We start from the raw sequence: 144,179 nt of genomic DNA, 5'->3' as shown, positions 1-144,179 counted from the left end.
TACTTGTCTTATATAAGACCATAGATCCTAAGCCAAAAGTTTTGAACCAAAAGTTTTTACCTTTAAAGAATGGGTGATACAAGCAAAATCATTTTTTAGCCAGCTTTCAAACACTCGAAATTTTAACTCAGTCTCAATTGAAAATTAACTTTTTGATGAATGCCTGGGTCTGTGAACCTAACTGGATCTTCTCAAGATTGTCACTGGTTTTTTTTCTTTTTTCTTTTTTTTTTTTTTTTTTTAGATTTACCAAAACGTTAAGAACTATCACATTTCTTAACATTGATTTCTAGAAAAAAAAAAAGCAAACGTGGAGAATTAGTAATATTATTTCAGTTCTAGGAAATTGTTACTTCACCTGTAGGAAAATACGTAAATGTTTCAAACTATTGAATTTCAGACTGGAAGTTACAAGGCTTACCTTGTGAAAATTTAACAGCGGATTTTTTGGCTAGAATTTTGATGAGAATATATTCATAAATGATAATGAACCATCTCCGTATGAATAGATTGGACTGCTTGCTACTGAGAGCTATCACAGAGATATGGACGGGTATCCTACAAACATTTATGTGCAGGTTTTTGTGTGAAGTTTTCCAATCAGTTGTGTAAATACCTATGAGTCAATTGCTGAATCATGTGAGTTCGCTTTGTAACAAACTCCCAAACTGTCTCCTCTTTAATGGAGTGGTTTTCCCCTCCACGTATTACCCAGACACTCTTTACTCCTCATACTCTTTTCCTGGGAAACTGCATATACAGAAATGACTTCACCTAACGTTAAGAGCTCATAAACAGTCTCTAGTGAGTAGCCTTACTTGACACTTCATCTCTAACTTTGCGCGTAATTATCAAATTCATCATATTAGATTTCCGCCCTCTGAAATGGCATGCTATTCCTGTCAGAAACAAGCCAGAAGCATGCCTGTAAGCTGGCAATAATTCTTTTCCTTCCATCTTCCTCATCTGTTTTATACACTAAACAAGACATGTGGATACAACCTCTTAATTATCTATTTTATATAGACATTTCTCTCCATTATTGCTATTATTCTAGTAATATTTTAGGTAATGTTTATGTTTTGCCTAAAATTAGCTTGTAGTTCCTCATTGTCTTTAAAGTAAAATCACACCTCAGTGTGTTATATGCAGTACAATTTTATATATTTCTCATAATCTTCATTTTTTAATATTGCATCTAATTTTCCAGAGACATAGATGAATGTTTAAGTCTTCAAATGGACTGTCAAAATACACTTTTTCACATATTCTTCCCACAGCCTAGAATGACCTTTCCCCATCTATACTTAATGCAAGAGTACCAAATGTCTTATTTCTATAACAGTTTATACAAACGTTATTTCCTCTGTAAAACATCTACTCTGACTCTCTTAAAATAGTTATCTAGTATTTACGCTATAGTTTTTCTAACATTGTACCATTGGGGTAGAGTTAATGACATGTTGTCGCTTCTTCTGACTTTTTGCCATGCTGTAAACACCGTGAAAGCAAAGATCTCCTCTTGTCAACTCTATAGATCCCAAACAATCTGAACTACACCTATAGTAAGTTGTAAATGCTTACTAATTATTTGTTGAATGAGTGAGAGTAAATTATATAATTGCTGAGGGCCTATATGAGTTGATTTAGTCAGTGTCACAAAGGAACTCAGCTTTAGGAGAGGTTAACTTATTGTATTCTTATCTTGTAAAGAAAAATAAAGAAAAATGCATGCAATTAGAAAAAAAAATGCATTGAAAGATTTTGCCCTTTTCTTGTTTGAAAGGGCAAAGATAATATGTACTCCTACTTCATACAACCTGTGAAAGGGAAAATATTTCTTTCATGGACAGAGAAAAATGTGACTGTTGCTAAAAAAAAAAAAAAAAAAAAAGTAAAAGAAAAAAGCCGATAGGTTGTTGCTTTGTGAAGTGAAACTAGTAAAAAGAAGTCTAAGGGAAGAAAATTTAAGTCAAAATAATTTAAAAATATAGTGTTTCAAAATAATTTTATAATTTCAATGATAGTGCACGTGAGAGATTTTTCAGGAAGTGATACTTTGTCTCTGAACATATAAAAATAATAAACAGTAAAAGGCAACAAACAGCAGGAATTTTCTTCTTTACTTTGTTTTTGCTCAAACTTTGTAACATATTTAAGTTCAGCTAGTAGCGCATCATGGCTAATAAAAAACATTTTAAATTTACAGGATCATATAGAAACTTTGCTTATATATGGACTGGGATTCTTTTTAAAGTTTACTGCAATATAGTTTGATAAATTAATTTTCACTGTGCTAATAAACAAAAAAAAAGAGAGAGAGAGAGATTGCCCTTGCAAATTAAGAGGCACGTAATACGGGGTAAAAGTATGGTTGTATATATTAGGCCTTCAGTGGAAAATGATCTGCTAAATACTACTAGGTGTACTACCCCTGGGGAAAATGTATGTTTCTTATCTAGTGAGCTTAAGAAGACACACGGGTTCCAAATAGTATAGGGAATTGAGAAATAAATGAACAAACAAAATGATATCAGTTCTGTCTCCACCAAGTATCCTCGGAAAAATGCTTGAAAATATTTTAAATGAAAATATTTAAATGAAAACTGAAAATTGAACTTGTCATGCCCTAGGGAAGTTGTTTACGCAAAATGTGTTTAAATTTCAGAAGTAAATTCATACATTTCCCCTGGTTAATTTTGGTAGCATGTGTTTACATGCATACATAACAAAAAATTTCACCTATATGATATCCTTTTAAGTGCTGATACTACATTTTAATGTAGTGTATATATTGTATATATATAGTATGTATATATATATGTATGTATGTATATATAGTATGTATGAATATATAGTATATATATATATAGTATGTATATATGTATATATATACATGTATATATAGTGTGTGTGTATATATATGTGTGTATATATATATGTGTGTGTGTATATATATATATATATATATATATATATATAGTAATATAGTGTGGCAAATTTGTTCTCCCAAGGGACAAATAATAAATATTTCAGATGCTGTAGGCCGTTTGGTCTCCATCCCTGTCACACCTCTGCTAGTGGAGCATGAAAACAGCCATGGACAGTGTGACAATATTCCAATAAAATTGTATTTACGGTAACAGGTGGCAGGAATCATTTGCCATCAGGTTATAGTCTGCTGCCCCTTGGTATACATTGCCAAATGTCCCTGGTGCGGGGGCCCAGATCATCCCCAGTTGAGAACTACTGTTCTCCAGAGACGAGGGTCACTGCATACATGGGTGCCTATTGTATTATATTCTGTATATCTAAAATATTTTATATTTTAAAATAATATAGATTTTAAATTTGTGTTCTCTGATTAAAAGTGCATGGAGTTTGGTGGAATAGAAAACTCAAAAAATAAGCACAATAAAAAAAAATACACCATGAAGACAAGTACTCTAATTATGATTCATCAGTCTAGCTGCCTAGGTTATCACTGTACCTGACATAGAGTGAGTTATCAATAAACGATTGTTGAATAAGTGAATGAATGAAAGGTAAATTAAAAATGACTACGATAAAGCATATTGAACCATGTGCCAGTTATTAAATTGTTATCTGTTTCCTTTAAACACATCTATACTTGCGGACTCTGTAAACCACATTTTCCTTGGCAAGACAGCTTGCTGTTAAGTCTCTGTCAGTAAGAGATGATAGATCCTAAAAGGGTGAAGGAGAGAGAAGGGCTGTGCACCATTTGGTTGCTGTTGTTTGTTTCCTATACCTGTCAGCGCCACCTTAACAGAGAGCTTCTTTATCCTAACCTTGGCACTTTGCTCCCTTAGTAGCAGTTTCCACAACACTTACAAAGCCAGAACCATGGAACCCAATGCAGGGGCACCTTCTCCTCAGACATCTGAGTTTCAGCATGAAAGGCCCCTCTTCTGAGTAGGCTAAGATTTTAAATTTCCAACTCCTCTTGTTCCTCCAGCACTTAGGGATATAGCTGCTCTCTGTTGTTGCCTACCTAAGGAGATACCTTCATGTGCCTGTTTTGTCTTTGCATTTCTTCAATACCTAGTTAACACATCTCTGCATGAAATTATCTTTGCTGCAGTAGCGGCTGTGTTTCTGTGCCCAGAATGAACTCTGAATGATACAAGCTTAGCACAAAAATGTGGATACCATCCATTCCACTGGCAGTACAATGAAGAGAGGAGGGTAAAAAATGATTTAATTAAAGAGATCATTTTGATCTCTTTAATCATTTCTTAATTGGTTCCTGAAAAAAAAAATGTATAGGTGGTGGCAAACTACCCATAGAAGCAGTAAAGGCATTTGACAGAAAGGGGAGTGAGGTTCCTGAGCAAAAACCCAGAGCTGTGAAATAGCATGAGACGACGATAATGGTTTGGTAGGATGGGAGACATTAGTGGGAGCACAACGGGGCTAGGGTGATATGGGATCGGGTATCTTGGATCATACATTCAATCATCGTGCTAGTTTTATGGCATAAACAAAATAGAATACATGCCTAAAGTTGTAGCATTTTTAGTCTGGTGTAACAGTTGATATTACATAATTAATTTTTAAAATACCTAAATAACAAGAAAAAAATGTCCCCAAAGAAAAAGGAGTGGAAATTCCGAAAGCTAAGATGAAGAATAAGAAAACTGACTTCAAATAAGGTTTGGCAAGGATGTCTTTCTGATGTAGTGACATTTAAGCGGAGACTTAGATAAGGAAGAGGATTTGGCCAGACTTAGTAAGGTAGGGAGTCTGCCACAAGTTTGGGCTTTATCCTGTGGTTGGTTGAAGGATTTAAGTATGGAAGTTGCATGATCATAGCTGTGTTTGAAGAGGTTTTCTCTGTAACCGGAAGGATGCATTGAAAGAGAACAGCTTGTGCTCTCCAGGAACTATGTTGTAGGCAAGTGGTGGGGGGAGACTCTTGGACTTGGACGGCCTAGGTGGAGAGGGTAGAAAGTCTATTAGGGCAGTTCTGGAGATAGACGTGAGACAATGATTGCATGAATATGGGAAATGTTGGGGGTGGATAAAGGCGTCAGCTCTACTAACTGGGTTTCTGAATTCGGTGATGATGTGAATAGTTCGATAATGCTGCTCACCAAATAGCAAGTGCAGGGTGACAAGAGTTTATTTTCAAACTTAGAGTTATGTCTGTTAGAGGAGGTTAGTCATTTATTTATGTTGTTCAATTTTTCTATATCCTTGATGTTCTGTCAGATTGATATTTTAGTTGCTGAGAGAGGTCTCCACATGTGGTTATGTATTTTCATAAGTTTGGAATTCTGATAGCTTTATGTATTTTATGTTTTAATGTGTTTTCATTCTTTGTTTTTAGCTACCTACATATGTGTTTAGAATAATTATATCCAATTAATCCAAAATTCCTTGACAAACTAGCTACACTACTTTGTCTTCTTTTGCAGTTCCTTGTTATTACCCTACTCGAGCCACACTGTCCTTTCTATGGTTCTTGGATTCTGTGCAAGCACTTGCTTTCCCTTCTTCCAGAACAACCTTTACTTGGTGTGCGTTTTCAGATGTCAACTTACTACATAAATCTTCCCTGGGAGCTTTATATAAAATAGCACTTCACTACATCAAAATCCATCCACTTGCCGTGTTTTACTTTTATTGCTCACTGTTGCCAATGAATTATTTATTTGTTTACTGTTTGTTGATCTTCACTAGATTGTGAGTTCCGTGACAACCCGAATTCTGTTTGCTTATTCTCTGTTGTATCCCTGATGTCTAGCATGTTGTGGAAGCTTAATACATATTTATTGAGGAACAAATATGAATTAAATATTTTAACGCTACTGAGTACCCCTAAGTCTGTTAATAGCTTTTATTTAAAGTCTATTTTGTACACTGTTAAGGGAGCCCACTGGTTGTCAACCAGGGGTGACTTTGTAATCCAGGGGTCATTTTATAATGTCTGGAGACATTTTGTGGTCATTACAATGGAAGTGGTGGTGATCCTGGCATCTACTGCATAGAGGCCTGGGATGTTGCTAAACACCTACAAAGGCAATCTCTCCTAACAAAGACTTATCTAGTCCCAAATGTCAATAGTGCCAATGTTGAGAAACCCTGAGGTAGTCATACCACCTTCATTTTGGTTAGGATTTTCTTGTACAATCTTATATTATGTTACTTTCAACCCTATTTTGGGCTTACGATACACATATATATTTTATTAAGAATTGCCTAGGTTTCTATTGTTATATACTAAGTAGTTAATACATTTACATTCACCATGGCGCTTGTTATGTTTGGAATACTTTTTATGTGTGTTGTTTCTCTTTTTTATTTTCTTTCCTGAATTCTTTTTTGTTGATAAGGGAATGTGTTTAAATTAAAAACAAAAAACAAAAAACAAAAAACAGAACTTTTCATCAAAGTATAACACGCAAACAAAAATGCACCTAAGTATATAACTCAATATTTTTTTTACAAATTGAATGTATCTACATGTCTAGCACTCAGATTAAGAAACACAGTATTACCATCACCCCAGAAACCCCCTCATGCTCCTGTCCAGTCTGTAGCCACTAAAGAGGAACCACTGATATGATTTCTAGCAGCACAGATGAGATTTGGTATTTTGTACTTCAGGTAAATAGATTTAAAGAATATGTATCTTTTTTTTTGTCTGATTTTCTCTATAGGAATCATCTTTATTTTTCTATGAAGTGGTCGATTATCTATTCTTGTTGCTCTAATGTCTTTATTAGTGAATATGCCATAGTTGAGTTATTCATTCTATGTTTGATAGGCATTTGGGTAGTTAACAGTTTGGGACTGTTGTGAATGGTACTTCTACGTGTGCTACTATATGCCTTTTGGTAAACCTATGTCCACGTTTCATTAAAGGATATATACCTTCACGCAAAATCATCCCTTTTCCAAACTGGCTAAGAGCATACAGAGTGCTCGCTGCTCTACCTCTTTACCAACACTTTTTCATCTCTTTCATTTTAGACATTCTAGCGTTGAGATGATGGCCTTGCAGTTTTAATTGACATTTTATTGGTAGTCAGTGAACAATAATTTTACCTATAGGGGTTTTGATAATATCTTTTTTAATTTTTACGAAGTGCCTTTGAAATCCCTTTTCCCACTTTGTTTCCATCGTCTGACTTTTCTTCTAATTGATTTGCTGGCGTACCTCATATGTTCTAAATTTGTCCAATATGTGTATTGTGAATATCCTCTCTCTCTCTTTGGGTTGCCAGTAACTTGATATTTAATCACTTTTTTTCTTACTCATTAGTTTGGAATATATGCATTCTATTTCAATTACTTTAATGATTACCCTTAAAATGTTAATGTACACGGAATTTTAAAGTTAAATAATTTTCTTTACACTACTCCCAAAGGATATATGCTTCAAACCCATTCACTCATCTCATGAGAAATATGTCATCTTTTTCTGGTATTTTATTTATTTCTTTTTGTTTTAGCCCTACAAATTAGACATTATTTTATCATTATTTTAATAGGCCACGTTTCCTAAAATTTGCCCACATATTGAAAATATACCATACATGAGTAACTTGGAGGACTTGTTACAAGATTGCCAGGCACATAACGTATGCACATGCTCCTTCTAGGAAGACACTGGTGACCCGGAGGGGGCCAGAGAGAGAACGCAGAGATGGCATCCGCGGCCTCTCTGGTCTTCCAGGAGAATCACAATCGCGCTAGATGTGTGCTAAATTAGAAGCGTAACCCTCCAGCAGCAGCTTTTGACGTACGTGAACAGGCTTCTTTCAGGGAAAGACTGGGAGATGGGTGTTTCTGTGGGTCCCCTCTGTGCTAAGCCTGAACCTCTGTGGTGGATGGCCACAGAGTCCTCTGGAGCAGATTAAAACTTTCTTTCTTTGCTGATAACTTGTGGGTCTCATGGAGGCAAGCCCCGTCAGCTTTCAGAGCTAGGTGTTTTAAGGGCCAGCTTCTTACTTTGGTGGACATCCTAAAAGTTGGAGTGCTAGATACTGGATCCAATACCTTTACTCCTCAGGGAGAAGTTGAGAGTTGGGGATGTGGTATGGCAAGAGTGTGTTTCTTCAGCCTTTCCTACTCGGGTCAATGTGGGTATTTTCTCATTCACCCCGTGCACATGACTCACCCAACTAGTTTCTGGATCTCTTTTAGTGGAATATTACTCCATTGTAACTATAGATTTGATGCATCCGTGGGCACAGGTGAATTCAGAAGCCTCCTGCTTCATTATCTTGAAACAGAACCCTGTCATTCTTTTCCTCATTTCCTAATCCTCTCATCAAGCCTTTACCTTCAGAGTAATTCACATCTCAGTAAATGAAATCTCATTGCTTCAAATACTTGATCAAAAACTTTTGTAAGTTTTTTTTCTAATATTACTCGTTTTACTCATATAACTGTCCCCTCACTCTCCAATTTTGAGCTACACTCACATTTGCACTGCTCCTAAAATGGATCAGCAGCCTCCTATCCCATTTTTCTTAGGACTCTTGCATTTACAACTTTCTGAATTTTTCCACTAGATATATTCATGACTTCTTCCCTTGCCTCCTTCAGGTCATTATCCCTAAGACACTAATTTGTAAGGCTGTCCCTACACACATTATAAAACTGTAGCCCAATCTAATTCATTTTCTATCTCCTTTACCTGTCTTATTTATTTTCTTAGCATGTATCACTAATACACCATGCATTATACTTCTTTGGTATAATACAAGCTCCATGAAGGGAAAGATTTTTCTTTTATACTAAGCACCGTATTTCTAGTGTCTGTCACTGTGCCTGGCACTATTAATACATCTTTATTGAATAAATAAATTGACCTTACAGGTCATATGCTTTCATCTTCCTCACTCTATATTATTAGTTGATCCTCTTGTGTTTTTTTTTTAATTTTTAATTTTTAATTTTTATTTATTTTTGAGAGAGAGAGAGATACAGAACATGAACAGGGTAAGGGCAGAGAGCGAGGGAGACACAGAATCCAAAGCAGGCTCCAGGCTCTGAGCTGTCAGCACAGAGCCCAAAGCGGGGCTCGCATTCATGAACTGTGAGATCATGACGTGAGCTGAAGTTGAACGCTTAACTGTCTGAGCTATCCAAGCTCCCCATCCTCTATTTTTTTAATATTAATTTTTATGTAATTTTTTCACCTTTGCCCCGAATTAAAGAAATTATAAACTCCTTAGTGGTAGTACTATATCCTATTCAAATTATCTCCTTTTAAAAACTAGGTTTAGGGGCTCCTGGGTGGCTCAGTCGGTTAAGTGTCCGACTTTGGCCCAGGTCATGATCTCGCGGTCCATGAGTTCAAGCCCTGCGTCAGGCTCTGTGCTGACTGCTCAGAGCCTGGAGCCTGTTTCAGATTCTGTGTCTCCCTCTCTCTCTGACCCTCCCCGGTTCATGCTCTGTCTCTCTCTGTCTCAAAAATAAATCAACGTTAAAAAAATTTTTTTAATAAAAAACATAAATAAAATAAAAACTAGGTTTAAATAGGTGATTTTTTTTTACTCATTAATCCATTTCTGAAATAAAATCTCTACAGTGTGAATCAGTTCTATAAAATTAATGATTTATTGAAAGCAACATCTGGTACAGGCTCAATAAATATTATTTTATTAATGAACAATGGAAAATTTTGATTAATATATTACTTTGTCCCAAATTCATAATAGACTGTACAATCATTACTCTTTTTCATCCTACACATTCTCAAATATTTAGAATTACCTCTATCTTGTTCCTCACTTGTATTTAATTTCATATACTTTTAAATTATATTGGGATAAATAAATTATACTTCTAAAGCCAAAATCATGCTTGTTATTCTTTTCAGTCTTGCTTTTCTGAGTAGTTCTGTTGATGACTTTTTTTTAAATGATCATAATATATAGGTTCTCCATAATTACTTTGTTTTAATGATGATAGGAAATTTTCTTAAAATCCTACTGTTCTACACTATAAAATATGTATTTGCAAGACAAAACTATAATAGCAACATTTGTAATGTATTTAGTGCTAGTTTAGAGTCACATAAATATTCCAAATTATGTCATGAATAGAAGGCTGAGAGAAGAAAGAAGAAGCTTAACAAGGAGGAAATTCAATTTGGTATTGAAGGAAGAGTGTCATTTCATCAAATGACATAAATGGGATGCTTCATTGGGGCAAAACTGGGATGAATTTACTAGATACTCACAGCCATCATGGAGCACTAACATTGGTCAAAATTATTATGTTTCAATGGACAAGAGAGTAGAATGTATAGTTAGAACTTTTGCTTTGTGAATGACAATTATGACCTATATAGGCTAGAACACACATTAGCATTTCCTCTGAATTATATTGATTTTGGAATTTATGTATAATGAATCATGGAGAATCTTTTTAACAATTAAAAAAAACATCTAAATAACAAGTAGTACAAATTGCTAAGGAAAAATTTCCATCATTAAAGACTCTTGTAGGGCAGTTCTTTGTGGATTATTCTTAAGACAATTGTAATTTGTTGAAATTAATCCTCTCATTCAGGAGAGATGAAAGCTGTTATAAGGGTCCTTTTGTCTGTTTAATTAGTCCTTGTTCTAAATCCTCTACATAGCCCTGAAAAACCGATTTGTACGTTAGTAAAATCCAATAAAATTAACGTGTGGAAATGAGGGGTTGGAGGAACTAAAACCTGTGCAGAAAAGACATTAGGAGAGTGAATAATAGAGTCATAGATTTTTCTAAAAGTCACTGTGCTTTGGTGTACGGGATGCTGTGGAAGGAGGAGCTGATATAAGCCAGTGCTGGATAAATTCTAGGTGAAGGGTGATAAATATGTGCTCTTAAAGCTATTCATTAAACATTTAAAATTATAATATTACCAATTTCTTGTTAACATCTAGCATTTTATCTTAAAATAACACTCAACTAGATTCTAAACTCCTTTGGTGGCAAGGGTTATGTAGAATTACTTTGTATGCCATTCACAATGAAGCACATATCATCCATAATAGAAACTAAATATCTAATAAATCATGAATGCTACATTAGATGTTCCTGAATCTTAATTTAAGGCAGATGATAAGCACGTTTCTTTTTATTCTACATAATTAATTTGGAAAGGAGGACAGCATTTGGAAGTCATTCTTGCAACTTACATCTAGTATCTTACAGGTAAGTTTCTCAGGAACCTGAAGTTATCCTCTGGGTAACTGGCAGACATCCGCTTTTCTGAATTTTCACTTCTCCTGGGGAACTACATCATAATGCAGTTTGTTACTCTATGAGATCTGTTGTAAAGAACGTTTAGAATTTTGAAGATATGTTTTTATCCCAGACACATCTGCTTAAGCCCTTCCACTTTTCCAAGGGCAAAGAAAGCCTTGTATTTTTGCATGCGTTACAACCCAGCTGTAAGAACCCATTTCTTTTTAAGGCAGAAGAAAAAGAAGAGAGTGATAAGGAAATAATACTGAATAGATGCCACAGAAAAACATCACGCCAAATACTGCGTGTCTGCATATTTAGGAGAGAGAGACAGAGAGAATGGGAGATGGAGATAGAAACAGAGAGATGTTTTATAGACAATGATGTTAAAGATTAAATTTAAAATATCACCTCCAAAAAACTAGAGTGAGAACTCAACATTATTCATTCCTTTTTGATAGAAGAGCAGATGTTGTGAGATGAGATATGCATATTGGTTTCTCGAAAGGAAAATATCTCTGTTTCAATTTAAACAGTGCCTACATTTCTAATATCGAAAACCCTTGTTTTTGTGCTATCTGAATTGAAAATTGATTTTTTTTTTGTTAGCCAACAAAAATCAACCCTAAGAGGAAAAGCTAATTATACTTGGTCCATAATTATGACCCCATAATGTTATTATCTCTTAATTCTGTGTATGTAAAAATGAAGACAGAGAAGTACAATTCATTTAGAAATTCTTGTTACCTGTAAGTAGGACTGGCTAATTTTTTAAGTAAAGTATAAGTAAGTAAAAACTCTCTTAAATTCTCTCCAATCTAGTTTGATTTTGCTTTCATTGCAATCACACGCACACACGCACACACACACACACACAGTATTCTAAATAAATATTTACTGAACCTTGAGTAGTGCTTTAAATTAAAGTGTGAATGCAAATCATAGGAATGGTAGGATTTGCACAAGAGACCAAGATCAGATGTCTGTGAGCAGATCACCTGGCCAAGAGTATATTGGGAGATGTTTGATTCCAGAAGGAGGCTCTCACCAAAAGACTGCTTACTCATTTCATAAGGCTGTTCTAAAGTCACTGAAATTTGCCATGAGTATTTACAGGTGTCTTTCCTTTTCTAGTTGCTTTTGAGAGCAACATTCAGGAGCAGTTCATTAGGTTGTTGCAGAAGGGAACAAACACTGAAATGTTCTACAAACGAAATTAATGTATTAAGACACTAATATTGGAAAGAAGGTGATTGAGGCTAAAACAATATGGATTTGCAACTGCTTGTTGGAAATACTGAAATGTTAGAAATTCCTAGTGTGGTTTTGGTCCTGATCAAATATGTTTTGTCAAGAAATTGTGGCAATACCTTTATTAACATCCAAAGATAGGATCAGAAAAGTATAAACCAGATGTTACAAGCATTAATAATGACCATCTTTTAGAAGGTGATGGGTAACAGAAAGTTGAGCAGAATTAATACTTTTTTTTTGAAATTAGAACCCATTAGTTTATACTAGTAAATGTATAAAATTCAGGCATATATATGTATATATGTATATATATACACACACATTTTTGGTACTTGAATATTTATATTGCATGTTCAAATACTTAAGTTTTAGTATAGGTTCCATTGTAACAGTTTTCAATCAAGTGTGCACACTTACACAGATTAAAAAAAAAACTACCATTTAGGAGATACTAACCATGAGCCAATTATGGCATTAAGTGCTTTTGTTATTTTTAATTCTTACAAATATCTGAGTGCTGTATCTTAATCCCCATTTTATAGTGTTGAAATGGAGTCTCAGAGTGCCCAATGAAAGTTCATTTAATAAAACCAGGGAGTGACTCAGTGATGCTTTAAACTTAGATCAGTACGAATCCCAAACCTTTTCTTTGTATAACACAGAACATTGCTTTACAAATAAACAAATAAATGCACATCTCTTACTTTCCTTTCTACTTTATGGCAAGTTACGTAGGCTACTATGTTCCTTCCTAGTTAGAGAAAAAAATATATTTATTTTTCCCTACATTCTGCCAAGCTCTCATTTTGTTTCCCTTTCCTACAGGCCTAAGACTCTTAATAAAATAGCTCCTTAGTTGCTATCAGCTTAAGTGTTTGCTGGCAAAGCAATATTATGTCCACTTGAGGGCGGAGCACCACATTGGCAAGATACGTTCATGAGAACGCGAGAATGAAACGAAAAGACGTAGTATTTCATTTTTGCCCTATTCCTACCACACTTCACATTGGCACAGAGCGATGCACTTATTATCTTCACAGCTCCTATGTGCCCTTTTTTATCTCCCTGCTATCGTACCATGTGGAAGCTGAAATACTGAAATTAGGTCACTTCCCCAAGGTGACATGACAGAATGCGGAAGAATTTAGAGCTCAAGACACATCTACTTCACTAAGTAGAAGATATTCAAAATTGTTTGCTGCGCGTAGAATTAAAATGTGAAAGAAAATTCATGCCAATGTGTGAGGTGATGTTTCCGATAAAGTTAAAGGCTATAGCTGATTGTCAGTGACAAGATTACAGAATACCAGTGGAAAAGGACGAAATGATACGGAAACAGAAAAAAGCAATTTAATGTGGAAATGTACAAAAAGATGTCTGAAGCACAAAGACAATCTTCAGTATGTGGTAACAAAACCGTCAAGAGTGAATTGTTTCCTGACATCTGAACGCTATAATCCCTACAAACAAAATCTAAAATAAGAAGTTTATGATTTGAAGACTGTGACTAAAAGCAGTGTAAAGACATGGCTGGAGACAAAAGTATTTTAAAAAAATGTAATTCAGTTAAAATGTCTAAAAACGAGAGCTAGACCAAAAGATAGCCTGGTAGTGGGAAGTGACTCAAAGTTGTTAAAAAACAAATTAAAGTATGGTAATTATATTTTAATGTGATTGATCAGTTCAAACAAAATGCATAAAAGATTTTCTTTTATAGTTGAGAACATTTCTTCAAAAACTAGAATCGGATGCACATTTTTAAAGGAAGTGTTATAATTAGCAATCTCACTCAGAAATAATGATTCTTGCAATTAATTTTTAAAAAGAATAAAAACTATTCTTGGAAATGTTGGAGGAGCTAAATGTGAACAAGTCTAGAAGATAATTTCCAGTAAAGGAAATCAAAATATACGTTAAAAATTTTAATAGAATTACAATATTGCCATTGTTGAAAATAAATTGATAATAAGCTAGAAGTACATCTGTATTTTTAAATATTTAATTTTATATTTTCTTAGGCAAATGCTTTTTTATACGACAGTGCATATTGCCTTAGGCAATTCATTTTCTGGTGGATAAAACCGATACTTCCTGATGTGGCACCAAAGGACTAATGTGGCCTTACTTCCTTTGGAAACCATAGTTTCATCTATTTTGGACCAGGCTGCATGTTTAAACAGCAAACGCAGTGCGGGACTATACTGGAAAACTACACTTGCACTGACCTCCTTTTCTCTCTGTTATCATTACATTAATATCAGTTTAAGAAATTGCTACCCTGTCTGGTAATTGGTATTTAAATATGCCCTTGAGGGGAAAGTAGGCTTTAGGTAGTTATGTCTTCATTTTCCAGGAATAAGCCATAGTTCCTGGTTCGCTGTCCGTGCTCAATAAATGGTTTTGAATAGTTTTGGCACATGATATTCTGAATAATACCATTCCTTGGGAGGAAAATCATAGTTTAAGTTACCACTACCAAGTAATATTTTTATTAGCAAGAATTAAGTTCCAGAAAAGCATCTCGGTATATGAATTTTGGAAACCTGCCAAGCTTCTGAAATTGGCTGTGATGTTCAGCATGGTGGCTACAGTCTATAATATTATAGTGCATACATAAAAGGTGTCAAGAGTCCATCCTAAAATTTAACTGTCATTTTCCCAATTCAGTTCCATCAGTATATGAAAGTTGCTTTTGTTCTAGATCCCTCCCAACACTTAATATTGTCAGGTTTTAAAATTCTTCCCATATCAAGGACATGAAATCCTGCTTTCTTATTGTTCAATCTACATTTTTCTTTCTTTTCTTTTTATTAAAAACATTTTTTTACATTCATTTATTTTTGAGAAACAGAGTGAGACAAAGCGTGAGCGGGGGAGGGGCAGAAGGAGAAGGAGACACAGAATCCGAAGCAGGCTCCAGGCTCTGAGCTGTCAGCACAGAACCTGATGCGGGGCCCGAACCACAAACTGTGAGATCATGACCTGAGCTGAAGTTGGATGCTCAGCCGGCTGAGCCACCCAGGCACCCCTCAATCTACATTTTTCTAATTTCCAGTGAGTTACAGCATCCTTTCTTATATTTCAGGCTTCTTCTTCTCTTACCTATTTTCAGTGCCTACATATCAACAGTACCAAACCCAGATTCCAGATGTGAAGCACAGATGATATTGACCTCTGTTTATGGAAATTTAGAATGTCTTTTCCATTTCTGATATGTAGAGACATTTTATATTTTTACTCAATGAAGTGTTTTGTATTTCATATATATGTATATGCATATATATACATATTCACACAGACAACACATACATGTTCATATATACATATATATGTATGTATACACACACACATATATACATATATTTCTGGGTTTTTAAAATTATATCTGTCATTTCTGAGTGCTATGAACCATGCAAAAACTGCTTTCTATGTCTCTTGCTGTGAATGGCAGTTGAACACTGATTTAGATGATTTTATTGTTTGATTTAAAAACACCAGCAGTTTAGGGGTGCCTGGATGGCTCAGTTGTTGGTTAAGCAACCGACTCTTGGTTTCGGCTCAGGTCATGATCTCGCAGTTTCATTAGTTTGAGTCCCACATTGGGCTCCATGCTAGCAGTGCGGAGCCTGCTTGGGATTCTCTCTCTATCCCTCCCTCTCTGCCCCTCCCCGACTTGTGCTGTCTCTGTCTCTCTGAAAATAAATAAACTTAAAAAAATTAAACCATACAGTTTAAAATTGTGTAATTGAGAATTTGAGTTTATAAAAGTTCCAGCTATGCAATATACGCCATCAAAGTTCTTTGGTTACCTATGTTGTGTTGTTTTTTATGATCTGTAATATCTATTAGTTTATAAAATTAGGGTTCCATATCTAGGCAACAAAAATACCAGATGCCCCATTAAATTGTATTTCAGATAACCAGGAAAATGTGTTCGAATATAAACATGTTCCAGGTATTCCCAAGCTTAACTGGGCATCCTGTATTTTTTGTGGAAACATTAATAAAATGCATTTTCTAATGAGATGCTTCAGCGAACATTACAAACTTTTACGACAATTTCCTGAGTTTTTTGCTCTGGTGGATTCTTCTACTCCCATTTTTTCCTATTTACTGAAATCAGCAATACAATAGATAATGCATGCTTTTGAGTGACAGTAGACATTCCACATGACTACAAAGTGTGGCTGCAGCAGGAGTGGTACAATGTGGTAGAACAAGATTGCTGGGCCAGAGTTCTGGCTTCAGCATTGACTAGCTTTGCCAATTTAGGCGTGCTGTGTAACGTCTCTGTGCCTTAGTTTCTTTTTCTGGAAATGAGTTAATATATACGTTAACTATATGATTTAAAACAATACTCTTATGTGAAGAAAGAAATCGCTGTCGCCTTAGCTATTTTTATCTTCTATCTTTATATTTTTAAAAATAATCTGTGAATATGTATGCATATTTTAAACGATTAGAACAGAAATAGGAATAATTTAGTAATTCTTGACTTGCCAGCTTAAATTTAATACATGAAAGGATACTGAGACAAGCCATCAAATTATCAATTTACAATTCCCTAGAATAAGAAACTTTGCAAGCAGTATAATATTGGAGAGAGTACCTGTTATGAGCCCAATTGGATATGCATCTGTAATAAAATGACTTTGTATCTAGACAGAGAAAGACCAAAATATAATCCCTATGATCTCTAGTTTTATCCTGAGATTTTATCTTGTATCATATTTTCGTAAATGATTAAGAGCATACAGTTGAAATTGAAATACAGTTCTGTGAGCTTCCCTGTCTAGAGAATGTCATTCAGAGATACCTTGCCAGTTGCCCACTGACGGTCTTAGAGCTGTAACACAGAGTCTGAGTCATAAGACTGATGTCATTTAATTATCGCACTCCTTCTCCTGTAGATTCATTTTTAAAATACCACCTAAGCCCAGATAATGCATTAATTAACTCTCTTGAAATTCATGACTACTTAGGCACAAAGTTTGGGAAACACCAATTTCCAGAAAATTGTGTTGCAAAGAAATGTCTGAGTGTTAATTGAACCACACAATGAAAATAGGGAACAGCTGAACAGCAACCTTAGAAATAGTAAGATAGAAATAATTATAACATAGAAGTAATAAGTAGGAAAAAAGTTGGGCGACATACCAAACAAAAAGCTAAACAGATAAATGCATACACTGTATAAAACAGTTTATAGAGTACAATATCAGTTCTTTAAAGATATATGAATAATGAAACCTTAAAGTAAATTTAAAAATACTACATTAAATAAATTTGAATACTTGATCCAATAAAACATTTTATGAGATTATTTGAATTATAAACATTGCCTTTAAACTTTAATATATTATGGATTGAAAACTTTCTTCTACATAGAAATAATCAATTAGGTCATATAATGAAACAACCCCTTTATAAAAACAGAAAGACATAAAATACAAGAATATTAAGAAGAAAAATGTACTGCAACAACTATTGCTGAAGAATTTGTTTAAAAAATAGAGATATGTTAGCTACCATCACCAGTTTACCATCCCAGATGTATATTAATTTGGTGTGTGAGTGTCACACATTAAAATATTAGCAATAATCTGTGAGTGGCGTGGTTTACCGCGTTTACTTCCTTTCTTATTTTTTTCTCTAGTCTTTAAATTTCTATTTTAATGTTCACATTAAAAATATTTTCAACCCCACCACCAAGGAAATGTCACTCAAGCACAGTACTAACATCTAAGTCATCCAAGACAAAGGCTTTAGTTTTGGCTTTTTAAATTCAACAAAGTAAGATTTTATAATTTTCTTTCTATATTCATGTGCTAGTTTTTTTTTATTTTTAATTATACATTCTTTTACAATATTTCAGTTTTTCTTGTTAATTTATTATTAATATGCTTCCTTCATTCCTTGCAAATACAAATGATATTTATTTATTATTTTTAATTTATTTTTGCTTGGAATTGTTTTTCTACTCATATATCACATTATTTGAGCTCTTGTTGAGACTCTCCAGTGATACAGTTCTTATAACATAGAAGGCAGACCTTCTCTTTCTCTTGAAAACAGATTAAGTTTAAAGAGGTGTGCAAATCATTCCTCCAGTTTAATACATGTGCTGCCGAAGCAAGCATGGTGTGCAAATTCATTCTTAAAAAGTGTAATGGTGTTTTAAATCCCTGAAATGGATTCTCCACTTGAATTGCCTTTTCATTTATTACTTTTAAAATTACAGAATCATGGTAATGCAAATTACAAAAATCTTTTTATGTAGGTCTAATTTTCACTTCTCAGCTTTTTACAAGGCTGATTATAATCATAGGAAAGAAAAAAATTTTTTCTTAAGTTTATTTTGAGAGACAATGAGAGAGAGAGAGAGGGCATGAGCGAGGGAGGGGCAGAGAGAGAGGGAGAGACAAAATCCCAACCAGGCTCTGTGCTGTCAGCACAGAGCCCTACTCAGGGCTCGATATCACGAATCTTGAGATCATGACCCGAGCCCAAACCAAGAGTCTGAACACCTACCCAACTGAGCCACCCAGGTGTCCCTAGTTCTATGATGAAAGATTTTTGAATAAAAATAGAAAGATCATTTTCTAGCCCTGCAATACCTTGAATAAGTAACATAATTAGGTGTTTTGTTACTATTTATTTACAGAAAATAATTTCTGTCTAAATTAAAAATCCATCCTCATTGAGTCTTGAAACAATGGAAAATAATATAGAAGAAAATAATTGTTCATGATGATCCCTACACTTGAAATAGTCTGTTAACATAGTTATATAGTCTTCCTGCCAAAACTTTTTCTGTACTGCTCACACTTTTTATTTTTCTAGAACATTAAGCTAATTTTGTATATAATGTTTTGCCTATCTTTTTTTTCTTCAGTAGCTATCATATTGGGAGTAATTCATCTCTTTTCCATTTCCTTCACCGCTCACAAAGGGAATATTGATTGTCCCCTGCTCCATCCTTGTGTATTGCTAAACAACAAAAACTGCCAGGCAATTTGAAAACAATTGAGGAAAAGTAAACATGACTTGAGAGGGAAGATGGAGAGAGAGAATGAGGAAGAGAGGAGAAGGAGGAGGAGTAGGAGAAGAGGAAGAAGAAGAGGAATTTGGTTGAAGATTGGCTTCTTCTGAGGATGATGATTGCGCTCAGAACAACAATGGTTTATATCTTCACAACGTGTAAGGAAAGTAACACTCACCTAATGGATTACATTGAAAAAAAAAGATAGAAAACTAGAGGTAGAAACCCTGAACAATCCCAGCATTGAAGTTGCCTGTAATAACATACAAACTGAATTATAGCTTCAATAGGTTTTTATAAACGAATTTTCTCTACTATTTCAGAGTGGTGCACAGAACTACATAATGTACTATAAACACCTTAGAGTACGCATTATTCTTTTCTTTGATCTCTCCACCCTTTTCTTGACCTAGTCTGAAAAGTTAAGATTGCATACATATTATACCTGGAGCCCTTCACACATGTTTACATGTGCAGTGCAAAAGTTTGACACTCACAACAACAAGCATGCTTTGCAATTCTTTACCCACACATATAGTGATCTCCATGGGTTTTTTTTGTTGATAATAAAATAATTAATTTCTATACTAATATCTTTTAGTGACATGCTTCAAATACAGTTGACCCTGGTGGGGCACGTGGGAATGTATGTTTAAAAACATGTACTTTTATGATTTATTTATTTTCAAATGCAATCCTTGAGTTCTTTCTGTTCCTATTATTTGAGGAAAATATTTTTTTATCAATATTAAAATCAGGTCAGTCATGTTTTTGAAAAATTAACCATGTTTTATTACTGATGACTTAAAATATTTTACAGTAATATTTTTTAATGATTTTCCTTACTTTTAAAACAAATTTAAGAATCTAATTAAAATATTTTACTTATACTAAAATATCTACTTCAAAACATAAGCATGTAATCTGAGTAAAAAGGAAAAGGAGGATAAAGGAAATATTTTTAGTAATGAGTTTTAGTTCTGAATTATGCAAATTTATAGCATTTATTTTAATTGAATAAGTTTAGGTTACTTTATAATAATATAACCTATTATATTATTACATTAGTCAATATTGTTAAATGCTATCTTTTAAAAAATCTATGAAAAGGAGTAAAATTTTATAAATCATATTGTATATTCTGTCAGCATAAATTAATATTTAAGCATAATTATAAAGCATAGAAGTAAGTCAAAGTATGGTTTTAAAATTATGAGTCTACTATGTGCTGGTGTTTATGTTAGGAGAGGTACAAATATATCTTGGTGAATAACATGATGCATAGATAGTTAAAAGGAAAATATTGCCTAAAAATAAAGAGCCGATAGCATAGAAAAATTCTTAAAAGCTCTTTCTTTAAAAAAAAAAAAACATTTCTGCCTCTAGTCATAAGTGTATCTCTTGCATATCTTTTTAACTTTTCCCCTCAGTGTTTATTTATCTTTGAGAGAGACAGAGAGAGAGACAGAGACAGAGAGAGAGAGAGAGAGAGAGAGAGAGACAGCAGAGGAGGAGCAGAGAAAGAGAGGGGGACAGAGAATCTGAAGTAGGCTCCATGCAATCAGCACAAAGCCTGACATTGGGCTGGAACCCAGGAACGGTGAGACCATGACCTGAGCCAAAGTCGGATGCTCAAATGACTGAGACACCCAGGTGCCCCTGTATCTACTTCATCCAAGATAGATAACCGTCCTTCTAATTTTACATTGATCAAGTTATACCTACATCTGCAATTTCCATATCACAAACATTGATCTGTAGTGCAAAGGTTTTTAAATTTTTTTCTCTAATCTAGAAATTCCCCTGAAGAAAATCTTAACACATGATTTTATAGTTATACCACATCTCCAGTCCACATGATTATCTGATTCTCCATATACATTTTTTACTAATAAAAATTGTATTAGTTATACAATTATATAAATTTACCCACATGCGTTTATGTATTGAAAAAAAAAACTGCCAATTGGTTGGTTTATTTTTTTTTTCATTTTCCCTAATAAGCAAGAACATTCTGTGTATTACCTAATTATCCAATATCGTGGTAATGGTGATTATTTCTCCATTGATGAAATAAAGCACATTCAAGCAGAAGAGATTTCAGTAAAACTCTATGTTTGACAGTTCCTTGTCTTAATTTTCTTTGTAGCCTCACAGCCATCAAACAGGGATTGGGCATCTAGTAGGGGCACAGTTGCCAAGATACTTAAAAATCAAATAAATTGATACTGAGCTTTGTTTTAGAAACAGTATATAATAGAATAAGGAAAGTAGTAGAAAGTCTCTCTCCATATGCACTTATTCATCATTCATAGATATTTGTTAAAACCCTACTATGTGTCAGTAAGTGTAGAGACATAGATGAATGAGACAAAACAAATTAATATGTATTCAGTGTATCAAGTGGTCAAAAATGGTATTTAGAACAGTAAATCAGGGCAAAGGGAGAAAGGTTGGTAAAGAATTTAGACGTGCGTGTTTTTGTGAATGTTTGTGTGTGCACATATGCATGTTTATATCTCTAGATGATATATTCTTTAATATTACTATGGTGCCTCTGTTATAAAAAATAGCTTTACCATCTTTATGCTGTTCTCTTATCCCTTCCCGTTCCTGTCTGGGGAGAGGTCAAACATTCATTTGAGGGATAGCCGATGGTTCTAAAATTCTAACCTGCTAAGAAACATTCAGATTCTGAAAACTTGAAATCTCACCCAAAGGTGTAGTTTAAGGGCAATAGTTAGATTTATATGCTTTTGGATTTCTTCTGAATGTATCACCAAGGCATAATACACTTTACAAAGGCCTGTAATGGTTCCAAATACCAGTGTTATGTGTAGCTCCAGGTCATATTTTCTATTACAGGAGATAGGAGAGTATAAAAATTGCATTGCATAGTGCATCAATAAAGGAACACTATGGACCTTATCTTATCTTACAGAAATTTCCAATTCGAAATGTGCATTTTTGTTGTGAAAATGCCTTAAAAGTTCACAGTGCTTTCTGCCTCTACGGTCTGAATTATATCCAAGCCATTTTAAGCTAAGCTTTTGTTCTGGTTGAAGATCTATAGCAGAAGTGGTGCTTTGCTAAAGGAGAAACAGAGGGGAGTGGGGCTGAGAACATGCTGCTGGATGATAAAGTAAAGGCAACTTTGGAAAGAATTCTAGGAAGAGGTTCAATGAAAGGGTATATCCATTTTGACTGTAATATTGTTTTTCCTAGAAGAAAATAATAATATAATTTATTCTAAAATCTCCTAGGTTGCCTCCTCAGAAACCATCTTTTAAAGAAAATTTCTCTGAGTATTGTCAAAATAGCATATTCTGTGGGGCTATTTACTTCACGTTGGGAGGAAAACGAAAAGGAATGAAACACATCTGTTTTATTTTTTCTTACCTCTTATCAGCACTGCCTTAGAAATTATTTATCCAAGCTCTATTTTTCTGCCGTGGCTTCTATAAGATCTGTTTGAATAATATTAATTCTAATTGATAGCATGTTGTTTTGCTGGGTCATGCAAAGGTCTCCGTTAGGAAGACAGATGTTTGTTAAAAATACAAATTAAAATAACCTAGGAATTATCTCCTTTTACTTAAAATAAAATGCTTTCTGAACAAGTCCAAATATAATTAGTCAAATATAGGGATATTAGAAGGAAATAAAAATAAGCTAATAGGAAACAACAGAAATATTCAGCTTTGTCTTTATCTGTATCAGTAGTATTACAGCCTCAAAGCAAGAACATATTGGGACGTGTTTAGTGAACAAATTAATCTCTGGGCATAAATTAGGAATTTGTAGGATTTATTTACTCGTACAATGCCTGCAGTATCAGTAATAAGAAATTAAATAAGTAAATATGCGAACAAATTAATTTATTAGTTCAAACATATACACAGCTTTAATAGATTACAGTGCCCCAGAGTTTGAAAAAGTGAAAAAAATTTCTCTAGATCCTAACTTTTACAATGCATACATAAAATTAATTAATGTATTATGACTTATATTAGTAATTTATTGAGACTGTTGTTTACCCAAATCCCCAGCACTGTGGTATCATCCTAGAAACATTCTACAAATTCTCTTTGCCTACTTATTGTTTGGAATCTATGTAGTTTATACTGACATTCACTTTTGCCTGTCAGAGTATGCTAGCCCTATGTTCTTTCCAGCCTCTATCATGGGCAACATTTTTGCTTAGAAAAGGACCAAAAGAAGAAGGAGAAAATAAGTAGTATATACTTAAAACATGTGGACTTAATACCATTGAAGCAACTAATCAACATACTAATTTTCATTCGTGTTTGCATTTCTTCCCACTCACAAAGGCAGACCCCATGTCTTTGAATCCCTAGCAACAAGCAAACGGAGGTACACAAGGCATAGGAACCAACCCGGGCCGAGAGATAACAAAGAATGACAACATTTGACTGCAAGATTTATATTCTAATCCTGCCACTGAGCTACCTTTGATAGGTTACTGAAATTTCTTTAATTTTAGTTTCATTTTTAAAAACAGATAGTAATAACAAAATAAGATTAAGGATTAAATTTAAGCACAGCCCAGACCGGCAGAGAAAAAGTGATTAATAAAGATAAATTAGTCATTGTTACTCTATTGCAAAGGTTATTTTTATGTACTGAATTGTACACCCCCCCACCCCCTCCACCCTCGGCCATTCATGTGTTGAAGCCCTAACATCCAATGTGACTAGAAATGGAGATAGGGACTAAAAGGAGGTAATTAATGTAAAATGAGGTCATAACAATGAGCTTCTGATCCTGCAGGACTGGTATCCTTCTACAAGAAGACACAAGAGTGCTTGCTCCCTCTCTTTGTATGCACAAAGAAGAGGTCATGTGAGCGCACAGCAAGATGGCAGCGAGGCCTGCTGGAAACTGACCATGCTGCTACCTTGATCTCAGAATTCCTGCCTCCTGAACTGTGAGAAAATAAATGTCTGATGTCTGTGGTATTTTGTTATGGTAGCCAAAGTCAACTAAGACCGCAGCACAATGAACATGTGAGCAATACTGTAAAGCACTCACAGTTATTTTTCAGTGTTGATAGATTTGTATTATTTGCTACTTTTTGAACTATCAAGGGAGTCAAGCTGAGAGGATAAACTCATTAATTTAAAAACCGTAGCTGTTAGGTGTGTAGTTCTTGGCCATGACTCTGGAAAAGAGATGCTATCAGGTCCCAAACTGTATTTGAATAAGGTTCTAGGCTTCTGAACTAATCACCAAAACTAAACTGTATGTGTTTAACCACTTAAGAGGACGTTTTGGAAGTGATGGTTGCAGTTTTAATGAGTCCCTAAATAGCATCCTTCTTTACTGCCCATACTTGGAATAAATTTAGAAATAGACACAGGAGTCAGACAGATGGAGACCAAATTGTCAGCTTTACTGCTAATAAAAAATAGATCAAAGGAGTAAAGGACATGGCTTAGATACACAGCCAAAGGACTGGAGAACACCTCCTAGAATTGGATCAACTTATTTACCCAGTTACTGGAAGACTGCGGGCTGCTCCACCAGAGCATCGCCAGCTCCCTAAGCTCACCACAAGGCTGAGAAAACAGGCCAGAACACATCTGTCCATAATGCAGGCTTGCTCCAAAGAGGAGCATTCTTCCAAACTTATTAACCGGATAACCCACTTCTCCTTCCTTAGAGAGGAATAGATGAAGAGTCTAGGGGGAGCGGTCAGGACAAGGAGTATTAGTCCAGCTTAAATCCTTCCACAGGAGGCCTGAGGAGCCATGATGGTTGCTTTCCCTGAAGAGCAGTGTCACGGGATGAGGAGTGTGCTATTAAAACTGAAGAAACTTGGGTCTCCCTGGCTCACTTTGCACGTCTCCATTCAGTTGAAGTTTCAGTTGAAGTTGAAGTTGGAAATTCCTTGATTCTGCTTCCTTTTTCCTCTTCCTAGTTTGAGTTGAGTGGCCCCCTGAAACAGTTGTTCACCTTCATCCTCCAGGCTGATAGCATTGTCCTTGACCATTCCACTTTTCTATGTTTGGACTCCTAGAGGACGTTGACTGTGGCATAATTATTTTTCTACATTTACTGACTAGTACAGCATCTGATATGCAGGTAGTAAATAAAAGACTATTGAATTTAATCTGATGTTTTCCTAACAGTATTTCTTATTTAAAAGTACTGAGTAGAGATTTTGTAAAAAAGTTAATGAGCAAGTGGAATATGGTCAACACTTAATAAGATGCTCCTCACCCCATTTTGCATTCTGTGTGTGTCAGACATAACTGAAGTACAATCATTTGTTCAGAATGATTGAAAGAACAACAAAAAAAGATGTATATTTTACTGCTGCATTTTGAAAAGATAGATAGATAGATAGATAGATAGATAGATAGATACATACATACATACATACATACATACATAGATGAAATACTCCTTCCCTTAAAACTTATCACTAAGGAACTGGAGACAATCCTGTGGTAACTCTTAAGGCTATTTATGAGTATATGGTTCTCTCTCCTGAGCACATGGTAGGATTGACTTCTCCAACTTGATCTCAACTTTAGGTAGGTGTCATGCTTTTTCTGTTAAAGCCTGCTAATTTTCTTACATATGCCCTTGCTCATGTATTATTTATATTTTGATCTGGTATTTTACAAAATGATGCTGCTAATTTGTTTTTTATTACCAGTATGTAAAATTCTTTGACAAGTGATACCCTATGAGTACGATTTACAATGTTACTGGTTAATTGTTAGATCATGAGTAATTCTAGGGGTCCAGGAAGACGAACCGGAGCAATCTGAATTAATGTGGTCCCTCTAAGTGACTCATGGTAGTAACTTCTTAGTAACTGATATGAAACATTTATATACTTAAATATTTTAACAGTTGGTATAACTCAACATCAACCCTACTTTTATTCTCTCTCTCTTTCTTCTTCCCTATTCCGTCTTCCGTTTCTTTCTTTGATTTTAGTTACTCTACCGTCTTTTGTATGTAACATGAGACATCTGCGTTCTCTGGCCCACAGATTTATTGCACTTTCCTATGCTATACCAAGAGTGGGAATTGAGATTAAAATTGTTGGTTTTTATTTGTTTGCTTTGTTAACTTCTTAACCTGGAAATGGATTCTTTTAAGAGCAATGTGTGTATCTTGCCACTACCTTCTGCACTGTCTCAGCTCAAGGTTCAGCTGTTTAATTCAGTCATAACCATCGTCATGTGGGCTACGTTGAGTCTCACATAGTCTTACACGTATCGTGTATTTTTTTTTCTTACTGAAAAAAAGTATTACAGTTGAAAATCAAAGTCTGACCGAGTTAATGCATCAGTAATAAACTGACTCATCATGGTCCTTCAGTCCAAGAGTGTCACAGCACTGGCACAAACATTTTTAATCCTTAGTAATCATTATTAGTTATATTTGATATGATACATGTGAAAGTTTATATGTAACCTTTAAATAAATGTTAATTACATACACAATTTGGGAAGAAACAGGAGTACTGGCAAGGTCCAAAATGAATAAAGGTGGGAAAAAAATGTGTTAGAATAATGATTTTCTTTTACATTGTCTTGAGAGCAGGGCACTGGATCATACATTCTAATAGTATGGTGTGAAATAGTTGGATATAATTTTCTAGCCAGCCCCTACAACTGCAAATAGGCATAACTAACCTCAAGGTATTCTTTCACAAGCTAATTATTCTTTATTTATCCTGCTTCTTACGTTAATATATTATTATGTTAATACTCAGAGTGGTGTGGGCCTTTACACAGATTCAGATTTGGGGTAGGGTCAACAATTACATTTTCTTTTCTCATTTCAGTTTATTCTATTGATTCCAGAATAAAATATACATATCTTGTTTTAAGTTTTCAATCTTCCAGAGAAAATGATAGAAATAAGGCAACTTACTGCTCCCCTTATATTCACAATTTTTTCAGCAATATCAAAGAAAAATAAAATATATCCTTACCTTATCAGATAATAAAACTTAGTCACAAATTAATAATTTATTTTAGTTTCAGAGTAAGTTTTACTATTCAAACAAAACACTTACACATTAAAGTTTGGTGAATGTATATCACTTAAGGAAAATTTTTCTGCATTTTCTAGATGGAGTCATGCTAAGATTCCCCATGCAATTTAACCAGCAATGTGCCAATATGCTGTTCTCCTTGGTATTAAAACAAGAAAACTCTCCTCGGTCTTCATTGTGTTTAGAGTCCTCGGAAAATGAAATTGTACAGGTAACTTGAATTGTTCAAGATCTATATGCTTATATATTAATCACTTACAAATAGAATATATGAATGCTATTAAAGTAAATAAGACTTTTACAAAGAAAATCCCACAAATGTGTGAAAATATAAGCTTTTTTCGAGCAGAAGTTTTCATTGCTTTTTACTATATATCCTACATGCTAAAAAGAAGTCTTGGGATTAAAAAAGTCTCAATAAATACGTTGGGCCAATAAGCACTTTTTCACTAATTTAAACATAAGCTATAGCCCTGAAAATTTGTGTGCAATACACAAATTTTATTGAATGCCATTTTCTCTGAAATATAGTGACGTGATCAAATAAAAAAGATATCCAAAATACAAAATCATATACAAGAGACCTAAATTTACTTCAAAGGTATATCCTCTATAAGAAATACTAAATAAAATTATATGTATGTACATTTGTGATGGTTAATTTTATATATCAACTTGACTGGGATAACAGATGCCTAGGTATCTGGTGAAATATTATTTCTGAGTGTGTCTGTGAGGGTGATTCTAGAAGAGATTAGCCATGAACCAATAAATTGAGTAAAGAATATGCCCTCACACTTGTGAGTGGGCATCATCAAATCCTTTGAGGGTCTGAATAGAACAGAAAGGTAGAGGAAAGGTGAATTTGCTGTCTGCTTGACCTGGAACCTGTGTCTTCTCCTGACTTTGCATATCTCTGCTCCTGGTTCTTAGGCCTTTGGGCTAGGACTTGAACTATACCACCAACTTCCTCAGGCCTCCAACGTGCAGAGAGAGCCTGTAACTTCTCTGCTTTTATAAAGATGTAAACCAACCTGACATAATAAATCTCTTTGTATGTATTTACATATGCCCTATTGGTTCTGTTTGTCTGGAGATCCCTGGATAATATAATATATATACCCACGTGCATTGCCTACCAGACCTAATGACAGTTTTGAGATACCAAATTAACTATGGAATGCATAACTTTTAGATGGATAGAAGTGGGGAATTTAAAAATCATAGATTCTTGGGGTTTCAAGGCACCTGAGAATGCAGTCTTTCCCTCTGCCCTCATTCAGTGCACATGTTTGAGGACTAGTTTCTGGGTCCATCACCAACTGATTCCAGCAGCATCCGTAGTTTTTCAGTATTTGTCTACTGCCAACCTTACCAAGTGAGGTGTCGGGCTCTAACTACTGGATGAATTGGGGAGACGACATCTGCAACCTCTGATCAATCTTAAAAGTATCAAGAAAGAGATGACTAGATATTTTTCAACTCTGAATATGGTACAATAGGAAGGACACATCATCACTGTGAATTTGTCATGTCAAAAAAATCAACCATGAATCTGATCAAGCCTTCTGCTCTAAAACTTAAAAAAAAAAAAAAGTCAGAGGACCGTGTTAAGCCACATGATGGGGATGCAATTAGCAGCTTCTAGCATCCAACATGTGGAGAATTTTTTAGTAGAGAATACACTTCTGTATTCTTCACCACATAACTTTCCAGACCAAGGAAAGAGTTGGAGACACCTACAGAGTTAAGAGACTAACATGTATGAGCATTGTTTGACATAATTTCCAACAAACCAACAGTCAAAATGAATTAATGTGGGGCTCCTTGGTGGCTCAGTCCATTGAGTCTTGATTGTGGCTCAGGTCATGATCTCACCGATTCATGAGATGGACCCCACATCGGACTCTGCCCTCACAGTGCGGAGCCTGCTTGGGATTCTCTCTTTTCCTGTCTCTCTCTTCCTCTCCCCATCTCACACTCTCTCTCTCAAAATAAATAAACACTTTATAAAATGACTTTATGAAATAAGTAGAGAAATTTGAATTCTATTTATATTAAGAAACTATCACATTTCTAAAGATTGACAAAACTGTTGTTTTCATGTTTTAAAATAAACATTTTCTTGTGAATACGAAACCTAAAATATTTAGAGATTTATAATTTTGCTTACTCATTTTAAAAATTTATGTATTCGGGGGCCTGGGTGGCTCAGTTGGTTAAATGTCCAACTTTGGCTCAGGTGATGATCTCACAGTTCATGAGTTCGAGCCTTCCATCAGGTTCTGTGCTGACAGCTCAGAACCTGGAGTCGGCTTCGGATTCTGTCTCTCTCTTTCTCTGCCCACCCCCACTCATGCTCGCTCACTCTCTCTCTCTCAAAGATAAGTAAACATTAAAAATAATAATAAAAATATTTTTATATTCAGTTTTTCATTTCTTTCAGGGATTGTTTTATTTATTTTTAATTTTGCATATCTTTTCATGTCAAAATGTGCAGTAGGGTGGTAGGTAATCTTAATCTAATCAAGAAGTTAGCAATGGTGTCGATAAGGGGCATCTTAAGATGAATTTGAAAGAGCCTCTGATCCAAGATTGTGAATTTGTTGTATAGGTTATTGTTATATTAGTGCTACATTTTCTGGAAATAACCAAAAATTCATAGGATTCTCTAATACAATCTCTATTTCTTTCCCAGTTGAAGAAGTAATTGAACAGTATCTTTCTTAACTGAGGAGAGGGCAGGAAGAAAACTCTGTGAGGGCTTTTAGCCTTGAACTCTCAAAATCTCTCAAAATCAAGTGAGTGCTCTCTTGGTATAGGTTGGAATGTGACTTCCATCATTTATCAGACAGTAAAATCCAGACAATGATGTAATGCAGCTTCTTTTATTAAGGATAAATTAATTTATCAACTTAATGTTATGTGTAGGTGGTAGGTTAAAAAAAAATAAAGAAAGAGAAATAATAAGTACTCATGACTGGGATATATCTGAAATCAGAGACCAAATTGTAAATACACTATAAAGATTAAAACGCCCCTAGAACCTGGGTATTTCTATAATTTTAACACCTTTCTAACTCTGACTATATATTTAATAGGATAAAATTCATATTGATTTCTAATAGGTCATAGTTCATGCAGAGGCAAATTCTTATTATCTTGTATTTATTATCATTTCAAAGTTATTCAAGCCTTTTGTTCTCCTGCTTCTTTTTTTGTGGCTATATGTGTCTAATAATTATCAGATCTGTCTGATGGTTTAAAAAAAAAATGACAGAGAACTAAGGAACGAAGGTAAACCGATTATTGTTCTAGTAAAGTTTTATGAAGTCAACAATAAAAGAATTAGATAAACTTAGGATTTAGAGGACTCAATGATCCTTTCAATATATTATGAAGTCATAATTAGTATAGTTCTTGGAATGAACAATTCTCTTTGGGGGTGTTTGGACACAGGGTGGTATAGGCCATTAAAATCAAACACACTAAACATTATTATTACAGGTGGCGGTATTCAGTAAAAGTTTCTCTGTATTTACTTCATTCTAGTATTAGAAAATAAAAGTATCCTAAGAAAGAGTAGTCATAAATCAGTACATCTTGCACCTTTCTAATATACTGCTACCAGGTGCCACTATGTGGTATAAAAGGAATAAAGCTATATTCCTGAATGAGATGATCGAAAGGATAGGGGTTTTCTGGAATCAAGTATTTTCACTTGAAATCTAGTATCTGCATTTGTGTTCTTCTCAGTATTTCGATTTCGGATTATCAACAGATTTTCGAAATCCCCTGGTAAGTATAGTAATAATCTCTCACAGTAAATAATATAAGAGGATAATTGTCTAAAATTGCCTACAAATTACTTTCTAGGCTTTGTGTCAAAGACAACTTGGATCTAGATGAAAGTATTGTACCATGAGGTACATTTATTATGATGAGAATCGGTGGTGGCATAAACAGCGTTAAATGTCCCTGTGCTGTGGAAACCCTCCAGACTCCCACATAATGCAGTTGGTTCAAGTTGTGGAGAGGCTGGCTGTAACACCAACTGAGCTATAATTCAAATATGCAGACCTTTCAATTTATACGGGGTTTCCAAACCACCTGTGAAATCTTGGAAAATTGCATTTCCAATAGCTTATGGAATATTCATGAGACACTGCTGGGAACAATGGATATTTCTTGAAATTACTATTCTAGATATGGTCACATATAATTACTAAAATAAACATAATCATGGCTATTCTCTTCCACCAAATATGTAGTTTCCCTTGTAAGTGCATTGCTTTTAAAATATGACGAGTTAACTGAGAAATAAAACCAGTCCAGGATGGTCTTATCCATTTACTTTTTAAAACTATGTTGAACTAATATAGAAAAAATGGAAGAAATGGTAGAGGAAAGGTGAACAGAGTGGATTACAAGGAAGAGAATGTATGCATGCCCAACACGTTCTAAACAAAACCAAACACACTGGGAAAGTGTGTTAAATAATTAAAACATTTAAAATAGAATCAAAGTTGATAAGGTAGGCATGCGTAAGAGCAGTTTAGTGTAGATTGCACAGCTTTTCATCATATGGTCTCCGCTTACCTCCACATCCTCATTTTTGATCACACCCCACACCTCCATTTACCCTGTGCTCCAGCCACACGCCATCACCTGGAATCACTGTATTCCTGCTCTTCTGAGACTTTAAACGTGCTACTCTCCTAAGTAATTGCAAAAATACCCCCAATTCACGGCTAAGTCCTATTCTTTCCCCAAGCAGTTTAAAAACTACTTTATGTATTGATCTAGCCTCTCCCTTTGCTCTCACCAGAACCGCTACTTGTCCTCCTCTACTGTGATGATCTTTCCCTGTTTACCTCCCCTCTAGAGTTAGAGACAGTGCTTTTGTATCCACAGTGCCTGGAGCATGGTAGATACTCTGTAAACATGAACCAAAACCAAGATCTTAATTTTTAACATGGGGCAAAAGTATTGACAGTTCACAGACAGGGGAATACAGATTGATATAACAGCAACTAGGAACCTAAAAACCTGTTCCAACATACCAAAATAAAATAAAGCTTAACCATAAGTATGCACCATAATTAAATATTTAAAGAGAATTATAATGGTTAAAAATAAAATATTCAAGTAAATGAGCCCTTCTGTATAATATGAGAGGGAATATAAATTGTTACAAACCTTTCTTTAAAAAAAAATTATTTGGAGAGAGACAAAGACAAACAGAGAGAGAGAGAATGAGGGTACCCAAGCAGGGAAGCTATGACACAGTCATTTCCATTTAATCCTAGTCTTAGGAAACAACCTGAATTTCAGGAATAGTATTTAAAAAAAGTAAACAATATTAAATTTGAAATGATACTAAGTGAAGAATGGTAAACACTTTTATTGCCAAATCATAGTAAGATGGCTGTTAACACTAAGGTATATTTACAGAATAAATGCAATTGACCCTTGAACGACATGGATTTGAACTATGCTGGTTCACTTACACACAGGTTTTTTTCTGTACATACAGTAATGTCCTGTAAATGCATTTTCTCTTCCATATGATTTTCTTAATAACATTTTCTAGCTTACTTTATTGTAAGAAGACAGTGCCTATCTAATACATGTACAAAATATGTGCTAATCTACTGTTTATGTTGTTGTAAGGCTTCTGGTCAACAGAAAGTGACCAGATGTAGTAGATGATTTTTTGAGGGGTCAAAAGTTATTTGTGGCATTTCGACTGAGGGGTTGAGGGAGTCAGCACCCCTAGTCCCTGCATTTTTCAAGGATCAACTGTACTTTGTGATTTTTTTTAAGTTTTATAGAGATAATGGGTAATTTTAAAATGCTATAATACTAAAAACTTATAAGACATTTATATAATATGGTTATCACAAATATATCTATATAGAGAGAGATAGATATATAGATATAGATATAGATATAGATATAGATGATATAGATATAGATATGAAGAAATGTGGAAATGAATCCCAGATATACCCTAAAAATTGTGAAATGTGGCAACTGACATATTCCTCTCCCATTGTAAAGGATTGCTCATGATGTCTCTCTGACTTGGAAAATATCCAGGGAGTGGAAGCCAACAGCATTGGCTCTGGAGAGAGAGAGAGAGAGAGCTTAGACTTGAGACCTGGCTATGCCACTTGCCATGTGATCTTCAGCAAGTAGTTTACCCTAGATGTTCCCTGATTCCCTAGTCAGTGTAAGCATGACATTACTATGTGTGCCTTATGCATTGTGAGTAGTTAAGTGGCTTAAAACCTATGACAAAGACTCTCTGACTACTTTAATGCTGCTCCTCTGAGACCTCTTTTTGACTAGGTCTTGCCCTTGGGCTCTGCCCTAAGCCCATTTAGTCCAATTTCAGCAAGAATCCTGCTGGGTTAGTATAGTGAAAATCAGCCCCCCCCTCCTTGATATGTGATCAAATTCCTTATCCCCCACCTTCAATATCTTATCACCTGGCCTGCCTACAGCAAAAATTCTGTCAAGTTGGCTTAGCCAGAATCCCCTAACCCCTGAAGTCCCCTTTCAGCATTTTTCCACCCACTGACCCTCACCCTGCCCCTTGGCTATAAATCTCAACTTGTCTTTTTGGTATTTGGGGTTGACTTCAATCTCCCTCCCCTATTACAAAACCCCATTGTCTTAGTCCCGCTGAAAAAAGTCTGCCTTACCATCTTTAACAGGTGTCAGAATAGTTTCTCCTTTTATACCTACAAAGTAGGTACAAAAGTACTTCATATAGAGTGTGTGCTTAAGCAATTTTGGCTATTACAATCTTTATTACTATTAATATTTTATATTTATATAATTTTATAATTATATATATTTATATATAATTTAAATATATATTTATATATAATTTAATTTAACATATAATATTATATATAATAATATATATAAACATATATAATGTATTTATATACATAATTTTATATTATAATTACAATTTCTTAAAAATTTCCAGCACTGTCTGGCTTGGAAAATTGACCATGGGGAGGCGATCTCAGCAACCTACACTTCAGTCACTGCGTTTCTGACCGCTTAATCACCTTAACTTCAGTAAGGGTGGAGTCCATGACCTTGTTGTTTGTGGTTACCCCTCCAATGTGAAGAAGACTGCCTGACACATGGGAGACTTGTAATAAATATGTGCTGATTAAATAATTAATTAATGTTTCAATCTAACACAAAACCTTTAGTCTTCAGTTATCCTTCCCTTAATCATAGAAGATGCTCCTTGGTCTCATCATCAAACTCTACTCAGCATTTCCTAACATGATTGACTTTCTGTAAATTCACACAATTTTTTGGAGTGGGTCTTGTTTTCAAAACAAATGTTGCTGAATAACTTTTCATATCCATGAAAATAAAACCTTACCTAAATTATAAGCTACCTGAGAGCAAAGAATTTGTCTCCTGTTTTCTTTTTTTTTTTTTTTAACATGGATCCATAGGTCTTCTATGAATAGTTTACATACATTTTTCAGCATGTTAAGTATTAAAATAGTGTCTCATAAGATAAATGTCCGTCTTTGAGCTAGAACCTAACTTGCAATTATAGCTTCTCATATTAAAGTAAATGTATTAATAATGTGAAAAATAGACATGAATGGACAGCTCAGAGCCTGTTGCAGGGCTCAAACTCATGAACTGCAAGGTCATGAGCTGAAGTCGGAGGCTTCACCGACTGAGGCATCCAGGCGCCCCATTAGTGGAAGCATTGCTGTGAGCCATTGCAGAGAAACGGCCCTACCCATCTCTGAATTGAGCCAAAACCTTTGGACGGGGCAAATTGGTAGCTGTCGTAAGCAATTGCTTGGGGCAACAGACATCCTGATCACAAGACTGATGGTTGTGGACGTTCTGAAGATAGAATCAGTAATCAATCAATGTATATAACTCAGAGTAGTTTAGCTTAGCACCCACAGACAAAAAAAAAAAAAAATTTTTTTTGCCTTGTTAACTCATGAAATTGCCCTCTGACTATCCTTTTCCTTATTAACAACCCCTTGCTTTCTCTGTACAAGCAGGACACTATTCGAGTTTCTACCTGAATCTGTGCTTCCGAATTGCAATTCGTTGATCCCAGAAAAATGCTTGTTTGCTTCTCATTGTGGCTCTTTATTTTCAGGTTAACAATAGAAATGAGGTTGGTGGCTATAATCTTTTTCTTGTGGTTCCGTTAAATAAATACAGGGCATCTTTAATGATAAAACAACACTTTTGGCTTGATAGAATATGATTTTTTTAATAAAATGTGATTGTTTTATAAAAATAGTTACTTAAAAGGCTACTCAAACTATTCAACCAGTTATGTTTTCTTTATGGAGATCGTTAGGTAAAAGAAATACACAGAATATCTTTCCAAAAGTTTATTAGGAAGCATGTGATTAATTAATGGGGTGCTCTGTCTGCTGTTGTTTTATATGTTGGATGTTAATTATGGTCCAGAGGTTACTATATGTGTTTACAGTTAGATTATTCCAACTTTAGGCTACTTCCTTCCAAGAAATTTTAATCATTTAGTGGCATGTCAAACAAGGTATCAGATGGAAAAATTTGAAAAGTATAAATTATTCTTGAAAGATTTGAATAACAGTGGCAGTTGAAACTATGCTTTCAGCAGGCCTCTTAAAGACAGACTATTTCAAACCACACTAATGCAGTAACTATGATACATTGATCAATATAAAAGATGGACACAAGTGAGGCTGGAGAGACTGTGTAAATTTTTAACATTTGAACAGGTGGCCAACTTACCAAAACAACTTAAACCTTTATGGTATCTTATGCTGAGACACATCCTGGTGTTTTACAGTGACATTAACATTAAAATTTAATTTTTTTCCCGCAGAGTTAATAATTAGCCAGTGTCAGTGAACAAAAATAGTGAGAACCCATCAATTTTTGAGTGTCATTTTGAAAGAGGAAGGAAAGATATTCTTCCTGTCGTGGGCCAGTGAATATTGCCATGCGCTGGTTGCTAAAGAGGAGAGTTGTGAATACGAAGGTAAGTGGCTCTCAATTCTATTGTTGCTCTCATTTTCAGGAATTTAGGAAAGTAAATTATATCTCTCATTTCATAAAGTGATAGGTGAGGGAATCAGTATACATCCAGATGCTGATTCAGGGTCAGAGCTTCCCTTTATTCTAAAAGCAAAGATCTGAACGCTAGGTTAAATCAATACCATAATAAACTCTCAAATTTCTCCTTTGTAATATGCGTTACTTGATAAGTTTAAAGTACTTAACCTACAGTTCTCTAGGATAGTATGAAGAGATACATTAATCCTAGTAACCTATTTGGCTGCTTGGTTGGACGTCAGGCCGTGATAATACATAGTCTCTTAGCAAATAAATGGGGGTTGAGCTGAGCCTTCGTCATTTACTGTTTTTGCCAACGCTTGTACGGACAAAGGCAGATGTGAGGGTGGCTACACATTGAAAGCGGCATTTAGATATCTTCAGAAGCCTTTCAGGGACAAGATATTTTGTTCCCAAATTATTCCCAGCTTATTTACCCAGTTTATAGCTATGACTGGTTTGTTGCTTCCTCCCAGAAACTTTGATTCTTTGTTCCACATTCCTACTTGTAATATCTTCATCCAGCCCTTGATGTTTTTTTTTTCTTTGTGTTTTCTGCAGGCTGTATTCCTTAACATACCAATCCCATATTTTCTGTTAACTGCCATGTTTGCGCCTCCCTTTTAAAGGATTTCAGAGTTCCTGAAGCTTCTTGCCCTCTCAACCTAAATTCCTCTGAATACTCACTGTGCGTTCTTCTCTGAGTACAAGTTTTAAAAAGAAAAAGTATAGTGAATGATAATACAAATAAATTAATTTGTACAAAACTTTGTAATTATCTGATACATTGCTAAGACAGTATTGAGGGCATTTATTTATAAAGCAAGTTTATTTTGTCTCACACCATCTTGTTAAAATTTTTCAGTGTCAAATTTGCTTCAGAGACGCTTTCCTCTCTCTTAGATGAATGTCGTAGGCTGAGTAATAGCCCACCACGAGATACCCAGGTCCTAATTTGGGAACCTGTTACTGTGTTACCTCTCATGGCAAACAGGACTTTGCAAATGTGATTAAATTGAGGAATTTTACACAGGGAGATTATCCTGGATTATCTAGGTAGACCCACTTGTCATCACATGGATTCTCAAAATCGGGGACCTTTCCTGACTGTGGAAAATGATCGGAGAGATTCAGCATTGCTCATTCTGAAAATGAAGGAAGGAAGCAATGAATCAAGGAATGTGTGTGGTCTCTAGAAGCTGGAAAAAGTAAAGGCAATGGATTATTTTGGCACCTCCTGAAAGAAACACAACACTGCCAACATTTTTTTTTCCAAGAGAGAGAGAGAGAGAGAGAGAGAAGGCATGCACACACAAGTGAAGGAGGGGCAGATAGAGAGAATCCCAGCAGGTTCCACACTGCCAGTTCAGAGCGTGATGTGGAGCTCAAACCCAGGGCTATGAGATCATGACCTGAGCTGAAGTTGGACACTTACCCAACTGAGACATCCAGGTACCCCAACCAACATCTTGATTTTAATCCAGGGAGATCTGTAGTGAACTTTTGATGCACAGAATTGTCAAACAAAACATTTACCTTGTTTAAGGCACTGAATTTGTGGTAATGTGTTACAGGTGACAATAGGAAATTAATACAGATGATAACATCAGGTGCAATTTAGTAACTAGAAGCTAAGTTCCTTTATAATAGTCAAAGCTCTGAGATTGATTTGTAGTTAAAGCCACCCTGTCTTCTTCTCCAGCCTTCTCCTGGAAAAATAGTGTGTGTGTGGCTTCTACTTTATGTCTCTGCCCTCTTTCCTGTTTCTGTTCCTCTTCATCCAACTAGTTACCTTCAGTCTCCAAAGCTTGTAAAGTTGGAGTAGTGGGAGTCAAAAGAACAAATTTGGAAGCAAGTGGATCCTAGACTGATAACAGTGTTGTGATCTATAATCTTTGCTCTTTGAACTTGGAATATGTTTCGTTCTTTTGCTTTTGGGCACTTCTTTGCATTATTGAAGACACCAATAGCCCAACTTACTGCTGCAATGTCTATTTCTCTACATAATTAAAATTTTCACCAGAATTAGCAAGCTTCTAGTCATGTGCTACACCTTTTGTAGCCCCAGGCATATGAAAGTCTACTCTCACCCCTCACCCACTGCCTAAGCACTGGTACTTCTCCAACTACAGTTAACCTTGTCCTTAAGATTTCTCAGGCATTTACACAGACACTGTTTTTCTCAGACCTTGTTTATTGTATGAAAACCCCTACTAAAGGCTTATAGTGTGGACCTCACAAGTCTCCTCTCCCTTGTCTTACAGTGAAAGAAGGACACCCTTCCCTTGTGGAGTTTGGAAACCACAGTGGATTGCTGAAGTTCTCGCCAAAGGTTTTCCTCAAGAATGGTCTTCAAAGATTGTCTAACTACTTATGCTTTTATATCTTTGCTATGAAAGAATGACTTAATAGTCATTCAATCAAGTTTTAAATGCTACTTTGAACTTTCTGCAACTTGATCTCACTTTGTCAAAACCTGGAAAGAAAGGACACATTCTGAAAACCTTGTTTCCACACCACAAAACATCATTGCTGTAGATAGATTCTGATATTAAATAATACCCTTATTATTTCTTCTCATGCTTTAGCTTGCTTGTGATTCAGCTACATTTTTTTAATCGCTTCCATTTTCTTTCATCTCTTAACTTCTCTCTCTCTCTCTCTCTCTCTCTCTCTCTCTCTCTCTCTCTCTCTTTTAATCTTCCCACACTTCTTTGTCCTAGTGTGTTGAAAATATAAATGGTCCTGCCATGGTTCCTAACATTTATTCATTCATTCAACCAAAGTTGTGACTAAATAATATTCTCAAAATATTATGCTCATTGATAAGGATGATGTAGAGGTTATTCCACCTGACCTCAGGGAACTTTTAATTTAATAAGGGCAAAGACCCACATAATCAACTCATCTATCTCTGAAATAAGAAATCTGTTAATCCTCAAGCTTCTGCCTACACATCTTCATGATACCCCCCCCCTCGTTATGGGGTAATTTCAATCATTCCACTATTTTATTAATTTACCAAAATTTATCAAACACGTAAAATGGCCAATTGGTAAAAAATATTTGGTCACTGTGTTTACATATATTTAATTACATGGTAGATAAATATATGCCTTTTGACGCCTATAATACTTATTTTTTCTTAGAGTAATTTAGATTACAATGTCAAGAACTTGTTTTCATTGTTTTCTTTTTAACCTAATTGATAGCCATATGCAAAATAAATTCAGTTTTATCTGCTTCATTTTTATCTTTATGGGTACATTTTATTATTTCTCTTTATCTTGAAAAGAAGGTATATGAAACTATAAAATAATTGCATTATTCCTTTCTCTAACCCTGGCAGTTATGCTCTCAGCCCCATGCCTTACAGACCCGATAAACCTGGCCCTTGCCAGGGGGACAATAAATCGCTACCTGTCAAAACCTAGTGGACATTTCTTTTTATTCTTGATCAGCTTGTGTATAGGCCTTCTGTCTTATTCCACTTTTCAGAGTGAATGTGAACCAGTGTAGAGTCTCATCTTTTTCCTATTCTTTAGTAATTCAGTTTATTTCTTGTGCCTGTAATTCTGTTTCCTCCCGGGTATTCAGTCCATTAGGTGAGTAATCTGATTTGTATCTGCATTTGCAGAAGCAGGCTTTGTGGATTGTACCTTGTCCTCACAAGCTGAATTCTCTGTCCTCCTGCTCTCAGTTGTCTTGTAACGGGCGCCTAGTCCCCGGATGTATAGTACTCACTCATGACATCAATGTACTTTGAAACTCCACCAATCACTGGCTGGACTGATTACATAGTGCAACTCCTTTCGAACATAGACTAATGTTCCTTATGTTCTATGTGCTCCCTTTCCCCATGAGGATTGCTATCAGAGTTGAAGGGCCACATTGAGAATCCTCTGTGATCTTTTTTCCTAAAAGAAAAGGCTGTTGTCTATTTCCATACAGCATTACCTGATTCTGTAAGCTTTCCAGGTGCACTGAGGAAACATAGAGGAAAATAGAGGAAACAGGAAAATTACTGGAAGAAGGTGCTGGGGAATAAATCATAGATAGGAATAAACAATAGGAACAAAGATAATTTCAAAACTCTGTACTAGTATAGAGTTGCTTTCCTTTCCAAACTGCATATGGAGCACTATTTATTTCAGTGCATTTCTTTTCAGGGCAGAGCCCAACGAGGGGCTCGATCCCACGACCCTGGGATCCTGACCTGAGCCAAAATCAAGAGTCCAATGCTCAACGAACTAAGCCACCCAGGCACCCCATAATCTAGATTTTTAAATGATGAACCATTTAACCCCCTCAAGGTAGACCTTCATTTTTTCTTCCAATTTTAATGATGTATACTTAATATACAAATAGTAGCACATATTTAATGTATACATTTTGATGAATTTGGATATATGCGTATACCTGACAAAAATTATTTTTTTTCCAAACAAGAAAAAAAGAGAAAGAAATCAATTAAAAGGGCGGGGGGGGGGGGAATAGCACTGTTGGCATTTTCACTATTTTTTTTACTCCAGAGAATTAAAATTTCTCAATATAATAAATTCCTGTGCATTCTCACATATTCAAAATTGCCATCTTCTGATAGTTCTAATTATAGTAATTTCGACAGATATGCAAAAGACAGATTAATATCTTCAATATTTTCTAAATAGTCTATTATATGTTTCAGCGTTAGAAAAGTACTCAAAACTCATATTCTTATCTCAAATATTATGAAAAAAAAACAAGGGATTTGTTTCTGCCATATCCATAAAATGCACATAACTTTAGCATATGTGGAAACAGAAAATTTCAAATTAACTTCTTAAAAACAAGTTAATTTTATAATACATTGCATTTAAAATTTTTGTACCAACAATATTATCTTTGAACTATTATGTCTAGGTGATTTCCTCACTGGGAGCCAATCTTGGAAAACTTTTTATTTATTTATTTTTTAAATTTTTTAATCGTTATTTATTTTTGAGAGACAGAGTGCGAGCAGGGGAGGAACAAGAGAGAGGGAGGCACAGAATCCAAAGCAGGCTCCAGGCTTCAAGCTGTCAGCACAGAGCCCTACACAGGACTTGAACTCATGAACTGCAAGTTCATGACCCGAGCCGAAGTTGGACACTTAAGGGACTGAGCCACCCAGGCTCCCCTTGGAAAACTTTTTATTAAAGGATATACTAAAAATGTTTTCTACATCACACATATGCACACACACACACACACACACACACACACAACTCTTTAGTAAGCATGTATGATAAAAATTACTTATTAGCTTCTCTTGGATTAACATAGAATTTGGATGAATCATTACAAGGCAATTTCAAGGGAATATAATAACACTGACTACTAGCAATGAAATGAGTATGATAGCTATAAGTCTCGCTACTTTATTAAGAGCAAAGATAGCAGGATCATTCTCTGTGAACGGCCACCCCTGGAGCATGGCTTTGTGCCACTGAAAGAAGCATCTAGATCTGTTGCCTGAATGACCCTGGGGGGACTACACTGTTAGGAATCACAAGTAACAATAACAACGGTTGGAGTCAAGGCCACTAACGCAAATGAACATGGAAAGACTACAGATAAGAACAAAGCACACATCCTAGGTCAGAAAAAGAAATTGTCAGTTCAAAATGATGAGTCAAATTGCTTCAAAAAAATTCCTCTTTCTGACATATTTGCGTCTACAAACATTGATGCTAGAATGAATTTTTCAGAAGGCAATTCTCCTTATCACACCAAGATTTCCAAACATATATTTTAAAACTAGCATATATTTTCTAATTTCAGCAAAATATTTTGTGGGTGTCAATATTTAGAGAATATGAACAAGAACATAGAAACAAGCTCAGATTCATTATACATGTGTTTGTATACATGCATCAGTAAATATTAAAGAAAAAAGTACCTTGCATCTAGGTTAAAGTGATTCTACTTTGTTAGAAAGAATGTATTTAGAGGAAGAAAACCTTTTTTTTTAATGTTTACTTATTTTTTTTTTTTTTGATAGAGAGAGAGTGAAAGCTGATGAGGGACAGAGAGAAAGAGAAGGAGAGAGAGAGAATCCCTAGCAGGCTTCATGCTGTCAGTGCAGAGCCCAATGCAGGACTCGAACTCAGGAACCGTGAGACCATGACCTGAGCCGAGATCAAGAGTCAGTCGCTTAACCGACTGAGCCACCCAGGTACCCTTAAAGGAAGAAAATCTTAAATTATAGCTCATTAGAGAAATCATCATCTTGATGAATGAGTAAAAGTACTTCATATTTATAGAATTAAAGTATTAAAATGATAAAAAACTGATTTCTAAATTATTTTTTTTCCCAAACACATGGGAAACTAGCACTGGTTTCTGGCTTCCTTCCCTGAAAGCACAGAATCCTGAAGATAACACATACTGATACCTCCCTTCCTTTTTGTTTCTCTCTCACACATGCACATACATGTCTGCATGCACATATGTGTGCCCATGTGCACACAACCAAATACACACAAACTATGAGAAATTTACAGGTATCCTATAAATGGTTGTATCCCCTTGGTGTGTGGAGATGTGAATGTGTGATACCCAGAGTATGTCTGTGTGTGTGTGTGTGTGTGTGTGTTGTGTCTAACCAGAGACAGCTCTAAGTCAAAGATTGGGCATAGGCTAGGGGAGAATCTTAGTAAGATGTGGAAAACTGGATGGCTAATACGGCATTGTGGGAGTGTAAATAGATGACACTGCTTTAGAAAACAGATATTACTTACTAAAATTGAAGATACACATATGATATATATTAGTCAGCTGTGGCTGCCATAAAAGCAGGGAAAAAACATTTTAAGTAAGTAATAATGTTATAAACAGAGACACAGTGCCATTTATTTGAGAAATGCAAGCTTAAATACAATGAGATAACACTGTATATCCATCAGATAGCAACCATTAAAAAGCCAAATAATTTCTCGTGCTGATGAGAGCATAAGCAATTGTAAGAGAGCTCTTTGGAATACTATCAAAATGAAGTATTTGTATATACTATATGCTAGCAATTTGATTCCAAAGTATTCAACCCAGTAAACCTGTGGGACACATTCATAAGGAGTCACATTTAAGGCATTCACCAAAATATTATACTGATAAATAGAGGTATTAGTTCATTCATTATAAGAAATATAAAAGATGTGTATATAATTGATGAGAATGTATGCAGCAGTCAGAAGCAATGAACTAGATGTACATACATGGGGGTATTGCATTATTAAATAAAAAAAATAGAATGAGACAAATAGGATACTATTAATTTATATTTTAATATATATACTCTGAAACTAAAATCATATTTTTAAATTTAAATTCAATTTAGTTAAGGGGCGCTTGGGTGGCTCAGTCGGTTAAGCGTTCAACTTCGGCTCAGGTCATGATCTCAGTCTGTGAGTTCGAGCCCGCGTCGGCTCTGTGATGACAGCTCGGAGCCTGAAGCCTGCTTTGGATTCTGTGTTTCCCTCTCTCTGACCCTTCCCCCTTCATGTTCTGTCTCTCTCTCTCTCAAAAATAAATAAACATTAAAAAAAATAATTCAATTTAGTTAACATATAGTGTAGTATTGGTTTCAGGAGCAGAGTTTAGTGATTCATCACTTACATATAGCACCCAGTGCTCATCCCAATAGGTGTCCTCCTTAATGCCCATCGCCCATTTAATCCATCCCCCCACCCACCACCCCTGCAGCAACTCTCAGTTTGTCCTCCATTTTTAAGAGTCTCTTATGGTTTGTCTCCCTCTCTGTTTTTATCTTATTTTTCCTTCCATTCCCCTATGTTCATCTGTTGTGTTTCTCGAATTTCACATATGAGTGGAATCATATATTTGTCTTTCTCTATTTCTTTCAGTATAATACACTCTAGTTCCATCCATGTTGTTGCAAACGGCAAGATTTCATTCTTTTTTTTTTAATTTTTTTAATGTTTATTTTTGAGACAGAGAGAGACAGAGCATGAACGGGAGAGGGTCAGAGAGAGGAGGAGACACAGAATCCGAAGCAGGCTCCAGGCTCTGAGCTGTCAGCACAGAGCCCGACATGGGGCTCGAACTCACGGACTATGAGATCATGACCTGAGCTGAAGTCGGACACTTAACCGACTGAGCCACCTAGGCGCCCCGGTTTCATTCTTTTTGATCTCTGAATAGTATTCCATTGTGTGTGTGTGTGTGTGTGTGTGTGTGTGTGTGTATACACGTGTGTATATATGGCATACATATATATATATATATATATATATATATATATATTTATGTATACCATATCTTCTTTATCCATTCATCAGTCGATGGTCATTTGGGCTCTTACAGCCACTCTGGAAAACAGTAGGGAGTTTTCTCAAAAAGTTAAAAATAGAACTACCCTATGATTCAGCAATTGCAATACTAAGTATTTATCCAAAGGATACAAAAGTACTAATTCAAAGGAGCACACGCACCCCAATGTTTATAGCAGCACTATCAGCAGTAGCCAAAATCATATTTTAAAAAATAGATGGATAGGAGGAGAAACCATTTATGGAAGGTAGTTTGGAAGGGTGTTTTTTTCATACATGTAGATAAATATTATGTAAACCAATTGTGGAAAGTATATTAGGAGGACATATATTAAATTCAGTATTGTGGGTGGAGTGGTGAATGTGGGTTAAGGTGAGGGATAAGGCATAGAAACCAAACAAAACTAAAAAGCAGGAAAATAAGATAGAATACAGATAGGCTTAGAATGAATGTATGTTCACAAAATTTTTCGGACATATTAGGAAGCAGATAGTATATGATGTCTGGAAGTCTCCAGATGTTCCTTAGAACTCCAGAAATTCTGAAATTAATTGCCTAGTGGCACTTTCTATGTTGACATCCACATATTTTTCAAATTGATCAAGTTCAAATGGCTCATTCCTTTTACCTTATAACTTCCATCCCTTTAGACATTTCCTGTTTTGGTAGTGATGCCAATTGTCTAAGGCTATAAATTGTTCTAATGAATCCTCTAGCTCACCCTCGGCTTTTTTCATCTAGATTACTATGTCCATCCATTCTGTCTCTAATGCCTTCCTTTAATTATTCTTTTGACCTGCCTATATGGATGTCTTTAAAACGGAAATATGACATATTACTCCTTTTGGAGACTAAGTTCTATGAAGCAAGGTACTTGACTGTCGTGCTTACTACTCTATCTCCAATACCTAAAACTGTGCCCAGGATATAATAACCAGTCAATTCTTATTGGAGCCATAGTTTGCCGGGTAGCTTCTAAATACTTCTTAAAATACCCCAACTAAAGTTGGTATCTCTTTAAGTGGGTATCTCTTCTGTGATTAGGTTATAAGAAATACTGACTTCCCTCTTGCTAGCAGTCTTTATTTTTCTTGCTTTGATGGAGCAAGTTGCTATGTTGGGAAGTGTTAGAAGGCAGAGGAGGTTCACTAGAGTATCCTCCAATCCGACACTTTAATACTGAAAAACGAAGCAAGCCACTCCACATGGTTTGCACAGAATTTTATTTAAGGTAACTTATACCGACATGGGCAAGTGAGCAGTTGATCCAGAGAATTATGCAGCTATTCTCTTTGCCCATTTTCTGCAACTTAATCCCCACCTTTACAGAACCAGGGGCGTGGTGGTGAGGCCACAGGGTAGTTAATCTAAGTGGGGCCACCTGTGCACCAGAGGGATCTCTGGTTATCTAAAGCGACGCCACCTGTGCACCAAATGGCAGCACAAGATGGAGAGCTAAAGATGAAGTCAGCATGGTTGGCGTTCCCGCAGGAAGGTAAGGGTTCTAATCACCAGCTCCAGTGTGTGGGTGCAGGGGGTGGGGAGCTTTCCTACACCACTAAGAATTTCTCAGACACTAGCTGGGTGTCCTACAGTTCAACTCAATTTTAACATTATCTACCTGGAGATAGCATCAGATTCCACAGGTTCAGAACTCAGTCCCACAACACTGTCTGTCCCCCCAACTTCAGATACCAGTTGAAGTTCAGGTTCAGCCTACTGGCTATCACAGATTCCCACAAACCTCTCCTTCGGTTCAATTAATTTTCGAGGGTGGTTCACAAGATGCAGGAAACCAGTTTATTCACTAGATTACTGGCTTATTACAAAGGATATTAGTGAACACAACCAACAGCCAGATGGAGAGATACATAGGGTGAGGTCCCCAAAAAAGGGGCCTCTGTCCTTGTAGGGTTTGGGGCCCTGTGTGGTGGCATGTAGAAGTGTTCTGTTTCACCAATCTGTAAGCCCTCTGAACTCCCTTCTTTTGTCCCTTCTTTTGTGTTTTTATGGAGGCTTCATTACAAAGGCATTAAATCATTGCTGGAAACATTGACCATTGGTGATTGATTGAACCTGCAAACCTCTCCCCCCTCCCTGGAAATCAGGGGTAGAGGGTTCCAACCCTCATTCATGATTGGTCCCCAGTGGTAACCAGCCCCCTCACTCCCGCCCCCCCCCACCTTCTTTAAGAGATTCCCAAAAGCCATCTCATTAATATAAACTCAGTTATGGTTGAAAGGCGCTTGTTATGAATAAAAAGACATCTATTTCACTTTTATGTTCCGAATCTTTTTAGGAATGGAGAATAAGAGACCAAATATTATAACAGAAGGTGCTTCCATTGCTTTTATCTCTCAGAAAATTCCAAGGTTTTTGGGAACTGTGAGCCAGGGACCTTAGATGAAGTAAAAATATAGACGAAAGATATTTTGGTCATCTGATACATTTCTTATAAATCACGATATCTCAGGAGGCCAATACAATAAAAGAACTGAGAGCAGCCTCTGGTCAACAACCAGCTAAGAAGTTAGGCCTTCAGGCCAAAAACCCAAAAGGAATTGCATCTTGCAACAACCACATAAGTAATCTTGGAAGTCGATCCTCAGTAAACCTATTGGAAGAAAAATGAATAACTCTAAGGATTCCTTTAATTATATTTTCTCTGGATAATTTTACCCAAAGGACATACATAATAAAATAGTGCTCACTTACTTATTAGAATGACAATATCTTGATTTGCTATCCTCTTAGATTGTAATGACCTAGAATTACTAGGAAATAACTTTGAAATGTGTTTACATTATTATGATTTTAGATTCTATTTTTTAATTTCGCATTCTATTTTTATTTATTTTTTATTTTTTTAACGTTTATTTATTTTTGAGACAGAGAGAGACAGAGCATGAACGGGGGAGGGTCAGAGAAAGAGGGAGACACAGAATCTGAAACAGGCTCCAGGCTCTGAGCTGTCAGCACAGAGCCTGACGCCAGGCTTGAACTCACCGACCGCGAGATCATGACCTGGGCCGAAGTCAGAGGCTTAACCGACTGAGCCACCCAGGCGCCCCTTCACATTCTATTTTTAAAATTCTAGATCAACTGATATTTCATTTCCCTGGATATCTTTAAGCAGAACTGAGTTTGTTTGCTAAGAAAAAATTTTTGGATGAAGTTTTCAGGGGGACATATTTATGTTCCCACTGACTGACAATCCAAGTTACAGTTTTTAGGGCATTTTTCTTAGTCTCAAATCCCCAGCTGGCAATCAATAAGGAAATTAACACAAATGGTTGGACTACTTTATCATTGTTCAGTAAAAATCAGATATCCTTCACTTATTGAATGTCCATTGCATCCTGAAACTAGTATTTTATGATTGCTCTATTGTGAGTTATGGAAAAAGTTGAAAAAGAAATTTAAAAATGAAAGTGAAATTCACTTTGGAAAATGAGCTACAAAATAATTTTTAAGTGTATTCATTTATTGAGAGAGAGCGCATGTGCATGAATGAGTAGGCAGTGAGGGAGGGGGGGAAGGTCAGAGAGCAAGGGCGAGAGTGAATCCCATGCAGACTCAGCAATGTCAGCACAGAGTCTAATGTGGGGCTTGATATGGCCTCAATATGGGGCTAGGTCTCATGAACCAAGAGATCGTGCCCTGAGCCAAAATCAAGAGTCCAACGCTTAACTGACTGAGCCACCTAGGTGCCCCTACAAAATAATTTTTATACACAAAAATGATGTTGAGAAATTCAGAAACAAAAAGACTTGTTAAGAACCTTATGTAACTAAAGGTGGTATTCTCACCCATTTATACAATGGAGAGTATCTTTAAGTTAAGCTGTTATCTTGGTATTAGTAAATTTTTAATTGTAAGTTTCTTTATATATACATATATATGTATATACATATATATTTACATGTAATATATATATATATTTAAATAAATAGGAGTTTATTTGGATGAAACTATAGTTAAAGACAGTTTTTGCTTGCACAGGGCCTAGGAGTGCTGCATTCCCAAATTTCTCCTCACACAAAACACAGTTATGTGATACAACTGTTTCAAAAATCAAGTTTAAAACATTAACTCATTATCTTAAATTTTCATTTCCCTAAGGGAAAGATATTACTTTACTTGTAAATATGTCTTTTTGCTTATTAGTATTTGAATTAAAAATAAAATTTAATATTCATTAATTTTTAGAATCTGATATGTAAACATCTTGTCTAAACACCACGTAATGTTTAAACACCTTCAATATCTCCAGCAAATACTCGTATTTTTGTTAAAGACTTCAGGGACGGGCATGTTTGATAATCCACATTCTGAGGTGGTTCAATCATGTTTGGATAATTCTGCTGGCAAAAGATGATTTTTTATAGTCTTTTAACTCCCCCCCCCCACCATTAATTCTTGTTCGGTCCTGTGAATTCTTACAGGAAATGAAGAAAGTGCCTCATATACTAGCCTTTAGTAAAAATGCTGTATTATAAAAAGTCCCCAGCTTAACTCTCCCTACCTTTTTTGAGTTATGTTCCATAGCTTTTAGTTTTAATTTTATTGTATATTCATTTTCATTTTATATTATTTTAGAAATGTGCTTACTAGAACTGAATGCAGTTTTCTAATTGAAGGAAACTTACAGTAGTGTGATTATGTATGCCTTATTTCTCCATGCACTATCTGAAATCATGTGCAAAATATTATTTTCATGACCATATTTTCTGAGGATGAAGTGCCATAATTTTCATCAGACTCAAGAAACATTGGAAGGCCCTCAACATCTGATGTATTTGTAAGACAGTAATCACTACCTTTTAGATACTCTACTAACAACAGCAACAAAAAGACAGTTGTGAACCTGTGTGCTCTCTTGGATCTTACATTAACAAGAAAACATGATTTTCTTAAAGAAAAGTAGACTGTCTAAAATTACATGTACATATAAAGCCAATTCTCATTATTGGCAGATTCTGTATTTGCACATTTGCCTGATGGCTAACATGTATTTGTCACCTCAGTACTCATGGTGCTTTCACTGGATGTCATTCATGCACAGGTGCACGCCAATGAAAATTTGCATCACCCAATTGCAAATTCCCAGCTGACGTTGAACAAGGTAAGACTTGGCCTTCTTATTTCAGCTCTCCTGCTGTAAACCATTATCTTTTTCATGGTCTGAATAATGCCACATTTCTACATGTGTGTGTTTTTTGTTTTTGTTTCTGTTTTTTTTGGTGATTTAACTTTTTAAAATGAGCCCCCAAGCACAGGACTGAAGTGCTATCTGGTGTTCTTAATCAAAAGAAGGTTGCTTTGTGTCTTATGGAGAAAATATTTGTCAGATTAGCTTTATTCAGGCATATGTGGTAGTGCTGTTGGCTGTGATTTTAATGTTACAGGGTCGGCAATATATCATCATATATAACAAGAGTCAATAATAATATAAGCTGTCTTTTAACAGAAACACACATAAAACAAGTTGTATATTGATCAATTGGTGGAAATGTAACCAGAAACTCACAGGAACCTATTTTATCTAGGAGCAATGGTTTAATAGTCACTAATTTAGTACTTCCAGCAACTTTATAGAACATGGTTACTGACTGTGTGTTAAAATGAAATAATCTTAAAAATTTGTTACACATCATTTTATCTCTATTTCAGTGATTGCTGTTTTGGAACTAAGTATAAAAGCTTGACATTCTATTAATTTTAGCCCATTCTTCTAGGCTATCAGAGACTTTTTAGAACAGAGTTATAACACTGTGTATATTTACCCAACTGATTAAAAATTCATCTAAGTGTTGTGACCATATTTTCTGGTAATGTCTAAATTATATCATGAAGAATATTGTCTGTTTGTTGGAAAGACAGATAATTTAATTCAAGAAATATTTTTTGAAATTCTGTTTCGAAGTGTTTTGTCATTTACCTTTGAAGATAAAAAGATAAAGCCAAGAGTTTTGTTTCATCAGAGAATTTGCAGTCAAGTTGAATGAACTGGGCAGGATGAGATGCATTGTCATTTAATGGAAAAAGAGTACAAGTTTTGTAGTCAGAAAACTGACGTTCAAGTGTAGTTTTGTAAACTTACCAGGTGCATGGTTTTGGTCAAATCAATTTATTTGTGGGCTCTAATAACTTAATAATACCTGTTTATCACAGCTACAGTCAGGATTGAATGAGCTCATATGGGGGAAACAGTTTGTAAAGTAGTAGCAAAATTCACTATTGTTTTTAAAAAGACAAGTTTACAATTCTCTTTAATATAAAATTAGCATGAGTGTTTTAAGATAAATATGTAATTCTGTTTCAATATTAGATGTCTTTTGTCTGCTTAGATACTTATGAATGGCTAACTCTATGAAGTCTTTATTAGTAGAGATAACACAGGAGGTATAACTTTGGTAAAATAAAATGGCCGGCTTTATTTTGTGCTCAGACAGTTCAATTTTTCTATAAAGGACAGGAAAGTAATAGAATACTAAAGTTAAAAAGAGCCTCATTTTGAACATTATGGATGTTCTATAGGCCTTTGATAATAATTTTGTAGTCTCGAGAGAGAGAGATTATAGGTTTTTAAGTTGAGTTACATGAAGATAAATCTAAGAAGCGTGTAGGATAGACTGCAATGGGAAAATTCTGAAGGAGGAGAGAACAAGTATCTATTAGTTCAAGGATGAGGTAACTTTAGGCTAAATTAAGATGGTGATAACCTGAGTGAAAATGGAATTTAAAAAATAACAAAGAGTTTTTGTTTTAAAATTGTCTTTAGTTGATTTTTAAATCATGGGACTAATGTGTTCATATTTTAACAATTGAAACATGATATAAAATCTACAAATGCAAAGCTAATCACCTCTCTTGCTCTTTTTTTCAAAACTCACACACATATACACACAAAGCTCTCTCATGTCCTTGAGGTAATTAATTTTTAACCCCTTGATGTATATCTTTACATTGTGCTATCTCTACTTGAGTAAAAATATGCAAGCATGTCTGTCCATATATGGAGGATTATTTGCTCTTCTCCAAATAAGAATCATACTGTATGCATTGGTGTTTTGATGATTTTTAAAACTTGGCAATTGATTTGATGATTGATGATAATTTAATAGAGGAAAAGAAGTCAAGGATAATAGAAATTTCCAGCATAGGTGATTAAACAATAGATTCTTACAAGGAATAGGAAAACTGGGAGAAAGAAGCACTTTTTAGTATCATTTTAGTATTTTATACTAAAATAGATTATACTGCTAATCCTATGGATAAATTAAGAATAGTGTCTTCATATTTATGTCTTCATAAAAAAAAAAACAGTCCAAAATCTCTCCTCTTTCCCATCAACCTTCTTCATTTATTTCATTTATTCAACATTTATTCAGCCCTTGTTATGTGAAAGAAAAGTTCTTTGTTCTCCTTGCCTTAATAGGGCTTGCATTGTCTTGGTGACAAGTAGAAAATACAAAGATAAACAAAAGGCAAAGAAAAATAAATAGAAAAATGATTTTCAAAGATGACAGTGAAGGTCCTCATATAAGTTAATATGAGGACCCTTAAACAGGGAGATATAAGACATAGAGAATGGAAGCAGATAGGAGAGGTGACATTTGTGTTCAAATCTAAATGACTTAGTGAGAGCCAGTCTTTTCTTGTGCATGCCTCTGAATTGTTTTTTATTTTATACACACGCACACACGAACATACGTTATATGTCATACATGTAATTCTAATACACACATATGTGTGATATTTCTCTCTCTCTCACACACACACACACACACCTGAGGCTGCTGTAAACAGGTTACCATAACTTGGTGATTTAGATCAATGGGAAGTTATTCCCTCACAGTTCTGTATGCCCAAATCTGGCTGGGCCATGTTTGTTTTCTCTGGGGGTGCTGTGTGGGAGAATCCATTTCTTGCCTCTCAGCTTCTGATGGTTCCAGGTATAACTTGACCTGTAGCTGCATCACTCCAATCTCTGCCTCTTTGGTTACCTTACCTCCTACTCTTATATATCTAATCTCCCTCTACATCATGCTCATAAGAACATCTGTCATTGGATTTAGGGCCTACCTGCATAATCCCTTCCATTCAGTATCCTTGAGGAAACCCATATTTCACCAGATAAGACAATAACCAGTCTTTACCATATAAGATAATATTCACAGGTTCTGTGAATTAGGGTGTGGACCTATATTTTTGGTGGTCATCCTACATCCCACTACACTACAATTTATATACTGTGTTAGTCATACCATCATCACATATGTATCCCAGACTTCCAATTGTTTGTGAGAAATTTTTCCTTTTTTTTTTCTAATTCTATGGTGACTATCACAAATAGATGCTTATTAAATAGACATTTGATTAGTCAAACATTCTGTTAGAAAAATCAATGGCATGTTTGAGGAAGTGAAATAATGACAAGAGGAAAGAAGACAAAATATAGAAGTAGGAGGAGGAGAACCAGCATTCGGTCTGAGCTAAAGTTTACCCCAAGCAATCTGTCATTCATGTGGGAATCTGATAGCAGCGAACATTATCATTTTTATTTGTGAAAACATCATGTGTTTATTTTTTCTCTCGCATATTTTATCCAGCTATTTCTATCTCATATTATTCCTAAAAATACTTTATATTGTAATTTCCTCCTCTTATTTTATAATTAAAGTAGTAAAATAAAGGGTTAACAGGATAAACTCCTAGGGAGCATCCAGGACATCAGTCTGTATTATGAGCCTTCATTCTCCATAACTTAAAAAAATGGTTTAACTAATAAACCTCAGCAGCTATATAACAGATGTTTCATATGTTCTATGAATAAATAAATGGGTGAATTAGTGAATTAAAATTACTAGATGCTAATTCATGGCTAGTATAATAAGAGAGAAGGAAGAGCCCAACACTGAGGAGGGCAAGACATCTTAGCATAATGGTTTTGTTTTTCTTTTGAAACAAATTTAATAAGAATTATATTTAGTAAAAAAAAGTGATGAAGAACATTTGTATCCTAAGTTATGTTGCCTGTTAAGCAATGAACTACATAATGATTATGGCTATGACTTAAGACCTTTTAACTAATTTGAAATCAAACTTTTTTTGGTATAAATTACATTATGGCTATCTTTAATTCAAATTTCTATTGGATATTGACAAGGTGTTTATCCAAAAGCTGCCTTTTGTGCTTAAAATGGAAAAGAAAGGCTGATTTTGTAATTCGTTTGGTTTGTAACTATACAGTCATTCAGCTACTGATTGAGGGATTATGTGAAGTTAACAATAAAACACTAATTTCTGGGAAATTCTGGGCATCTATGAAAATGATAGAGAGTAAGAAAGGTAAGGGAACTTAAGAAATTGCGACTTTCAGTTTATGTCCAAGAATCTGTAGTCTGCAGTATGTTAAACCCTCTGCATGTTAAAAAGGCTTAGATACAATTTTAGCTGGAGTTTGGTGTCATGGTTAATTGGAGTATTTATTAAAGTTATAATGAATGTTGCTTATAAGACTCTGAGGACTGTTACAGATTTATATTGAAATTCTTTTGGCTACTAGGCATTATTACATTTCAGTAATACTTTTTTTTATTTAAAAAGGGGGGAAGGGGAGAGCACCTTATACATTTTTAACATTTTCATCAGAATTGTTCTAAACTATATAGCACATATGTCACAGACTCATGAAGAAGGAAACTAACATTTCTGATGGGGTATGAATCATATCACACAATATCTTTATTTCAAATACTTATAATTAGGATAACAGTAGACGGAAGTAGATATGACAGATACTTCTAAAAGCTCTGCTTTAAAATTTATGAATCTCATTTGGATGCAGATATCTAGTCAATCATTCATCTCTGGGGCTTCTCAGCTCTTGCTAACAGAGAAGTCAGACAATTATAATTATGTGTCATATTCCATACATTCATTATAATACAAAAGTTACATATGCTGTAATGAAAGTTAATATTTCTAAATATTATCCAAGGCATAAAAATGTTTGAGACTAAGATATAGTGGTTTATCAAAATATACCTCATTTATGCCCTAAGAGCATATTTTGACTATGTGACAATTTAGTTTCAAAGCATGCACAATAGGAAGATTGAGAAGAAAGCAAACTAGAAAAATTGTTGACAATTATGTCCATGCAAAACCCAGCATGAAAATATTTAGAACAACATCAGTCACAATAGCCCAAATGTGGAAACAACCCGAATGTCCATCAACTGATGATGAATGGATTAAAATGTTGTTTATCCATACAGTAGAATATTTTCAACTACAAAAAGGAATGGAGTGCTGATACATGATACAACATGGATGAACTTTGAAAACATCATTTTAAGGGAAAGAAACCAGTCACAAAATACCACATATTATATCGTTCCACTCAAACAAAATATCCAGAACAAGAAATCTATAGAGACAGAAACTTAACTTAGTTGCTTATGGATGGGGAGATGGGATGGGAGAATAGTGGATGATAGCTTAAGGACACAGGTTTTCTTTTTGAGGTGATGAGAATGTTGTCAAATCGACTGGGTTATGGTTTCACCTATCCATGAAATACTAATAGTCAATTGTATTATACAACCAATTGTATGCTTTCAGTTGGTGAATTGCATGGAATATGAATTATATCTAAATCACATTACTCTGTGTCCCACGCTGAGCACCCTTTTATTGACATCTTACATTTGTACAGTACACTGGTCACAATTAATGAACACCTATTCATGTTATTACTTCTGCCCATATTTATTCCAATTTTCTTAGCTTTTGAAAGAAATGAATATCCTTTTTCTGTTCCAGAATCCCATCCCTGATTCCACATTACATTTCATAGTGCTGTTTCCTTAGCTTCTTGTTGGTTTTGACAGTTTTTAAGACTTTTCTTATTTTGATGACCTTGAATTCTGGTCAAAGATTTTATAGGTTGTCACTCATTGGAAATTGTTTGATGTTTTCCCACTGAGGTAATGTATTTTTGGAGGAGGATCATAAAAATAAGACACCATTCTCATTACATTAGCTAAGAGTACATACTATCAATATGACTTATCACTGTTGATGTTAACAGTCACCTGGCTTGAGGAGATGTTTGTCACTTTTCTCCACCATAAAGTTACTATTCTTTACCCTTTTTTTACTTTTGAAAGGAGATCATTGTGCATACCCCACACTTAAGAAATGTAAGTTATGAGCCCTCTTGTTAAGGATGAAGTATCTACATACATTATTTGGGATTATTTTGCATTAGGGGTTTAATGTATTTGTTCACTTTATTTGTATTAGTATGGACTCAGATTTTTATTTCATGCTTTATGATTCCATACAGCAGTCTTTATTTTGCTGTTGAATTACTGCAAATTTTTCAGTGGGAGATCTCTTAGCTTATATCTGTGTCCCTTTTACATCCCCCATCATTGGGAGTTTTCTTTTTCTTTTCATACTTTTCTTTCCCCCAGAACTTCATATCGTCTCACAATACAAGATGCTTTTGTGTATTTCCTGCTCCAGTCCTCGAATCAGTCATCTCTCCAATGATCCTTGGTTTATTTTATTGGGAAATCATATTAGAACCCAAGATTTGGATACTTAAGTATATCTGTTGCTCTGAGATGGTTTTGCACTTAGGTTCTTTTAGCTGACGGAGCAAGGACATACGTGTGTAGCATATAGTTATAAATTTTTCTATGTGTAACCATCTGTATAGGAAATGAAACCTGACAAAATACTGATATATCCAGTTCCAATCCATTACCACAGAAATCATTCTATTTTCTTCCTCTTGTTTACCTGTAACTGCCCACTCCAACCAACCATGAGGAACGTAGATTTAACACCCTGCCTTCCATTTACTTAATGGAAATATGGGTTCAATTACAGTAGACTTGTAAATTGGTCTCAGAATTGTATTCTAAGTTACTTTATTTTTTCCAGCTGTATTGAGATATAATTGAGATGTAACATTTTGTGACTTCAAGTTATATAACAGTGATATATATATATATGTATATATATATATATACACATACATATATATCAGACAATTATAATTATGTGTCATATTCCATACATTCATTACAATACAAAAGTTACATATGCTGTAATGGAAGTTAATATTTCTAAATATTATCCATGAAATAAAAATGTTTAGACTAAGATATAGTGGTGTGTGTGTGTATGTGTGTGTGTGTGTGTGTGTATATATATATATATATATATATATATATATATATATATAAAAGATTATAGAAATAAGTAAACAGATTCATTACTTCACATAGCTACTTCTGTTTTCTGTGTATGGTGAGAACTTTAAAAAAACACTCTCTTAGCAACTTTCATGTACACCACCTGTTACACCGCTGTGAAAAGTACTTTATCAGCTAGAGTACAGTACTTATGTGCAGCTTCTGGGGGCTTTAGTCTTACAGAATCTATTTATTTTCAAAGTAATGTCGGTTAGCCCCTACTCCCTACTATTTTTAGTGAGGTTGTTTTATACATTTGTAATACATTTATATTCTTTTCTTAATGTTTATTTATTTTTGAGAGACAGAGAGACAGAGTGCGAGCAGTGGAGGGGCAGAGAGAGAGGGAGACACAGAATCCAAGCAGGCTCCAGGGGCTCAAACTCACCAACTGTGAGATCATGACCTGAACTGAAGTTGGATGCTTAATTGATGGGTTACCCAGGTGACCCATGTATATTCTTTATCACATTCTGTATTCTACCCAGGGAATCCCTGATCTCCTAAATGCTTTCTTTTAAAAAATTACATATAATAAATATTACGTTTTGTGTTGCAAATTTCCATGGCTTTTGACCAGTGCTTAACATGGTATCATTTTATAAAAACTAAAATAGTTTTTCTATTTCACTTTTGCTCTCCCCAGCCCCCTGGCAATCACTGATCTGTTTACTGAACCTGTAGTTCTGCCTTTCCCAGAATGAAATATAATTGGACTCATACATTATATTGCTTTAAGAGACTAGCTCCTTTCATTTATAGATAAGAAATTGAGATTTATCCATGAATAATGCTGCTATACACATCCATGTGCAGATGTGTGTGTGTGTGTGTGTGTGTGTGTGTGTGTACGCGTGCGTGCTCATAAGGTTTCAGGTTAGAGTGTAAATTCCCAGCAGTGCAATTGCTGTAATGTTTGATAAGTAGATGTTTACTTTTATAAGAAACTGCCATCCAAAGTGGCTGCATCAATTCTTTTCTCCCACCAGCAACTGATAAGAGTTCTGTTGCTCCACATCATTAGTGCATATTTAGAGTCTGTTTATTTAAATTTCAGTCATTGTAAGGTGTGTGTTGGAAAAATTATTGTATTAATTTGCGATTCCCTAAGATCAAATTATATTAAGCATCTTTGCATATGCTTATTTTCCCTCTGCATGTCTTTTTTTAGTGTGTCATCTGTTGAGACATTTGTCTATTTTAATTGAATTTTTGTTTTCTTAATATTTAATATTTTTGCAGTATATTTTGGACACAAGTACTTTATCAGATATGTATTTTGATAATATTTTCTCCCCATCTTTGATTTATCTTTTTATTGTATTAACCATGTCTTTCATAAAGAACATTTTTTTTATTTTAATAAAGACTAATTTTTTTCTTCCATGGATATCACTTTTGGCATCATATTCTATGACTCATCAGCCAACCCAAGATGATGTAGATTTTCTTCTAAGTTATTTTCTAGAAGTTTAATAGTTTTTGTTTTTCATTTTGGTCTATGATCCATTCTGAGTCATTTAATGTGTAATGTGCAAGCCCTAGGTTAATATTTTTGCTTATGGATGTCAGATCAATATGCATATTGATACAGAGCCATGGGTTGAAAAGATTTTTCTTTATTGATCTGCCTCTGATTCTTTGTCAAAGATTAGTTAACTAAATTTTTTAGGCTGTATTTCTAGGAACTATATTTTGTTCCATTAACCTATGTTATTGCCATTATTACATTCTTTTGGTTAATAAAATCTTGTAGAAAGGTTGAATTCAAGTAGTGTTAAGTCCTGTAACTTTGTTCTTCAATACTGTGTTGACTCTTGTCAAGACTGTTGGCTTTCTGTATAAATTTCAAATCAGATTGTTGATATCTAATAGTAGTTTCCTGGGATTTTGATTAAGGTCATACTTAATTCTTAGATCAAGCTGGGTAGAATTGACATCTTAACACTATTACATCTGTCAATGAGTGATTGAGGAATCTCTACACATTTATTTAAATATTTTAAAAGAGCATTGTTATTTAGCAATTTTCCATAGACAGGTTTTTTAATATAATTGTTAGATTTATGCTTAAGTATCACTTTTTGATGCAATGCTAAATGGTATTTTTAAAATTTTTTTTAATGTTTGTTTATTTCTTGAGAGAGAAACAGAGTGTGAGTGGGAGAGGGGCAGAGAGAGAGGGAGACACAGAATCCAAAGCAGGCTACAGGCTCCATGCTGTCAGCACAGAGCCGGATGTGGGGCTCGAACTCACAAGCTGTGAGATCATAACCTGAGCTGAAGTCGAACACTTAACTGACTGAGCCACCCAGGCGCCCCTAAATTGTATTTTTAATTTTGAGTTCCATTTCCTTATTGTTCCTATATAGGAAAACAATGAACATCCATGTAATATCAACCTGTAATGTTGTATAACTTATTTATGTGTTTTCGGAGGCTTTTGGTGGGGAGGTCAATTCTGTTATTTTTTCTAATGTTTATTTATTTTTGAGAGAGAGAAAGAGAGAGAATGAACAAGCAGAGAGGGGCAAAGAGAGAGGGAGACACAGAATCCGAAGCAGGCTCCAAGTTCTGAGCTGTCAGCACAGAGCCTAATGTGGGGCTTGAACTCACAAACCACAAGATCATGACCTGAGCCAAAGTCGGATGCTCAACCAACTGAGCCACCCAGGCACCCCTATTCTGTTGTTTTTTATACAATTGATTCATCTGCAAATAAAGATGGTTTTATTTCTTCCTACTCTTTATATTTTATTTCCTTTTCTTGTCTTATTACACTAATTAGGACTTCCATTATGTTACTACATAGGAGTGGTGAGGGAAGATCTTCTTATCATCTTTTCAATTTTAGGAAGAATGTGATGTTTTGTTCCATTAAGTAAAATATTGGCTGTAGGTTTTTTGTAGATGTTCTTCATAAACTCGAGGAAAGTCCTCAATTTTTAGTTTCCTGAGACTTTTTTTCATAAATTGTTATTGGATTTTGTCAAATGCTTATCCTGCATCAGTTGGTATGACCGTATGTTTCAGTCTGTTACTCTTCTTTAGTTTGTCAATATTGTGCATCACAATGATTGCTGTTCAAATACTAAACTAGCCTTTCATATCTGGAATAGAATTCCAGAATTCTATAATACTGGAATAAATCTCACTTGGCCAAGGTTAATAATTCTTTTTACACTTTGTAAATTCAATTTGTCAGTATTTTGTTGAGGCTGTTTGCACCTATGTTTATGAAAAATATTAGTGTGGAGTTTGCTGATAAAGGTTTTATATCATTTTGCTATTAATATATGGAATAAGGAAGTATTCCCTCTACTTGTATATACTGGAAAATGGTGTGAAGAATTGGAATTATTTCTTCCTTAAATGATTGGGTAATTCACTAGTGTAATCATAATGGACTGGTGCTTTCATTTTGGGGATATTATTAGTAATTGATTCAATTTATTTAATGGATGTCATACTGTTCAGGTCATCTTTTACTTCTGAGAGTTTGGTAGTTTTGATTTTTAAATTATTGTCCCTTTTCATCTAACTTACCAAATTTATAGATATTGAGTTGTTCGTAGCATCCCTGATTACTCTCTCTCTCTCTCTCTCTCTCTTTGTTTTTGTTATCCTGCCTAGATATGCATTCATATGGAAAGAAACAACTTTTGGTTTTGTTGATATTCTCCATTGTTTTCCAGTTTCTGGATTTCTGACCTAATGTTTATGATCTCTCTCCCTGGGCTGGCTCAAGCCTTACCTTACTCTTCTTTCTCTAATTGCGTAAAGTGAAAGCTAGGTTACTGATTTTAAATCTTTCTTCTTTCCTAATATATAGATTACATCCTATGAATGTCCCTCTACTACTGCTTTCACTGCATCCCACACATTTCGTTCATAATACTTTAATTTCTTTTGAGATTTTAATTTTGGCCTTTGTATTATTTAGAAATCTGTTGTTTAATTTCCAAATATGTGGTAATTTTCCAGGTATTTTTATTTTTTTAATAATTTTTTGTTTAAATTCCAGGTAGTTAACATACGGTGTAACATTAGTTTCAGGTGTACAGTACAGTGATTCAACACTTCCATACAACACCCAGTACTGTTATGTTTCTCTTACTGATTTCTAATTTAATTTCGCTATGGTCTGAGAACCAACTTTACATGATTTGTATTTTATTAAATTGTTAAGGTGTGTTTTATGACCCATAATGTGGTTTATCTTAATAAATATTCTATGAGAAGAAGATGTATTCTTTTGAAGCTGGATGAATCTTTCTTTGAATGTCATTTCGATCAAGTTGATTGATAGTCTGGTTCAGGTCAACTATGTGTTTATTGATTTCTGCCTATTTAACCTATCAATTATTAACATGGACTGTTGAAGCCTCCAGTTGTAATAGTGGATTTATCTACTTCTCTGTTTAGTTCTATTAGTTTTGCCTCATATTTTGACATTCTATTTTAGGTGCATACACATTTAGGATTTTTATGCATTATTACAGTTAGATCACTTAATCCTCTGTGATAATATTTTTTATTGATATAAAGTCTACTTTGAAAATAATATAGATCCTCCAACTTTTCTTTGATTGTTGCTAGCATTGTATATCTTTTTTCATCCCTTTGCTTTTAAGCTTTTAGAGTCTTTCCATTCAAAATGTGTTTCTTTTAGACACATATACTGTTTTTTTTACCTGCACTGTCTATCATTCTCTCTTAATTGTCACAAAAATAACATTCGTATTTAAAGTATTTATATAAGATCTTCTTTGACTTACAATGGGATTACATCCGGATAAGCCCATTGTAAATTGAAAATATCTTAAGTTGAAAATGTATTTAATGTACCTAACCTACCGAACATCATAACTTTGCCCAATCCACTTTATACATGCTCAGAACACTTACGTTAGCCTATAGTTGGGCAAAATTGTCTCACACAAACCCTATATTATAATAAAGTGTTGAATATCTCATGTAATTTATTAAATACTGATAGTGAAAAACAGAATGGTTATATGGATGCATAAGGGTTGTAAGTGTACCAGTTATTCACTCTTGTGATTGTGTGGCTGGCTGGGAGCTGCAGCTCTCTGAACTCTGCACTCCCTCTCAGCATAATGAGAGGGTATCATATCACATATTGCTAGCCCAAGAAAAGACCAAAATTTAAAATTCAAAATATAGTTTGTGGTCAATGCATATCACTTCTGTATCAGTAGATAGATTAATATCTACTATGTCTGGAACTGTTTTCTCTTTGTTACTGGAGCTTCCTTTATCTTCTTCCTCCAATAGAATATTTTGTGTCAATCATCTTTCATATCTTTTAGTCTACAGATTATACTTTAAATTTGTTGTTTGTCCTAAAATTTACAATATACATTTATGACTAATTTTAATCTACTTTAAAATAAAACCATTTCATTGTAAGTTTAATGCGGGTACCTTTTAACCTTCCTCCTTCCTTTGTGGCATTGCTATCATTCATCTCGCTTATCTAGTTGTTATAATCACCCAAAGCATTACTTGAATCGTTATCTCTTAGATCAGTGGGGAATGAGAAAAAAAATATTTTATTTTACCTTTTTATTCCTTCTCAAACTCTTCCTTTCTTTATGTAGATCCATCTTTCTAACCTGTATTTTCCTCCACCTAAAGAAAATCATTTAACATTTCTTGAAAGGCAGATCTGCTGGTGGTGAATTCCCTCAGCATTTGTTCTACCTGGATTGTCTTTATTTCACTTTCATTTTTTAAATGTTTTAAAACCAGAACGTTTATTATTGTGTGACTAGTCACCAAAATCTTTACGATGAACTGGGTACTGCAACAGCTGCCCTCTTGGGTGTAGGTGTTGTTCCTTCATGGAATCCATGCCTGGATTTGTGGTATTCAATGTTTAGGTGCCTCTTTTGACTGGTCCCAGTCTTTTAGCCTTGGCACTCCACCTATACTTTTTCTTCCTCTTGGCAGGATAGACACATTTGCCACAGGTCACCTTCTGAGAGTGATGGGCCTTAGAGCCACAGTGGTAACACACATGTGGGTCTTGTTGTGTCACTTTCCACATATGACGTCCCCTTTGTCATCTCATTTCTGCTGCCAAAACCAAAGAGCTCTCTTTCACTTTGGAAAATTAATTTGCTGGATGTGGAAATCTAGTCTGGTGGTTTTATTTTTTCTCTTTCAAAACTTTCAACTTTACTGTATTTTTGCTTGTGTGGATTCTGATAATTAGTCCACTGTGATGTATGTCTTTGTTTCATTAAAGGTAAGATGTTTTCTTCACCTATGTCTTCTTTCAAGATTTTTCTCATGAAAACTCACCAATTCAAATCATAGGTAATACCCAATGGAAATTAACATGCGTGCCTACAGAAATATGTTAATATGTGCATTCATTGCAGCATTATTCATTAAAAACTGGAAACAAAATATCCATTAATAAATCAGTAATCAATAAAACTAATCATCAACCATCAATATTAATAATAATAGATTTTGGTGTATCCATATTATGGAATACTACTTACAAGTAGAGACATATAATATTAATATGCAAACTATAGGTGAATCACAAATTGTTATGTTAATTGAAAGAAACAAACACAAAAGACCATGAATGAATTGATTCTGTTAAAGTATGATAATGACAAATTCTGAAATCACATTAGTGGTTGTCTGAGTTTTGAGGTCAAATTGAATTGACTGCAATGTGGTACCAGCAACTTTTTGGATTTGTGGAACTGTCTTAGGTCCTGATTGTGGTCTTGGTCATGCAAATGTATATAATTACCAGTTTATCAAACCATACACCAAAACTGGCTGAATTTGATTCTATAATATCTTAAAAAGGTAAAATAGAAAACTTGACCAGTATATTCCACAAATGGGTAAAGAGTAATTGTGTGTGTGTGTGTGTGTGTGTGTGTGTGTGTGTGTGTTTAAGAGAAATTATTTTTTAATCTCTTTTGAGACACATAATTTCTTCCTTTGGACAAGTAGAAACATTCATTTCCCTTTAGTGCATCAAGCTTCTTGTTTTACCTGGAGAGTTTTGATTCTAGACTGTAAAAAACCTCTCATTTTGTGTTACCATTGACAAACTAGTTTCACCTACTTTGTGGCTTAGAAATATTCAGTCATTTGACATACTTCACCTTTGCCGAAAGCCTGCCAGTTTTGGCCAGCATAGCACATTGTACTGCATTTGATTTAAAAATAACAACAACGAAAAAAAAAAAGGAAAGAAAAAACGCACAAAGTTTTATGGAGATAAAAATCCTTTATGTGTCTTGTTGGCTTAGGTTTTTGTTTATTGTTAAAAAAAAATCAAAGAATCATTTGGCTCAAAGACCACAGTCCTGTTTGATAGAAACTAAATTACTTATGCAATATAGAAACTTTTGGGAACTGACTCAAAGATAGTTGAATGTTTTTTAGTAGTAAAAGTGCTCCTGGACTTTTTTTATTTGAATATTTGATAAAATTTATTATAGAATGGTAACTCTAAAAATAAGAAACACAGAAAAGTAAAGATTGCCAAAAACAATTACATTTAAGGGTAAATATTTTTAAAGTTTTTTATTGCTTTAGGGATTTTCTTCAGTAATATACTTATGACTAACAAAATCTGTGTTTGATTTTTGCTTTGAGATCTTCTATTTATATATTTGAACCCACTATTTTATTTTTTTAGAAAAGTATATTTTGGTTTTATATATGTTTTTCTTGATGCTTAAAGTCCTCACTTCATTTTTTTTTGCTTCTTACTGTGTTTCTAGCTTGTTACATTAAAGATTACAAATATTTTATAATTTTCCTGTAAAAAATACTTTATTTTCATTACCCAGGATAGTGATATTTAATGTAGTCAAAATTATCTGGATAATATGCTGCTTCAGTTGCCCAGAGTTATCTTAGGAACACTAACCTTACTATTGGTAGCCAAGATACTGAATCTTTGAAGAAAAATGGCAGTTCTTTCGATTGTTTGTTTTTGTTTGTTTTTGACAGTTCTTTTACTTTTAAAGTTTTGTTGAAGTCATTAAAGGAGAAATGTTTTTATCAGCAAATTTCTTGATCAGCAATATTTTATTTTAATATTAAATGTTATGTTACCTGTTTTTGTTACATAAAATATTGTTGAGCTTGATTAACAATATATTCTGTATAGCATAATTAAATTATCTTACTTCAATGCCTATATTATCTTGATCAGATTCCAGATACATGTGAATGCTAAAAATTAGGCATGCTTTCTTGATAAATAGGGGGAAAAAAGGTGAAACTGGACAAAAATTTGAAGGAGGGATAAACGAGTAAAGTATTCTAGAAATTTTGGGGTCTGTAATCAAGAAATATTTTAAGAACTCAGTGCCATGATTTTCAATTCTATTATAATGACTGTCTTTACTTTTCATGCCTTTACAACATTTTGTGAGGGTGAGTCATTGCTATATAATTAAATGATGGTGTGAATAGCTCTCTGGGAGGGCCAGCTGAAGGCTTATTTCTTTAGGAAAGAAAGTATAGCTTTCATTGCATTAATAATGGTTATAGACAAGGAGACAAGAATAAGCTTTAGAAGTTTGGCCAGCTCTGAGAAAGCATAATTTTATTTGGGTTCCAGATTAGCCACTAGGGAAAACTATATTTCCTGTTGCTTCCCTAGAGTCTCTGAATAGAAACGATAATTTTTCTTTTGTTTTTTTTTTTCCCCTGGAGGCAAATCTAAAATAATTAGTGTAATTTAAAGACAAAACTATTGCCCCAGATCTTATATCATATAGTGTGAAAGTGACCATTGTTTTATAGGTGGTGTTTAAATTAAAAACAGTTTATAGCTGGTATAAGGTTTAAATGCACAGGCCGTGCAGTCAAGTATATTGGCCCCATTAGGAATCTGTCTCCTCCACTACATGTTGTGTGGCTTTAGAAAAGTTATTTAATATCCCTAAGATTGTGTTTGTAAAACTGGAATGAACTTCAAAGGGTTGTTGAGAGAAATAAAATTAATCCATATAAAGTCCTCAGCACAATATCTGCAATAGAATAAGAAGTTAAATATTTCTTATTATTAACTTGCCTTTAAACAAATTGCCTCAAATGGCACTGAGTATATAGTCTGCAATTAGGATTGCTATATACATGTCTTATATGCAACTCTAAATTGAAAATTGAAAATAGGTAAACCTATAGGATGAAACCACTGAGCACCTTTATTAATTTCACTTGCTAAGCCTTTGTGTATAGTCACTTCCAATAATTGGTACTCTCAGCTAAAGATGTCATGATCACAACTCTTTGTCCCCTTACACCTGCAAGTTTTGCTTCCAAACTAAACACCCACACTATTGCTTGATTACATTTTTCTTAATTAAATGGTGTGTACAGCTTGCATTTTCAGTTAACACAGCAAAAGAAGCCTGCATTCCCATAAGTCATTTTTATGAGTTGGGCCCCTATCATTTTAATGTGGCAATTAATTAAGTGCTTAATAAAACTATGCTTTATTATAGCGGAGCCTGGTTGCAAGAGTGTAGTTATAGATGTGTCAGCGTTTTTGTTACTAACTCCTTTTTATCTTCTCAATAATTGTACTATAAAAATTTGCTTTGGGTACAAATTTTGAATTGCAATAATAAACAGTTCTTTAGATATAAGAATAATTTTAGTGTGAACCTATGTATGAAAAGATGGTTAACTGAATTATTTTCTTGCTGCTCCCCAGGAGTACTATCTACTTAATATCAAAATATAGTTGGGGCATCTGGGTGGCTCAGTGGGTTAAGGATCAGACCCTTGGTTTCAGCTTAGGTCATGAGCCCAGGGTTTCATGAGTCGAAGCCCTGCATCAGGTTCTGTGCTGACAGGATTCTTTCTCTGTTCCTCTCTCCCTCTCTCTCTGCCCCTCCCTTTCTCATGCTGTCTCTGTCTCTCTCAAAAATAAATAAATACTTAAAAATATATATAGTCTACCTACCTATATATTAATGATTTTGCTCATATTGACAGATTCTCATTACTCTTTTGACTGATGGTTACATCCCCAATGAGAATATGCTCCTAAATAAGATTTTTTTTTAATGTTCCTTTATTTTTTTGGGAGAGAGAGAGAGCAGGAGAGAGGCAGAGAGAGAATGAGACTGAGAATCCATCCAAAAAGGCTTTGCGCTGTCAGCACAGAGCCTTACGCTGGGCTGGAACCCACAAACCGTGAGATCATGACCTGAGCCGAGGTTGGATGTCAACTGACTGAGCCACCCAGGTGCCCCCTAAATAATATTTCAAATACAGCATAAATGTAGGATTATAATTTGATTATATCTTGATTAGGAAAGTGCTTGTATAACTCTGTGATTGTATCTCCTTAAAACGTATAGGAAAATATCCTTATGGAAATGTTTCTAAATAAAAATCCAAAGTACAATAACTAAGCTTGTTATACTTTAAGTGTTACATCCTGCACAAAAGTTCAGAAAATGGATTGTTCAGAAATATTCAGTGAAATATTTACCTAAAAGTTATTGATTGCCTCAGGTTGTTAAATACAGCAAAGAATGTCTCTGGCGTCTTGGTTTTCCTATATAATGATGTAAAATTATTCAAAATATACAAAGTTCAATCCTGTAATATAAATATTTATTAAGATGTATTTGTATCTAGTTTGTGTGGGCATTTTAGAAGAATGGGATTTCTAGAAGAATTTTTATCTAGGTGGGTTAGAAAGCAAAGAATACATCTGGAGCTAGTTTAATACAAAATTCTTTCCACTCGTCTGAAGCAAATGAACCAAAGTGCTACATTTTTCCTCAAAGACTGGTTAGTTTTGAAAAATGTTGAAGCACAAGAAGAGCATAGAGTTATCAAGTACATTTCAAAATATGAGTGTGTTTTCTCTCTCCTTGAGTGTAAGGCCCTAACTGTGATCAGATGTACATGAAAACATCACCTATGTTGATTGTGTATATTAAGACCAGTGAAACATAGAACCATATAAAAACTATCAGTAATTTTTGACAGGGGCATTTGGGTGACTCAGTCAGTTGAGAGTCCGACTTCAGCTCAGGTCATGATCTCCTGGTTCGTGAGTTCGAGCCCCACATGGGGCTCGCTGCTGTCAGCCTGTCAGCACAGAGCTAGCTGTTCCCACCCCTCTGTCCCCCTCTCTCTGCCCCTTCTCTACTTGTGCTCTCCCAAAAATAAATAAATATTTTTAAAAAGAAAATTCTGACAGAATAATATATATAAGTGCAGTTGAGTTTACAGAGTGTTCCTACCATCTGAACTCAGGAAAATATTTAATCTTACCCATAAAAGAAAGAACTGGAAAAAATACATAGATGGAGAAAATATATATGACTAGCAAGAGGTTTTGATAAATTACCTAGAATTTCAATCCCTGGGTCTTGTTTCCAAACCAAGTTTTTAAATGTATAATTCAATGCAATAGATTCAGGTGTAAACATTTTTCATGAGTGCAATAAGCTGGTATTCTTAGGTCTATTTTATAGGTATTTGAGCCAAGTGCTTTTGATTTTTAATAGCTAGTAAATGTTTATAACTCTTCAAGCCTATGATAAATAGTGTGTAATTTAGGAGACCCACACATTGTCACTATATTCACAAGTAATTTTAACTTTAAAGAAATTAATGTTTACTGTATTTTTGAGAGAGAGAGAGAGAGAGAGAGAGAGAGCGCGCACGCGCGCATGAGTGCGGGAGGAACAGAGAGAGAGAGGGAGAGAGAGAATTCGAAGTATGTTCCAGGCTAGGAGCTGTCAGCACAGAGCCTGACACAGGGATTGAACTCACAAACAGATCACAACCTGAGCTGAAGTCGACACTTAACCAAATGATCCACCCCGGTGCCCCAGTAATTTTGAGTTTTTAAGAATGTGTTCCAGGGGCGCCTGGGTGGCACAGTCGGTTGAGCGTCCGACTTCAGCCAGGTCACGATCTCGTGGTCCCTGAGTTCGAGCCCCGCGTCGGGCTCTGGGCTGATGGCTCAGAGCCTGGAGCCTGTTTCCGATTCTGTGTCTCCCTCTCTCTCTCTGCCCCTCCCCCGTTCATGCTCTGTCTCTCTCTGTCCCAAAAATAAATAAAACGTTGAAAAAAATTAAAAAAAAAAAAGAATGTGTTCCAATATACTTTGTAATGATATATTATCAGGTAGACAAAGGGATAAAAGCCTAGAAAACTATGTGTATGTCCATATTCAGATATTAAAAGTTTATGTAAAAAGCCAAAAGAAAAATAAATTTACTTTTCAATAACTTTTTTTAGTTGTACCTCAGTTGTACCCTGCCTTCAGTTATACCGTGGTTCTCCAACAACCACCAAATATTTAAATAATAGTGGTAATATAAACTTAATAGAAGGAGACAAAAAAAACTCAAGTAGATAAATATTCCTATAAATATCAGAAATTTTCCAACATAATATCAAAATTATTTGGTAAAAACAATTTGAACAATTTTAATATGCCAGTGTAAAGAATGTGGATTCTTTCCATCTGAAAATCATTGAAAATAAACAGAAAAATACAGAAAAATCTAAGCTTGATGAAACTGGAGAGAACTATAGTGGTAAAACACAATAGTTGGGAGGAGGTAGGGAAGATGGCGGTGTAGGAGGATGCTGGGCTCATCGCGCATCATGCTGATCACTTAGATTCCACCTACACCTGCCTAACTAACCCAGAAAACCACCAGAAGACTAGCAGAACGGAGTCTCCTGAGCCAAGCGCAGACGAAAGGCCCACGGAAGAGGGTACGAAGGGCGGAGAGGCGGTGCACTCTGCACAGACTGGCGGGAGGGAGCCGGGGCCGAGGGGCAGCCTGCCGGCCAAGCAGAGCCCCCAAGTCTGGCTGGCAAAAGCAGAGGGGCCGAATGGAGTGTATTCCGACAGCAAGCTGGGCCTGACATCTGGAAGGTTATAAGCTAACAGCTCTGCTCTGAAAGCGGGAAGGCTGGAGGACAAAGGGAGGGAGAGTTGCTGAGCCCCGGACAACAGAGCTGTTTGGCGGGGAACAAAGGCGCTCGCCAGCGCCACCTCCCTCGCCCATCCCCCAGCCAAAATCCCAAAGGCAACCAGTCCCTGCCAGGGAACTTGCTTGCTCCTTGCAAACACCCAACGCTGTGCTTCTGCGGAGCCACCCCTCTGGCAGTGGATCTGACTCCCTCCTGCTGCCACAGGGCCCCTCCTGAAGTGGATCACCTAAGGAGAAGCAAGCTAAGCCTGCCCCTCCTGCCCCCCCTGCACCTTGCCTACCCACCCCAGCTAATACACCAGATCCCCAGCACCACAAGACTGGCAATGTGCAAGTAGCCCAGACGGGCCACGCCACCCCACAGTGAATCCAGCCCCTAGGAGAGGGGAAGAGAAGGCACACACCAGACTGACTGTGGCCCCAGCAGTGGGCTGAGGGCAGACATCAGGTCTGACTGCGACTCTGCCTACCAACTCCAGTTATACACCACAGCACAGGGGAAGTGCCCTGCAGGCCCGCACCACTCCAGGGACTATCCAAAATGACCAAACGGAAGAATTCCCCTCAGAAGAATCTCCAGGAAATAACAACAGCCAATGAACTGATCAAAAAGGATTTAAATAATATAACAGAAAGTGAATTTAGAATAATAGTCATAAAATTAATCGCTGGGCTTGAAAACAGTATACAGGACAGCAGAGAATCTCTTGCTACAGAGATCAAGGGACTAAGGAACAGTCACGAGGAGCTGAAAAACGCTTTAAACAAAATGCAAAATAAAATGGAAACGATGACGGCTCGGATTGAAGAGGCAGAAGAGAGAATAGGTGAACTAGAAGATAAAGTTATGGAAAAAGAGGAAGCTGAGAAAAAGAGAGATAAAAAAAATCCAGGAGTATGAGGGGAAAATTAGAGGACTAAGTGATACACTAAAAAGAAATAATATATGCATAATTGGTATCCCAGAGGAGGAAGAGAGAGGGAAAGGTGCTGAAGGGGTACTTGAAGAAATAATAGCTGAGAACTTCCCTGAACTGGGGAAGGAAAAAGGCATTGAAATCCAAGAGGCACAGAGAACTCCCTTCAGACGGAACTTGAATCGATCTTCTGCACGACATATCATAGTGAAACTGGCAAAATACAAGGATAAAGAGAAAATTCTGAAAGCAGCAAGGGATAAACGTGCCCTCACATATAAAGGGAGACCTATAAGACTCCTGACTGATCTCTCTTTTGAAACTTGGCAGGCCAGAAAGGATTGGCACGAGATCTTCAATGTATTCAACAGAAAAAATTATGCAGCCGAGAATCCTTTATCCAGCAAGTCTGTCATTTAGAATAGAAGGAGAGATAAAGGTCTTCCCAAACAAACAAAAACTGAAGGAATTCGTCACCACTAAACCAGCCTTACAAGAGATCCTAAGGGGGATCCTGTGAGACAAAGTACCAGAGACATCGCTACAAGCATAAAACATACAGACATCACAATGACTCTAAACCCGTATCTTTCTATAATAACACTGAATGTAAATGGATTAAATGTGCCAACCAAAAGACATAGGGTATCAGAATGGATAAAAAAACAAGACCCATCTATTTGCTGTCTACAAGAGACTCATTTTAGACCTGAGGACACCTTTAGATTGAGAGTGAGGGGATGGAGAACTATTTATCATGCGACTGGAAGCCAAAAGAAAGCTGGAGTAGCCATACTTATATCAGACAAACTAGACTTTCAATTAAAGGCTGTAACAAGAGATGAAGAAGGGCATTATATAATAACTATAGGGTCTAACCATCAGGAAGAGCTAACAATTATAAATGTCTATGCGCCGAATACCGGAGCCCCCAAATATATAAAACAATTCCTCACAAACATAAGCAACCTTATTGATAAGAATGTGGTAATTGCAGGGGACTTTAACACTCCACTTACAGAAATGGATAGATCATCTAGACACATGGTCAATAAAGAAACAAGGGCCCTGAATGACACATTGGATCAGATGGACTTGACAGATATATTTAGAACTCTGCATCCCAAAGCAGCAGAATATACTTTCTTCTCGAGTGCACATGGATCATTCTCCAAGATAGATCATATACTGGGTCACAAAACAGCCCTTCATAAGTATACAAGAATTGAAATTATACCATGCATTCTTTCAGACCACAATGCTATGAAGCTTGAAATCAACCACAGGAAAAAGTCTGGAAAACCTCCAAAAGCATGGAGGTTAAAGAACACCCTACTAACGAATGAGTGGGTCAACCAGGCAATTAGAGAAGAAATTAAAAAATATATGGAAACAAATGAAAATGAAAATACAACAATCCAAACGCTTTGGGATGCAGCGAAGGCAGTCCTGAGAGGAAAATACATTGCAATCAGGCCTATCTCATGAAACAAGAAAAATCCCAATACAAAATCTAACAGCACACCTAAAGGAACTAGAAGCAGAACAGCAAAGGCAGCCTAAACCCAGCAGAAGAAGAGAAATAATAAAGATCAGAGCAGAAATAAACAATATAGAATCTAAAAAAACTGTAGAGCAGATCAACGAAACCAAGAGTTGGTTTTTTGAAAAAATAAACAAAATTGACAAACCTCTAGCCAGGCTTCTCAAAAAGAAAAGGGAGATGACCCAAATAGATAAAATCATGAATGAAAATGGAATTATTACAACCAATCCCTCAGAGATACAAACAATTATCAGGGAATACTATGAAAAATTATATACCAACAAATTGGACAACCTGGAAGAAATGGACAAATTCCTAAACACCCACACTCTTCCAAAACTCAATCAGGAGGAATAGAAAGCTTGAACAGACCCATAACTAGCGAAGAAATTGAATCGGTTATCAAAAATCTCCCGACAAATAAGAGTCCAGGACCAGATGGCTTCCCAGGGGAGTTCTACCAGATGTTTAAAGCAGAGATAATACCTATCCTTCTCAAGCTATTCCAAGAAATAGAAAGGGAAGGAAAACTTCCAGACTCATTCTATGAAGCCAGTATGACTTTGATTCCTAAACCAGACAGAGAACCAGTAAAAAAAGAGAACTACAGGCCAATATCCCTGATGAATATGGATGCAAAAATTCTCAATAACATACTAGCCAATCGAATTCAACAGCCTATAAAAAGAATTATTCACCATGATCAATTGAGATTCATTCCTGGGATGCAGGGCTGGTTCAACATTCACAAATCAATCAACGTGATACATCACACTAATAAAAGAAAAGAGAAGAACATTTTGATCCTGTCAATCGATGCAGAAAAGGCCTTTGACAAAATCCAGCACGGTTTCTTAATAAAAACCCTTGAGAAAGTCGGGATAGAAGGAACATACTTAAACATCATAAAAGCCATTTATGAAAAGCCCGCAGCTAACATCATCCTCAATGGGGAAAAACTGAGAGCTTTTTCCCTGAGATCAGGAACACGACAGGGATGCCCACTCTCACCGCTGTTGTTTAACATAGTGTTGGAAGTTCTAGCATCAGCAATCAGACAACAAAAGGAAATCAAAGGAATCAAAATTGGCAAAGATGAAGTCAAGCTTTCACTTTTTGCAGATGACATGATATTATACATGGAAAATCCGATAGACTCCACCAAAAGTCTACTAGAACTGATACATGAATTCAGCAAAGTTGCAGGATACAAAATCAATGTACAGAAATCAGTTGCATTCTTATACACTAATAATGAAGCAACAGAAAGGCAAATAGAGAAACTGATCCCATTCACAATTGCACCAAGAAGCATAAAATACCTAGGAATAAATCTAACCAAAGATGTAAAAGATCTGTATGCTGAAAACTATAGAAAGCTTATGAAGGATATTGAAGAAGATATAAAGAAATGGAAAGACATTCCCTGCTCATGGATTGGAAGAATAAATATTGTCAAAATGTCAATACTACCCAAAGCTATCTACACATTCAATGCAATCCCAATCAAAATTGCACCAGCATTCTTCTCAAAGCTAGAACAAGCAATCCTAAAATTCATATGGAACCACAAAAGGCCCCGAATAGCCAAAGTAATTTTGAAGAAGAAGACCAAAGCAGGAGGCATCACAATCCCAGACTTTAGCCTCTACTACAAAGCTGTCATCATCAGGACAGCATTGTATTGGCACAAAAACAGACACATAGACCAATGGAATAGAATAGAAACCCCAGAACTAGACCCACAAAAGTATGGCCAACTCATCTTTGACAAAGCAGGAAAGAACATCCAATGGAAAAAAGACAGCCTCTTTAACAAATGGTGCTGGGAGAACTGGACAGCAACATGCAGAAGGTTGAAACTAGACCACTTTCTCACACCATTCACAAAAATAAACTCCAAATGGATAAAGGACCTGAATGTGAGACAGGAAACCATCTAAACCCTAGAGGAGAAAGCAGGAAAAGACCTCTCTGATCTCAGCCGTAGCAATCTCTGACTCGACACATCCCCAAAGGCAAGGGAATTAAAAGCAAAAATGAATTACTGGGACCTTATGAAGATTAAAAGCTTCTGCACAGCAAAGGAAACAACCAACAAAACTAAAAGGCAACCAACGGAATGGGAAAAGATATTCGCAAATGGCATATCGGACAAAGGGCTAGTATCCAAAATCTATAAAGAGCTCACCAAACTCCACACCCGAAAAACAAATAACCCAGTGAAGAAATGGGCAGAAAACATGAATAGACACTTCTCTAAAGAAGACATCCGGATGGCTAAGAGGCACATGAAAAGATGCTCAACGTCGCTCCTCATCAGGGAAATACAAATCAAAACCACACTCAGATATCACCTCACTCCAGTCAGAGTGGCCAAAATGAACAAATCAGGAGACTATAGATGCTGGAGAGGATGTGGAGAAACGGAGACCCTCCTGCACTGTTGGTGGGAATGCAAAATGGTGCAGCCATTCTGGAAAACAGTGTGGAGGTTCTTCAAAAAATTAAAAATAGACCTACCCTATGACCCAGCAATAGCACTGCTAGGAATTTACCCAAGAGATATAGGAGTACTGATGCATAGGGGCACTTGTACCCCAATGTTTATAGCAGCATTCTCAACAATAGCCAAATTATGGAAAGAGCCTAAATGTCCATCAACTGATGAATGGGTAAAGAAATTGTGGTTTATATACGCAATGGAGTACTACATGGCAATGAGAAAGAACGAAATATGGCCTTTTGTAGCAACGTGGATGGAACTGGAGAGTGTGATGCTAAGTGAAATAAGCCATACGGAGAAAGACAGATACCATATGTTTTCACTCTTATGTGGATCCTGAGAAATTTAACAGAAAGCCATGGGGGAGGGGAAGGAAAAAAAAAAGAGGTTAGAGTGGGAGAGAGCCAAAGCATTAAGAGACTCTTAAAAACTGAGAACAAACTGAGGGTTGATGGGGGGTGGGAGGGAGAGGAGGGTGGGTGATGGGTATTGAGGAGGGCACCTTTTGGGATGAGCACTGGGTGTTGTATGGAAACCAATTTGGCAATAAATTTCATATATTGAAAACAAAAACAAAAACAAAAAAAAAAACACAAAAACCACAATAGTTGGAAATGGACAGAGTGGTAAATGCCTTAGCCAAGGGAGTACAGTGAAATACTTGTTTCCTACACAGGGAAATCCCAATTAAAAAGAAGATAGCTTTCCCTGAACAACTCCTGAAATCTACAGAAAGTCATTGCATGAGGTCCTGTGAAGGATAGGGGTGAGAATAGGAAATAAAAAGCAGGAGGTTGGTCTAAAGAGTGTAGACAAAGACAGCTTTGGTCCCCAGAAAGCTACAAAACTCTGAAATCTCTATCCAGTTTATCCCAAGAATCAGAAAGCACATAAACTGGAGAGATTGAAGCAAAAGTCTCCAGACTGGAAGACCTAGACACAGTAAAGAGAAGAATTAAAGAAAGTATAGGAGAGAAAGCAACAGATTAAACAAACATTATCTCAGTGAATGGTGAGGATGTTACAGGACTGATTTTTTCCTACTCAACCACTTAGAGAATTTTTTTCTTCTGGGAAAAAATTAGCCTTGGAAAGCCTGTGGGTACTGACTTTTGGGATGACTCCACAAAATATTTCTTACTCCCTGACCATTCTATATTCGGTTCCACCAGATAAGCAAACCTGTCCTTAACAGAACTTTCAGTTATCTGTTTAGTACTTACATTTTAAATCTGAGATGCCAAAAAAGCATCGATAGAGTTTGTTGAGAGTCTTCATCAGGAAAGACAGAAGCTAAACAAAAGAAAAACAAAAATAATGGAAATAGGAAAAAATACAGTAAATGCAGCAGAATAGTGTCAAAAACTGTAAACTCTGATTAATGTCCTCAGAGAGAAAACTTAATGCATCTGTAACATCAAAAAAAATCACAAAAAATGCACTGAATACAAAGTTAATAAAAAATGATACCAGTCAATGTCAATAATTAATAGAAAAGTTGGAAAATTAAATTAATGAAATCCTTAAAAGTAGGAGTATTGAAACATAAAATAAAATAAATAGATAATAAGGGTGTGTGGAATCCAACTAACAGTGTTTTCAAAAAGAGAAAATACATGGAACACAGGGAAAATATTCAGATAATGACACAAGAAAACTTTCTTTGACTGTAGGCAATCATCTCAAAAGGGTCTAGAAAGGACCCTCAGAATGAAATAAAGACGCAGCCCAAGGCATGTATCAGTGTGAATTTTCAGAATACCAGGATTAAAATAAAGATTCTAAATCCTTTCAGAGTAAAAGAAAAAGTAACACAGGAAGGATGGGAAATAAAGAAAATATCTTAATATCAACAGCAAAAGAGAGTAAGACAACGGAGACATAATTTGAAAATTCTTATTGAAAATAATCTGTATTGGAGATTTCTCTAGGGTATAGAATATAATAATTTTCTGATGGACAGCAAGCTTAAAAAGATATTTCCTATTTTTATAAATCAACTGGAAAATATTTTTTCACCAAAACAAGATAAACCAACAAAAAAGGGAACAGGCTGCTCCATGGATGAGAAAGGAATGAGAGAGAGAAGGATATCAAAAGAGAGAGTAGAAATAAGAACACAGGGGCACCTGGGTGGCTCAGCTGGTTACATATCTGACTTCAGCTAAGGTCATGATCTTGCAGTTGATGGGTTTGAGCCCCTCGTAGGGCTCTGTACTGACAGCTTAGAGCCTGGAGTGGCTTCAGATTCTGTGTCTCCCTTTCTCTCTGCCCCTCCCCCGCTCATGCTCTGTTTCTCTCTCAAAAACAAACAAGTAAACAAAAAATATTGAAATATTAACAATAACTAATATCTCTTCAACATTTATGTACAAAGTATAGAATTAATACTTTAAATAATTGTCTAAAGTATGAATAAATACCACAGTTGTACTATTGAATGGGAGAAACCAGCACAAAAGAGGACAAGCTATATTACTTGTATTTCTATGAAATCAAAAGTAAAAAAGTAAGGTGCCTAACGTAGACATCTTTATTCTATTGGAAATGCTAAACTATAATGATGCAAAATAGATAAGAAAAACTAATCTTTTAAAATCATAAACCATAGAAAGTTTTTTTTTTTTTTTTACAGAAAAGGTTTTAGGTCATAATTAAGATTTAGGGTGCACTATATTGCATATGCAAAAAAAATAGGATAATTTTCAGAACTGTGGAAATCACCTGCCATGACTGGAAATCATTCCAAGTCTTTGCGTCCCACTCTATGACTACAAATGATTACCTCTAATTGCATGGACCACCTTTCTAAAGATTAGGAGAGAAAAATACTTGGGCTGCTCACAATTTTTCTTGGACTAATTCTGTGTTCTCATTAGCATACCTGTTCCCTTCAGTTTCTGCCCTCATTGGTACCTTGTAAACAGTTTTTAATAATTCCCCTTCCGTATTCATTCAAATGCTGACCTTTATATTTCAAAAGAAAATTAGTAGTGAGGAAAGCTTCTCAACACACATACACAAAACAGAGGGCAAATTATTTAACTTACACTTGAATGTTTTTCACTCTGAGCTCACATTAGCTCTACTCACATCTAACTTATATTTTTTCACCCCATACCTGTAAATGAGTTAATTTTGGATAACCTTTAACTGAGTAACTTAATTGTGGAAAAGATCACTTGTGTCATTTTACACTCTTGTAAATATAAATTGTTTTTTTTTAAATTTCACATATGTATATAAAACTTCATATATATACATATACATGAGATTTTTGTAGCAGCATGGTAAAAATCTGTAAGAATAAATGGATAAATATAATATTAATTTAGGTATAACAGCTTGCTGGTCTATTTTCTTTAATACGTCTAACATTTATTGAGAATTACTATTCTATTTTTTACACACAAATTTTACTTAAAACAGAATCAATGTACCTTAAATTTGTGTTAAGTCACTAGGGATAGGGAGATATCTTTAAAAGAGTCATATGTATGGAAGTTTATTTCTGCAATGTTCAATTGCCTTTTTAATGCACTTTTTAACGCTTGTAGTTACCTATGTTAATCTGGAAACACTTTAATGTTAATGACATTTTGGTAGTAGTAGTAAAAATACTCCAAAGTCAATAATATGTCTCAAAATATGATTATAGGGATGGAGAGAAATACGTTAGGCTGTTTGCTCTTCAATAATTCATAATTTCTTGAATGTTCACATTCATCACCTTAGTTTAAAGAACAATCTGCCCGTAACTCTGTTGGAAATGTGCTTATTTGTTTAGACAGATGGGCATGCCCTGAGGTTCATTTTCTAGTTTAAATGCACAATTGGCTTTATTATTTTAAGGAGCAACTGATGAAAAAAAGTTGTAGAATGAAGAGCTTGTAGGACTGTTCAACAAAGGAGATGCAATATGGAAAATCATTTGTCAAGACTCCTCGACATGTTTTTGTTGTTGAAGATATGTTTTTATTAAGAATAAATTTTAAATACTTGAATTGCAATGATTAGGCTTAATTTGAAAAAACTAATGCAAACTAGAGTTTTTTGACACTCAAAAGAAAAAACGTAAACATGTATATCATCATCCAAACTAAGAATTAATAGTCACTACTTATGATGGGTCAGACATATGTAGTTATTTTTTACAACAAAAAGCAAAGGGTCTCATTCCAGAAAAGCTTAATGTTCCCATTATTTAAATGTTTTTTAAATATGAATTTCCATTAATTTGTGTGAAATGAAAAATTTTTATGTGTATAGAATTTGAGTAAAACGATAGAAATTATACATCTCCAAACAAATAACATTTAAGACTTAAAAGAGTCTGGGGTGCCTGGGTGGCTCAGTTGGTTAAGTGTCTGACTTCAGCTCAGGCCATGATCCCTCAGTTCATGGGTTTGAGCCCCACATCGGGCTCTGTGCTGACAGCTCAGAGCCTGGAGCCTGCTTCAGATTCTGTGTCTCTCCCTCTTTCCACGCCTCCCATGCTCATGTTCTGTTTCTCTGTCTCTCAATAATAAATAAACGTTAAAAAAAAGAGGTCTGTGTTCTAGAATTTCACTTCTTAACTGACTTGCTCTAAGGGTGTGTCCCTTAACTTTTCCATGTCTCTGGCTCTTCCTTAGTAGTTTACAGACAAAAACATTAATGTATATGATAAGATGTTTTGAGAAGTGTTAAACTAAATTCTGGAGATATAAAACCGAAACTGGGAGGAAGAGCAGGAGAGAAGGAAGGGAGGGAGGGAGGAAGGGAGAGAGGAAAGAAGGAAAGAAGGAAGGAAGGATAATTAAAACAGAATAGTTTTATTCAGCTCTGAAAATAACCTTCAACATACCCTTGGGAATGTTGAGTCAACACTATTGGTGATATATCCAAACAGGACATTTAATTTAAAGAATTTTTAAATAGATTCTTGGATATTTTCTCACACACATTTTTTTCCAGGATTTGTTGAATATCTAAGAGTTTGTTAATTAAAGTTCATCCTATTCCAGAATATTCAATATTCTGGAATAGGATAGAATTATATCTCAAATTGTTGGCTAAATATTTGACATCTACCTTCACTGATGCAATAGCAATTTTTAAGGCAAATACCTTGAGCTCTTTACCATTATATATTCTACTTTGATATTAATAGATTATTGAATTATCTTTTCATGTAGTTACATGGAAAGAATAAATGCAACTACCCTATGGCCCATAAATTGCATCAGTAGGTATTTATCCAAAGGATAAAAAAATACTGATTCACAGGGGCACATGCACCCTGATGTTTATAGCAGCATTATCAACAATAACCAAACTATGGAAAGAGCCCAAGTGTCCATCAACTGATGAATGGATAAAGAAGGTGTGAGAAATATGTAAAGAATTAAAAAGAATTAAACCTTGCCATTTGCAACGATGTGGATGGAGCTAGAGTACATTGTGCTAAGTAAACTAAGTCAGTCAGAGAAAGAAATATCATATGATTTCACACATATGTGGAATTTATTTAAGAAATAAAACAGATGAACCTGGGGAAGGGGGAAAAAAAAAGAGTGAGGAAAGCAAACCACAGGGACCCTTAACTGAAGAGAACAAATTGAGGGTTGATGGAGGGCTTCTGAGAAGGAGATGGGCTAAATGGGTGATGGGTATTAAGGAAGGCACTTGTGATGTTGAGAACTGAATGTTATATCTAAATGATGCATCACTAAATTCTACTCCAGAAATCAATATTATACTATATGTTAACTAAATAGAATTTAAATATATTTTTGAAAGATAAATGCATGTAATTCAAGATTGACTTGTACTTCACCTTAGTCTGAAAATGTGTCTGGAAGTAGAAGGAAATATGAAATTCAAATTATTTGCAGTTGAAGCAAATTGATACATGTTATAGAGAATTCAGATTATTTTTCTAATCAAAATCAACATATCATGTCATTATCTTCATTTATTATTTATTTATTGATAAATTATATTTATTGACACAGTAAAAGAATATAGCAAAGTTTAGACTGGCATCATAAACTGCTAAAAGCACATAATTTTCTTCTTGAAGCTTCCAATGACTCTATGCAAAATTTGCATTTATTTTCATCTCAATTTGGCAGAAAATCTTGATTGTAGATTTCCTGTTTTATAAACATTTTAATTCTCTTGGTTCCATCTCATACACTATTTTTTTCAAATTTCATAGCCATACATCAGTTATTTACAGCACAGAATGCCAAGACACTATCATTTCTGACAATGAATCAGCCTTAGTTCAATGAAGTTTAGGAAACTTGTAGAGATAGCATCAATATCAAAGCTATCACTATCAACAGTGATTACTCTCTATCAGTTGCACACATTTTAAGTATGGCAAACAAACCAAAAACACTAAGATGCTCTGAAGTGAATCTTAAGGGGAGATGGTAAAATTTGGTAAGTTTTCTGTGCTCAAGACGTCCCTCTGTGTTTAAAATCAGGAATGCTAATTCATGGTGAGTATATTGGGGCTGACTAATTGCACCCACACAGACTTATTTGATAGTTTATAGCTCAAATAATAAATAAGTACACTATTCCATGCTCATATATTATGTTCTGCCATATTAACTGGAGTCATATTCATTAGCAGAGAGAGTTCTTTCCTCCTTTGCTGAGCCTGTATCTTTTCCAGTCATCATTGACTGCGCTTACACTCATGAAATATACAGTATAGAAAATGCTGTAGAATAAGAGACCAGGAGCACAGTCCAGAGGATGGCCTGTTTTAGACAGCTGACGAACTAAAATACTTTTTACATTTTAAAAGACTTGCAAAAACAAATCTAAACAAAACACAAAGAACAAAGTGCATAAGAGAATTCAGGTAGCCTACAAAACCTAAATATTTACTTTTTGCCCCTTTAAAGAAAAAAATTGTCAGGCTTTCCATAATAGTGACCATTGTGTGTGTGTGTGTGTGTGTGTGTGTGTGTGTGTGTGTGTTTACTTTGAATTACTCTCAAATTTTTTTCTGAGGTTGTTAACTGATTTATAAATCCATAAAGAATGGAGCCAAAAATCCTTTCTATCTCTTTCCTTGAAAATAGAGTCTGACGAAAATTTGCAGGACTTAGTTATTGTTATTTTTTTTTGCCAGTATGTATTTCCTGATCCTATCTTATCTATCTTTAAGTTACCATAAACAAGGCAGGCCCAGATCCACTATATGTATGTATGTCGTTGTGTATGTGTGTGTGTGTGTGTGTGTGTGTGCATATATGTATAAATTTACATACATACACAAGCTACATATATATGCACATGTACATACATACACATGTGTATGTATGCATTCTTGTGCTTTGGGAAGCAAAAAATGCATATTGTCTCTCAAATTGTCTACTCTCTATAAATACTTTCATTAGTGGGAATAAGGAAGTGAAAATATTCTATCAGTTGAGGGAGTTTTTTCTATTTTGTTCTTGATTCCTTAGAGAAACTATTGTTATAGACTATGATTAACAAATCTATAATAAAATGTTTTGCTGAGTTGATTGGGACTATATTATAAAGATCCCATCTACCAAGGACCTTGAAATCCATATGTTGGAGTACAGAAAGAATATAAAACAATAATTTTCTGTATTATGAATTGTACTGTAGCATGGTTTATATACTACATTATTCAATTTATTTCCCGCAACATTCCTGCAAATACTAATCATGCTTATCCAATACGTGAAGAAATCCAGGTAAAATTTAGTAACTGCCTTAAGTATCAACTCTTCCAAATAAATACAACAACCTGGGAATAAATGATAAAGGAATGTAAAATATATGCAACGATAAATGAAAAGCTTAGGTCACTTAGAAGAAAGGTATGTGCTTGATCTCATATAAAATGAAATTTTTGGTTGATATAATTCAAGGTCATTAGGACCAAAAAAGTAAATTAAAAATACTGAAATCCTATATAGTCAAGAAAAATTATACTTTACTGTTAGAATAGTATCTTAGGCCAACTAGCTTAGTAAATGGCCCTTAGGAAGGGATTTTCAAATAGGTTAATTATTCACATGTTCTTAATACATATAAGGCAATAAGTGGGTCAGATCTAGGGAGAGGGATAAATTGAGCTATGACACAGAACCAGAGACATCAGCCTGTCCTTCTGAGAGCTCTGGAGCTGAGATAGTGCATTAGATTTGGTAAGAATTGAAGTAAAAGGGTTAGGCCATTGTATTCTGTATCAGTCAATGGGATTATGGGTACCCCTGGTTAGGGAATATAACCTTCCACATGGAAGGACAAATTCCACAAAAAATACTTGCAGCTAGGAATGAATGTCAAGTTCCTAAAGTAGAGAGTAGGTATCAGACCATAATATACATTATCGCCTCCTCTTTGCTCTTCTCAAGTCCTCTTGCTTCACACAGTCATTTTATTCCATCTGGGAACAGCCCCTTAAGATTCTGGTTGGTCTTCCCCCCTAGGGATTCATAGAGTAGGCAAGTTTGTGGGGGAAAATGCAGCACTGGTCTTGAGGCTTGCAACAGTTATTCATCATCTATTTCTTGTTCATTTCTACCAACCTTTCTAAATTCCCTTTACTTTTTCCAGTGCCATTGTAGACCCATGCTGTCTATCTGGTAGGGTGATCTAGACCCTCCTACTTGAGAAGTCTGAGCTCCTGGTTGACATAGATAAGCAAGAGGCTGAGGGAAGTAGTTGCCACTAAAAGATCAGGATCTCTGACCCCATTGCCAGATTGAGAAAGTTCACAGATTCAGAAAACTTTGAGGACAAGCTGGGTCCACACAAGAAAAAAGAAAAACAAAAAACAAAACAAAACAAAAAAAATGAAACAACATGGCAAACTTTTTCATAGTAAATCTCCTAGTTCTTTTCCAAAGAGACCTACAGCCCTTGTTTGGGTAACTACTAGGGAAAGGAGAGTATCAGATGTGTTGAGAAAAGTAACACCAAACTCTAGAATGTAGAAGCTCCAAAAATTAGTAGTAATGTATTTGTTAATAACATATGTACAAAAAAAAAAGCATGTGACCGCATTAAACCACAATATGGAGAGAGAAATTGGGAACATACTGTTGTTAGAGTCCTTTTTCTATACATAAAGAAGTGTATTCTTATCTGAAGGTAGACTTTGGTTAATAAAAACTGTATGTTATAAATCTTAGGGCAGCCATAGAAAATAAAACAATATGTTTAAAAGAATTAGAAATTAGAAATCAATATGGAGATACGTGGGACTGTAATATATGATTAATTAATCCTAAAGAAAGCAGATAAACAGGGAAACATAATAACACAAGGAACAAGTAGAAAACAACTAACATGTGTTATATTTTAGTCCAAACATAGTGAAAATCATATAAAATATACATGCTCTGAGCATGCCAATTAAAAGAGATTGCCAGATTGGGTGAAAAAATAAGAACTAGGTCTGTGCTGTCCACAACCAACCTACTTTAAATATAACGACATAGCAATGTACACATTTAATGTAATACCTATAGGGGCTCCTGGTTGGCTCAGTCAGTTGAGCTTCCAACTTCGACTCAGGTCATGATCTCACAGTTCATTTATGAATTTGAGCTCCACGTTAGACTCTGTGCTGACAGCTCAGAGCCTGGAGCCTGCTTCAGATTCTGTGTCTCCCTCTCTCTCTGCCTCTCCCCCCAGCTCATGCGCGCGTGCTCTCCCTCTCTCTCTCTCCCTCTCAAAAATAAATAAACATTAAAAAATTTAATGCAGGGGCGCCTGGGTGGCTCAGTCGTTTGAGCGTCTGGCTTCGGCTCAGGTCATGATCTCGTGGTCTGTGAGTTCGAGCCCTGAGTTGGGCACTGTGCTGACAGCTCAGAGCCTGGAGCCTGCTTCGGATTCTGTGTCCCCCTCTCTCTCTGCCCCTCCCCGACTCATGCTCTGTCTCTCTCTGTCTCTGAAATAAATAAACATTAAAAATTTTTTTACAAATTCAATGCAATACCTATAAAAATACCACGAGCATTTTTTGCAGAACTAGAACAATCCTAAAATTTGTATAGAAACAGAAAAGACCCTGAATAGCTAAAGCAATCCTGAAAAAGAAAAACAAAACTGGAGCCATCACAATTCCAGATTTCAAGCTATACTACAAAGATCATCAGGACAGTATGGTATGGCACAAAAAACAGACACATAGATCTATTAAACAGAATGGAAAACTTGGAAGTTGACCCACAACTATATAGTCAATTTATCTTAGACAAAGAAAGAAAGAATATCCAATGGAAAAAAAAAGTCTCTCCAACAACTGGTGTGGGGAAAACTGGACAGCAACATGCAGAAAAATGAAATGGGACCTCTTTCTTACACCATACACAAAAATAAATTTAAAATGGATGAAAGACCTAAATGTGAGACAAGGAACCATCAAGATCCTAGAGGAGAACACAGGCAGCAACTTCTCTGATTTTGCCTGAAGCAAGTTCTTACTAGACACATCACTGAAGGTAAGGGGAACAAAAGCAAACATGAACTATTGGGACCTCATCAAAATAAAAAGCTTCTGCACAGTGAAGAAAATAATCAACAAATCTAAAAGGCAGCCTACAGAATAGAAGATATTTGCAAATGAAATATATGATAAAGGGTTAGTATCCCATATCTATAAAGAACTTATCAAATTCAGCACCCAAAAAACAAATGACCCAGTTAAGAAATGGGCAGAAGACATGAATAGATACTTTTCCAAAGACATCCAGATGGCTAATAGATACATGAAAGGATGCTCAACATCACTCACCATTAGGGAAATACAAATCAAAACCATTATGATATAACATCTCACACCTGTCCAAGAGCTAAAATTAACAAGAAACAACTGGTGTTGACAATAATTCAGAGAAAGAGGAACCTCTTGCGCTGCTGATGGGAATGCAAACTGGTACAGCCACTCTGGAGACCAGTATGGAGGTTTCTCAAAAACAAACATAAAACTACCCTATGATCCAGCAATTGCACTATTAGATATTAACCCAAAGAATACAAATATATAGATTTGAAGGGGTACAGGCATCCCAATGTTTATAGCAGCATTATCAACAATAGTCAAACTATGGAAGGGGCCAAATATCCATCAACTGATGAATGGATAAAGAAGATGTTGTGCATGTGTGTGTACACACACACACGCACACACACACACACATACATACACATACACAGTGGAATGTTACTCAGACATCAAAAAAGAATGAAATTGCCATTTGCGATGACGTGAATGGAGGTAGAATGTATTATGCTAAGCAAAATAAGTCAATCAGAAAAAGAAATACCACATGATTTCACTCATATGTTGAATTTCAGAAACAAAAAACGTGAACATATGGGAAGGGGTGGGAGAGAGGCGAGAGGGAAATAAACCACAAAAGACTCTCAGTGATAGAGAACAAACTGAGGGATGATATAGGGAGATGGGAGGAGGATGGTTTAGATGGGTGATGGGACAAAGGAGGACCCTTGTAATAAGCACTGAGTGTTATATGTAAGTGACACATCACTGAATTCGACTCCTAAAACAAATATCGCAGTATATGTTAATTAACTGAAATTTAAATCATAATAGAAAAGGAAACAAAAATAAGTTAAAAGTAGAAGGGTAGACCACTAACTAAAAGACAGATTAGGTGTCAGACAAAGGAAACACCAGAACAAGAAATCGTGCCATGGACAAGAAGTAGCATTACATAATGATAGAGGGGTCAATTTTACAAGAAGATCTAATCATTCTAAATATTGTGTGCGTTTAAGAGAGTTTCAGTACACAATAAAGTTTTATAAAATTGAAAGAACTAGGTAAGTCCACAGTTATAACTCTGGACTTTAACTCTCTTTTTAATAAAATCTATAACACATCTGCAAAAATTCAGTAAGAATAGAGAAGACCTAAATAAAACATGAATCAATTTGAACACATTATCATAACATGCTGCCTCCAACAAGAGAATACTGTACACATTTTATCAACTGTATATGAACATTCACCAACCTAGACCGTATTCTGAGTATGGACCATCGATAAATTTAACAGTATACACATCAATACTTTTTGTTACTCAGCTTTGAGAATCGTATAATTCATTGCATGGTTTGTCATTTAATTTACTTTCTATTACTTTTTCTTTTCTTTGAATTATGGAAGTCTTAAATAGATGTAAAACAAAACAATCAAACAAAACAAAAAACATGGGAAATTATTAGTCATTCTTTTGTATTTTGTCATAATCATGAAAAACGAAAATATCTGCCAATTTCTGAACATGTATTCAGAATTTATACCAATAAGTCATACCTGGATGATAAAGTATCATGGCTCAGATATGACAATCCCACACAGGAATGAAGATCTGTCTACTCCATATCCTATATTTGTTAAACCATCCCAAGACGTTTTTCTTGACTACTTAAATGAAGCTCCACCAGTGCAGTTTTCCCTTAAAATTTCTTGATACAAAATGATTCTGGAAAATTGTCTGCCTAAGACAAACACAAAATTTCAAGAACTGCTAACCTTATACAATTAAACCTTAAAATACACATTCTCCTAGATTTACTGATATACATCCTAAATCATATTTTAACCAAGAGCTTTAAATCTCTTTTTGAAAGAGTGGGATATGAAGTCTAAAATGATAAGCACCTATGATCTATAATCCTCTTTTAGAATAATTATTGGAACACTATCAAAATTCCACACCAAAATATCTATAACGTTAAGTGCGCTTTACAGGATGTGCACATTGAGGAACTAAGTAAATGTTGTGCCTTGTTAGATAAAGGAAACAACATATGCTGCAGCTTATAAATATGTATTTAATTTAATCCCCAACAGGGCAAATGAGTCATGTATAATAAATGAAATATGTTTAAAAACAGAATTTATTCATAAATTATTTTAATTGTCAGTATTAAAAAGGATAACATTTGTTTTGATTTTAGCAGTATTTTATAATGTATTATATAAATTTTGTACAAAATAAATTCCTATGCTTCAATTCATGAATAAAGATTCATGTAAAATATAAACCCTTATCAATCCCACAGCAATGGATTGTCAAAAAATGGACTATAAGAAAATGTTTATGATAACCATCAACATAGGCATCAATTGCCTGATGGAAGGTCCACATAGATAACTTTGTTATTAATGATCTGAGAGAAAGAATAAACAGGTTTTAAATAAGACCTTCATAAACATATCAAAATAGGGCTACTTCATGGAAGTTTGAAGAATATATTAGAAAGTAAATAAATCAAAGAATTACATTTTACAGTGATAAAGGGATCATCACTTGAAAATGGAAATGCAAACTAATCTTATAAGAAAAATAATCAGATGCTATCAAAGGGATGGGTTGTTTGGAAAAATAGAATTTATTAGTGTTTGTAAAAGGTGGTGCTAAGCTAACAGTGAAATGAGTGAGCGTTGTGCTGTGGTGCCCAGAAATATTAGTACGTGTGACTCAGTATTCGGAGTTTGTCACTATGAAAGGTATTTCCATTTCTTTTCAAGCACTCCTGGTGGGAACAAAATTACATATTTTAAAAATCTGAAGCTGTTATGATCATGAAATATAAACAGCATTAACCAGCTTTAAGAGCAATGCATAGCACTGAACCTTGGAGGCAAATAATGTATAAATAAAATCTTAAAAGATTAATTATTTTTTCCAGAGCAAAATCTTCAAAGTAATATTATTGGGTATTTTTAAATAATATGAATCTCAATAGTTGATTGAAATATTTTTTCCAGAATATTATAAAATGAGTAGGGATGGTCTTCTCATTTATAACTTACTTGAACAATAAACATTATCTTGTAGTACCCAAAACATTCATTTTTATGGGTTGATTTGAAAACAGTTAAACAAGGTGAACTGAATGAATCCTATAATACAGGTTGAAGAAACATAAATGAGCTGTCAGAGAGGAATTCCGAAAGATGTGGCTTCCTTATGCTCTTCTATTTTTTTTCAATTGTATTTTCTTCTCTCTGGAAACAGTAAACATATTTTTCCCATTGCAATCCATTCCTCAAGAGTTACTGATTCAGAGATGGTAGCAGATCTCTCAGTCTGACCTTTAGGATATTTTTCCTGCAATTAGTTATTTGTAGCTTGTAGTTGTAAGCACAACAGAGCAGTCAGTGACTCAAAGAAGCAGCTAATCTTGATGTGGTTATAACTCTTACTAGAATGTTAGGGAATAACTACTTGTTTTCCCACTCAGGCACAGAGGGAAGTTAGTGTGAATTCATTATTTTGGTATCCACTATTTTTAAAATTCAGCAATATTAGCTAATAAATAGAAAATGTTTGACCACACATTACTGTTTCCAGACCCAAGACTTATTTTCTGTATTTTACCTTTGTCAGGAATACCCTTAATTGTTTTACATGCACCATTTCAATTCATATCCCAAGAAAAACTCTGAATTAATAATGTAACTGAGGGTTATAAAATTAAAACCATGTTGACATAATGCATATCAAAATAACTTTATTCCAGTGGAAATTAGTACAAACCATATATTTCAAGTCATAAAAATAAAAGTTGGAAGTTAGATTAGTAGTAAAAATTAATCAAATTGCCACCCCTACACCTCAATGTTTGTTTGTGTGTATTATTATAAAAGATTATAGACGTCTATTTTTTACCCTCTGACCTTTTTTCCAAGGTCAGTTTATGAGGGAATTTCATGGAGATAAATGGAAGGGGACTTCAGTTTAGTTACAAATGCAAGGACATCTCATTTTCACAGGTAAATAGGAGTGAACTGCCCTAAGTGTGAAAAGCTATTTCTCAACTAAAATAGGAAAAGATCAGATCAAACCACCTGTGACCATATCTAGCGCAAATAGCCCTTGTAAGAGAGCAAAATCAGTTCATTTTCTTCTTGAGAACAAAACATATTTGCCAGAGGTTTGTTGTTTGCCTCTCGCTGACATAGAGAAATAATAAGCCAATTTCTCCCCAGTGCCTAAGTCGCTCCCTCACAGTAGATTTAGATACTGAAGAAGAAAATGTTAACTTCCTTTTGATCCATAAACTTGCACTGAATGCATTGTTACTAAAAGATAATTTTCAAAAAAAAGTAGAATGGCTATGAAATATGCTTATTTTTCAATTGCAGGTTTGGGTGTTTATGTGTGTACATATACACACATATTTGTATATGTGTTAATACTCTCATGTATGTTATATGAAATAAAGGTTATGATGTAACTAATAGAGACATTATTTTACTGTTTGTCTATTTACAATTATACTTGACTGAATAGATATTCTGAGTGTAGAAAATAATGAAACTGAGTACCCTTAAGTGCATCAAATATTTGGTATTTTTAACATTTGATAGCAAATAAAATCTTGCTTTTTAAAAAAAACCTTTCTGAATTTCTTAAGAACATTCAAATTTAGAAGGGAATTTCTTGGTCTTTGTGTGATCTTAGGGAGTAATTTCACCTGAGTAGTATTTTCTTCATGTTGAAAATCAGAGTGTTGAAACATTTCCTTACTGTGATTGCTTCTAAAATATAATTCTGTGATTCAGTGAATTATCTAAGCACAACATGTGTATCAACTTTGACACTTTGATGTTATTTGTATTTTAAATTCAAACGTTCCCTTATTCAATTAAGATTTATTGACCATCTATCATGTGTCAGGGTCTATGGTAGACAGGGGAGACAAAATTACACCAAACCCAATTTATCAACATGGAATATATAATTAAATTATCAGAATAACATATGTCAAAGATGCCTTAGATATCACTTAGGGAAGTAGTTATTAAAAAATGAATAATCTGATTCCAAAACATGTTATGAAATTGATCAAATTGTATCAAACTTAGTGAAGATTGGATTTTCATATTTCTTGGCTTTGTTTCAAAGTGTTTATTGTATTTTGCTTTATAACATATGTTACATACGTGGTTTTGTATCTATACACTTTACATATTAGAAGATTTTTTCATATTAAAAAAATTAATTCCAGTATAGTTAACATAGTTAAACTATTATATTAGTTTCAGGTGTACAATATACAATTCTTTGCATTACTCATGCGTATCATAATTAAGTGTACTCCCCTTCCCTGTTTCAGCCATCCCTCAACCACCTCCCATCAGATTGCTTTCACAAATCATCAATTCTCTATATTTAAGAGTCTGGTTTTGTTTTTGTTTTGTCTCATTTTTCATTCATTTGTTCTCATGTTCATTTGTTTCTTGAAGTCCACATGTGAGTGAAATCATGTATTTGTCTTTCTCTGACATAGTTCACTTAAAATTATACATTCTAGATTCATTTATATTGTTGCAAATAGCAAGATTTCTTTCTTTTTTATGGTTGAGTGCTATTCCATTATTTACATACACCACTTCTTTATCCATTCATATATCAATGGATAGATGGGTTGCTTCCATATTTTAACTATTGTAAATAATGCTACAATAAACACAGGGATGCATATATCCTTTTGAGTTAGTGTTTTTATATTATCTAGGTAACTACCCAGTGGTGAAATTACTGGATCATATGGTAGTTCTATTTTTAATTTTTGAGGAGCTTTTATACTGTTTTTCACAGTGGATACACTAGTTTGCATTCCCTTCAACAGTGTACAAAGGTTTCTTTTTCTCCACATCCTCACCAACATTTGTTTCATGAGTTTTTTATTTTAGCCATTCTGACAGATAAAAAGTAGTTTCTTACTCTGGTTTTGATTTACATTTATCTGATGATAAGTGATGTTGGGCATCTTTTTATGTATTTATTGGCTATCTGTATGTCTTCTTTGGAGAAATGTCTGTTCATGTAGTCTTCCCATTTTTAATTGTGTTGTGTTTTGTTTTGGGGCTGTCGAGTTGTATAAGTTCTTTATATATTTTAGATACTAACTCTTTATTGGATATGTCCTTTAAAAATATCTTTTCCCATTCAGTAGGTTGCCTTTGGTTTTGTTGATTGTTTCCTTCACTGTGCAGAAGCTTTTTATTTTGATATAGTACCAATAGTTTATTTTTGCTTTTGTTTCCCTTGCTTAAGAAACATATCATCATGTGATGTTACAGCCGATGTCAAAGAAATTATTGCCTCTGTTCTCTTCTGGGATTTTTATGGTTTCAGGTCTTATATTTAGTCCTTAATCCATTTTGAGTTTATTTTTGTGAATGGCATAAAGAAGTGATCCAGTTTCATTCTTTTGCATGTAGCCGTCCAGTTTTCCCAATGTTTCCCATTGCTTATTCTTGCCTCCTTTGTTGAAGATTAATTGAACATATAATTGTGGGGTTATTTCCACATTTTCTAGTATATTCTATTGGTCTATGTGTCTGTTTCTGTGCCAGTATTATATTGTTTTGATTGCTACAGCTTTGTAGTATATCATGAAATCTGGAATTGTGATACATCCAGTTTTGTTTTTTTTTTTCTTTTTCAAGATTGCTTTGGCTATTTGGGGTCTTTTGTGTTTCCATACAAATTTCAGGATGGTTTGTTCTAGTTCTTGAAAAATGCTGTTGGTACTTTAGTAGGGGTTGCATTAGATGTGTAGATTGCTTTGGGTGGTATGGACATTTTAGCAATATTTTTTCTCCCAATACATGAGAATGCAATATCTTTCCATTTGTTTGTGTCATCTCCAATTTCTTTCACCAGTGTTAGAATTTTCAGATTACAGGCTTTAACCTTGCTGGTTAAGTTTATTCCTAGGGTTTTATTGTTTTTGGTGCAATTGAAAATGGGATTGTTTTATTTATTTATCTTTCTTCTACTTAATTATTAATGAATAAAAATGCAACACATTTCTGTATATTGATTTTGTATCTTGTGACTTTACTCAATTCATTTGTCAGTTCTAGTAGTTGTTTTGTCGACTCTATAGGGTGCTCTTCTATATAGTATCATATCATCTGCAAATAGTTAAAGTTTCACTTCTTCCTTACCAATTTGAATGCATTTTATTTTTCTTGTCTAATTGCTGTGGCTAGGACTTCCAGTATTATGTTGAATAAAAGTGGAGAGAGTGAACATTCTTATCTTCTCCCTGATCTTAGAGGAAAAGCTGTCAGGTTTTCGCTATTGAGTATGATGTTGGCTGTGGGTTTTTCATAGATGGTCTATTTTGTTGAGGTATCTTCCCTCTAAACCTACTTCGTTGAAGGTTTTTATCACAAATGAATGTTGTACTTTGTCAACTGCTTCTTCTGCATCTACTGAAATGATCATTTGATTTTTATCCTTTCTCTTGTTAATGTGATATATCACATTGATTGATTTGTGATTATTGAACCACCCCTGCATTCCAGGAATAAATCCCCCTTGATTGTAGTGAATGAATTTTTAACGTACTGTTGGATTCTGTCTGCTAATATTTTGTAAGGGATTTTTGCATCTATGTTCATCAGAGGTATTGACCTATAGGTATCTTCTTTGTGGTATCTTTATCTGGTTTTGGTATCAGGATAATGCTAACCTCACAGAATGAATTTGGTAGCTTTCCTTCTACTTTTCTTTTGGAATAGTTCGAGAAAAATAGATATTAACTCATCTTTAAATGTTTGGTGGTATTCTCCTGTGAAATATTCTAGTCCTGGACTTTTGTTTATTGGGATTTTTTTGATTCCTGATTCAATTTCATTGCTGATAATGATTCAGTTTTGGAAAGTTATGTTTCTAGAGATTTATCCCTTTCTTCTAGATTGTCCAATTTGTTGGCATATAATTTTTAATAATATTCTCTTACAGTCTTTGTATTTCTGTGGTGTCAGTTGTTATCTTTCCTCTTTCATTTCTGATTTTCTTTATCTGAGAGTTTCCTCCCTCTCTTCTCTCTTCTCTCTCTCTGTTTTGCGAGTGGTTGACTAAAAGGGTTGTCAATTTTGTTCATCTTTTCAGAGAAGGAGCTCCTAGTTCCATTGATCTCTTCTATTGTTTGTTTTGTTTCTATTTTGTTTTTTTCTAGTCTAATCTTTATTATTTCCTTCCTTTTACTAGTTTTGGGATTTGATCTGTTTCTAGCTCCTTTAGGTGTCAATTTAGTTTTTTATTTGAGATTTTTCTTCTTGAGGTAGACCTGTATTGCTATAAACTTTCTTCTTATAACTGCTATTGCTGCATACCAAAGATGGGGACCATTGTTTTTTCATGTTTATTTGTCTCCATGTATTTGTTTGTTTGTTTGTTTGTTTCTTCTTTGATTTCTTGGTTGACCCATTTATTGTTTAGTGATGTGTCATTTAACCTCCATGCATTTGTGTTCTTTCAAGATTTTTTCTCATGGTTGATTTCTAGTTTCATAGTTTTGGGGTGGAAAGATGCATGGTATGACTTTGATCTTTTGAATTTGTGGAGACTTTTCTTGTGGGCTAATATGTGATCTATTCTGGAGAATGTTCCATGTGCACAAGAAAAGAATGTGTATTGTGCTTTTTAAGGATGGGATCTTATGAATATATCTGCTAGATACATCTGGTCCAATGTGTCATTCAAAGTCACTGTTTTCTTGTTGATGTGTTTCTGTTTAGATGATCTGTTCATCGAAATAAGTGTTGTATTAAAGTTCCCTACTATTATTGTATTACTATAGATTACTTCCTTTATGTTTGTTATTAGCTGTTTTATGTATTTGGTTGCTCCCACTTTGGATGCATAAATATTTACAACTTTTATATTTTCTTGTTGGATTATTCTATTTAACATATCATATGTCCTTCTTTTCGTTTGCTACAGTCTTTGCTTTAAAGTCTATTTTGTCTTGTGTAAGTATTTCTACACCAGCTTTCTTTTCACTTCCATTTGCATGATAAATTCTTTTCATTCCTTCACTTTCAATCCGTAATTTTCTTTAGGTCTGAAAGACACCCTTTCAGATGTGTCTTCTAGGTAGCATATAAGTCTTGCTTTTTTTATCCATTCTTTCACTGTATGTCTTTTGATTAGAGTTTTGGTCCATTTATATTCCAAGTAATTATTGATATGTACTTACTGCCATTTTGTTACTTGTTTTATGGTTGTTTTTGTAGTTTTTCTCTGTTCCTTTATTCTTGTTCTTTTCTCCCATGGTTTGTTGGCTTTCTTAGGTGATATACTTAGACACCTTTATTTTTACTTTTTCTGTATCTTTTACTGGTTTTTGATTTGTGGTTACCATTATGTTGTATATAACATCTTCTGCATATAGCAGTCTATATTAATTTGATGGTTTCTTAAGTTTGAGCCCATTCTTTACTCTTTCCTCCCCACAGTTTAGGTATATGTTGTCATACTTGACATCCTTTTATTTTGTGAATCCCTTGACTGATTTTTATAGATATACTTAATTTTAATGTGTTTGTGCTTCATACTTTTCTTACTTCTATTTATGGTCTTTCCTTTCCAGTCAAAAGGTCCCCTTTAACATTTCTTTTAGGGCTGGGTTAGTGGTCATGAATTCCTTTGTCTGGGAGACTCTATCACTCCTTCCATTCTGAATGACAGTGTGGCTGGATAGAATATTTTTGGCTCTTTTTTTTTTTTTTTCCTTTCAGCATTTTGAATACATCATGCCTCTCTGTGCTGGCGTACAAAGTTTCTGTTGAAAATTCTGCACATAGCCTTATGGGGTTTCATTTTTATGTAACTGATTTATTTTCTCTTACTGTTTTTAAAATTCTCTACTTAACACTACTTTTTGCCATTTTAATTAGTATGTGTCTTAACATGGCCCTTCTTGGAATGATCTTTTGGAGGCTCTTTGTGCCTCTTGGATCTGGATTCCTGTTTCCTTTCCCAGATATGGAAGTTTTTAGCTATTATTTCTTCAAATAAATGTTATGCCCTCTTTTCTCATTCTTTTTCTGGGATCCCTATAATGTGAATGCTACTATGTTAAATTGTGTGACTGAGTTCCCTAAGTCTTTTATGTTTTTTTAAAGTTTAGGCTCTGTGCTGACAGCTCAGAGCCTGGAGCCTGTTTCAGATTCTCTCTGAATCTCCCTCTCTCCCTCTCTCTCTGACCCTCCCCTGTTCGTGCTGTGTCTCTCTCTGTCTCAAAAATAAATAAACGTTAAAAAAATTTTTTTAAAGTTTATTTTGAGAGGAGATGGAGAAAGTGAGTGAGGGGTGGGCAGAGAGAGAGGGGGAGAGAATCCCAAGGAGGTTCTATGCTGTAAGCATGGAGCCCAAAACAGTGCCTGAACTCACAAATCATGACATAATGACTTGAACCGAAATCAAAAATAGGACACTTAACTGACTGAGCCACCCAGGCACCCCACTCTTTTCGATTTTTATCATTTTTTTTCTCTTTCTTCTATTCAGATTGATTATTATTACTCTGCCCTCCAGGTCGCTGATCCACTCTTCTGCTTCTTGTAATCTATGTATTCCATCTACTATGTACTTAATTTCAGTTATTGAGTTCTTCATCTCTGATTAGTTTCTTATGTTTTCTATATCTTTGTGAAGGATCTCACTGAAGTCCTAAATTCTTAAGTCCAGCGAGTATCTTTATGACCATTGTTTTAAATTTTCTATCAGTTGTGATACTTAACTCCATTTCATGTAGTTTTCTTGCTGTAATTGTGTCCTGTTCGTTCATTTGGTACATATTCCTGTGTCTCCTCATTTTGCCCAACTCTCTGTTTGTTTCAGTGTATTAAGGAAGTCCGTTACATCTCTTGCTCTTGAAAGTAATGGCCTTATGAAGAAGAGGTTGTATTGCACCCTATAGTGCAATGCCCCCTGTTCACCAGGGCCTGGTATTTCAAAGGTGTCTCCTATGTGTTCTGTGTGTGTTGTGGGTTCCCAAATGTTGTGGCTAAGCTGAGTATCCTTGAGCCCAGTCATCTGCAATGGCTCTCTCTGCCTGTCATGGACAGTATTTGGTCTTTGTGTTACTTGTGGGGCAGTCTGGAGTTATCTTGGGTTTGAGTCAGATCAAACACTTGGCAGAGATGCAGTAGCACTGAACTGCAAGGTTTTCCTATCTTGTATCCTGAGAAGCTTTAGTTGCTGGCAGTGCCTTCAATCAGACCAGATGTCTGTTCCCAGTCCACAGCTGGGTCCTCAGTGGGACTGGTATATGCAGTTACCTTCCCCTCTCCCTGGGGTAGGAGTCACCTTGGAGGGGTGCTGGCCACTGCCTGGGCTGCTTGCACACTGCCAGGCTCATGGCACTGCTTTAGATAAACTCCACCCAGTGTGTATTGGAGAGGCCAGGCCCACAACAGAAAGTAGGAGTGGGGTATACCGTACCAGCAAGTTCTGTGTCACCACAGGAGGGTACCTACAGCCACCATGGATGAGAGAGTCTTGGTGGAAGGAGGGGGTCTGCAGAATTGTGCAGGGGCAGAACAGTGATGTTAGCATGATTTGCACAGGTCCCCTGCAGGAGGGGCGCTGCAGCTGCCCAAAACTCCTGCTAAGGCCAAAGGATTGGAGAGGGTGGACCCACAGATATGTGTGGGGGTGGAGCCAGTGGTGTTGGCAAGTTATGGAGAGTGTTATTGCTGTGCTGGTACCTGCAGGTGTCTGTGTAAACAGGCTGGGGTGGGTGGAAGGAAATGGTGTCTGCCAGCTCTTTGTATCTGGAGAAGTCTCCCAATGATCCTGCCCCTCCAGCACAGGCTCTGCGATTGGTAGACAAATCTCCTTCCATATACACAAGGCAGTTTTTAAACTGCTGCTTCTATGCTGTATCTTTGAGGAGCTATTTGTTGTGCTATTTCTTTAAGGGTGGGACTCAGATTTATGTCACCTTGTGGCTTTCCCAGAACAAAACCTGCTGATTTTTAAAGTTCCAGGTCTTAGGCCTCACTGTAAGAATTTGCGAAATTCAGCCCCTATGGTTTTCAAAGCTAAATGTTTAGGGGGTTCATTTTCCCCATGTGGGTTCCCATCCTTGAGGTATGTTTCTCTCCCTTCTCTGTACCTGGTGTCCCTTCCTCCCACAGACAGTCCGGCTAGTCTGTTTAGCTCCTGACAGCATCTCCAGTCTCCCTACCTCCTGTGATGTGGCCTCTTCTCCACATTTAGCTGTGTAGAGTCTGTTCTGCCAGTCTTCGGGTTGTTTTCTGAGTTATTTACAGTTTGGGTGTTATCTATAGTTGTATCTATGGGGTGAGTGAGTACCTACTCCATCTTCTGCTTTACAAATTCTTTTTTGTTTGTTTTATTTTCATATTTTTAATTCTTCTTTATTCAGCATTATATCACAAGCATTTTCTGAATTCATTTTTTCAAAATCATAATTTAACTACTTCCATAATAACCCATTATAAGGCACAACATAATAATTTTGCACGTTCAATTTCAGAAGTTAATTTCTATTTCTTTAATGTTAGTAAAAGAGTATAAATAAATATTAATATTGCTCATGTTATCCAGAAACCTATGAAATTCCAGCATTTCCTTATGTTTGGGAATAGCATTTTTCTCACACTTTAACCATCATAACTAATGTAATAAGAATATTTGTGAATAATTTTTGTTCTGATTATTCATTATTTCCCATTAATATATTCCATGCAGTAAAAGTCTTCCAACGATTCAAATGTCAGTGAAACTAACTCCCAAAAGCTATAAACTTACACCTATGCAATTAGCAGTCTCCCTCTCAACTCATATATAACTGCAAATTTCTCTAATCTACACTTATTACTGGAAAATACCATGAAATTGTTTTTACACAAATACAGAATATTATTTACATGTATTTCTTCAAACATCTTCAGTGGTTTTCCACTTATTAGAGTATGAAATCTGGGTCTTTGGACACCAGTTCAGGTTTATTTTTCCCAACATATCTTCATGCATTTTCCCAAACAAGAAAATTATATCTGAAGAGATCAAAAAAAAATCACATGACTTTTACAAATCACTTATCTATGTTCTTGATACTCTCATGCTGACTTAGTTCCCACGTGTCTGCCCAAAATTTTGGCATCTATCACTAACAAACCATCAGGCAATGTTGCTTTTTTTTGTTGTTGTTGTTATTTATTTATCAGAATTCCTGTAGCATTCACTGATATAACTACACATTTAATGGCTATTTACACTTAAATTCCTTTTAGTTTTTTAGTGAAGTTTTAGTTATATTTCTTATATACTAACCATACCAAGTTAAATGGAAATGAGGGTTTTATAAAGCCCTTTGTCTTTATCACCATAGCATGCAGTTCTGCATGACATATAGTAGATGCTTGATAAAATAATTATTGATCTATTCATTAACTGCTTCATTTGCCTACATATGAAACAATGATAGTAATTATAATTCTAGAATGATGCAGAATATAAAGGATATCAGACAACAGTATGAAGAAATATAACTTTATTTTACTTTTGTTCCAAATTATGCATCTCCAACATCTCCCATAACCTTTATTCACCAGGTGAATGGATCCATATGAAATAAATTGAAGGTCCACCTAAATAGTTTTACTTATGAAGACCCTGATAGATATGAAAAAGTTCTGAAATTGCTATAAAAAGAGGCTTTTTTTCTAGAACAATCATTGTCACTTAAGAGCCAGAAATTCAACTTATCATCTCTGGAAAAGACAAGCTATGTACAGCCTGCCCATTTTTCATGATTATTTGGAGAAGCAAATGAAATAATAAATTTTATAATACCTTGAAAATTTAAAATATCTATTAAAAATAAACTGGCATTTTCCTTTGTACTCTCTGTCTTCTAATATGTTCAGGATTCTTCTAAAGGTCCCTATAATACATAATAATTGGGTATACTTATGTTCATAATATAGACCAATTCTCAGAGAAGATGACAGTAATAATCCATCATATTTTTTGCACGCTCTTTAAAATGACTATTCTATTGGTTCCAGCTATTGGAAAAATTAGCATCATCAATTTCATATCATCCTTTATGAAACATCACAATTTCAAAAAGATAAAAGAAGAATAAATCACTTCCAGAATTCTTTCTGCATTTAAAATGCTAAAGGGAGTCAAAAGGAATATTATTTCTGTTTGCGGTAATTAACAAATAAGAGTCAAATTAAAAATAAAATAAAATGGGGGGCGCCTGGGTGGCTCAGTTGGTTAAGCTTATGACTTCAGCTCAGGTCATGATCTCGCAGTTCATGTGTTCAAGCCCCGCATCAGCTCTGTGCTGACAGCTCATAGCCTGGAGCCTGCTTCTGATTCTGTGTCTCCCTCTCTCTCTCTGCCCCTCCCCTGCTCACACTCTGTCTCTCTCTCAAAAATAAATAATAAACATTAATAAAATTTAAAAATAAAATAAAATGGAACAGGAGGAGAGCATATGTGTCAGTTTTGTTATCTGGGGGATGAATGGTCAGTTATAATAATAGAAATAGCCACTAGCTGTACTTCAATATAATTGTACTTGAATATAATTGTTATTTGGTCTGGATAAGTATAATATTATGGGAAAATAAAACAATCTGGGGAATTTAAACAAATAGAGCTTTGTATGAAAATTTCAAAAATGCAAGTAGGTGAAGTAAAGAGTTATAGCTTCTAGAATCTTTTCACCTCTCAGATTAGGAAAATTCCAAGACCAAATTATAAAATAACCTATTAAATGTGTATTTGCTTTATAAAATTTCTGGAAAATTTATGTATGTTAGAAAAAGTCAGTCTCTTTCAAAAACAGTCCCCTAAATTCATCAGAATTTGCTGTCATTACAATGGAAATCATAAATCTGATGACCTGACCTTGAAATATAAAGTAACCCCTCTACTCTTTATCTCTTACTTAAACAGTCTCAGTTAAGGGTGACAATGAAAGGTAACTGGCATATTTTAGGAATTTATATGTGGGATAAAATAAATAAATATATTATTTATGATTGGTTTTGTACCATACACACACACACACACACACACACACACACACACACACATACACTACACATGTTGCCTAATGTCTAATAGCCAAATGTCATTTAAGTAATTAAACACTGAAACTAAATACATGATAGTCCATTGAAAACATTTTATTCTTTTTATAAATCAATTTTTTATAATAAATTAGCTGATCTATCTTTCCATTTAACCAGTAACAACTCTAAAGTGATGTGTCCTAACAAAATAATTGTGTCTTTTAGATTCACATGAAAGACCATTTAAAGTCATATTTTCTATGTAGTTAATAGTTTCAGGATATGGCAAAAAAAAAGTCTGTAACTTTTTTTCCCAGTTTGTAAAAATATTAACGTTAGAAGGAATGAGATGCTGTTGTAATGGGAGTCTAGCCTGTGATTTTCAAACAGCTGTGGTTTCCTGAAAGCCAACTTTCAAAAATTAGGTTATTTAATTCATCCAATTTTACTGAAAAAAATTATGTTATCCAGCTCGGATCTGGATTAGCATTTGTACATCTTCTAATCTGTGGTAGGATGACCTCAGGACAGACATCTGTTTGGATGTCTTGGTTGAGTTCACATACAACCATCTGTTCATGGAAGAGTAGCCTCTTCAAAATTGATCAGAACTTTTCCTGAGATATTAAGGGCAGAGAGATTTTTTGGTATCGCTGTACTCTTGCTATGTTACACTGAAAAAGAAAACAAAAACAAAAACAAAAACAAAAAAATAAAAGCATGAGAGTTGCCATTATCTATGTCTAATCAGTAGCATACTAGGTGAAGCAGTCTAAATCCTTTCATAGAACATTTAACTTTAATATAATGAACACCAAAATAAGTGGATATTTTAAATCTGATGTCCATATTTTGAACAAATATCTACACTAAATCTATAACTTTTAACAAGTTAAATGTGTTTGAAACACAAAAGCAAAATAAAACCTACCATTTTCTCAGCACATAATAATAAATTTGAAGGATAAGAATGACCCACAAGATTTTCAGAATCATTAATATTTTAAATTTTCCATAAACTAATACAACTATGATAATTATATTTATAAAAATAAGAAATCAGAAAATGTGGTATTCTTAGCTACATGACCCTGCACTGATCTACTGTTGAGATGTCTCAAGTGTACTATCATTGGGACTATCAATATACTTAGAGATTAGAAAATTTATTATGAATACTCCATCAGTCAGCATAGACAATCTGTTTTATGTAAACACAACGCCTTAAGTAAATAACACAACAGAGTATCTTTTTTTTTTTTTAATGGGAGAGCGAGGTTAGGTGTTTGTTTGTTGTTTTGTACTTTATCCTTACTCATATAAAATGCACTGCAGGTGTGGGTTATTTGCCTAAGCAGCTGATTTCTAAACTGTGGCTCCACCTAAATACATTCTTCCATGATTACCATAAGGAAGAAGAGTCTTACGCTAGAAACTGAATACATTGGCCAGAAAGAGACACATGCCATCTCTATCCCAATCCATTGGCCAAAATAAGTTGCATGGCCCTATCTAGCTAACGGATGGGGTAGAAAATATAATCCTGTGCCTGAAAAGAAAAAACATAGTCAGATATATATGAGCAAACATGCATGTGTATATGTACGGATGTAGATTACACATGTGTAATCTTTATACATGCACATATGTATGAAATATATATGTTTATATATTCTTAATTTGGAAGATTAGACATTAACCTATGTGGCAGCTGTAGGATGTTTGAGAAATATTTTTAATTTTATCATTTCTCATCTTTCATTAATACTTTCCTAAGTCACATTTAAAAAAAATCAAAGAATATCAAGTCCTAATTTCACTTTTATCAAAACATTTTTCCTCATACTATACATTTTCACTTCATACTATACATTATTTTTATCATTATACCACACATTATTATTTCCACTATACATGTGCCTAAGGCACATGTATGTGTCTTTTAAAAACAACTAGAATATTTTAGCCCATATATTTTTTTCTGTATCTTACGGTGATTTAATTGTGGTGTTTAAAAGACACAATGGGGTTACTTTAAGTTTGGTAGTCAGGATATCAGATTTATTACTTCCCTAATGTATTTGTTACATATGAAGCATAGTGCTGAACATGAAGCATTTATTTATTTCATTGTATATCTTTTAAAATTTTTCCATGAAGAAGAATCATGGTTTATTTAACTTTTTCCTTTCTTTTGGGGAAAATAAGCTCCTAAGGTGATGTCATTGTTTTCAGGGCCAGATGTTTTGGATAAAATGGATCCACAGGAAGCACTACAGGCAACCATAAGATTCAGGTAACATAATGAATATATTCTTAACTGCATAACTTCCATAATAGTACTATTCAGATAAAGAAATCAGAAAACAAATGTTAACTGCCTGTCTTCATTGTATTTACAATAATGGGTGAAGCTATAGTCTGGTGACTACTAGAACCTAATTTCAAAGTCTTGTTAGTGCAGGAAATGAAGATCAAGAGAATACATTCTAAAATCTGTAGTTTAACAGCTGTTGAGATTGCTATTCAAAGATACAACGTTGTCTATGTTTCATTATAGTGTTCTTACATAAAGATATTTAAGTCATTTCAGTAGCGTTTCTATTTGTCCAAGAATTTGGTGGTGATGTGGGAGATGCTGGCTAGAATCGCTCGCCTTATGAGGTCTGCCGTGCGAGAGATGCAGAGACCAAAAATCTGATCATTTCATTTAATGGATGATGGAGTTAATGTTCAAAAGAGTTGGGAAGGGGGTCTCAACTCACAAAGCTCACTAATGATGGTGCCAGGATTACAATCCATCCCTCCGGATTTACATAGCATCTATTCCATTTTCAAGCAAGATTTTTCAAAGGTAACTACCTGAAATCATACTTTTGATTAGATTTCCAAACCTGTCTTAGCCTTTAACTTGATCTGTTGTAAATTCTGCCATTTTTAATCACAGCTCATTTTGTGCTCTTCACCGGGAGCATCAAGTAAATATGAAGTAAGTACTGCTTGAAGAATTAAAAACCAAAAACAACAACACAAGAAAGGTCTATTTACTTGAATAAATGAATGGATTTTTTGCCTTTTTATTTTTTTTAAAGGCTCTTCACTATCTGCCTTCTCCAAGCCTCCTACGGGGCAGCTAAAAACAGTAGGAGAAAAAAACACACACTGAGGAGATTGTTAGCAATGTAAGTGCATAGTCACTAACCTCAGCTGGACCTCCATGCTGGCTGAAAATTTTATTATTACATTTCTTTTATCTAGTTTCTATAGTCAAACTTTTCTATTCTCCACACTCCTCTACTTGAGTGGTTCTCAGCAGATGACCTGGCCTCCTACCTGGTAGAACAAACAGAGTCTGTCACAAACAACCACCTCAAATTCTTGCCATCAAGTCTTCAATTCTACTTTTACTGCACTTAATTTATGTAAACGATAGTTTTCAATAGAACCTTTTTTTTTCTGTCAATAATGTCTTCAGGGAATATCCATGTTGACTGTGTGTGTATGTATGTTCATGATTGTGTGTGTCTGATATTGGTCGCTTCCAACCGCTGCATTGTACACGGTGTTGTATATCTACCGTGGTCTTCCTGTTTCCCCAGTGTGGATTTCTGGGAGGATTCCAGCTTCCCACGACTGTAAACAATTCTGTGATAAACATCCTCAAATGTACACATGGGTGACAATTGTTTCTATACTTCGAGTCCAGATATCACGTAACTAGGATGGCTCCATTCCTTTACGTTTTCAACTGCAATGCTTCGTCATTCTATCTTACACAGCTGATAACAAAATTCAGCATATTCCAGGTTTTCCTGATGGAATGACGGCAGTGTGCTAAGAGGTTGTTTTTAAGTTGCAGTTCTGTAATGCATTTGAATATGTCTTTTCACTTGGTGAAATTTTGGGTTTCATCTTCTCTGAAATGGCTATTCATATCTGTTTTCCAGTTCTGTTACGTTACCTGCGTATTTATTTTTGATTCCTAAATATTTCTTTTTATTTTTATTTTAATGCCATGAACTTATTTATTTTAGATAATACAAATATCTTTCATATTGCCATTTTTTGTTACCCTGTCCATGATTCTCTCCATTAAAAATGACCCACAATAAAAATCAATTTTTTGCCTCAGTGTTTGCACTTATGGGTTTTATTAAGTAGACATTTTTACACTTGCATAGCAATAATATTTTTACATTTTTTAACTTTATAGTTTCCCTTTTTTAACTTTAAAAAGAGATAGTTTCCCTTTTTCAAACAAATGTCCTTAATCCACATGGATCCTTGTTATATATAGGAATTCAGTACATTATCGTTTCTCTGGGTTAACCCAATTTCCCCTACATTTCTCAAACTATACATACTTTCCCCCATTAAATTAGAGGAATATATGTACTAAGTATTAATATATAAATATTTTCTGTACCCCTCTCTATTATGTACCAATGTAAACTTTATTTCTGTTCTTGCATCAGTATTACATTGATGAATATTTGCAGTCTTACTATTTGGCTGGTAAGTTTTGTCTTTTGTTATTGTTTTGCTTTGTTTGGTTCCTGTTTCTTTTTTATATGTTTTTTATATATAAGTTTACTCAGCTATCCTTGGTGTTTTTATTCTCCATATATGTTTTCTTATATAAATTTATCAAGCTTCTCAAAAATTTAGATGGAAATTTGACTAAAATTGCATTGAGTATATTACCATATTTTTAAGTTGGGCTTTTATTTATTCAGATCTTATTTTATACTCCACCATAAAACTTTTTTAAGTTCATTTATTTGTTTTAAAAGAGAAAGTGCAAGTGGGGGAGGGGAAGAGGGAGAGAGAGAGAATCCCAAGCAGGCTCCACACTGTTATTGTGGAGCCCAATGTGGGGCTTGAACTCCCAAACTGTGAGATCATAACCTGAGCTGAAGTAGGATGCTTAACCAACTTGAGCCATCCAGGTGCCTATTGTTCATAGAATTTGAATATGTTCTATATAGAGATTGTATATATTTTTGTTTAAGTTCCTAGATTCTTGAGATTCTGTTGCTACTGTAAATAGTATCTTCATTTTTGCAAGACTGTTTCTTTTATTGAGACATAATTGAAACCAAATGGTAAGTGAAATCAACTGCTCCTAAGTGTACATTTGGATCAGTTTTGACAAAGACATAAATCTGTGTAAGCATCCTTATCAATACATGTTTTCTGCCCAAGAATTCTTCCTCTTGCCCATTATACTGAGCAATACTTCCTCTTGCTCAGTAAATTTCAGCTTTTGCTCAAGCAAGAATTGTTTTGATTTCTCTCACCATGGATTTCTCTTACTATGGGTTTGCCTATCTTCAAATGTCATATAAAAGAAATTACACAGTTATGTACTCGTTTGTGTCTGAATTCTCTCACTTAGTTTAATATTCTTGACATTATCCTTGTATTTTCATGTATCCTTAATATATTCTTATTATTGCTGAGTAGTATGCTATTATTGTATGAATAGATGAGTTTGTTTTTCTCTTGATGAAAATATGGGATGCTTTCAATTTGGCCTAGAATGAGTAGTTATGAATATCTTTGTAAAACTCTTGGTGTGTGCATGTTTTTATCTTTTAAATAATATCTAGAAGTAGAATTGCTGAATGATAGAGTAAGTGAATGTTTATAAGAATCAACCAACAGTTTTTTACTATTTTATTTTATTATTTTATTTTATTATTTTTTTATTTTATTTAAATCCAAGTTAGTTAACACATAGTGTAACAATGGTTTCAGGAGAAGAACTTAGTGATTCATCACTTACATATAACACCCAGTGTTCATCCTAACAAATGCCCTCCTTAGTACCCATCACCCATTTAGCCCATCCCCCTACCTGCTTTCTCTCCAGAAACCCTCAGGTTTTTTCTCTGTATTTAAGAGTTTCTTATGGTTTACCTCCCTCTCTGTTTTTCTTGTTTTTCTGCCCTTCCCTTATGTTCTCAGTTTTGTTTCCTAAATTCCACATATGAGTGAAATCATATGGTATTTGTCTTTCTGACTGACTTGTTTTGCTTAGCATATTAGATTCTAGTTCCATCCATGATGTTGCAAATGGCAGATTATCATTCTTTATCATTGCCAAATAATATCATTGACAAGTAATACATACACACACACACACACACACACACACACACAAACACACACACACACCATGTCTTCTTTATCCATTCATTAGTCAATAGACATTTGAGTTCTTTCCATAATTTGGCTATTGTTAATAGTGTTGTTACAATCATTGGGGTGCATGTGCCCCTTCGAATCAGCATTTTTGTATCCTTTGGATAAATACCTACTAGTGCAAATGTTGGACTGTAGATAGCTCTATTTTTAATTTGTTGAGGAACCTTCATACTATTTTCCTGAGTGGCTGTATTAGTGTGCATTCCCATCAAGAGTGCAAATGGGTTCCTGTTTCTCCACATCCTTCCCAACATCTGTTTTTTCCTGGTTGTTAATTTTAGCCACCTGACAGGTATGTGGTAATATCTCATTGTGGTTTGGATTTGCATTTCCCTGATGATGAGTGATGTAGCCATCTGGATGTCTTCTTTGGAAAATGTCTATTCATGTCTTCTGCCCATTTCCTCAATGGATTATTTATTTTTTGGGTGTTGAGTTTGATAAGTTCTTTATAGATTTTGGATACTAATGCTTCATCAAATATGTCATTTGCAAGTATATTCTCCCTTCTCCATAGGCCACCTTTTATTTTTGTTTGTGGTTTCCTTGGCTGTGCAGAAGCTTTTTATCTTGATGAAGTCTCAATAGTTCATGTTTGCTTTTGTTTGCCTTGCCTGCAGAGATATATCTACTAAGGTTGCTGTGGCTGAGGTCAAGAAGTTGTTTTCTGTTTTCTCCTCTAGGATTTTCTCCTCTAGGATTCCTCCTCTAGGATCTCCTTTCATCCATTTTGAGTTTATTTCTGTGTATGGTGTAAGAAAGTGGTCCAGGTTCATTCTTCTGCATGTTGTTGTCCAATTTTCCAACACCATTTGCTGAAAAGGCTGTCTTTTTTCCATTGGATATTCTTTCCTGTTTGGTCAAGGATTAGTTGGCCATACTTTTGTGGGTCCATTTCTGGGTTCTCTATTCTGTTCCATTGATATACGTGTCTGTTTCTGTGCCAGTACCATATTGTCTTGATGATTACAGCTTTGTAATACAGCTTGAAGTCCAGAATTGTGATGCCTCATTCTTGGTTTTCTTTTTCAACATTACTTTGGCTATTCAGAGTCTTTTCTGGTTCCATACAAATTTTAGAATTGATTGGTCTAGCTCTGAGAAGAATGCTGGTGTTATTTTGATAAGGATCGCATTGAATGTGTAGATTGCTTTGGGTAGTATAGATATTTTAACAGTGTTTTTCTAATTAATGAACATTCCATGTTTTTCCATTTCTTTTTGTCATCTTCAATTTCTTTCATAAGCTTTCTATAGTTTTCAGCATATAGATCGTTTACCTCTTTGGTTAGGTTTATTCTTAGGTATTTTATGGTGGTTGGTGCAATTGTAAATGGGATCAATTCCTTGATTACTCTTTGTGTTGCATCATTATTGATGTATAGATATGCAACTGATTTCGGCACATTGATTTTATATCCTGCGACTTTGCTGAATTTATGTATCAGTTCCAACATTTTTTGGTGGTCTTTCAGGTTTTCCACATAGAGTATCATGTTATCTTCAAAGAGTGAAAGTTTGCCTTTTTCCTTGCCAATTTGGATGCTTTTTATTTGTTTTGTTGTCTGATTGAGGCTAGGACTTCCAGTACTATGTTGAACAACAGTGGTGAGAATGGACATCCCTGTGGTTTTTCTGACTTTAGGGGGAAAGCTCTCAGTTTTTATCCATCGAAGATATTAGCTGTGGGCCTTTTATATATGGCCTTTATGATATTGAGGAATGTTCCTTCTATCTCTATTTTTGAGGGTTTTTATCAAGAAAGGATGCTGTATTTTGTTAAAGCCTTTTTCTGCATTTATTGAAAGGGTCATGTGGTTCCTATCCTTTCTTTTATTAATGTGATGTAGCATGTTGATTGATTTGAAATATTGAATTAGCTCTGCAGCTCAGGAATGAATCTCACTTGATCATGGTGAATAATTCTTTTAATGTGCTATTGGATTTGATTTACTAGTATCTTGTTGAGAATTTTTTTAATTTAGTTTTTTATTTAAAACAATTTTAATATTTATTTTTGAGAGAGAGACAGAGTATAAGCAGAGGAGAGTCCTGGAGAGAGGGAAACACAGAATCCAAAGCAGGCTCCAGGCTCCATCCTGTCAGCACAGAGCCTGACACGGGGCCCAAACTCATGAGCTGTGAGATCATGACCTGAGCCAAAGCTGGATGCTTAGCCAACTGAACCACCCAGGCACTCTTCTTGTTGAGGATTTTTGCATCCATGTTCGTCAGGGAAATTGGTCTGTAATTCTCCTTTTTAGTGGGATCTTTACTTTTGGAATCAAGGTAATGCTGGCTTTAGAGAATGAACTTGGAAGTTTTCCTTCCATTTCTATTTTTTGGAACACATTCAAAAAGTAGGTATTAACTCTAAATATTTGGTAGAATTCCCCTGGGAGGCCATCTGGCCCTGAACTCTTGTGTTTTGGGAGATTTTATATTACTGATTCAATTTCTTTACTTGCTGTGGATCTTTTCAAAGTTTCTATTTCTTCTTGTTTCAGTTTTAGTACTTTAGTTACTTTGTGTTTAGCAATTTATCCATTTATTCCAGATTGCCCAATTTGTTGACATATAATTTCTCATAATATTCTCATGTTACTTTTTGTATTTTTGAGGTGTTTGTTGTGATCTTTCCTCCTTCACTTATGATTTTATTTATTTGGGTCTTTTCATTTTTCTTTTTCATCAATCTGCCTAGGGGCTTATCTATTTTGTTAATTCTTCCAAAGAACCAGCTCATGGTTCCCTTGATCTGTTCTACTGTTTTGTTTTGTTTTGTTTTTTGTACGTTTGTTTGTTTTTTTGATATCTGACTTCTGCTCTAATCTTTATTATTTCCCTTCTTCTGCTGACTTCGGGCATTATTTCCTATTGTTTCCTTGTTGTTCCCCCTACCCCACCCCAGTTCCTTGAGGCATAAGATTAGGTTATGTATTTGAGATCTTTCTTTCTTATTTAGGAAGTCCTGGATTGCTATATACTTCCCTGTTAACCTTTTGCTGAATCCCAAAAGCTTTGGACAGTTGTGTTTTCATTTTCTTTGGCTCCTATGTACTTTTTAATTTCCTCTTTAGTTTCTTGGTTAACCCATTTACTCTTTAGTAGGATGTTGTTTAATCTCCAAGTATTTATGGTCTTTCCAGATTTTTTATCGTGGTTGATTCAAGTTTCACAGCATTGTGGTCTGAAAATAAGTATGGTATGATATTGATCTTTTTGTACTTGTTAGGTCTGATTTGTGACCCAGTATGTTGTCTATTTTCAAGAATGTTCCATGTGCACTAAGAAAGAATGAGTATTCTGCTTTAGGATGAAATGTTTTGAATATATCTGTTAAGTCCATCTGGTCCAGTTGTCATTCAAAGCCATTGTTTCTCTGTTGATTTTCTGCTTATTTTCTGTTCATTGCTGTAAGTGGGGTGTGGAAGTCCCCTACTATTTTTGTATTATTATCAATGAGTTTCTTTATGTTTGTGATTAATTAATTTATATATTTGGTTGTTTCATGTTGGGGGCATAAATATTTATAATTGTTAGGTCTTCTTGATGGATAAACCCCTTAATTATGATTTAATGCCCTTCATGATCTCTTGTTACAGTATTTGTTTTAAAACCTAGTTTGTCTGATGTAAGTATGGCTACTTTGGCTTTCTTTTGAAGTCCATTAGTATGATAGATGCTTCTCTATTCCTTCTCTTTTAATCTGAATGTTTCTTTAGGTCTAAAATGAATCTCTTTTAGACAGCATATAGATCAGTCTTTTTTTTTTTATCCATTCTTATACTCTGTGTCTTTTGATTTAGTCCATTTACATTTAGAGTGACTATTAAAAATATGAATTTAGTGCCATTTTGTTGCCTGTAGAGTTGATGTTTCTAGTGATGTTCTCTGGTCTTTTTAGCCTTTGTTGCCTTTGACCTTTTTTCTTTTGCTTTTTGTTCACTCAAGGAGTCCCCCTTAAAATTTCTTGCAGGGCTGGTTTAGTGGTCATGAACTCCTTTAACTTTTATTTATCTGGGAAACTTTATCTCTTTTATTTTCAATGATAGCCTTGCTGGAAAAAGAATTCTTGGCTACGTATTTTTCCGATTCAGCACATTAAATATATCCTGCCACTTCATTTCTTGCCTGCCAAGTTTCTGTGGACATATCTGCTACAACATCATTCTTTCCTAATCTGTGTATTTTGTGAATTTGACTATGATATGCCTTGGTGATAGTCAGTTTTTGTTGAATCTAATGGATGTTCTCTGTGCTTCTTGGATTTTGATGTCTGTGTCATTTCCCAGATTAGGGAAATTTTCAGCTAAAATTTGTTCACATAAGCCTTATTCCCCCTTTTCTCTCTCTTCTTCTGGGACTCCTATGATACAAATGTTATTCCTCATTAGTAAGTCGTCTTATTCTCTAAGTCTCATATTGTGATCTTTTCCCTTTGTTTCCCTCTTTTTTTCTGCTTCATTATTTTTCATAATTTTATATTCTATACCATTGATTCACTTCTCTGCTTCATTCATCATTTCTGTCATGATATTCATTTGACACTGCATCTTAGGACATTTCTAATTTCGACCTGACTAGACTTTAATTCTTTTATCTCTGCAGGAAGGGATTCTCTCTGGTGTCTTCTATGCTTTCTTCAATGTCAGCTAGTATTCTTACAATCACGGTTTGAAATTCTAGATCAGGCATCTTATATCTGTGTTGATGAAATCCCTGAGTGTCATTTCTTCCTCTTTTGGGGGGGGGTGAATTCCTCTGTCTTGTCATTTAGAGGAAGAAAAAATATTAATAAAATACATAAGATTTAAAAACTTAAAAATAAAACAAAACAAAAAATCAAAGGTAGCTAGAGCCTGGGTGTGTTTTGTTCTGCTTGGTGAGAGAAACTTGATAGAAAAAAAGAGAAAAAAGAGAACGAAAAAAAGGTTAAAGAAATGTAAAAAATTAAATAGTAATAATAATAATAATAATAAAAACAGGACAAAATAAAATAAAAATGAAATAGAATAAAAATAAAAATAATAAAATAAATTTGCTCTTTCTGTATCCAAGAAAGAGAAAGAAAAGAAAGAAAATAGAAAACAAAATAAGCAAAAACAGAAGCAAATAAAATGAATAAACAAACAAGCAAACAGAATGAAACCCAAATGAAGTTACATCCAGTTTCCCCTAGAACTGAAACGTTGCAGAACACTATCATCCGTAGATTTAACAGATGGAACAGATTTGTGCTAGTCTTCTGGGGGATGTACCTGGAAGGTGTAGGAGAGTGTGGTTTGGTGTAAGGGCTCCACTGTCCCCTTGGTGGTGTTGCTTAGCTCAATGGGATCAATCTCTGTATGCCTGCATGCATGTCCTAGAGGTGAAAATGGCTTCACTTGGCTGTCTAGTCTCTGGAACAGGAATTTCATGCCCTCACACACATGCAATCCAACACCCCTCCTTTGTCTCAGTTTTTTATCCATTCCCTGCCTCCACCAGGTCTGTGTCTGGGTCTGTGTCTGAGCTATCCATCTGCCAGGTGATGCCTCCCTTCTGAGTTTTATCTCAGGTGGGGCTATGTCTCAAAACCCCATACTTTGGAAACCCCTATGCTTGGACCCACACTGATTCTCTGGGGGAGTGTCTAGCCAAGGAATGGACAGGGGCTGGCCTATCCCAGAAAACTTTCATGTGATCGCACAACAGCAGTGTTTCAGGGTTTATGGGAAATGCCAACACACAGCTGGTGCCAGGTTTGGCTGTGTTCTGGCATCTTTGTCTCAATAGGAGCAAATGTGGTAGCTCTCCAGGGACCACCAGGAACTTGGCCCATGGGGAGGCCTTATGGCCTCTAGCAAATACACTCCAAGCAGGGGAATTTCTTTTCCCTATGTGGCACATAGCCCCCTCAGACTGCTCTACCTGCCCTACTTCCTCACTGAAGCACCACCAGGCACTGAGCTCCAAACCTTCAGAATCAGTGTGCCACTGTTTATAGAATCCTGGTGGCATTGAAACCCTTTCCTTTCTCCCTGTCAATGGTTTTAGAAAACAGCCTTCTTGTCCAGTCCTGAAGGGGTTTTCAGTCTTTGTCTCTTTCTTTCCAGCTACTTTCAGGGGATAGGGGGTGCTTTTATTGCCCAATCCCAAAGTGCTTCACTCTCCCCATTTCTCTTTCTCTCTCTGTCCTCTATCTATGAAAATGGATTCCCACCCTCCACAACTCCATGCCTTTTCTCTTCCCTAATTCACCTCTCCAGACTGCATACCTGCTCAGTTCTTTGGGTCAAATCATGCAGATTTTTGAGTTAATCCTCAGATCAGTTTCCTAGGTGTGCCAAATGATTTGATGCCGATCTAGCTGCGTTTTAGGGATGAGACAAGCTCAGGATCCCCATACTGCTCTGTCATTTTAACTCTAAGATCCCAACAGGGTTTTCCTTTTAAAGTTGGACCTTTTTATCCCTATTGGTGAGAAGATTCAGTTGGCTCCATATTCTCAACAATATTTGTTATTATCAAATAGTTTTTAAGTCCCATGTCTTTTCTTCTCTATTTTAGACATTGAAAACCATACAGTTGCTCCGAGGATTGCTATAGCTCCAAATATCAGAATGGCATGTTTTCATTATTCTTTAATTAAAATGTATTTTAAAAATTTCCCTTTTGATATTTTCCTTTGATACTTGGATTATAGAAATGGGTTTTGTCTAATTTTCAATTATTTGAAGATTTTCTGAAGATCTTAATGATTTCTAATGTATACATTTGTGGTTCAGAAACCATGCTCTGAATGGCGAAACCATGCTCAGAATGGCTTTGATCTTTTGAAATTTATGGAGACCAATTGTTCTGGTGATTTTGAGTGAATGTTTTACATTAACTTGAGAAGAATGTACTTGATTTTATGGATTGGGGTTATATATAATATATATGATATATATTATATATGATATATATGTTATATATATCTTATATATTACATATATATGACATAAATATATATAATATATATATATTACATATATACGACATATAAATATATATATACATATATATGTATATATATATATGACATCACCTTGGCCATTTGTATTGTTCAAATTATATACATCAATTTAGATTTGTCTGCTTTTTTCTTTCAGTAATTCACAATGTAATGTTAAAATCTGCAGCTATATTTGTGTATATTTTCCCTTATCCTGGATCTCTATTATTGCATGCATACATATTTTACACTCTAAGTATTTTTGATAACATGACCCCTTTTGTCAATATGAAATGGCCTTATTTACATCTTCCTCAATTGTTTTTATGAAATCACTTTTTTCTGATATTAATAGAACCACTTCAGCTTTTTTATGCTGTGTACAAGAATGTTTGCATAAAATAAGTTTTTCCTTTTTAGGTCGTCAATATCTGTGGCTTTATGTTGGAAGTGTTCCATTGTATGTTTGTGTATTTGTTTTTGTTATCTGCATATAATAGGAAGGTATGCTTCAAATGACAAATAATTATATACTTTTCTACAAATAAATCTCCCAGGAATTATTGACAGCTAGGCAAAAATGTTTGCATTTATCCTCTTAAACAAAATTTTATATTATTGAGGTATCTACTGGGACTAGATTCAGATGAGCAATAATTTCCTGAGTATAGTTTCTTAGCTTCTCTGATACTAAGGCTATATTTCTCTCTGTGCTATATGATTGTCTAAGACATTCTTAGGGGCTTATAATTATTTTATTACTTTATTACAAATTACACCTGAACTCTGTCATTTTACATATTTAATTTGAGGTGTACTCTATTTTCTTATTAGATTTTTAAAACTGCAATTAGTCTGGTCTCCATTACTCTCCAAATGTCTAGATTTCCTTCTGCCATTTTTTCCCTTCAAGACAAGTTTAAAATATTAGTTCAGTATCTTGGCTACTAAAAACTCATCATTAATTTTATTTCCCTCTTAATTTATAGCAAGCTATTATCCTTCTTGTCTCATTCCCTTCTGCTACATTTGTTGCCTGTAGCTTTTATTTTATGCTCTCACTTATTTGCACTTGCTATCAAGCTTTAACCAATCAATGCATGTGAATGTGTATATGTATATTTGTGGCATCTTATTACTTTTTTATGTCAAGCAATTAATGTTTTTGAGTTTTTATATTGTTATGACTTACTTGTGTTGTCTTTCTATATTAAATATTATTATATTCCATGGTGTGAAAAATAATAAATAAAAATCCCATTAATAAAAATTCCTCTCTAATAATTTTATAAAAGGTACTCACTCAGGAAGATAGTACTTTCTTCTCCTTTTCCCTTTTTGTTTCTCCCTAAAGAGTGTCACACAATCATAAAGCTTTCTTTTCAAACAGATGGAACTTAGAAGTTAAAGTGAGATGAACAGTTTGTGAAAGTGGTAATATAAAGAGAAGAAAACTGGGAAATTATTATACCTCAATACAGATTCCTTTTTTATTAATTATATGTTACTGCTGTACAGATAGGCAAAAAGGTAGACTTCAAAATCTTTGCAAACCATAAAAGGTCACATTTATTTTTGGGTAAGCAAAAAGAGTCAAAATAATAAGGGAAATTCCAGAAAAATATGTTGTGGAGTATAATCATGATTCAGAAATGCCATTCTCAACAGGAGTATTTATAACTAAAAAATCTAATATCTGAGATTTTTTTAGAAGATATTTCATCGGAAAAAAATAATGCTGCTGTTTAAATGGGATTTCTGCGGATTTGATTCATCTCTTTTGTGTGGTATTTTCGTTACCTTCTATAGTAAAAAAAAAAAAAAAAAAAAAAAAAAAAAACACACAAAAAACCTCTTCCATAGAATTTTCCAATTGAAAACCGGAAACTGAATATTCACACAAAGCAAATATAAACCCTCTGGAATTGGGTGTTGGATATTCAGGAGGAAATGTCCCTTTTAGCCAAGACCAAGTTTTGGAAACAAACTGACAACACTAACTGCGTTTTAATAAAAATCATTTCAGTGCCTCAATATGCATGGCAAACAGCTGCAAGTGTCAGGTTCAGATAAGCTGAAAGCAAGATGGCTGAAAGGTACATTTTCTAATCAACTTCCTGAATTATCTTTGACTCCTGGTATGGCCTCACATGTGACCTAATTATGAAGCATAACATGCCAATATTTTCATAACAAAAAAATGAAAATTGGTCTTTTAATTCTTTGGAAATGGTTCATGATGTTATCCTTGCCCTGTTACTTCAATGAATTTTAGATATACTCTTCCCCTTAAACTTTGTCTTCTGACTAAAAAGTGGCAGACACCAATTTTGGGTGACGTCACTTTCATTCTGTGTTCCATTATGCACATTTTGCAAGTTCTTAAATTTATATATTTCAGTAGCTAATATTTTTTTTTCCTGAGGCCATAGTTGGTTAAAGTCTTTTGAAAATGAATTTTATCTAGGCCATGGCCAAAGTGGTTTACTTCTTAAAAAGTAGGCAGTAAAGACATGGGAATTCAAAATAACATGCCTGGGTGTGTTTATTAAGAGTAGCATGGGAAAATATTGTTTAGATTTTTTTTTCCTTCTCTATACTTCAGAAAGTTTAGTGGCTTCATTTTGATATTAATCTTCCTTTGTTCTTAATTCCCTCACCCCATCCTGTTCTCTTTCATTCTTTCCTTCCTCTTATGAAAGGCACTTTTTTTTTAACCATGAAAAACCGTGATACAGAATTTATATTTCTTAAGCTGTAGTTAGCATTAAAAAATTTGTACATGGAAAGATAAGAGCATTTCAACAAATAGGTACAAAAGGTTCTGATGTAGAAATGAATTTCGCTAATTCAAGAAACTAAAAGAAGACTAGTAAAGAAATGAGAGTTCTAATTGATAAAATGTTACCATGTGGATTTTGATAGTACTGAAAATGGTAATAGTTGGAGAAGAGAAGAAAGATAAACATGTATTTAACTTCTTCAGTGACTACCAGGGGAAAGATCAAGAGATAAATAGGTGAAGGTAGTTAAGAGGGATGAGAATGTTTGAGCCTTGTTACTACACACAGTGAAAGAGGAAATTTACTGTTATGTTTTTGGTGGTGGTGGTAGTATCTTTTAGGACAATAAAGACCCAGAAGTGACAATTGCAGGCAAAAAGGTATCAGGTTACCCTTCTAGTACAGGTATGTAAAACAATAAAAAATGGTTTCAGATTGGTGAATTATAGGAGAAGCTGATGTTCAATTCACAGCTGGTTTTCCATAAAAGCAAAGGTAGTAATAACAATGCAAAATGGTACATATATAGGAAGTTTGTTGATTACAAAGTGATGAAAATTATGGAGAGAACAGGAAGGGATGGATGATTGGATTAGGTTGGGAAATGTACAGAAATTATATCTTGCATTGACTGGAAGGATGGGACTTCGGTCAGTGACTGGGGTTGGCAGAACTGTAAGGCAAGATGGATTTATTCTAATAGTTTGAGTGAGGCAGGGTAGCTAGACTTACTGTTATATTTCTAAATACATCCTCTCAGTTGTAGCAGCATACAACGTAGACTCTTGAAAACTTCATGTTTACATATGGTGCTGATACACAAAAGATAACTTCTCAAAGTTTCCTGCTTATGAACCAATTAGTCCAGTAAAGGATAAACAGTGGCAAGTAAAAATTGTATTTGTAGCATTAAAGAAATAGTAGAAACCCAAAGGCTCAAGTCAATGAATTACCCATGATGTGTGTTCATAAAGGAAAATAGGCAGTGTTAGTTTGCTGAGGCTGCCGTAACAAAATACCACAGACGGGCTGACTTAAACAACAGATTTATTTTCTCACCGTTCTTGAGGCTAGTTGTCTGAGATCAAGGTATTAGTGAGACTGGTTTCTTTCATAGTCTCTCTCCTTGACTCACCGATGGCCACCTTCTTACTGTGTCTTCTCATGGTCATCCCTCTCGCATACACATGTGATTGCTGTTTTTATCTACATGTCCAAATTACCTGTTTCTGCAAGGATAACAGTCACATTGGACTAAGGCCCACCCCAAAGACTTCCTTTACCTTACGATTTTCAAAGACCCCATATCTCTAAATATTGACACATTCTGAGGCACTGGGTCTTACGATATAGGAATCAGCATATGAGCCTACAGATTTGGGGGGAACACAATTCAGCCCATAACAAGCAAGTAAGGCTAATGTGCTTTTATCTAAAAGTCCATCTGTGTACCTGTATAACAGAGGATTGTCTATTCTGCCACCTGCTCGTAAGGTTGGTAATGTAAAGCAAGGAAAGAGCAAAATATACTTAAGGAGGGCACTACTACTAATACTAAGGAGTTTATTCTTTGGCCTCTTGGTACCTCATGAAAATGCAGAACTAGGTACAAATAATTTGACAAACAGACATGATATGCAGTGTTTCATTCAGTGCAGTCTACAAAAATTGTAAACTTCTAGGCATGTATAAGTGAACATAGAATCTACCGTGTTTTTACCAAAAAAAGAACACTAACAATTAAATCTGCTCCTGATTACTTATGTGACATTAGACAAACCCACCCAGACATTATAAACATTATAAACACCCAAAGATTACTATCTTCAAAATGAGAGTTATGGACAAAGGCTACCTAGGGATTCTTTCAGTCTCTATCTGTATTTTTTCAAATATTAAATAAGACAAGCATAAAAATGAGGTAAGATTTGAAGAATCATAACAGTATGATAGATAATATTATTCTCACCTTATAATCTTAAGTATTTTTTTTATTTTCTCATAATACAATACTGTGTTTACATTTTGTTTTGGAGGGGAAGGGATGATATTAAACATAGCTTCAACGCCATATGAAGTTTCAATACTCCTTCATATCTCATGTTAAATCCTATTTCAATGACATTACTCTGAGAGGAGGATCAACTCTTTTTTGTGTGTTTTACAAAGTGAAGGAAGAGTTTTAAGTGTTCTCTTGCTACTAGGTTTACTTTACCAGGTGATCTTACTATAATGTAAACCACCCAAAACTCCCCTGAAAAGCTTCTAACATGATACTTTAAAAGCAATAGCCACACTTTCAGGTAAGGAACAAAATAAAAGTAAAACAAACATAAAACAGAATAACTACAAAAACCTAACCAGATCATATCGTTATCTGTGTAAAATATCTTCCACCTTGAAAGTTACTTTTTCTAAACTGAAAAAGATGTTGCCACATTCTTGGTTGCCCACACTCATTATTTCTTTAAAGTTCACATATATATCCACTTATTTTGAATACAATGGCCAAAATAAATGCAATGAATTGGGAACATAGAACCTTTGTAGCTCAGTATAGGTAGTGAAGGTAAAGTCTTTCAAAACTGAAACAAACCAAAAGACTGATAAGTTTTATATTTTTCCTTATTCACTCATCCATTTATTTCAAATTATGCTTTTCTTTTTCCTAATACTTCTTGGAAGACTTCCTACTTGCATATTCTCTAACATTTGAAATTTTTTAATTTGGAACTTCTTTTCTATTTTTCCCCCAGGATGTCAAAATGTCAATACCTTTTTAAAAATTCTGATGTGGAGGCCCCTGGGTGGTTCAGTCTGTTAAGTATCTGACTCTTGATTTTGGCTCAGGTCACAATCTCATGGTTGTGGGATCAAGCCCTGCATTGAGCTCTATACTGGGTATGGAAGCTGTTAAGATTCTCTCTCTCTCCCTCTTTCCTTCTACCCTGCTTTTGTGCTTGCTCGCTTTCTTTCTCAAAAAAAAAAAAGTAAAAGAAAAAGAAAAAAAATTCTGAGGTAGACAGGTGACATCAGCATCTTGGTAGCAGGAGTCATTACAGGCAGGCAGAGAGAGAGACAGAGACACAGAATCCGAAGCAGGCTCCAGGCTCTGAGCAGTCAGCACAGAGCCTGACACAGAACTCAAACTCACAGTCCCTGAGATCATGACCTGAGCTAAAGTTGGACGCTTAACTGACTGAGCCACCCAGGCGCCCCAGGTGTTCACTACTTCAAATGTGGTGGCAGAGGCACTTCTCATTGAACACCATGAAAAATCATGGTAATGTGGTATTACAAAAAGAAAATGACAATTTTCCAGCAAATGAACTCAAAGACATGGAATATTGCAATATAGCTGATAAAGAATTTTAAATAGCTGTTATGAAGAAATTCAATGAGCTACAAGAAAATTCAGAATACAAGGCGATACAATGATATTGAGAATAAAAGTAACAAACAGAAGGGGTACTTTACCATAGAGGTTGAATTTCTTTTTTTTTTTTTAATTTTTTTAATGTTTATTTATTTTTGAGACAGAGAGAGACAGAGCATGAATGGGGGAGGGTCAGAGAGAGGGAGACACAGAATCTGAAACAGGCTCTAGGCTCTGAGCTGTCAGCACAGAGCCCGACACGGGGCTCAAACTCACGGACCACGAGATCATGACCTAAGCCGAAGTCGGCCGCTTAACCGACTGAGCCACCCAGGCGACCCGAGGTTGAATTTCTATAAGGGAACAAAATATTCTGGAACTGAAGAACCTAATAATGACATGAAGAATGAACTAGAATTGATTAGAAATGGAGCTGATCATGCAAAAGAGAGAATTAGTGAGCATAAAGATTGAAATGTAAAGATGATTCAGGTGGCAAAGGAGAGAGAACTAAAATTTCTAAAAAGTGAATAAATCTTACAAGAATTATATGAATCCACTAGAAAATCCAACATAAAAATAATGGACATCCCAAAAAGAGAAATGAGGAAGGACGAAGCAGAGAGTATATTTAAAGAAATAATAGCTGAGAATTTCCCAAGCCTTGGAAAGGAACTGGATATACAAGACCAAAAAGCCAATAGAACACCTCATTATCTCAATGCACAAAGACCTTCTCCAGTTTTATATTAAAACTGTCAAAAGTCAATGATAAAGAATTTTAAAGGCAGTCAGGGAAAAAAGACAGTAACCTACAAAGGTACCCTCATTAGGCTACCAGCAGGCTTCTCAGCAGAAACTTTATAAGCCAGCAGAGAGTAAAATGACACACGCAAAATATTGAAAGATAAAAACTGCCAGCCAAGAAGAGTAGTCTATCTGGCAAAGTTATCCTTCAGATATGAAGGACAAATAAAGGCTTTCCCAGGCAAACAAAAGTTAAAGGAGTTCACAAACCCTAGACCTGGCTTACACAAAATGTTGAAATGAGCTCTTTCAGCTGAAACAAACAAACAAACACACACACACAAAATTTTGATCAATATGAGAGTGAGAATTAGAATAAGTCTTTTTTTTTTAATTTTTTTTTCAACGTTTATTTTTGGGACAGAGAGAGACAGAGCATGAATGGGGGAGGGGCAGAGAGAGAGGGAGACACAGAATCGGAAACAGGCTCCAGGCTCTGAGCCATCAGCCCAGAGCCTGACGCGGGGCTCAAACTCATGGACCGTGAGATCGTGACCTGGCTGAAGTCGGACGCTTAACCGACTGCGCCACCCAGGCGCCCCTAGAATAAGTCTTTTTAAGAATAGTATATTAAACTTTTAATTACAGCATAAACTTTAGAATAAATGAGCATTAAAAATAACTATAGCTACCATAACTTGGTAATGAAATCATAGCATAAAAGGAGATAATTTGTGACATCTAAACTATAACAGAGGCAGAATATAAGAATGGAACTTTTATAGATGAATGAAGATAAATTGCTATCAGCAGAAAAAGGACTATTTTTATCTATGAAATATTTCATGTAAGCCTCATGGTAATCATGAAAGCAAAACTCTAGAGAAGAAACACAAGACATAAAAAAAGGGAGACACTGAACAAATCACCATGGACAACTACCAACTTACATAGCTAGACAGAAACAGAAGGAAAAAGAAACAATTCAGAGACAAGATAACCAGAAGTCGAAAGTTAAAATGGCAGTATAAATTGTGGCATATTCATAATCACCCTAGATGTAAATGGAATGAACTCACCAATCAAAAGTCATAGAGGGGCTGGACGAATAAAAAAATAGTGAGACCCAATTATATGCTGACTACAAGAGACTCATTTCAGCTCTAAAGACACACGTAGTCTCAAAGCGAAAGTATGGAAGATGATATTCCAAGCAAACAGAAATGAAGAAAAGGTAGGTGTAGTCAAACTTGTATCAGGCCAAAAAATGTAATAAGACAAAGGAGGTCATTTTATGATAAGGGATCAATACATCAAGAAGATATAACAATCCTAAATGTACACATTCCCAGTACCCAAGCACTAAAATATATTAAGCAATTAGTAACAGAACTTAAGAGCAAAATAGGCAAAAATGCAATAATTGTAAGAGACTTTAATACTTCATCATCAGCAATAGATAGATTCTATAAATGGAAAATCGACAAGGAAATATTGGAATTGAAGCACAGTTTAGAACACATGGACTTAATAGACAAATACATCCAACAGCAGCAGAATACACATTCTTCTCAAGTGCACATAAAACATTCTCCAGGCCCCATATCCAGGATAGATCATATAATAGGCTAAAAAACAAATCTTAGCAAATTTAAGATTGAAATAATACCAACTATCTTCTCTGGCCATAATGTTATGAAACTTAGAAATCAATAATAAGAGGAAAGTGAGAAGATTTACAAATATGTGGAAGTTAAACAACACACTTCTAAACAACCATGGGGTTAAGGAAGAAGTCAAAGCGAAATAAAAAAGAAATCTCAAAAGAAATACAAATGAAAACACAACATGTCATGTATTGACATGTATTGACAGTTCTGAGAGTAAAGTTTATAGCAATAAATGCATATATTAAGACATTAGAAAAATATAAAAACTTAATTTTATACTTAAAGTAACCCAAAAAAGAAGAACAAACTATGACCAAAGATATCAGAAGGAAAAATATAATAAGAATTAAAGTGGAAGTGAATGAAATACAGACCAGAAAAAATAGAATGGGTCAACAAAAGAGAAGATTCTTCTTAAAGAGAAGAATTATCTCTTATCTTAAAAGAGATAAACAAATTGACAGTACTGTAACTGGACTAAGGAAAAAAGAAAAGCCAAATCAGTAAAGTTACAAAGTTACAAAGTTACAAACAAAAGAGGGGACCTTTCAACTGGTACCACCAAAATACATGAAATCATGAGACTACTGTGAATAATTATGTGCCAGCAAATTACATAATCTAGATGAAATGAATACTTTTCTAGAAACACACAAGCTACCAAGACTGAATAAAAAAGAAACAGAAAATCTGAACAAAATATTAATGAGTAGAGAAATTGAATCAGTAATCAAAAAACTCCTAACCCAGAAATCTTCAGGATCAAGTGGCATCACTGGAGAATTATACCAAAAGCTTAAAGAAAAATTAACACCAATCTTCTTGAACTCTTCCAAGATATTGGGGAGGAGGCAGCACTTATTCTCTGAGACCAGCATTACTTTGATACCAAAACCAAGTAAGGACAGAACAAAACCAGGAAAAATATAGACCAATATTTCTACTGCACATGCATGTAAAAATTCTCAAGAAAATATTAGCAAACCAAATTCAAGAACACATTTAAAGGATTATACACTATGACTGAGTGGGATTTATCCCTGGGATGCAGGGCTCTTTAACATATGCAAATCAAGAAACATTACCTCACATCAATGAAATGAGAGATAAAAGTCACATGATCATCTCAATAGATGCAGAAAATGAATTTGACAACATGTAACAATCATTGATGATGAAAACCCTGAACAGACTAGGTATAAAAGGAGCATAACATAACGAAGGTATTATATGACAGATCCACAGCTAACAATCTACTCAATACAGAGAAATTAGAAGTGTTTCCCATAAGATCAGGAGCAAGGCATGAAAGCCTGCTCCCACTACCGGTACAGATAATACTGAAGTCCCAGCTAGAGCAATTGGAAAAGAAAGAGGAATAAAAGGCATCTAAATTGGAAAGAAAGAAGTAAAATGGTTATTATTTGCTTTTGGTATGATTCCATATGGAGAGAATCCCAAGAATCAATAAAAAAAAATATTGGCATTAATTAATGACTTAACTAAAGTTGCAGTATACAAAATCAACCTACAGAAATTAATTAATTTCGTTCCTTCACACTACTGATGAAGCACTGGAAAATAAACAAAATCATCCCATTCACAGTAGCATCAAAAACAATAAAATATGAAGGAATAAATTTAATGAAGGAAGTGAAAGATCTGTACATAGAAACTACAAAACTTTGCTGACAAAAATCAAAGAAGACACAAACAAATGGAAAGACATCTGTATTCATGATTTAAACTTGTTAAAACTGTCATACAACATAACCTGCCTACAGAGTCAATGTATTCTCTATCAAAACAAAAAGTATTCTTCAAATAGAAGAAACAATCTTTTTTTAATGTTTTTATTTATTTTTGAAGGAGAGAGAGAGAGACAGAACATGAGTGGGGGAGGAGCAGAGAGAAAGGGAGACAGAATCTGAAGCAGGCTCCAGGCTCTGAGCTGTCAGCACAGAGCCCAATGAGGGGCTCGAACTCATGAACCGTGAGATCATGACCTGAGCCGAAGTGGGATGCTTAACTGACTGAGCCACCCAGGTACCCCGAAATAGAAGAAACAATCTTAAAATGTGTGTGAAATCATAAAAGACCTCAATTAGCCAAAGAAATCCTGAGAAAAAAGAACAAAGCCAGAGCATATGAGAAATCCTGAGAAAAAAGAACAAAGCCAGAGGTACAATGCTTCTGGATTTCAAACTATACTATACAGCCATAGTAATAAAAACAATACGGTATTGGCACAAAAATAGGCATACTAACTGATGAAACAGAGCAGAGAACCTAAGATGAGGCCCCAGCTTATATGATTAACTAATATTTGACAAAGAAGCCAAGACTTTTCAATGGGAAAGGATGGTCTCTGCAACAAATGGTGCTGCAAAAACTGGGGAAACATATGCAAAACAATGAATTTGGACCCCTATTTCACACCTATTTTCACATTTGGTGTGAAATAGGGGTCCAAATTTGCTCCAAATTAACTGTAAGTGGAGCAAAGACTTAAATATAAGATCTGATAGCATAAAGTTGCTAGAAGAAACTGTAGGGAAGAAGCTTATTATATGGGTCTTGGCAATAGTTTCTTGGGCATTGCACAAAAAAGCACATACAACAACAACAAAAAAAACATTCCATAAATGGGACTACATCAAACTTAAAGCTTCAGCACAGCAAAAGAAACAACAAAATGAAGACAATCTGTAGAATGGGAGAAAAATTTTGCAGACCACATATTGGATAGACAAGGGATTAATATCCTAAGGGTATAATGAACTTTGTCAACTCAATAAGGAAAACCTCCCAAATAATCCAATTAAGAAATGGGCAGAACTAAATAAACATTTCTCCAAAGAGAACATGCAAATGACCAATATACACAAGAGATGCTCAGAATCACTAATTATCAGGAAAGTGCAAATCAAAAACCACAATGAGATATCTAACAGCCACCCGTCAGAATGAATGGCTATCATCAAAAAGACAAGAGGCAACATATACTCGTGAAAAGAGAGTCTTTATACATTGCTGAAGGTGATGTAAATGTCTAACGCTATGGAAAACAATGTGGGAATTCCTCAAGAAATGAAAAATAGATCTGCCATATGATCCAGCAATTCCAACTCTGGATATATACCCAAAGGGAATGAAAATGGCAAGATATATGCACACCCGTATTTATTGGAGCATTATTCCCAAAGCCAAGTTACGGAAACAGTTCAAATGCCCATCAAAACATGAATGGATAAAAAAGATGTGCTACATACACACAATAGGATATCATTCAGTCATGTGAAAGGAAGATATCCTCCCATTTGGGACAACATGGAAGGGCCTTGAGCATGTTATGCTAAGCAAGATAAACTGGACAAAGAATAACAAGTAATCTATGATATCACTTATATATGGAATCTAAAAAAAAAGGTTAAACCTGTAAAAAACAGAGTAAAAACAGAGTAAAGTGTTAGTTACCACAGGATGGAGAGAGGTGGAGGATATAAGTGATAATATTTAAGGGCGGAGACTTGTAATTAGTAAATAAGGCATAGAGATCTAATGCACAGTATAGTGAACATAGATTATAATAGTGTGCTATAATTATGTAATGTATTAAATTTTGCTACATTGGCAGTCATATTACAACATTCAAAGGTATCAAAGTAACACATCATACTTACAAATGTTATATGTCACATTTATTGCACAAAATTTCTTTTAATTCTATTTTACTGCTCAAGTAAAATATATTTAACTTTAGGTAGGAAGAACTTATACATAGGTTATATATAGGAAGACACAGTTTATTAAAATATTTTTCTTCGGGTGCTTGGGTGGCTCAGTCCCTTAAGTGTCTGACTTCTGGCTTCACTCAAGTTACAATCTCGTGGTTTCAGGATTCAAGCCGCATGTCCGGCTCTGTGCTGGCAGCATGGAGTCCGCTTGAGACTCTCTCTCTCTCCCTCTCTCTCTCTGCCCCTCCCCCACTCATGCTGTCTCTTTCTATTTTAAAGTTTTAAAATAAACTTTAAAAAAGTAAAATATTTTTTTTCTTTTTTTTACCAGACTCATGCAAATACCCTGTATTTTTCTAATTCTTATCACCTAACAATTAGGTAACAAATTAGCTTTTCTTGACCAAAGATGTAAGTGCTGACTGATATATAAACTGTCTCCACTAATTTCTCTATGGTATGCATTTCTCTCAGAGGTATTAATTGTGTATCATATTACTCTGCTTTTGTTCTATCTTTGATGGCATTTAAATCAGACTCTTCTACTTACCAAATAATTTTTCATATATGCATTTTTTTCTTTTATTTTTTTCTAGGTCTTTTGATGTTCTGTATGTAATATTTTGCTCCTTCCTTTTACCCAGAATTTTTTCCTCTATTTTAACACATGCTTACCTTAAGAGTTAAATATAACATAACATTGATTGTTAACTTAAAGAGAAGCTTAAGATAAATGTGTGAGGCACTAATTATGGGATTTAGGTCATAGGTATTATTATGAAATCATTGCTGTTATAAACCAATATCATCAATTTCTAAGACATTCATGAATTTTAGAAAGCTCATTGAGATTACTCTCAAAATTTTCTCTTCATTCCTCACTCTCCATGTTCACAATTAAATTTGTTTTCTTATATCAGCATTTAAGTTTAATAAATACAATTCAGTGCAATTTTAATTAGGATTTTTAGGACAGTATTTCCTGTATTTTTCACTATCAGTGAATGTTATGTCATCTATGTATATTAGCTATTCATAATTGTGAAGAGTTACTTTGTATATCCACTTAGAATCTATTAAAGTTCTATTTCAAGTTCCAAAAAACTCATCTGAAGTTGAGGATGAGGATTGAATTAAGATATCTACATAACTGTTAAGATGTAACACTATTGGGGCGCCTGGGTGGCGCAGTCGGTTAAGCGTCCGACTTCAGCCAGGTCACGATCTCGCGGTCCATGAGTTCGAGCCCCGCGTCAGGCTCTGGGCTGATGGCTCAGAGCCTGGAGCCTGTTTCTGATTCTGTGTCTCCCTCTCTCTCTGCCCTTCCCCCGTTCATGCTCTGTCTCTCTCTGTCCCAAAAATAAATAAACGTTGAAAAAAAATTAAAAAAAAAAGATATAACACTATCTATTTATGTTCTGGATTGTATTATTTGTCAAAAATATTTATTTCCCTTTCCTCCTGGACCTTCTCCTGCAATAGGATTTTACATCCTGCCCACTGATGAAAGGTTTGACAGTGCAACTTGCTTTGTTAATTGGAATGTGTGTGCCTTTGGCCATTGGTAATATGTGCCATTTCTAGGTACCTTATGTCATATGACTAGGGTTTTGTTTGTTTGCTTTTTTTCTTGGTTCTGTTCTCATACATAAGACTCACACACTTGATTGAGAAAGGTGCTACTCAGGTGTCTGGGTGGCTCAGTTGGTTGAGTATCCAACTCTTGGTTTTGGCTCACGTCATGATCTTGTAGTTCACGAGATTTAGCCCTGCTCCAGGCTCTGCACTGACAGTGAGGAGCCTGCTTGAATCTCTCTCTCTCTCTCTCTCTCTCTCTGCCCCTCCCCTATTTGTGTTCTCTCTAAATAAATAAATACAAACATACATACATAAACAAACAAGCAATCATTAAGGAAAAAAAGAAAGTGGCTACCCCATGTTACAGTATGGTTAAATTTGTAGCAATTATTGATGAATGTAGGGGCGCCTGGGTGGCTGAGTTGGTTGAGCGACCAACTTTGGCTCAGGTCATGATTTTGCAGTTTGTGAGTCTGAGCACTGCGTTGGGCTCTGTGCTGACAGCTCAGAGCCTGGAGCCTGCCTCGGATTCTGTGTCTCCCTTTTTCTGCCCCTTCCCCGCTCATGCTCTGTCTCTCTCTGTCTCTCAAAAATGAATAAGTGTTAAAAAATTAAAAAAAAATTATTGATGAATGTAAAAAGCTATAGAAAATGGAAATATTGCAGAAGGCAAATTTGATTATAGAGTTTGGCTGTTAATGTTACCCAAAATTGCTTAAAACTGTTAGGTTTGGAAGTATTATCATTTATATGATTTAAATGAATTATGAGATATATGAATTATTTAAGAAAATCATATTTGGAAAAATTATAAAAATATTAGCAGCAAGTATTTTATTTGTTGATTAAATTCAGTTGCCTTTTTTATTGGATTTTATTTTAAAATAGAGTTAAGACCTGAGCTCTTTAATAATTAATCTTATTTTATTAGAAAAGAATATAGTTGCTACATTGTTTTCCATAGTATTTATTCTTAAATTTATGCCAGACAATGTCTTATGGGGAAATATAGATGGATAATGCCTTTGTGCTCTTTTGACTCAAGAGAATAAGCCAGGGTTACCAGTGTTGCCTCCCTACCATAGACATCCCATAGGATTCTGCACTGAAAAAAAAAAAAAATTGCTCTTTTGTATGGATCCAGGATACTTTTCCCTTCCTGAACTGAAATCCCTCCACATCTGTTCAACCAGCTCTGCCCCAGGTTAAAAAAAAAAAAAAAAGAAAAAAAATTGTATTGATGAATTGCAAGTCTTGTTTCACATTCTGTTATTCCTGGCAGCATTTCTCTCTCTCTCTCTCTCTCTCTCTCTCTCTCTCTCTCTCTCTCTCTCTCTTTTCTTTTCTTTTGTAACATGCAAACCCAGAAGCCATTTTCAGTTCTCTGTCTTTTGTTTCATGAAATCTTCCCTATAAACACAAGCTACAAAGCATTGTCAAGATTTTCTTTTAAATTATAGAGTTGTTAATATTTAAACATAAATTAAGATATATTTTCAAGTGCCAATTCTATTTTTAAATTTATCCAAGAACCTGGTGGAAGATGGAGACAAAAGGAAAGGAAACTCTTACAAAAGGGTCACCTTCACTGATATTGGCAAATCCCAGTGTTTCCTGTCTGAAAAATGATTCATGTAATGTATTGAGGTTGCTTTCCTTTAGAAGAAGAGTGCATTCTTAAAGTGTAAGCCATACATAATACAAAGCAGCTTCAGTGTTTTTAGTACATTCAATACATAAATATAAATCTCTTGCCCGTTTTGAATTTTTTTTTCTGAATTGTTTACATTGACTTTCTCCTTAGCTGTGTTTATCCATTGAAATAAAAAGTTAGTACTATCTCCTGCCAAAGGACTTATTTTAGAAGATTTATAGCATTTAATATCATGTAAAATTTTTAGCCTAAGTATGATCATAAGCTTTCTTTATCAAAAGGTATCAATATAAAATCTGAGTTGAAAAATCTGATGTGTGTTTCACCCCTGATACAATGATACAATCAGCGAGTATTAAATATAATTTGATCTAATAATGATCAACTTTAAAGTATTTTCCAATATTAATTATTATATATATACACACACACACACACACACACACACACACACACACACTTGAGTACCTTTAATTATACACCTCAGAAGTAGTATATTTATCTTTAGGCTACTTTGATGAGTTAGAAGTTATTTTGTCCATAATTGAAAGCATAGACTTCAATGATTGATTCAAATTAGTCCTAATTATTTCTATCTGGCAATACCGTGTACAAAATGCATTTTTTCCATTTGAAAATCCTTAAATGTTTTTGAATACCTAGCATATATTCCATAGAGTTTTCTTTGTCAAGGTTGAACATGCCTTGATCCTTCTACCAATTAAATTTTGAATGTTCTCTAGTGCTATCACATTAGGTTACATTCTTTAGAATGTTTGTTGGCTTGGTATCGCCCTCTACTTTGCCCTTCGGGTGTGTAACAATAAAATGTGGTACAGCCAGTGTGGAGTATATTTAAAATGTTAACAATTTGGTATCCTAGGGACCCTCTTCCTACTCAAGCAGCTTAGAATTGCATAAAATTTTTGGAAGGCCATATCAAACTGTGACACAAATCAAGCTCATTTTTATCTTTGAGTATTTTTAGTTGTCATGGATTCTCCAATACAATACACCTATGTTAATGTTCATTTGATGAGCATGCCCTCAGTACCAAAGGTTATTTGCTCAATGTCTGCTCACTCCTTGGCTTTGAGCCTTTATACTGTAACTTGGAGAGATTCTGTCTGCAGCTCTCATCTTTATTTCATTGCCATTTTTACTCAATGCTTGTTAGCATGGTAGCAGGGGCCGAGGAGTGGAACATTCATTCTCTACTGTTCTGATTAAGACCCAGTCTCAGCAGGTACTGTGTCCTTGGGTCTTAGGGATATAACCTAAGAAAATTTTCTTGCCCTTTCTCTAACTATAGCTCTGGACCCGTCATGTACTATTGCTTTCTTTCAGGGTTTGTACTTGTGTTTGTTTCTTTTTAACGCTGTTCCCTTTGCCTCTACAGATTAAACATTTTGTTTGGGGGAAGAAAGGAAAAGGATGGTCTGTGCAGAATTTCAGCAATACCTGCTGTTTCCCTACCCCAGCCAGCATCACCATAGACATGTTCTCAGGATTGTTTCCACTATCCCCTGCCAATGCCAATGGGGCTAACTGAGGAAACACAGCAAGTGGGAATAAGTCCCCCTACATGGGCAGCCCCCAGTGGCTTCATGTTCTCACACTAATTCACACACAGCTTTAGCAAATCATTAAACATTTTCAACTATGTCTTAACTGGCTTAAATGGCATATGGCCATATGTACCCTAGATAAGCAAATGTGTGTGTGTTCGGCTTCTCCCTGAAGGTGCCTAACTCTCTCTAGTTTTGGAATTAAGTGCTTTGCCTGAAACCTCAGTTTCTCTGGCAGGCTAGAGGAAAAAATCATTAATTTGCAATTTGTCCCTCTTTCTCTATTTTGTAAGGATGAGAACAGCACTCTTTCTAGCTTACTACATCTGAGGTGATATTCAGAGATGTCTTATTAGGGTATCTTCTTAGGGTTTTTAAAAATTCTAAATCCGTTTGCCCCCATTTAAGTAAATAACCCATACAATACACTAATCAGCTTTTGATTATTATTATTTTTTTTATAGTCCAAGCACTACCAGCAATTCATTATTTTTTTTTCTAAGCTCCTCTTTTGTTGGGCCAGTTTTAAACCTAGACATGTGAGTATGTAAAAGGAGGGGTGAAAGCCTAGGACCCATCTTATGCTGCCTCTACAGAAAACTTTAAAGTTCAACCACGCCCTCTTTGCCACACTCCCTCCTCCCTACACACTTACAGTAGTGGCCCTGAGCCAAACAAAACTCTCAGAAGTTATACTTATTGTGAGCACTTTTTTTCTCTTGAAAAGCTGACTTCTCATTGTGTAGCCCTTTAGTTTCCAGAGTATAATTAGCTTAGGGTCTAGCTAGTCAGTTTTCCCCTTTCATTATCTGCTTTGCACTCTCCCTGGGTACATACTATCCCTCCTGATTTGGGCATTTCTAGTTTCTTACTCTAAACCGATGAGGCAGGCAGAGCTGGGGATAAGTAAGGACACCGTTAGAAACTCCTGGTTTCTTTCTACATTTCTTTACACCAAACCACAACTTTCCAACCACCATCATCACTACCAGCACACACAATGTGCACGTGCACACCCATACACACACACACACACACACACACACACAGACAATCTAATTCCCAAGTCTGTGATATCCCCCCTGTCATTAGTCTGCTCTCTTATATTTCCTAGTTGAGTTGTGGGTAGAGCGTCATCAGCTGAAGCTAATATGCTATCCTATAGGGAAGAATTGTTCTAGTATAAACTTTTCTTTCCAGAGGACACTACAAATGCTTAAAATTTCTTTGGTCAGTTCAAGTATCTCTGACAAACTCCCCTTTCTTTGATGCTACACTCCACGCGAAAACCAGTAAGAGAGATTTTAGACAACCTATGTGCATTTTAAATTTCATGAAGTAATTCATAACGCTCTTGGATCAGAACCACCGAGTGCACAGTCTGTGAGTTAACCAGAAGCGGACTTAGGCATAACATATAGAAATCAGGACAGGTCATAAAGGAGGCTCAAGGGCTGAGTGTAAGATACATAACACAGGGTTGATACTTGTGGTGTAAGCTACTCAAACATATTTTCCTAGATGCTGATTTTTTAAAAACAGTATGATAGTTTCCTAAAACTGGGAAATAAATTCATATCAGAGACTTAAGTCTTATATTTTTATTTCTGATAAAGTTAAGAATATGATTTTTCTTACTTTCCAGAGCTTGTAAATATTATTTGCCATTTTTTTAATGTTTATTTATTTATTTTGAGAGGGGGAGAGAGAGAGAGACAGTGAGTGATCAGAAAGTGATCAGACAGAAAGTGTGTGATCAGGGGAGGGACAGAGAGAGAGAGAGAGACAGAGAGAGAATCTCACAAACCTTGAGATCATGACCTGAGCCGAAACCCAAGAGTCAGATGCTTAATCAGCTGAGCCACCCAGCCACCCCATTTGACATTTTATTTTGCTTTATTTTATTGTTTAAATTTTATTATTTTTTAATTATTTTTTTATATTTTTAATCTTTAGAGATAGAGAATGAGATAGCACCAGTGGGGGAGTGGGGCAAAGGGAGAGAGGGATAATCTTAGGCATGTTTCTTGGTCACCACAGAGCCTGATGCTGGACTTGATCACATGACCCTGGGATCATGACCTGAACTGACATCAAAAGTCAGAAGCTCTCTGGGCACCTGGGTGGCTCAGTCGGTTGAGTGTCTGACTTTGGCTCAGGTCATGATCTCACAGTTCATGGGTTTGAGCCCCGCATCAGGCTCTGTGCTGACCTCTTGCTCAGAGCCTGGAGGCTGCCTTAGGTTCTGTGTCTCCTTCTCTCTCTGCCCCTCTCCCACTCAGGCGTTGTCTCACTCTGTTTCTCAAAAGTAAATAAATGTAATAAGAAAAAAAATTTTTTAAAGAGTCAGAAGCTCAAATGACTTAGCCACCCAGGTGCGCTATTTTAAAAAAAAATTGTTTTGCTCCTTGTCCAAAGGGGCTTTGTGGGAATATATATATATATATATATATATATATATATATATATATACATATGCATATGTATATATGCATATGTATATATATGTATGTATATGTGTATGTATATGTATATATATTTTTGTTTGAAGACAGGTTTCTTTTTTTGTTTTTAAGAGTTTTATAAATTTATTTATTTTTGAGAGAGAGAAAGACAGTGTGCTAGCAGAAGAGGGGCAGAGAGAAAGACGGAGAGAGAGAGAGAGAGAGAGAGAGAGATTGAGAATCTGAAGCCGACTCCAGGCTCTGAGCTGACAGCTCAGTGGGGGAGCCCAATGTGGGGCTTGAACTCATGAGCCATTAGTTCATTACCTAAGCTGAAGTCAGATAACTGACTGAACCACCCAGGTGCCCCTGACAGTTTTCTTATTATTACTTCACGTGTACTTCATAGTTAAAATTACAAATAATATTCTAAAGTTTTAGACATTTTAAAGATGCTTGAAATATAAAATTTTGGCTAATAAAGTAAACATATAATTGTAATAGTTTTCTATCTAGGCTCTATGCTCTCCGATTTGCCTGACATTAACACAATTCTGTCTCTGGTTCTGAGCATATAGTAGGATCTCAATAAATATTTGTTGGATAAATGAAATGTTGGTGACCACTTAAAGCTGCTATCATCTACATTTTCGATTTTCAAAGATTTTCTTCTCATATGAGTCCATTTATTTCATTTGAGGTTATGGTGCTATCTTTTGTCACCTAGCTTGAAAACAACTGTTCCAAGCTCTTTTATATTTTCTTTTTATTTATTTTAGCACATGATAAAATAATTAAAGAGAAATGAAGTTTCTGGAACATCATTCTTAGAATAAGAACTGTATCATAAAAGAGAATTAATTTTATTTTGGCTTAATCCTATTCTGATGGAAGCTCATTTAAACAAATATGTTTGAGTTTATTTTCTGGTAGCAAATCAACTTCCATTCTCACTTGGTAGTTTATAACATCACTATTTCGCTGACACACATTTGTTAGAATAAGCAATCTTAAGTACTTTCAAAAGATCACCTACAGATTAAAACCTTATTTTAAAAGATGTTTCTTTGGTTTGATATTAACATATAACAATGCTTATTATCTATACAAGGATAGCTATTCTTCAAAATTGTCAAAGGTGTTTCAGAATATTGTTACCTTGTATCTGGGGAGAGGGTATATGTTATGTGTCTAACAACACACATATATTTAAACGTTTCTTTGTGAGGGAATCTTGATGGAAGGCTGTTGGCTTTCATGATGTTCCAGAGCTTGGTTTTTATCCTAACAGATTTTTAAAAATGTAGACAAACCTGTTAATTTTAATGAAATTATAGTATCTATCCAGATATTGAAGTGTGAGATTTACTTAAGCAAGGGATCTAGGCTAGAAGCTCAGAGAACAATTTTAAACTATTTTAGCAACTCATGGCTTACTTAGCTTAATAAACTGTGGTTGAAGGGATTCTTCATTCTAAAGACATGAAAATTAAGGCACAAAAAGAAAAAAGCTCAGCAATGTCCGGCTGTAATTTTACCCATTCTTTCTGCTTTGGTGTAGCTCTTATTTGGTCTGGAATAGGAAAATGTCACCGATTGGCTCCCTCTTGGAAGAAGAGAAAATAAGCTGGATATTGTGGGAACTGGGGCAGGCTCTTTTCTAAATACAATGTATATTCTTGTGGCGGCTGGGTGGCTCAGTCAGTTAAGCTTCTGACTTTGGCTCAGGTCATGATCTTGCAGTTTGTGATTTTGAGCCCTGCATCGGGCTCTGTGCTGACAGCTCAGAGCCTGGAGCCTGCTTCGGATTCTGTCTCCCTCTTTCTCTGCCCCTCCCCTACTCATGGTCTGTGTCTCTCTCTCTCTCACAAAAATAAATAAACATTAAAAAAAATTTTAATGCAGTATGTATTCTTATTGTAGTTGGTTATTCAATAACTAGTCGACTAAAAAAGTGTTTTTAAAATATTAGGATTAGGATTTGTTTTTATATGGTAAACATCTTTGTTCCATGTCTTATCGCTATGAAAAAAATCTATTTTTAAGAATACTAAACCTAATCACTAAATCCTCACCTGAAACTAATATTAAACTATATGTCAACTAACTGGAATTTAAATAAAGTTTGAAAAAAATGAAAAAAAATACTAAACCAACATTATTCTGTAAAAACTGCATATTACAGTTCAGTGGCTATAGCATCACTCTAAGATGAAAACTAATCTCCTTAACGGGTTTTATTAAAAGACAAACATTTTTCACAAAATAAGCATTACATGCAAAGTGGATAACCTATTACTGTTATGCTTTCTGAAATTCTGATCCCTAAAGAAATCCCTGGGTTGGTAGGAAAAAAAATAAACTATAAACCTTTCTTTTTTTCAACAATTCTATACATTACTCAGTGGTCATAATGATAAATGTACTCTTAAACCCCTTCACCTATCTTGTATCTGTATCTTGGTTTCTCTCTCTCTCTCTCTCTCTTTCTCTCTCTCTCTCTCTCTCTCTCTTTTTCCCCCTTTGTTCATTTGTTTTGTTTCTTAAATTCCCCATAAGGGTGAAATCATATGTATTTGTTTTTCTCTGAGTGACTTATTTTGCTTAGCATTATACTCTCTAGATCCATCCATGTTGTTGCAAATGGCAAGATTTTGTTCTCTTTTATGGCTGAATTATATTCCATTGTATATGTATGCCACATCTTCTTTATCCATTCATCTGTCAGTTGGCACTTGGGCTGCTTCCATATCTTGGCTACTGTAAATAATGCTACAATAAACATAGGGTTGCATGTATCCATTTGAATTAGTGTTTTTGTATTATTTGGCAAATACCCAGTATTACAATTAGTGGATCTTAGGATACCTTCACCTTTTGAAGAACCTCCATGCACGATCTCGCGGTCTGTGAGTTCGAGCCCCGCGTCGGGCTCTGGGCTGATGGCTCAGAGCCTGGAGCCTGTTTCCTATTCTGTGTCTCCCTCTCTCTCTGCCCCTCGCCCGTTCATGCTCTGTCTCTCTCTGTCCCAAAAATAAATAAACGTTGAAAAAAAAATTAAAAAAAAAAAGAACCTCCATGCTGTTTTCCAGAGTGGCTGCACCAGTTTGCATTCCCACCAACAGTACACAAGAATTCCTTTTTCTCCACATCCTTGCCAACACCTGTTCCTTGTGTTTTTGGTTTTAGCTCTAGCAGGCGTAAGGTAATATCTCATTGTGGTTTTGATTTGCATTTCCCTGGTGATGAGCGATGTTGAGCATCTTTTTATGTGTCTGCTGTCCACCTGTATCTCTTCTTTGGAGAAGTGTCTGTTCATGTCTTCTTCCTGTAGTGTACAGAAATGCAACAGATTTCTGTATATCAATTTTGTATCCTGTGACTTTACTGAATTCATTTATCAGTTCTTGTAGTTTTTTAGTAGCATTGTTAGGCTTTTCTACCTAGAGGATCATGTCATCTTCAAATAGTAAAATTTTTACTCCTTACTTGTCAATTTGGATGGTTTTTATTTCTTTTGGTTGATTGCTGTGGCTAGGACATCCAGTACTGTGTTGAATAAAAGTGGTGAGAGAGGACATTGTTGCCTTGTTCCTGACCTTAGGTGAAAAGCTCTCAGTTTTTCCCCATTGAGTATATTAGCTGTGGATTTTTCATATAAGCCCTTTATTATGTTGAAGTATGTTCCCCCCTCCACGTACTTTGTTGATAGTTTTTATCATGAATGGATGTTGTACTTTGTCAAATGCTTTTTACGCATCTATTGAAATGAGCATATGGTTTTTATCCTTTCTCTTATTGAGGTGATGTATTAAACTGTTACTTTTAAGTACAACTGTCCATATTACATTTCACACTTAGAAATTATATTTGTAAAATTAAAAATATGTAGCAATATATGACTCTTCTCCTTTCAATAGAAGTTATAAACTAGCTACTCTTAATAAAGGGTAGATCTCAGATTCACTAATGAAGGTTTGAAAAGAGTACCATGCCTACCACCTAAACCCACAGACACTGAGTCTGTACTTATTGGGTGGGCCTAGTTCATGTATGTTTTAAAACTTCCGCAGGTGACTCCACATATAGGTAAGATTGAGAAATGCAGCTGAAGAGATTCCCTCACAAAAAAAGAACATTCCTTTATTTGTACCTTCTATTATTGCATCCTTTTAGTTCTACCCTCCCCTCCAAATTTTCCTTCCACATTATTTCTCCGTGACTGGCTCTGAGAATGTAGATGTGTCCCAGAATTCTCACAAACATCAAAAATGTATGATGTGTCATTCCTGTTATGGCAGATTTCTAGGAGAATACATGGGTGGCTTTTAGTTGTGCGACACACACACACACACACACAGACATAACATATAACTGCCATTAAAACATTCACATAGTGCCATAATTCAGGGTTCTTTCAGATGATTCATTGTCCAACTCACCTAACAGTACGTTAGCAACCCAAGATTTTTCTTGGCTCCTCATTATTTCACTTTATGTTCTAATGGAAGTGGTGATGTAATCATTAGAACTTTGTATGATGTGGATCAAAATTATTGTAGAAATATTATTGAAAAGAGTACATTCACACTTGCAGAAGAGTAACACATGTCACTTTACTCCAAAAAGTGCTAAGGAAATGGTGGAACTTTATAGCCTCTTGCTTATTGGTCATTTGTGCTCGGCTATCAATGTGTATAGCGGTCAAATCTGAATACATTAAATTTATTTCTAAACTGAGGCTTTCTCTTCACAATAAATGACTCCATTGTTAAACCTATTTTCACAGGTGGTAACATGGAAATCATCAGTTGCTTCTCTTTCTGCCCTTAGTGATACTATTCAGACATCGAGCACTGATATTTCTATTTCTTAAGCGCCTACCAAATTCATCCATAGTCATACTTCTAGTAAAGGCAATGATCATATCATCTCTTGCCCCAACTAGTACAACACACTGTCAAATGGCTTATCATTTTGCAAACTGTAGCAGGATCATCTCTTAAATCATGTCTACTCTGTTTCAATTCTTTCATTGGATTCCCATTGTCCTAAGAATAAAGCAACATGCATTACTGGGTCTTATATCATGGGGTTTTGCCTTTCTCTCCAACCTCATCTTGTGATTTCTCTTACATATTCAATGTCCATATACTCTAAACCTCAGATACAGTGAACTTTGTCCCCCAAAGTGACCAGCTGTGTCTTCCTGTTAGGCTTTTGATTTTGTTCAAAAATGAGTCTCACACCATTTATCCCCCACTACCTATCCTTCTTCACATTTCTCACTTTCTTGAGCAATTCTTATTTATCTTCCTAGTCTATCCCTTAAATAGTCTTCCTTTGGAACACTTTTCTGGTCCTGAGATCAAGTTCATCCTATCTATTTTTTGCTTTTGTCTCACTCAGTATTTCCCCCATCACAATACTTATCACACCTTAGTATAATTAGCTATTTTAAATGTCTTTCTATTTCCCCCAATTCTATGAGAGGGCTATACCTATTTTTTGTGTATGTGATGGCTGAATTCTAAAGATTTTACAAAAAAAAAAATAGGTACCAAACTAATATGTATTTAAAAAATGGAATAAAATCTAATAGTCACCAAAACATATTAATGAATGTGTCATTTGAAAATTTCAAGTAAAGATAGAGAAATTTTGTAAACTGGGAAAAAATATGATATTGGAACTGAAAAGACTATGGGGTGTGTTTGTAAATAGAGTTTTGTTGTAGTTGCAGACACCAGGGATCATGCTAAAACCATATATATAATTATATATATATATATATATATATATATATATATATATATATACGTGTGTGTGTATAGTTTTATATGCATATATAATTTTATAAGTATATAATTTTTTTCTGAAACAACACAAATGGAAGACCTTTGGGTGGGTACTTTTTTTTTTTTAATGCTTATTTTTGAGAGAGAGAGAAAGAGAGCGTGCATGAGTTGGGGAGGGGCAGAGAGAGAGAGAGGAAGACACAGAATCCGAAGCAGGCTCCAGGCTCGGAACTGTCAGCACAGAGTCCAATGTGGGGCTCGAATCCACAAACCAGGAGACCATGACCTGAGCTGAAGTCAGAGGCCCAACTGACTGAGCCACCCAGGCGCCCCTGGGTGGAAACTTTTTAAGTGACTCCTGTGCTTAGCAGTTTTTTGATTAACATACTCACATTGCTTTGACACAAGTGGTTGTGGAACACTGTGGCACAGAGAGGTCAAGGGGCAGTCCCACAGCATATAAATTGGCAGTACTTTAGGAGGTTATAAAGAATGTACTTTCATAATTAACACAAAAATGAAAGAGTACAATAATGCAGTGTATCACTTTTATTAGGATTAGATTCCAAACTCGGGAACAGAAGGTGAGGCTAGGACAAGGTGTCCTTAACGTCTTTCAACTTTGTGGGTTAACTGCTGAAATGTTCTTAGAGATCATTTTTTTTAATATAGTTCCATCAGCCCTGTAATAGCTGGTAGATATGGGTCCAAGATTCTAGCAAGATCCCAGCTCTCTTCATGCACATTGGAGCCTACGCTTTTCACACTTGCTGCTTGGAATGCTTCTCTGCCTGACTTTTTGGTATCAACTATTCACTACTCAGTAATTATTAAAAATCTCCTTGTCTGTGAGGATTTCCTTGATAGTTCCTTCCCTCAAAGAAAAAAAAAAGGTTCATTCTGTCATTCTGCCTCAGAGAAACTTTCTTTCTTATTTCAGTATTTGATTTATGTTTATTGGTTTCATTTCTGTCTTTCCAACTCTTCCATATGGGTCTATTAGCATAGGAATTGGTTTGATATTTTCTCTTTTCCAGGAGTATGTCCTCGGAGTCTAATTTTGTACTGGAATAGAGAGTAGGCATTTAATACATATTTTTATATGAATTCATAATTGAATTAATATACATAAAAATATAACTGGAAGGAATTACATTATTGCTATATTACCAAATCATAATTTTTCTTTTACTTTTTTGATTGTTGATATTTTAAAAATCATTGTGAATTTTTATTGTGATTAAAAATTTTAGTATGATTAATACAGTGTAATACAGTTTTACAGTTTTAATATGACAACAAATATAGACTGGCCTTACTGCACATCAGGCACTATTAGAAGAGTTGAAGACACAGCAGTGTCTCTAATTTTACTGATCTCTAATTGAGAGATATCTAAGAATGGTAATTATCATAACAAATCCTGTACCACATCTGTAAGTTATATGAGAAGAGCTTGTCATTATAATTTGATTACTGTGGAATACTGATAAAGCAGGACCCTAAAGTTTTACATAATGACAGAAATAAATCAAGCTAGTAGGTTATGTATAATTACCATCTTGATCAAGAATATTCAGTTATAAGATGTGTGATTTTATGAAAAGGGTGGCTAAGTTACTCACCATCTTCTGCCAATTTTGTTCACTAGTGTTTTTTTTTAGGCTTTAAAAACAGGTCACATATTGTGCGGATTGAGCAATTATATTTATTAGCTATTATTTAACTTATGTCAGTACTTAAAACAGTAAGAAAATACCAGTTGAAACTTTTTTACCTATAGTCAATCATTGTGATTGACATATTGCATTTAAATGATCAGGTATACATGTATTCATGTTATAGTAGCTATAACATTACCGTACCAATGATAAAATATTGAAACCTCCACCAAATTATTTTACTTCATTAATTTATTTATACCAATAATTTTGCTGAAAGCAGTCAAAGGGAGTCTATAGTGTATTTTGTTTCTCTAAAAAATACAGCTTATAGTGTATTTTGTGTCTCTAAGAAAGATATAAAAGCCTTGTGAACATTTTTCAAATATACATTAAAAGTAAGATCTAAATTATGTATCTGTTTTAGTATCTATTGCTGCATAACAAATTACTCTACAGTTTGATGCCTTAATCAGCACTATTTATTATTTCACATTTTCTCTACGTAAGGAATCAGAGTATAGCTTAGCTAGTTCCTCTGACTTTGGGTCTTTTACAAGATGCAATCAAGGGACCAGATAGGGTTGCAGTTTTATATGCAGGCGGGAAAGGATCAGTTTCCAAGCTCATTCACATGGCCCATGGCAGGATTCACTTCCTCAAGGGCTGTTGGCCAGAGGTCACTCTTGGATCCTTGCCACATAGGTCATTTCATAGGGTAGCTCAGATAATGGCAACTTGCTTCATTAAAAGAAGCAAGCAAGAAAAACCAGAGAGAGTATATACCAGCTAAAAGTGTGTCATAGTCATTTATATTTTGAAAAAAGAAAACTCATTTTACTGTGGTAAGCACACTTAACGTGAGATCTACCCCCTTAACAAATATTTAAGTGCACAGTGCATTAAAGTTTACACCAGGTGCAATGTTGTACAACAGATCTCTAAAGCTTCCTCATCTTGCATAACGGAAATTTCATGCCAGTTGATGGATAACTTTTCATTTCCTCCTCTCCCCATTCCCAAGTAACTGCCATTCCACTCTTTGATTCTATGAATTTGACTATTTCAGACACACCATATAAGTGGAATCATATAGTATTTGTGATTTATTTGTTTCACTTAGATTAATATCATCAAGGGTCATCTGTGTCGTTGTATATTGAAAAATTTCCTTCTTTTTTTAAGGCTGAATAATATTCCATTGTATGCATAAACCACATTTTCTTTATCCATTCATCTGTTGATGGACATTAGGTTCTGTCTATAACTTGGCTATTGTGAATAGTTCTGTAATTAACTAAAGATTAGTAATAAAACTTTCAAATTCTGATTTCAATTCTTTTTGGCAAATACCCAGAAGTGGGTTTACTGTGTTATATGGTAGTTCTATTTTTATTTTTTTTATGTTTGCACATTTTTAAAATTTTTTTTAATGTTTATTTATTTTTGAGACAGAGAGAGACAGAGCATGAGCACGGGAGGGGCAGAGAGAGAGGGAGACACAGAATCCGAAGCAGGCTCCAGGCTCTGAGCTGTCAGCACAGAGTCTGATGCGGGGCTTGAACTCACAAACGGTGAGATCGTGACTTGAGCCAAAGTTGGACACTTAACCAACCAAGCTACCCAGGCGCCTCACAGTCATTTTTTATTATAAAACTTCTGGAGTATATAGCAACTTGATCTAAATTTCTTTTTTTTTATTTTATTTTTTTTTATTTTTTAAAATTTATATCCAAATTAGTTAGCATATAGTGCAACAATGACTTCAGGAGTAGATTCCTTAGTGCCCCTTACCCATTTCGCCCATCCCCCCTCCCACAACCTCTACAGTAACCCTCAGTTTGTTCTCCATACTTATGAGTCTCTTTTGTCCCCTCCCTGTTTTTATATTATTTTTGTTTCCCTTCCCTTATGTTCATCTGTTTTGTTTCTTAAAGTCCTCATATGATGAAGTCATATGGTTTTTGTCTTTCTCTGACTAATTTCACTTAGCATAATCCCCTCCAGTTCCATCCACGTAGTTGCAAATGGCAAGATTTCATTCTTTATGATTCCCGAGTAATACTCCACTGTATATATATACATCACATCTTCTTTCTCCGTTCATCCATCGATGGGCATTTGGGCTCTTTCCATACTTTGGCTATTGCCGATAGTGCTGCTATAAACATGGGGGTGCATGTGTCCCTTCGAAACAGCACACCTGTATCCCGTGGATAAATGCCTAGTAGTGCAATTGCTGGGTACTAGGGTAGTTCTATTTTTAGTTTTTTTGAGGAAGCTCCATAGTGTTTTCCAGAGTGGCTGCACCAGCTTGCATTCCCACATTTTTAATTTTTTGAGGAGCATCCATTCTGTTTTCCATAGTGGCTGTACCATTTTGCGTTCCTAATAGTGCGCAAGGGTTCTAACTGCTCCACGTGTTTGCCGATACTTATCTATTTTTTTTCATAATAATAGCCATCCTTACAGGTTTTAGTAAACTGAACTCAGGAGATGAAAGACCCATCTACCAAACATCCTGCAAAGCAGAGAACAGACCACAGCTGGAGCATCCCTAGTTTCTACCCATTAGCTACAATAAGCACAACCCCTGTAGTGACAAAACTGTCTCTAGACACTCTCAAATATCTTCTGAAAGGCAAAATCACTTCCAGTTGAGAACCACTGCTTTAAATTATTTATTACACATGAAGTTACTAAAAGTTTCTGTACTATCTAGCTATACAATTCTATGTAACCTATATGATATTATTTTTTATACTGTCCATTAGGGTTTTTAATTATTTTTCTATGATGACACTGAAAGAAGGGATATGAGCTCCAACTAAATGAAACAAAT

The 144,179-nt window shown here is 35.0% G+C and overlaps 1 long non-coding RNA gene across 1 annotated transcript; it reads left to right on the top strand.

Annotated features, from left to right (window-relative positions):
* The first annotated feature begins 46,415 nt into the window (after positions 1-46,415).
* On the top strand, positions 46,416-103,438 carry LOC123383734. Its single transcript, XR_006593879.1, has 3 exons — positions 46,416-46,482; positions 50,053-50,112; positions 103,368-103,438. It is a non-coding gene; the product is annotated as an uncharacterized LOC123383734 (long non-coding RNA).
* The last annotated feature ends 40,741 nt before the right edge of the window (positions 103,439-144,179 follow it).

The sequence above is a fragment of the Felis catus genome, chromosome A1, assembly GCF_018350175.1.
Source record: "Felis catus isolate Fca126 chromosome A1, F.catus_Fca126_mat1.0, whole genome shotgun sequence".
NCBI classification, from domain to species: domain Eukaryota; kingdom Metazoa; phylum Chordata; class Mammalia; order Carnivora; family Felidae; genus Felis; species Felis catus.
This window is presented reverse-complemented; position numbering and strand designations above follow the sequence as displayed.